The 144,179-nt window shown below is 41.4% G+C and overlaps 1 long non-coding RNA gene across 2 annotated transcripts; it reads right to left on the bottom strand.

Annotated features, from left to right (window-relative positions):
• Positions 1 to 5,529: 5,529 nt before the first annotated feature.
• LOC133382202 (uncharacterized) lies at positions 5,530 to 101,820 on the bottom strand. Of its 2 annotated transcripts, XR_009761843.1 has the most exons (4): positions 101,648 to 101,820; positions 94,712 to 94,838; positions 10,472 to 10,639; positions 5,530 to 6,329 (listed from the first exon to the last, which is right to left on the bottom strand). It is a non-coding gene; the product is annotated as an uncharacterized LOC133382202 (long non-coding RNA). The 2 variants fall into 2 exon arrangements; XR_009761842.1 differs by lacking the exon at positions 94,712 to 94,838.
• Positions 101,821 to 144,179: the final 42,359 nt, after the last annotated feature.

Below are 144,179 nucleotides of genomic sequence, written 5' to 3' on the forward strand. Positions count from 1 at the left end.
ACTTGAATGCCTATGTTATGCAGTATACTGTTGTAAAAATACTTACAATTGGTGCTGCAAGCATAAGGATTCTGCATTATCTAGAACATACTTGAGGTCTTTCATGAAGTTACTGTACCACACCTTGTAGATTTGAGTCAATGTATACAGAGAGACTTTCTCTAGCCTGAGACCATGGGATATTACAGGTGGCTGACTTTATAGATTTTTCAGCAAGTATAAAATCTTCTAGGAGTAGGATTAGGATTAATACAACAACCCAAAGGCCATAGAGCATCTCCCTTCATAACTAATTACTCTCAGAGGTTCTAAAATCCATCAGCCTTTTCCTATCCAAAATGCCTTTGAGGCCACACACTTTAATGTGTGTGTGTGTCTGTCTGTGCAGATGGAAGACTTTTACTATCTGGCAAAGTGAACCTCTTTCAGTCTCCCATTGACCTTTTATTAAGACTTTAGCTGTGCTCACTAGCAAAATTGATTCTAATTGCATCACAGCAGGTGACATTATTTAACCTGAAGCAGAAGCAATTGTTTTTATTCAAAATTATGCATGCTTTCCTACTGATTTTTTTAAAGATATAATTGAATCCCTGGAAAAGCAAATAATGATAGTTTCTTTTTCTATGGAACTATGAATAGCTGTGCTACCTAAAACATTTTAGCTAATAGTAGACAAAAAGCTTTGTTTTAAATGAAAGACAGCAATATTGAATTTATATTCTACATTTACCACATGCTATGAATGCAACATATTTTTTGGCAAAACACGCATTAAATATGAATAATCATATTTTATATTGTCAAACATCTGGTAAAGAAGTAATAATGGGAAGCACAGGAAACTTCATCATCATTTCTTCTATATAATCATTGCATTTCTTTCCACCAGCATCTTATCTCATTAGAATCCCTAGCATGTGCTCATTTCCTTCTTGTGCACCAAAGCAAAATAAGAAACAGCACAGAAGTCCATTAGCATTTACAGAAACATTTGTCAACAAGAACTTCGATGATATAATTTTTCCATGCTGCCTGCTGGGATGCTATCCAATCTGGTTGGTAACCAAGTTGGCAAGAATCATACAAATCACTGAAAAACACTGTAAACAAAAATGTCTGAATTTTATTTGCTTTTGATGTGAGTTTAACTAAGTCCTTGGGATGTGACCTTCTATTCCCTGAAATGACAGTTTTTCCCATGTTGCATTCCCCTTTTAGCCTTCCCCCATTCATTTTAGACATATTAATAGCTACACCGCGTTGAGATAATGTAAGCGGTGGTGTAATTCATTCATAAATTGAAGAGATGATAAGATTTATAGGCAAAGAGGCAAGAGGGCAGGGTTTTAGCTTGTATAGCAGTGGACAAGATTGCACACCATAAAGACATATTTTGATTTAGCTTTGACTTTTCTATCCATTCTTTCTTATATTTGCAGGGCTTGCCAGGAAATTCCAAGAGATCAGCAGTCAAATTAGGCTATCTTAATATATTCATTCCAGGGGCTATTCAGACAACATACAAAAAGCAGGAGTCAAAGAGTATATCCTACTATTTTAATATCTAATATCTGCTTTTTGAGTTTGTGTTACTGCTTGCACCGTATTTGGTTCTATTGAGGAAGTGACTGAAGGTAACTTTGGACACTCAACAAGGAGGGAGACCAGAAGTGTGTCATGTCTACTCTTCCTATAGAACATTCAAAACTAAGTATTTCTATCTCATGGGTGGTGATCCTGTGGCATGTGGGCCAGACTTGACCCAGGAAGCTGTTTTGGACCACCAAAACCTCTGCCTAAGACCTTCTAACAATGGTCTTGTGCCAGAGGAAAAGTGGCACATTTCAAAGAAATGGCACCCAGTTTTGAAAGGCTTTTCCTCCCTATCGCAGCCTAAAAAGAGTCTCTCCCCCTAGCTCAGTGCAGCCATGGAGAGGAAGCAACCCTTTCTCTGCTGTGTATGTTCTGTCTGCCTGATTGCCAGAATGTCTGTCTGTGTGTGTGTGTGCCTGCCTGCGCACATGCATCTGTCTCCCTGTATGTGTGTATGTTTGCTGGCCCTCTGAGGATAGCCAGCTCTCAATGTGGCCCTTGGGCCAACAAAGGGTAGCCTGGTGGTCCAGATGTGGCCATGGATACATCTTCAGACTATGTAAACTATCACGAAAAAGGACAGGGACAGTTGCACACAGAATTTTCAGTAAAAATGATCTAAGGTTTTTTTAGTGAACCCACTTTCTCCTGCTTATTACGTACAGAACAATCCTAACCATGTCTATGCAGAAGTAAGTCCTATTGAATTCAGTAGGGCTTACTCTCAAGTGTGTTAGGATTGCATGCTTATATATATTATATAATGCCCTTGGTTCAAGGATCTCAAGATGGATTTGTTGGGACTATTCCATTTTATACCCAAGACTTTGCTATGAATACCTACTTTATGGCTGACTGGAAATGGGAATCCAGATCGTTCTATCCAGGTGCTGGCTTTCAATCACCCATCTTTTCTTCATTTTTTAAAAAAATAGATCCAGAAAAGTCTTCTTTATACTTGATAGGCTGTCGTGTGGCCAGAGCTTGATGATACCCAAGAAGAATGTTACCCTGTTTCACATCTGCTAGCCTTAGAAAACAGTAGTCAGGTCTGACCCATGTTTTCCTTTTTTAAAATTGGTTTGCTGAATCAGTTTGATCTGTTTTCTTGTCAATAAGAACCAGTGGGTGAATGAAGCATGTTCAGGATTCACGTTATTATCATGCGAACAAGAGTATTGAGCAGTGACTATGGTATAGCTGCCTTCACAGGGAACTCCATCTTGGATATGAATCAAGATGGTGATGCTGTGAATAAGGTCAAAAGAGTTAGAAATGACCTCTACCTTTTCATGTTTGCATTTAATCTATAAACAGCAGGAGGAAAGTCATCCACTGGAAGGACTGTCTATTTCAAAAGGAATGAATGTTTTATTGCACCTGGGGAAAAAGGCCTTAGTAAGTACGGACTCAAGAGCTGTTTCTATCTAAAAGCCACTCTACCACCATTCTTTAACACAAATCTGACATTACAACAAGAACACATGTAAGGTTTATGTTGGGTTATTCACTATAACAGCCTGACCTACTATAAATGAAACACAATAACTTTAGAATCCCATGTTATAAGGAATGTTGCAGCACCATTCCAGTCACTGGTCACATAATTTATAGCATTCGTGTCCCATTATAGTACGGTATTTGTTGAGACCAAATTTACCTTCAGTGTAAGGTCACCAAATATATTAGAGACCTCCAGGGGAAAGTATAACAAAATGTGACAGACAGTAGACAGGGAACTGTAAATAGAAAAACTGGTGGTGGTGGGTTTTATTTTTTTGAAGGGGGCAGATTGCTTCAGCAACATTTCACATATAAGTCTTACAAAAAAAAAACCATACAAAATGAATAAAGGAGAAAAGTGTATCCAGGAGACAATGCTACCATATCATTTCCTTTGATTTAACAGTTATTTGTGGATAAGGAAAAAATCACTCTGATTTTTTGAGTTATTTATACACTGCAGTGCAAAATATGGCTCAGGAAGAAAGGTGGATAGACTCATAGAATAGTAGAGTTGGAAGGGGACTATAAGACCATCAAGTCCAACCCCTTGCTCAGTGCAGGAATCCAAGTTACAACATACCTGACAGGTGGTTGTCCAGCTGCCTCTTGAAGACCTCCAGTGTTGGAGAGCCTACCACCTCTCTAGGTAATTGGTTCCATTTGAAATGCATATTTAGACATACACCAAGATCCTTTTATACTTTAGAGAGATTCATGAGAGTTGAAACATCCATGAGTCTTCAGACTTCTTAAAGACTAAGGTTGCTTCCAAATGATCTGTTTATTGATCATGCATTCTGATTTGTTTTGAGAGAGGTTATACGATGTTGCTTCAAGAAATTTCCCAGTGCTTTCCCCATCATTTTCCTTGCCATAAAAAGTATGACTTCTTTTTTTAAAAAAAAAGCATGTTTGTTGCACACGAATGAGCTCCAAATCCACTTTAACTGCACAAACTGAATTTGGCAGCACACTTTTGAATCCTACCCGAACATTCTGGAAGCGCTCTAAATATTCATTTTGGTATAAACTCTTGTGGACTAGCAACTATTCCACAAATGCATGAAATGCTATCCTCAATTAGCCTGCATATATATGAATGGAAATTAATAAAAAATGGGACCAATAGGCATGAAATGTAAAAAGTTGGAGTTTGTGATAATTCTGTTTCCTTTAAAATAAGTAGGACAACAATTCATGTCTAAATAATCCAAAAGACAACATCTTTGGGCACATGTAAACTTTTGAAGGACTTTTCTAGACATGGTTTGTAAAATGTTGTGCTCCCATGCCTTTTTTTCTTTTTCACAGTTCCCTGAGAACACTGGTGGCAATCTGAGTGTGTGATAGTGTTTCCATTTGTGTTCAAGCACCTCTGCTTACGCGTGAGTCTGTCTATGTGATTAATATGAATGGGTATATGGTAATCCAGGATGGTAAATATGGTAATCCAGGATGGTAAATATTGAGGTAATGTAATTCTCACCCTTTTAAAAAATAGTCTTGTGCTCCTATCCTGTGATTCCTCAGATTAACAAAAAAGCAGTCTGGAGTAGAAATAACAGTTCCTGTGGCAATACAATGTTCATGACATATATCATTGTGAGCTAACACAGGTGAGGGTTAAAATAACAGAGCCTGTGACAATAGGGCATTGTTGTAGTGTACAACAAACTAGTTAACATGACAGATTTTGTGTCTTCACCATCCATCTAAAGCACTCTTATACCACTTTAATAGTCATAGCCTTCCCCCAAAGGATCCTGGGAACTGTAGTTTATAACGGGTGCTATTAAGAGAACCTTGCAATAATTGAATGGGGCATGTCCTCTCTTTTGCCGCCCACCTCCCTTCAGATGGCAGGGGCAGCCAATGGAAGTGCTTTGCAGAAGACCTTAGCGTATGGCAGATTGTTCTCAAAGAGGTGTCTTTAAATATCCAGGTCCTAAGCCATGTAGTTCTTTAAAGGAAGCACCAGCACTTCAGATTAGCCTTGAGAATGGACTGCAAGCCAGTGGAGTTCCTAAGGTGCAAACTGGGACTCAGTGTTGGAAAGAGAGCAGATGTGTTTCCTGGGCTCCTACTGGGAGGAAGGGTAGGATATAAATTTAATAAATAAAATTAAACTAATACGCAGTCCCAATTAGTAACCCAGCAGCAGTGTTTTGAATTAACTGCAGTTTCTTGGTAAGTTTACAATAGGGATGGAGGAGAAACTTGCATTTAAAGACAGATCTATCAAATTCACACTTTCTGAAACAATGTGAGAACTGAACCACAGCCATCCTTCAAAATTCACACTTACCCAAATGTTGTAATGCATTTATCCAACCAAACACTGTTTACAAAAATGCATATATTAGGGGAAGGTGCGCATAACAATGTATACATTAGTGAAAATAGCATACAAAAATGCACTGCATTGGGAGAAATTGCTGACAAAAATGTGTATATTAGTCAAAATTGCATTTGAAAATGTGTTTATCAGGAGAAAATCACACTAAAACTTTGAAGAATTTTCATGAGGACTTTTAAAAGCAAAATTTGCAAATTGCTGCAGAACTGTGGAGAACTGAATTTAAGACTGGAAGAATGACAAATCTGAAAAAACTGAAATTGACAGATCCTTCCATCCCTAGTTTCCAAAGATAAATATCGAATGAGAGTAATTTTGGGATCTCAGGAGTATGTGGGTTCCAAAAACGTCAGTGCTTTACACTTTGGCAGTAGTTCATAGTCATGCCTTATACCAAGTTGCTTTATACTAAGTCAGATCATTGGTCCATGTAGCTCAGTATTATCATCACTGACTGGCAGAGACTCCACGGTTTCAGGCAGGAGTCTTTCTCAATTCTACCTGGTTGCATCAGGATTGAACTTGGGACCTTTTGCATGCAAAGCATATACTCTGCCACTGGGCTATGGCCCTTCCCCTAGGTCTAAATAGCTGGATCGTTATTTTAATGTTACTGTTGTCTGCATAGCTTGGACGTCATGATTTTTTAAAGAATAATTGTTTTGTTAGTACTGCTTTGACACTGAGTGGCAGTACTTTTTACGGGTTGACAGCCGACTCTATTGCCATATGACAGTCCTCCTACTCTGTGAGGTGCTTTCTTTCTGCCTCTGACAGTAAGAGCTTCCAAGTTGACAGAAGAGGCTTATGCTTCTTTAAAAGGAAGAAGAAAGTAAAGTTGGGGAGAGAGAAAGGAGAATAAGGAATCGTCCTGTCAAAATAAAAGCATTCATTTAGGCTGCTTTTTATTGTAAATCACACCTGACTGTAGATATGATGGCTTACATGGTAAAATATTTCATTTATGCATGTCATTTGTGGAAAATGCTGTCACTTCATAATCTATCAAGGTCTTCAGTGCGTATCTCTAAATAAAACATTAAACAATCAAAAGCATAAATAAGTTCATTCCTATTCAGTGAATGCTATTTTTAAAATTAAAGTATTTCTCAAAAAAGACACTTTATATACAACTAGAATATTTCAATCAAATTTATTTATTTATTTATTATTTGATTTATATCCCACCCTTCCTCCCAGCAGGAGCCCAGGGCGGCAAAATGTAAGATCAAGATGGAGTTGATAATACTTGGCACTGTTTTTTTTTGTTTAGCAACTGAAAATGAATTTCTAGAAATATTACGAGGGTGATCTTTTAAAAAAGGTATGGAATTAGTATATATCCATAGGACTGGGGTCTTCATTGTACTGAAACACATGCTTGTACAAAAAAAAGTTCTATTGTTAATAGCCTGTAAAGAAAACCTTTCCAAAAAAACCAGAAATAATATGATCAAAAAAATTATCCAATTCTTATAAATAAATAGATTGGTTCTTGGATAGCTTCATGGTTTATACAAGTTCTGCTACCAATATACACTTTCTGGAGGATATGTCCATCAGTATATATTGGCCATGGCAAACAGTATACCTCTGAGTATCAGCTATGCAGACAGACTAGGGCTGTTGCCTTTGTGTTCTGCCTGTGAGCTTCCCAGAGGCATCAGGATTTCTGCTACTGGAAATCAAATGCTGGTTGGACCTTTGATGAAATCCTGTAGAGCAATTTGTATGGTCTCATGTTACCTCAAGGCTTGATTACTGCAATGCACTCTATGTGGGGCTGCCCTTGGCCCTGATTCAGAAATTCCAGCTGGTACAAAATGTGGCAGCCAGAATGCTGATGGGAGCACATGGCCGATAAAATGTGACATCACTTTTAAAACATCTGCACTGGTTGCCCATCTGCTACTGAGCCAGGTCCAAGGTCCTTGTATTAATTTACAGAGCCCTGAACACCTTAGGTCCAGGGTACGTTAGGGATTGCCTGAACCCTTATATCCCAGCTCAGTTAGTGAGATCATTTTGCAGGAGCGGCTTTGGTCATCCTCTGAGTTGATGAGATCATTTTGCAGGAGCGGCTTTGGTCATCCTCTGAGTTGACGAGGGTCATTTAACATCATTTGCAGAAGCTAAGTAGTGGTGGTACTGTCCTCCAGGTTCAGGCCATGTTGAATGTTAAATGAAGCCCCTCTGAACATTCCATCTTCAAAGCTCTATAACTGCCACCTTGGTAACAGCATTTGTATGTTAGCAGCTGATGAAGGCGGAAGCTGAAACGTTTTGTTAATATAATAAAAACCTCTGCTTGGTTAATCACAATTATGTGCATATATATTTTTAGGTGATTAATGGAATCCTTATAGGGATCCAGAGCAAGCTTGAGTGAAGTACTGTTTGTTGCTTTCAAAACGGTGTTTTATATATATTCACTAATTGGCAAAAAACCTTGCGGTTTAAGAATGTACCTATAGCCCACAGCTATTTCTATCAAACTTTAAAAAGCAGGGAAATTGGGCAGCTATAGTGAATGCACCAGGGGAGCAGGAGACCTGAACTCCTCTCTGAGATATTGGACTGCCCTACAAATTGGTCAAAATGCAAACACCATTTGGGTTGGTCTTTCACAGTCCAATCCACTTCCTGTGTAGCTTGGAAGAATTTGGTAACGTCTATTGTTATAGGAGAAGGCATTAAAGAGGATCTTATTCTCAACGCAGCAGCAAAAAAAGAAGGAGGGGCATGGCTGTGACTATCATGAAGAGACCCTGCACTTTTTAATTTGCTACTGCACTACTGGTCATAAAGAGAAAAACCACTTGGCCACCTCATTAGCGTAATATGGTATTACACTAACTGCAAATATTTGATGCCCCTGCATCATCAATGGGTTTAAGGGGGTTGTCCTGAGCACATGGAACCACTGCTGTTGCTTCTATGGCTGTAACAGAGTGAGGTTAAAGATAAGTGAAATGCAAATAGAAAAAACAACAACACAAAAGCCAGTAACACTTTCCTAAATGCAATACCTTACCAACCACAAGATTCCTATGAATAAGGCAGAAAACTCCGCATCCCACAACCAGTCAGGATTCATAACCAAAAACCCAAACTAAAAAAATCCTAGCAGCCAGTCAGCCAAGGTCACAGAAATCCCCATGCAGCACAACCTGACCTGGGGACTGCAGTTAACGCAGAATGCTGCAGCACAATTGCTAACATGAGTGAGATCCTAACAGCACATTACACCTCTGCTCTGAAATCGGCATTGGTTGCTGATTTGCTACCAGGCCAAGTTCAAGGTGTGCTTTCCATGTTACGGGTGCCACATAGTACTTGTTCTGCCCTTGTAAGAAATCAGTCCTGTAAAGTGGCAGCACCTATGCTTTGGAACTCCTTGCATATTGACATTAGGCAGACGCCTCTTTTCAGCACCTGCTAAAATCAGTTTTCTTGAGGCAAGCCTCTCCAGGCATGTAGAAGCTATTGTGTTTTTAAATCTGTTTTTAAATCATTGTTGGTTTTATTATTTTGAATTTTGGACCTTGTATGCAAAGCATATGCCCTAACGATGAGCTACAACCCCCCCCCGTTTAAAAAAGTATCTTTTAAAAATTTTCTTTGCAATTCACTCTTGAACGCACATCATACCTACAACATTTATTTATAGTACATTCAACACCCATTTGAAGCACATGAATCCCACCACAGAATCATGGGAATTTTCATTTGTTAAGGGTGGTGAGAACTATAACTGTGAGGGGGAAACTACACTTCCCAGGATTCTTTAGGCGAAGTCATGGGCTTTAAATGTGAATTGGATGTGCTTTAAATGTGTTGATCTACTTAATCAACTTTGCCTGCATGTAAATCATTTTAATTACTTTTTCAAAAAGGATATGAGCTATAAAGTATACTGGGTGACCATGTGCTACTCACCATCTCTCAGCCTATCCTCCCCTCAAGATGAAAACAACAGAGTACCATGACCACCCCAAGGAAGAAGGGCACACTTAAAATGTAGAGAAAAAATCATCTACAACCATAGTGTGAAATCAAATACTCATTGGGACGCAGTATGAAGAAATATTTATATAAACATGACTATCAAATATGTTTATTAATTACACAATCTGTAATTGATATTTATAGTGCAATCCAATGTTTGTTTACTCAGAAGCAAGTCCCAATGTATTCAATGGGGCTTACTAAACTGTGAAGTGTGCAGAGAACTACAGCCTCAAGTGATAAGGAACTTGTTCTTTCAACAAGCCTTTTAAGCTGAGACCTTATCCCAGTCTGAGTATGTGTTGGAATTGCTTTTTAATATGTTTTAAGCCTTTTCTTTTTTTAAAAAAATGTTTTTTAAAGCTTTTAAAAATGTTTTCAAAGATGTTTTAATAGATTTTAAAGTCTGTTTTTTATGATGTTTTAAAGTGCTTTTAGTACTTTTGTTTCCTGTCCTGGGCTCCTACTGGAAGGGCAGGATATAAATCAAATAATAAATAAACTTCATTCACCCAACCCAAAATTCAGAATCATGCCTCTTTAGGCTATTTTCCAACTGTTTATTCTTGCTTTATGGTTACTGGATTTTAAGGGGATTTATTTCTTGTTGTGAATTGTCTTGGTTTCCAAACACCAAACCAATCACAGAGTTGTTAGAAAGACTCCATACACACACTGCAGATGTATAAATACATACAGCCCATATAATACTTTATTGTCAAACCACTTGGTCATTGCAAAAAATCAGTATTAATTTTAAACAAATCAGTATTAGTTTCCTACATAATAAAAAACTAATACCTAAGTAAGCCCTCCAGAGCTTGGCAAAGTTACTTTTTTGAACTATAACTCCCATCAGCCCCAGCCAGCATAGCCACAGGATTGGGGTGATGGGAGTTGTAGTTCAAAAAAGTAACTTTTCCAAGCTCTGCTAATTGCTTTAAAACAGGACTGGAGAACAACAGAAAAAAGTCCCCCCCCATTTTTTAATTCTGTCCCACTCACCTCCCATCTGCTGCTGCTGCTTTCTCCCTCCATTTTCAGCCATTTTCTCTCTCTCTCTCTCTCTCTGGGTTCCTCACACAGATTCAAGCTCAGCAGAAGGCCCGTGTGAGTCACATGTATGTTGCCCACCAATCACAGGAGCAGACTTCCCGGGCTTCTTCCAAGTAACTGGAAGGGGAGGGGAAGAAAGAGTGAAACAAAAGAAGTCTTTCTTCTGCACATGTGGTACGTTATAACCCACTATAAGGCATATTTTAATCACTTAATTAAAAATAAACCATGCCCTTTTTTAATTTAAACCTACTTCAGATGAAGTACTGTGTATGGGGCAAGCTCAGGGATTTGATTAGGGATACCTTACAGTCATCTCTGAGTTGTAATCAACGACAACGGATTATGTCAATTTCAAGGAAAAAAAAGTCCAAACGGCTTCTAGTTTTTTTTCCTCCCATTTTTCACTTTAACCTGTGGATTCTCCGTGGGGGGGTTGTGTATCACCAATAAAACTTCCAGAGTTGTAGAGCAAGCGATTCTGAATCCAACAGTATAAGACTTGTGTTTGTTTTGAATTGGGACTATACAAAGCACCAGAATGGAGTGTGGGGGGGGTATTTTCATTTAACATGGTAGAACGCGAAAAAGCCCTGCTGACTATAGTATACAGCCACTCTCGTGGCTGTATAATATGTATATGTGTGTGTGTGTGTGTGTATATATATATATATATATATATATGTATATGTATATATAAGTATATATATGTAAGAGTCACATCAATTGTTCTGCCCACTTTTATCTCTGGTTATACTCACAACTAGCATGTGACCCTTAGAAGGTCCCTAGTTTTGTGGTGTCGTGTAGGGTTCCATTCTGTCCCATGCTATTTAATCTCTATATGAAGCTCCTGGGAGAGGTCATTCAGGGGTTTGGAGCAATAGGGAGATGATGCCCAGCTCTTTTTCTCCATCTGAATCAGGTGTGGCTGTGCAGGTATTGAACCAATGTCTGGAGGCAGTAATGGACTGAATGCCAATAAACAGACTGAATCTCAGTGGATGGAGCTTCCTACCCTGTTCTGGATGGGTTGCTCTCCCCTTGAAAGAGCAAGTACATAGCTTGGTGATTTTCCTGGATCCAGCACTGTCACTGGAGGCCCAGGCATTGTCACTGGAGGCCCAGGTGTCCATAGTGGCTAGGGGTGCCTTTTTCTAATTATAGATGGTTCACCAGCTACTGCCATTCCTAGACTGGGATAGTGTGGCTGCAGTGACTCATCATGTTATAACCTCACATCTGGATCACTGTAAAATGCTTTACATGGATGTCCTTGGTTTGGAACCTGCAGGTGGTGCAGAATGCTGCAACCAGGGTATTTAATAGTACAGCGCACTAGAGCCATATTATACCAATTTTCTATTATTTGTACTGGCTGCCTGTATGCTTATGGGCCCACTCTAAGGTGTTAAAAGTTGCTTATAAATGCCTGACTTGGAGACCAATTACTTAAATGTGCACCTCTTCTAGCATCTGGCAACCCAGTCTTTGAGATCTGCAGGAAAGGCCCTTCTTGTAATCCCACTGATGGGTATTGCTTATTGAGCAGTGACTCTTACTTGCACCTGGCCTGTAGAACCCCCTGCCCCAGGAGGTCCATCAAGCATCTTCAGTATTCTCCTTTTAGCATTTATTCACCCAGGTTTTTGGGACCTCTTGAAACCAAGCACTGAAGTACTTGTACTGTGTATGCTCCTGTATTGTGAATATGAATTGTAAGTTTGGTTTTAATGCATTTTATAATTTTAGTGACATACTGAGATCATTGGATTTTATTTTATTGCTTAATAGCTTGTAAACCATTCTGTGATTTTCAAATAAAGAAATTATTATTATTATTATTATTATTATGAGCCCTTGAGCTGAAAAAGGTTCCTCATCCCTACTCTATAGCTTCTTTCAAACATATCAATATTTTCTTTGTGTTTCTCCTTTCCCTGACTTCCTAATGATTCTTTTCCTAGTCTGGATCTTTTATGACCATAATAGCAACTAAGCTATAGTAATACGGTCCATGATTACTTTCCAAAGGAATCATTCAATTGTCATGTCCTTGGTTTTTATCTGAATAATGGAATTCTGAAAAGTAGCTCATTTAAAAGTTCTGAATTAGTATAACAATATTTGTTGATGTTTTAAAATAGTCCATTCAAATCCATTTCTGAAGATTGTGCATACGGTAAGCAGCTCATAAGAATTCTTCCACTATACTATGAAAGAAATGATCCATCTTGCTTAGTAGATATCCTGTCACCTTCAGTGACTGAACTCATGTACGACAGAGAAGGTCATAGCCCTCCTCAACCTACATTGTATTTACATATGTGCTTTCCAAAATTGTAGTGATTTATTCATGTAACGTTAGGACTTAAAAACATAGGTTTATATGGATAAGTATAACTGAAGTACTATTATTATTATTTTGCCACTAGCTAGAAATACTGGAAGGAAGCCCAAGAAATGTACTTTGGTGTCAAAGAATCAAAGTCATGTTTAGCACTTTTCTTCTGAAAAATATTATGTAGGTTTAAAAGATCCAACACAAAGGGAATATATTCCAAGAACCACTTTTATCCTGGGATTACTTCTCCCTGGGTCTTCCCAGAGCTATCAGAGGCAAGATAGTCATTGGCTGGAAATTTCCAACCTTCCCGCTGTAGAAGTGCTATTCTTGAATTCTGTCATTTATTCACTTCCTCCTCTTTAAGTTACCTATGGTAGAAGATTTGAGGTCACCCAGAAGCCTGCTTGTAAAACTCTGGTGCTTTTGTGTAAGCCAAGGGTGGGAAACCTATGCCTTTCCAGATACGAGTCCAATCATCCTTGTCCATTGGCCACACTGCTTGGGGTTGATGGGAAATGAAGACCAATGACAGGTCTACAAGCCCCTCATCCATGATGTAAACAAGCAGCAGGGAGCCTCCATCCTCCAGACCTAATTAGGCCCAGCACAAGTCCCAATTTAGCCCACGAGGCCATTCCTCACACACCACACAAACCACTCAAATGTGATGTGATGCCAAATTTGAGGTAGATATGGATGTGGCTACAAAGGAACAATTGGGAGTTTCTGATTGTTCCTTGGCAAGTGGGGCTCCCTGACAGTGCCAAAAGGCTGACTGGCACTGACAGAGAGACCTATGGGGATTGGGTCTAAGGGGCCCTGTTTTGAAGCAGTTTGCACTGAAACCTCATGTTAAAATAGAGCAGAAAAGCTCAATTTTAGCAAGTAGTTTCAATGCAAACAACTTTGCATTAGTGGAGCACACTTCTTTTAAGGTATGCTCCTGCCACCAATCAGCCTTCAAAGTGGCTTGCTCTAGTAGCAGAAAAGTGGGTTGCACTGAAACTACTTGCCAACATGAAGCTTTTCCAATCTGTTTTAGCAAGTGGTTTCAATGCAAACTGCTTTCTGCTAATGGACCAAGCCTCTGTGAAGTTGTACTGATTAGCTTCAAAGGAGATCACTGTAACTGCTCATCAGCTAATTGGCGGTTACAGCAATCCCCTTTTAATTTTGATAGTTGTCAATTACCTAATGTCATTATGATGTCAGATGACTATCTGATAGGCAGTCCCATCCCTCTGTCAAAGTTGGCCTGCAGTAGGTGAATGATCCATTCCCCCTCCTTGATGTAAACAATATAAAGGGGTACAGCTTTGAAAATTTTTTTAAAAGAGCTATAAGCTGTAATAGAATTGGTCAGTAGATTTGTAAATCAAATTTCACTGATTTTTAACAGTGGTGTAGTTTTTAATCTACAGATCTGGTATCTGAAGGGCACACTTTTTTAAGCTGTTGTGGCTATAGTCAGTTACTCAGAAAGGAAATTAACAATGGTCTATCCTAACCATTAGTGGTAGATTTTATTTATTTGTAAGTCTAAGGTACTACCTTCCCTCCCCCGCCCTAACAATATTTCTGCTTGGAATGGCAAAGACTTCTGTACAGCCCAAAGCAATTTCCACCAGGAATTCCCTTTACACTGGGCTAGGTGCCTTTTGACAGCTTGCCACTGCCAAGAGTCCTTGCAGAACAATTGGGAGTCCTGGAGTGGCTCTCCTGAACAGTGCAGAGAGGTCGGTTTGGGTTTTTTTGCAGCATCCTAGTGTATTACCACTACTGTACCACAACCCTGCCTGCCAGGGGAGGGTTGAAGGTGTCCTGGGGGCAAGGGAGCTGTCAGAGAAAGCTTGTGGGGATGGAGAACAGCGAGGGGGGGGACTTGGATAGTTTCCAGGCAGGCTCAGGCAAGCTCACCCATCTCTAGTATTAGCTATGCCCTTAAATGCCCTAGGTCTTATCTTCTTATGAACATTCTAGGTGGCTTTAGATTTATCTCTGAGCTTCGGACCTTATCTCTAACACGGAGAGAATAATACTGGCCTACTTTGCAAGGGTTTTTGTAAGAACTCTTAAGATGTTTGTGAAACAATTTGGAAAGGCAATATATAAATACTAATTCTTCTTCTTAATATTCTTGGTTACATGTCACTTTAAAATGTTTCAAAAATCCATGTTGATAATTTCCCAGGTGCAGGTGTTGGTTTTGACTGTTACAAAGTAGAGAGAGAGAGAAGGGGTGGTATATTTATCTTTTTGCCACCCATGTCCTTTGTGGCTTCCTTGAAGCATGCAGATCCGTATTGTTTGTCATGGAGTAATCAACGCAAGGCCTCTGGAGAACCTCCTGTCTCTTCCACTAAGTGGATTGTAGCTCGACTCTTCATTGATTTATAAGACATCTCTCTCTGGGTCAGAGCAGCTAGTACAAACATTCTATACCTCCAAGCAGAAAACAATTTATTGGTGGTGGTTGTGGTGGTGGTGGTGGTCTCACAGGCCTTCATGCCTGCATCATTACACACAGAAAAAAATTAAATATGTAATTTATAGTCAGCCCCATAACAACCAGTGCAAAATTATAGACTGATGATGTTTGCAAAATATATATTCTGCAAGGTTTAAATAAATATTGACTGGGGGGAGGGAGAGAAACTTTTACTGCAGCTGCATAATCCAAAATTTTAAAGCCTATGCAAACAGAATGAAATTAAATAAGTTTGCATGTTTTTCAAGATTATTCTAATGCTTTTGGGAAGATCAACACAGAAGATTTTTATGAGAAGTATGGAAGTTTAATCACAGTCATTAAAAACAAGTCAATCTATTTTTCAATAATATCCTATGTTTTGAATTAACCATGCGGCACTGATTTTTGAAGATTTCTTGCTTTGAAATATCCAGCACATTTTGTTACATTGAGAAAATAGTTTAATTTTAATTGCATTTGGGAAAGAATTGGCCCTTTTGCATTATGCATTATTTCAATTATCATGGTAGAAGAAACACACAAAATACATTAATTATAGGTTGTGACCCCGCAAATCACAAAAAATGCTTTTCTGAAGCAAACTATTGCTACTAATTAGCTTCTTGTTTGCCAGTACTAGGCAAAATTCAAGTGATTTATTGTTAAAATTTTGTATGATATTGCTGACAGATTAAACATTTGGATTTCTAGAACCTTGTGTACTCCCTGAATTAAAGTACTCATAGAAGAAGTTACATTAAATCCCCACAGTACAAAGGATTGTTATCTAGAGCATCCAAGTGCACACCTACATTATAAGAGATTTCCTTTCAACAGCTGCTTCTCAAAACTCCTGACATTTCTTCTTAATTTTTCTGAGTTTAACAACAACTCGGCATCTGAAGGCATATAGAGCAGCTTGACTGCTGAAGCAAGACTTGATCTAGGAAGCTGCCTGAATGCGATACTGCCATGAAACCCTATGCATTATATAAGATCCTGGCTATGGCATGCTATGAGGCCAATTACAGCTGTTTGTAGTAACTCACACTCTATAACCCTTCACAGAAAGCCTGTCTAGAGCCTATGATCTGAGGGCACATGATGCAGCCACCTTGTTAAAGCTAAGCAGGTCTAGTTCTGGGCAATGCCTGGATGGAGAGACCATGCAGCAAGTCTTTCAACAAGCATAGAGACCTTATCCCAGTCTGCTTCTGTGTTGGAATCATTTTTGAATATTATTTTAACGCTTTTTTAAAAAAAAAACATGTTTTGTTTTATTATGTTTTAGTCTTTTGTTTTTAAGATGTTTTAGAGTGATTTTGTTTGCTGCCCTGAGCTCCTTCTGGGAGGAAGGACGGGATATACATTTAATAAAGAAATGTTGCCAGCTTGAATTCCATGATGGAAGAAAGACAGGATACAATTGTTGTAAATAAAATAATACATAATGGATAAACTGTTATAATCACTTCAAGGACAAAGTGAGGTGTACACATGAAAAGTAAATAGCTTCGAGTTTGTTCATGAGAGCATTTTAAGTGGAAAACTGATTCTGGCATATGCATGATATGGTTACATACTCCCTACTTTCGTATGGTGATTACTTCAAGGAGTGATATACAGGGCTAGCTTTCCTTTGGACATGGGGTGCTGGAGATTTATATATCTGTGTAATATGTACTTCGTAGAAAGAGCACATCGAAGACAATGAAGCATTCTTGGAAAACAATGAAGCTTCCAAGGGATTCATCCCGAGAGCAACTTGTGCTGCTCCTAAAAGGTGTTTCAGCAAATTTCAACCAAACTCCTATCTCTGCCCATTATATATTACATATCTATCCATATTGTTGTTGCACCAACACTTTAAAATTCCCTCCCCTTAAATATGAGACAGTCTCCATCTCTGTTATCTTTTTTTACTGAAGACCTTCCTCTTTCAACAAACCTATTAAATAGAGACCTTATCCTAGACTGCATCTGTGCTGGAATTGCTTTTTTAGATGTATTAAAGTTGTTTTTTAAATATGTTTTTAAGATGTTTTGTTTTAATATGCTTTAAAGTCTTTTGTTTTAAAGATGTTTTAAAGTGCTTTTAGTGTTTTTGTTCACTATCCTGGGCTCCTTCTGGGAGGAACAGCGGGATATAAATTTAATTAATTAATAAAACTCACAACCACTTTCCCTACACAAAAATCTAACTCCCCCCATGCATGAGAGCCTCCCATTCAGGGAAATATCCACAGTCATTAAGAAACATTCATCTTATTTTGACAAGACCTTGGCAACCTTGATAGTAATCAAACCTGCCAAACTCAGTGGGACCAAACAGGTTGCATGCACCCATTTATCCCGGTGAGGGAAATTCCAAACAGGCCAAAATCTCTGAAGTTGCTGGTGGTAATGAGGCCAACTGCTCAGGGTTATAGCCCCTTTACACTGGATGTGGAGCACTCTTGAGGCTAAACGTTCTCATGTGCCTGGAGTTGTGGAGCCCCAGGAGGGGGTGGTGTCAGGAAGGCCTTCCTGCTCACCTTAACAGTATGGCCCTAGTAATGAAGTGTGTTTGTCATGTCCTGTGCCCTGGACAGGGTTTGGCTTGCCCTAGTCAATTAACTTAGTCTAACTGACTTGTTTCTGTAAAACATAGTTAAAATTAACCACAATTTGTCTCAGTTTCAATACAGTGCTAAACTGTGGTTAGTAACCAAAATGAAACTGAAAGATGCCGTCTCTTTCTGGTCATGCAAAGGGAGGAAAGGGGAATGGGATTACATGACCCTGGGACTTGCTCATGTAATGCTAAACCATAGCTTAGTATTCTGTTCAAACACAGGAAATACCTAGCACAGAATTTTGGAGCAAGCATTTTACATAGGTTTTTGAAGCAAGTGATTATATAAATGTGGAACAAGCATCAACATGGACCAAAATTTTGAAGTAATCCGCTTCAAACACTTGCAATAATTGGGTATCATTGTCTTTTCACTATGGACAATTGTTTTAACCCTTCATTCATAGGGCCAATGAATTAGAGGAGGAAAATTAGCTCTTATCCAACATGGGCAATGAGTGAGTCTGGCATCCTTTCAGATAATTCTTTCCTACTTTCAAGCTGGGAGCCTTTTACTGTCAGCATTCTGAAACATATTGTTTCTTTTGCATTTTGCAGTTCATGTGAAAACCAAAATCAGTACAAAATTGTACCATATTGTAAAATATGATACAATTCTTTTATCTACAATAGCATATTTACATTACACCTGCTGGTGACTTAAAAACTGCTAGACACTATTCTGAAAGAAAGGAAGGAAGGAAAATGGTTATATTGATTAGGAAAAAAAATCCTAGTGTTAGCTAATGTATTCCTATACAATTTTGCCCATAGTTGACAAGTTGTATGTATCTAAAAGTATATATAATACAGAAGATAAAAATAAACAAATACAAGTGATAGACTCTATTCTTCAAACGGTATAGCACTTGCCTATGATAGTGGTGGACAAATCTGTCTATTTTTAGTTTCCATTTCTAATTTTTCCAAACTTAATATCAGATAACCCTAAAATGAATGAAATTTAAACTACAGAAAAGAGAAAATGGAGACATTTAAATGGTCAAAATGCTGTTAATCTAGACAAATGTTTGACAACAAGCAAGCTCCATTTATGTGTTAAAGAACATATACGCTGTCATGTAACATTTATTATTCTTTGAATTAAAGTATTGTGTAGACCTCATAAAATCAATAAATTACTATCTAGTATCTGTTGGTTTGGTAGCTCAAGGATTAAGGCACTCATATCTCTTTGTAAATCATGTGAATAAATAAGTTATAGATATCAATCTGTTTTTACCTAGAAACCAAGAATGGCAATCCAGATGTGTCTGATCTTATCTCATGCCACAGTTTCTGCTCAAGTATAGTTCATGCAGAAAAAAACATATGCATTATGTTGTTTCTGTGAGAGAAGCATTAAAGGAGTAATAGTATATGCTAATTGTGTGTGTGTGTGTGTGTGTGTGTGTGTGTGTGTGTGTGTAATATTGCCCCTTTTCATCTCACCTCTGCAGTAGTCTAGACACAGAAATGGAAGCCTGACCTTCTGCTAGATATTGCCGAGAGGGGGGGTATGGACCATGGGAAAGGAAGAAAGGGTTAAACTCTCCCTTTCTACTCCCTGAGTTCCCAGTGCAGGTCACGTTCCTCAGCAGCTGCTATTTGTATTGCAGAAAATGTGCATATTTAATGCATTCATACAATTAATGTCATGTGTAGTTTGATCCTAACACAGCATATGGGTGGGCTAAGTAATATATGGGAAGTCACCTGGATGAGGCAAGTATATAGTTCTATTTCAGCCTTGTGTCAGGCTTAGGTATGGGATGGAAATAGATTTAGTTGCATTGGTAGGCTGGGATCTCACCCCCCTGTGCACACATACAGCATCCCACATTGTTCAAGATGACCCTCTGATTCCTCGGAGATGCTTGAGGGGCATAGGAGGCTGCAGAATGAACCTGTGCCTAGGCTGAACCTCGGACCATGTATGTGCTCTACCATTGGATTTAATATACAAGAGTTGACAACAAATGATTTTAAAATCCACAGATCTGTTGCAGTTGAATCTTGAGTATATCTAAGAATAAACCCTGCTGAGAATTTTGTCCTTCCCCCACCCCACTATAATCCTGCTATCAATTCATAGCAGCTTTTGGTGTGTCTATTCAGTTCCATGACCTTGAGAAGATTGTTGTCATTAATTGTGAAACTGCGAACAGCAAAAAAGTTTTCCCAATCACATTAAAATGATCTCCAACAGTTCCTGGATGCATTTGGTATGGTCTTCCTAAGAGTCCTTCCCTCTTCCTTTAGTCTGATATTTTCTCTGCTTGTTTCTTTCCCCACAGACCAAAACAGAAAGCAATAATTGAAAAAGCAACAATTACAACAGAGTAAAGTTGACAGAAACAGTAAGTAAATACCTCAGTGTTCTTTCCAGATCATTGGTGTCATGAAAAACAGCATCAATGAGTTAACACAATGGTATTTCTGCAGAAGTGTCAGAAAACATTATTTATTTATTTTTCCTTTCCCATGTCTTGCCGATTGTGTATTGGAAGTTCGACTGCTGTTTTAAGCAAAAATCTGACTCCCTGTCTTGTGATTCAAAACATGTCTGCCAATTTCTTGGCTGTGTGAAGCAAGATCAGCACATAATCTCTTGTGCCATCTGTATTCACAAAATTCAGGCTAACTATACAGAAGTCCCTGTACTGTAGCAATTACTCAGGCCTCAGAACAGCAGCTTGGGAAAGTGAATAATTCAAGCAGTTCACTGTGGTAGACACTTACGTGTGGATGTGGGTGTGTATTTCCCCTTTCAGTTTAGCAAGAAATATATTTCTAAATCCACTACTACATGAAATTATTGTTTGCCAACTAACATGCAGTTAATTACACCTTAACATAACACCTTTTGTGCTAGAAGACTTTCTGCTTTGATGATGATGTACAGAGAAGGCTCTATACATTGACAATAAGACATACATATTTGGAGTCATAAATAAAGTAAAGTGTGTGTTTTTGGTTCTTTCTTCTCCATTTTCTGTTTGAAGAGCCAAGTTCAGACTTACTCATAACCAAAACTTCTTTCTCTTTTTTTTTTTAAAAAAAGTGTTTTGCTTTGCTTTTTTTGTTAGCAATGAATTTTTGAAGATAAAGCAATCTAATGGCCCTGTATAGCTATCAGAGGGGGATAAATTACAGAAATTGGTTTGTATTCTGGAAATATAATTAAGAACATACATTTAAAATATTGGGTAGAACCTTAGTGTAAGTTATTCATTTGCAGACACTGGTTGAACTAAACGTGTTTGATGACCCTTCCTGACTTCTAGTATCATGAGTGCAAAAGAAAGACATGTTTCAATCTACTTTGTCCACATCGTGCATAATTCAATAAATCTGCATCATGATCTTCTCACCCTCTTAGACACCTTTTTTTCCAAACTAAAAGGCCCCAAATACTTTAAAATTTCCATAAAGGGAAGGTACTCCAACCCCCTAATTATCTTGGTTGCTGTTTTCTGCACCTTTTCCAATTTTACAATATCCTTCTTTTGAGATGGTTACTCTTATCTGGTTACTCATTGCGAGTTCAGATTCCATTAAGGGAGCTCTCTTGAAACTTATTATGAGTATATGCTACAGATGGGGCTCGCTATCTGATTCCATTCCATTTTTCAATTCATCAAACGGGCTGCCAGTTCCTATTTGCTACAAATTATGTTCTGCTAGTTATCGCAATTCCTGGTTCTCCTTGTTTTTGTTACTTTTTCCGAATAATGATGAATTTTTCTCCGTTATTCCTTATGCTACTATATATTTATATAATGTATACAGCAGCAGCAGATTACAAAAATAATTATGTAAATGATTATATAATTCTCACTGCGGATTTTTAAAAAAATTCAGTGTTGCTAACAGCAGACAAAGAGCGGGAGCCTGTTCGATGATGAGACGAACTTGGCATTATCCCAGAATTCGATACCAAATACAATTTTGTGAATATTCTACACCATCCCTAGTATATATGTCTGGTTTGAACTTTTGTGGTTGGCATTCATCAGACGTTCATCCAAAGCAGATAGCTGCCATTTATACATGCTGAGACGTTGATTACTTTAGTCCCTCATTTTAGAATGAAACTGTCTTTGATTTTAGAAATTGACTTGCTGTTTTAAAATAGGAATGTATTTACAAAACAATACCTTGGCTCCTGGGCAATCAGTTGGTTCAGAACAGAGCTTGGAAAAGTTACTGTTTTGAACTACAACTCCCATCAGCCCAATCTAGTGACCATGCTGGCTGGTGCTGGTGGGAATTGTAGTTCAAAAAAGTAACTTTTCCAAGCTCTGGTTCAGAAGTACCAATATATTGTCTGTGTTTGGCAGGAACATGAGGTGATGATTCTGTACTGCCTCTGAGCTATGCTGAGCTATGCTACCAGGACATTACTGGGAAGAGTCTATGTATTCCATGACTGCTTGCTTTTGCTTGTGTGGAGGGCTAGTGGTGTGTGTGTGTGTGTGTGTGTGTGTGAGAGAGAGAGAGAGAGAGAGAGAGAGAGAGAGAGAGACTCCCAGACCATTCAGGGCTTAAGTGTTTGGTCCAGAAAACATACTGTCTTTCCTCATCTCAGTGCTACAATTCCAAATTAACATTACAAGAACATGAATGAGTAAAACATTGCAAACCAATTTCAATTATGTGATCCAGTTATGATTTGAACTGAGAGGAAATCATGCATCACATATATATTTTTAGTGGAGTGGAAAAGTTGGGACATACCATTCCTCTGCTTTTCTTATTATTAAATAGTGGCTTTTTCTCACCCAGTACTAACCAAATTTATGTTGCCAACTTTATTTGTGAAAATAAATGTTTGACATTTTTCAGAGGATATTTGGAATACTGTATGTCTGAAGAGAATCCCTTGGACAGAAATATAACACAAAAGTGTATAAACATATAAATAACATGCAGTGCCCCACTCAGTTGTTGCTGACTTAGCCCCCCCCCCCGCAAAAAAAGAAAGAGGCTAAGATAACTAAAGAAGATAGTAATTTATTAGGCTAGCTTCTGTCCCAGCCTAACAGTTTATAGGGATTCCATCTCTTGTCCTCCCTCTCCAGGCTTCTCATCAGATTGGGTGCTAGTTCTTAGTGTTTGTTATTGGAGTTGGACACTATGAACAAGGTGGGACTGTTGGTATACCAACCACCCTGCTGCTCAGTAATCTGCCTGCCTCAGTTGGCAGAGCTTGTCTCATTTTTGGTGTGAAGGACTTTGACATTGATTGCCCTAGGATACCTGAGCATACATTAGAGGCAACAGAGGGTTTCATGGCTGCCATGACAACCAATGTGTCATGGATCCAGTCCATGTTGTATGTCACACTCTAGACTTGGTGCTCTCAACTGAGTGAAAAAAACATGGTCTGGAACTGGGGGACTCATCATCAACACCTTGTCAAAGACAGACAACTACCAACTGTTTTTCTCTAGAGGGGTAGTGAACTTTCTAGAATCTGGAGTCTGATGGAATTTAATGGATTCCTAATCTGCTATTTTAGTTTGTATGCTTATTATTACCAATATCATCATTGTCGTCATTATATCTGTTAAGTACCCTGGAGACATAAACTGAAGGCCTGGGATACAAATGATGTAAATAAAGAAATAAATATAAATATAAATCTAACTTTATTCCTATTTTATAATGTCTAGTGATGTAGTAGCTATAAAAAAACCAGTTTTCCATGTAGGTTTGGCTCCACATTTCAGAGATGCCCATGCAATGGGCTAACCTATGTGATTGGTCATTCAAATTATGTACCAGTGACCTCAGTGGAGGTACAGCATTGGTGTAGGAAGTGGCTTGCGATCTGGTTGGTTGGTCCTCATGTGTTTCACTGCAAAGTGCATTTATAGAATTCAGTAAGAAGGTTCAGAAGATACACATACATTGCATAGCTTTCTGGATGCAAACCTGTGTATGAAACCTGTTATATATAAGTAATACTTGGTTTCCTTCAGGAATGCTCTATATTTCTTTGCATTTCTAAGAAGTGGACCCTTTCTCCTATGGGCCTGGTGTCTGCAGTTGTTCTGCACACATACAGATGAAGACTTTAAAAAGCTGATCTGGACTTCCTATGATTTCCATGGATTTGGACATACATTATACGGCTATAATCTCTAGAAGACTTGATCCATAAAATGCACACTATAATTAATCAATGGATATCTTAGACACTTGTTAGATCCTTTCAGTTTGCTGTTCTTTGATTCTAAAATAAAATTAATTTCAGCTGATGTGTTGTAGAGGTTTGCGTTTGGTGTTATTCTTCAGAACCACCCACTCCTTCTTAAAAAAAAGAGGGAGGTGTAAAATACACTTGTGAAAACCACCAGACAGAGTATTGTGTTTGAGTTGGTTTTAATTCATCCCTTAAATGAAGATTGCACTCGAAACTACTTGCCTTCTCACCAATGCTGTTGTAGGGGGCGTTGGGCAAGTTGCCCTCAGGAGGGACTACCTGCTCATCATGACTGTCACTGCTGCCCATTTGTTTCCTCTTTCTCTCTAGGCCTAGTATACCAAGACAGACAGATAGAAGAGATTGCTTCTTCTCCTCACTATGTCCACTGCTTGCTTGCTTGGAGCCAGGAGATGAACTTGTGGTGGCAACAAGGAGGAGGAGGAGCAGACAGACCAGGGAGCACTAGAAATGAGGTAGTCTGTGCACCCTGACATGTGCCTAATGATGTGGGTTTCTGATGCTAACCGTTCTTCTTGTAGTTGGATCCTATAAGTTACATAACTGGCACAGAGATACCTATCATCTTGCAGTAAACTGTTAGCATTAGAATTAGAGTGGACCAGGACTAGTGTAGGCATAAACTTTTTAAAATGAAGGGAGTGGGTAAACTTTAAATAGAAAGCAGAATTGTGTTTATATGGACCTGCTACATTTGTCATGCTTAAGGCACTGCTTAGTTGCAGGTATACAGGTAGGGTAAGACCATGGGTGGCTAACCTTGGTTTGGCCAAGGACTGTATTTACCCATGGCCAACTTTCTGAGGGCTGCTTGGTAAAGTGGACATGGCTGAGGCAGAGAACTGGGCATGCCCAAAGCAGAATATTAACACCTTTTATTTATTTATTTCATCCAGAGTCAGTCCATTTCCTTTTTAAATCCCCCCTCAAACTAATTCTATTTGTACTTTCTTTTAGTTATTGTTTTGCCAAAGGGCAAAAGATTACAGGGTTTGTAATTTCAAGGCAATACAAGACCCAGGGAAGAAAGGATTACAGCGCTTTTAGTGAGAGCCATTGATGTTAGCAAAAGTAGGCAAGCAATTAAGAGCAATTCTTATCTCACACCCTCTCCTTCTGAGTTTTCCGGGAGCTCCAATGTCAGCAGTGAGGAGAAAGCCCAGCTGTTCCACGCCTGGGTGTGGATTGCTGTCAAAGAAACCCCCATCTCGAGCAGGACTTGGGGACCTCTGTTTATACCACAAGAAAGCCCCCAGACCTGGGTGCAGCTTTGCACCTTGTGACTTTAATTCTACCTGTGAGATGCTTATCTTTCCTTGGACCTCATGCCTCTGTCTTCTGTTTATTCCTTCTGTTGGGTCAGTGCTTTGGAATTTTGCTGTCAGTTCAGCCTGGGAATACAGCTGGGAGACTACATTCCCATCCCTTGTCAGTGTATGTGAAAAACATCATTCCTGCCTGTTTTGTCTGATTAGGAGCCTGTCTTAACTCATTCTCAGACTTCTGTGCTGTATAAGAAAGTCTGCTTTGAGCAAGCCTGCGCAACAAGTCCAACTGGCCCAAGAGCAGAGGGTGTGTGTGACAGGAGCATGGGACAAGAGAATGGAGCACGCCACACTAAACCTCCTCAGCCCTCACATCGAGATGTCTTGCGGTCAGTTGGCAGTACAGTTATTTTAACTGATTATTTTCCTCCTCCTCCTCCTCCTCATTATTATTATTATTATGTCATCCTTCCACAGTCAGTCTGTTTCCCACCCCTGACACAGAAGATGCAGGCAAGATGAAATGGCATGCTGCCTGTTAGAACAACAGCAGAAAAACCAAAAACAATTTCTTGACTCCTACAAAGTTGGATCTCTGCTGACATAAAACCACCAATTTTCTAGTTTCATCTTTGCACATGCCTGAATAAGGCCATTGAAGTATAAAACATTTTAATATAAAACAGTAAAAACATTTTAATTGATTTATTTCACATTTTAATTGTTTCATGTTCCTTGTAAATCACCCTGGGAATATGATTGAAGGGTGGTACAATAATACACACACACACACCACACACACACACACAAATGTAAGTGCCTAGCCTGTCACACTGCACTTTGCTTCGGCACAAACAGGTGGCCCTGTGAACTGCAGCCATCCTGGGGTCAAGGCTGGGGTCAGGGGGAAGGACGAAAGCAAGGCCAGGAGGAAAAGGAAGCAAGGCTGAAGGGCCAAAAGGAAGCAAGGCCAGGGAGGCAGGCTGGCACTGTGAAGTGTAGCTGCACTGGCCTCAAGGCCAGGGGGTGGTGATAACGGCATCAGCCTACACAGCAGCAATGGTGGTAGCAGTGGCAGCCTAGGCGGAAGGCCAGTAGGCAGTCTAGACAGGGCAAGAGCTTAACCAGGGTGTTGGGGTGGTGGCAGTTGTTGGGCACAGCAGTGTGGGGCAGCAGCTGAGGAACAAGCATGGACAACCCACAGAGTGACAGGCTGAGGCAACTCCAGGAGGCCTCAGCATCACTACCACAAGGCCTGAGAGCAGGAAGGGTGGTGACCCATATGTGTGTATGAGAGAAGATTTGCCACCTGTGGGGGAGCAGGAGGAGAGCACCAAAGTGAGTGAGCAGCAGGAGGCAGCAGCCTGGGTGACCCTCACAGCAACAGGTCAGGGCATCTGTAACAGGCCTCATCATCACTACTGTAAGCAATTAAGCTTGCTAACCTGTCAGGGGTAGGAGAAGAGGAAGTTTGACAACCCATCTGTGGGGAGGAAAAGGCTTGGTGACCTGTAGGAAAGGGAGGGAAGAAATGCCTTGGTGACCTGGGGGAGAAGGAGGGGAAGGGAGACCTTGGCAACCTGGGGGAAGGAAAATGATACCTTGGTGACCTGGGGGAGGTACTTTAGCAACCTGTGGGAGGGGTTGGCACATGTAGCACACAGGGGCAGAGCCCCTAGTATAAATATATAAGTAACGGTAGTAATCAAAGTATCAGAAGAAGTAACACCTGTGTGCACAGTATGCTTTTCATCCTTTCAAGTAGAAGAGATTAATTAATCACGTAGGGTTTTTGTCTCTAAATATGGCTGACAGCTGGCAAAAAAGGTTTGAGAACTTCTAGTGTAATTGTAGCCTTCTAAAGCACAAGGAGAATAAGAATATGAATAGCTAGTACTGCTTCTATGAAAAAAGTGGAAAATCAAGGACAGTACCATATAAAGCAAAGTGGAAATCTTTGCAAATATTATAAAAGTTAAGGTCTAAACAATCCTTATTTTACCACTTTCCTTGCCCTAATCCTCTTTGAACCATTTGTTTCTTGCAGAACAATGAGAGCCCACAGGTTATAATTTTCCTACTTTAGAAGAAGAAATCTAAAGATACATATGGTATTCAGAGCAACTTTTTAAAAATGCATTTGAATTGAAAATGTTAATGTCAGGTTTTAACAGCATGCAAATGAAGAGGACAGACTTTATAAAACCCTCAAAAATATCATGATTTTAATAGAAATAGAAAGAGATTTCTGAATGTGTCAGTATAATAATTCCTTTTATGTAGCTCTAAGATCATATATAGACCTACAGCAACTAACCCATTACCCTGCTTTGCAAACCTCTTTATATAGCTGTGCTTGGCTCCGTTATCTAAAATTAAGAATTCCCTTCAGTTCCAAAGCTAAATGATGTCATGACATCATTATCATTACACTTTTACATCATCAAATTAAAGAGGTTATCAAAATAAATTAACCTTTCTTATTCCCTAATAACACCCTCATCTGCTTAGTCCAACATGGGTTTATCTTTGACTTTTAACTTCTTATATCTCATTTATGTCAAGAAACCATTTTCCCCTAAATACTCCTTGCTAACATGTACAAGATAGTATTTTGCTGATGTCCTACAGCTTCTTCTGGACATTCACTTAATGTATAGTCCACTCCTTTTAGTTACACATGAATGTGTTAAAATGACAGTTATTCCTCCACCATAGATTTATTGAGGCTGCAATCTAAACACACTTAGCTGGTAGTGAGTCCCAACTGAACTTAGTGGAATTTACTTCTGAGTAGACCAGGAGCGGTAGGTGAGGAGGGGTGGCAGTACACACCTGACTTACTAGGAGGGGAGGCAGGAAGATTAGCACTGTATGGATGCACTGGCAGAAGTGGTGATCTGGCTCTGCTGGTGCATCTGCACAATGCCAATCACCCTACCACCTTGCCTCTCCTGTCCCTCCCATTAAGCTGCAGCAATGCCAGTGCCAGGAGGCCAGGTGGACACTGCTGCTCTACCCCACCAGCTGCTCCTGAAGTAGACATAAATGGGGCTTACCTCCACATAGACATGCATAGGATTGAGCTGTTAGTCCACTATCTGGAATTATCAATGTGGGTGAAGAGAGTATAATTTTGATTAATCTTTCTAGATTATGATTATACTATCCATTCTCTTCACCATACCTACATGGATAGGGTCCCTCTGAAGTGCTGTCACCAGTCAGGTTTCAAGATTTAGAACTTCAGTATCAATGAGTTGACTTAAAACACAAAGATAAAAAAGTGAAATGTGTAATTCATTCATATAAATTGTAAAAGAAATATAAAACGTGCTGTGAATACTAATTTACATACCTGAAGGAAAATCACCTCATTTGCGGACCCAGATGTGAGGTATATCTAGGGGTGAAATAACAAGACCACAACACTTGACTGTTTATAGCAACTGGAGGGTTTGGTTTGGCATAGGGCAGGAACTTCCATCGCACAGCCTACCTGCTGTGAGCTGTGTGAGCCCTGCCCCCTAGCTCCACTGGAATGACTGTGCAGGATGGAGTGGGCCCTCTTAAGTAGCCCACCACAAGGGGGCCAGTTCTCCCTCTGGTCCACTCTCAGATCAAGGTCTCATGAGAGCCAAGCAGACAACTGATTGGCTCTCGTGATAGCATCCCACCCCAACTCCTTAGTGCTGGCATGGCAACAGACTTCACCATCCTCTCCTCCCCTGATGCCCACCAAGCTGTAACTCAGGTTCCTGGTATGCCATGAATTAGGTATATCTAGGTTTAGATAAATCAGTTATTTTCCTAGCCTAGTAAAAGGTCCTATGTAGCAACAGGTCAGGTCATCTAACTAAAGAGTTTAATGTTCAGTTTTCTTTCAGTTATAGACAGTTCTGGGATTTTGATGATTCTGACCAATAAACAGAGACCTTAAGATTCTGCTCAAGGAAGAGTGATCCCACCTCCACACGTGATTGCTTTGGTGTCAGAAAGAGATGGAGGTTATGTAATTCCCTGATTACAGGGATGCCAACTGAGCTCAGAAAAAGTACATCAAAGGACACTCTTTCCCCAAAATGCAATCCCCTGGCATTCAATTTGAAGGAAGATGTATGATCACTCCCTTTCTGTGCTTCCACATCATGTGTAAAGTTCTCATTAGTGAAGGAATATGGAAAAATCAATTCTTTCTACTTTCACTAACGATTGAGGAACGAGCTAGCTGAAAGTAGGAATCTTACAGAAGATTATGCTAATTTGTGATAAATTATATAATATTTTGGAAAATGTTACTATCAAAGATATAATCTCAAATAATTATCATTCCCTGATTTTATAACCACAATTACAAATTGATTGAATCAGAACCCATGTTTTATGCATAAGCATGCATGAACAGGCTAGGTACATTTTCCCTTCCGCTATTCTTTAGCCACTGTACTTAAGGGAACAAAAAGGATGTGTAAAGTTGTTAAAAAGTATCTCCTTCATACATGCCATTGAACCTCCACCATCCTGGAATCCTTGAGGGATGTACAGAATAAAGCTACTGGTACTTCCCCCACAATGCAGTAGGTCTCCCTACACATGCCTAGAGTGGGTTGTAGGATCCATTCTAGATTCCACAGTCCACCTCCCATTCAGAGTTCTGACAGAGGAAAATGGATCCATTTCTGAGTCTGCACAGTGGATGAGGAAAATGGGTGAGTACACATTCTGTACACACAGAGAGAAAGAGTTTATTTTGGTCTCATTGCTGCTGTTCTTTGTGTGGAAAGGTTCAGAAGATTCCAAGTAGTGCTGTCATGATCAGATGAAATTTTTTAATTTGAATCCCCACACAGCCATGAAGCTCACTGGGTGACCTTGGGCCATTCACTGCCTCTCAGCCTCAGAGGAAGGCAATAGTAAACCCCCTCTGAATACTGCTTACCATGAAAACCCTATTCATAGGATTGCCATAAGTCAGAATCGATTTGAAGGCAGTCTATTTCCATTTCATTCAACATGGGAGGGAAACATGTTTCAAGAATCGTATGAATTGTGGCATCATTAAAGGTCTTTCTGTCTGTTTTGCAACTGTAGAGCACAGTAATTCACAATGGGTAGCATAAAGTTAATAGCATTCATAGTCAAAGGTAAACACTCCTGGCTTTGTTAGGAACCAACACAGCCACAATTGATCTTTCAGTAGTGAGCAGTCTTGTACTGTCCTTAGACTGGCACAGCCATCTTCTTTTTCATATATTGCCCCTGAAAAGAATGCTACATGATCACAAAGTATTACCGTATATTCCAACGTATAAGACGACTGGACATATAAGACGACCCCCAACTTTTGAGAAGATTTTCCTGGGTTAAAAAGTCATCTTATACACCGGAATAACAGCCCCCCAACCACAGCCACAACTCTTCAACCCGCTTGCCCCCATAGCAACCCACCCCCAGCTGCAAGAAAGACCCTGATCCCCGTTTAAAAAGCCAGCGTCCCTCTCCCCTTTCTTCCCTGCGTGGCCAGCGCCCCCTCGCCCCATAGCCCGCACCGACCTTTGCCCACCAAGAAGTGGATGTCACTGAGCACCTCGTTCTTGAAGATTAAGGCGAAGAGCTCCTGCACCATCGGCTTTGTCACCTGCCAGTTGTAGGCCGGCTCCCGCGGCGCCAGCAGGCCGGAGGCGGCAGCGGCGGCGGAGGGCGCCGAGGAGGAGGCCGCAGGGGCAGCTGTCGGCAGCAGGTTTCCGCCTCTGCCGCCTCCCGCTGCTGCTGCTGCTGCCGCCGCCCGGTGGTTGTGTGTCAGCGGTGGCGCCGGCGCGGCCTGTGGCGGCGAGAGCAGCGAAAGCGGCCCACCATTGGCCGCCCGAGGAGGAGCAGCCGCCGCCACTGCGGCCCCGTCGCTCGCCTGAGCAGCCGCGGGCGGAGGAGCAGCAGCAGCGGCGGAAGGCGGCGCAGGCGAGGCCGCCATGGAGGAGAAGGACGCAGGGAGGCTGCTGCTGCTGCTCCCCACCCCGGCTGCCATTTTGCGGCAGAGGAGGCCGCGCAGGAGATGGTGGGGACGGAGGAGCAATGGGGATTCCCCTCAGGGTAGGGGACGCCGGGCCAGGCTGCAAGCAGGAGAAATACTATATTCCGGCGTATAAGACGACACCCGGCGTATAAGACGACCCCCAACTTTTGTGAAGATTTTCCTGGGTTAAAAAGTCGTCTTATACGCCAGAATATACGGTAGTTCCATGAATATTTTGGTCCGATTGTGAAAGTGCCTTCCTAGCCTCTTAAAGTGTCCTTTAAAGAAGTTAAGAAGAAATTGATAAAAAATACTGCTTCATACCTGTAAGTTTATTAAATATCCCCCATATCTGAAAGTCAGTTTACTTTCTCCCCATTCCCCTACCCCACACATGTCACCAAATTTTGTCTTCACCTTTGTTGGAAACAAAGATTTGATGAAGATATAGTGGAATTTCATGTAGCCCTGTGCAATCAGGGTTCTAAAACACATGGACAGCCTATCCACACAGAGTGTGTTTCTCTTATCCACACCACCAGCAATCAGGGTTCTAAAACACATGGATAACCTATCCACACAGTGTGTTTCTCTTATTAACACCTTCACCAACATGTGGATGGTATGGGGACAGGGTAGCAGGGGCAGGGCCACCCAGCACAGCCCCACTTTCTTTCTTCCATATAATTACAATCATGCAGAAGAGAATGCCTGAAGTAGGCTACAGTTTTACCAGCATCAAAGCAACCATGGAACCATACAAGTAGATATATGACTAAAGAACATTGCTCTGAGTTACCCTGATACATCTGATGTTTGCACTTTATATGTGCACCCATACATGTAGTAGTCAGAGATTCTGATGTTTTAAGCATGTGTCTCAATCTTCTTTAAATGTCAATACTAAATACTATTGAATGTGAAATTTGACCCTCCTATATGGAGAAAAATTTCATCAGATATTGCCAGTATTAGGACAGTATTAACTATTGCCATCATGGTCATGTGTCCCAGCTGCTTTAAAAACAACAACTACATTTCACACTGACTAAGCTGCAAACACTAAATGTCAAGGATTCACTAGGGGCACTACAATTTCTGAGGCATGAAGCTAATACATGTTTGTCTCATTACTGTCAGCAGATCAAGTTCTTCATAGACTGTAAGGGCTCATAACTCAGAGGAGACCAACTTACAAATGACCTATGGGAGATCACAGACACCACATCTTCCTAAATTTGTAATATGAGTCTGTCATTAATAATACAGTGGAAATTATGTTCATGGTGTTTTGCAAAGCCTGTTTTCATAAAGAAGCAGGCAAACGTGCAGGTTATCGTGATGCCTATGCTGTGTTGATAGCAATATGTGACGACAACATACACTTTTTCCAGTACTTGCCGTGATATTTTGCTTGTGGGAATATACTTGATATCTCTTGTCATATCACTGCTATTGACTTCTTACAAACATACTGACAGAGGTCAAAATTAGACAAGATGCCACAGAATGCATGATGAGCTTTGGGGGTCCCCCCCCCACTGAAATGCAGTTGTGGAGGCTGCAATATGTTCAGAGAAGAGTGGGGGAGGGAGATGCTTAAGCCTTTCTCCTTGGACTCTTTTTTCTGATCACACTCATCTCCCACAGCTGCTTTTCCACCAGTGGCAGCAAAGATACAGGATCCCCCACTCCAATTTTGTTTACTGTAAACATACTGTTTGCAGTACCGATGGCCTGAATTCAAGCTTGCAAAATGAAACTTTAGCCCAGAGAGTGAGACTAAATTATGGATTTGAAATAGAAACAACTGGTGGATTACCCTCTGTGTTCTCAACAGGAAGGTTCACTTGAACCACCTCATGCATTGAAATGCACACACTGGCTACACATTGTAGCCACAGTCAGGAAATGAAGAGGCATGACAAGGTGAAGTGTGGGTAAACCAAGAGCCAATTAAGGAAATGATTATGCAACATGATCTGTGAAGTGATTGTCAACCAATCGGGCAAGGACACTCTGTCATGTGAAAGGGGGTGATCCAAGCCCATTCCCCTTCCCCCAGCCCCAACCCCACAGGGTGGTTAGGGAGGTCTTCCTGATCCATCCCCTCACAACTCTGAGTGGGTGTTACAAGTTAGCCCCAAAGTGAGCCTTACCCTGTGAGCAGGCCTCACCAACCTGGAAGGCAAGTCGCAGGTCCCACCTTTCACCTTAAAGGGTGCCTAAGGGTGCTCACCAAGCCCCACCCTGTGAAATCCCCACATATATCCACAGAACATGACCAAATTAACTTATTTAATAGTTTTGGCTATGGAGCGGTATATAAATGCAATAATAATAATAATAATAATAATAATTTACACTATTAAACTACTTGGTGAGGGACAACCAGTCAGCCAAATCCAAATTAAACAAATTAACAGTAAAAACAAGCCAATCAGCTGAATTAGAAGGACAGTACAGGGTAGACAAAAAAACCTTGTCAGCAACCTAAGGCCAGCGAGCTAAAAATTCCTTCCTGGCTCCACATGGCAACCAGTAAAAACCTGTACCTGAGAGAGGGTGAGTGGGTACTGCACAACACTGGAAAGAGGCCAAGGAGGGCCAGAGCAGGGCTTAAATAGCCTCACCCTGCCCTGCCCAATCACAGCGCTATGTATGTGGCCATGGAAGGGTTTTGAAGGCACACCCAAACGTCTTCTGATGCAAGGTGGGAATTGTGGGGTGTGGTATTCACACTAACTCTGAAGTACACATGTACTTGGGGCATGGGGCACCTACATGTATATATTGGGCATCCCTCTTCACATGATCGCTAATATGTGCAGCAGGGGAATGTGGCTAATAGGAGAAATAGCGGGGCTTTGAAGGCTTTGTTGGTCCAGTGCCCTTGTTTGAGAGCCCCTGACTTTGATGTATCTTTTGTGGTTCACATTGATGCATCTGAATTTGGAATTGGATGTGCTTTGATGCAGGCAGATGCAGAGGGAGATTTTCACCTTGTTGTTTTTCTCAGTAAAAACTATTACTTAGGGAACATAATGTAGCCATTATGGAGAAGGAATGCTTTGTTATTTTTTGTTCTCTGCATCATTTTTGCCCATATTTATGGGGAGCAGTATTTTCATCTGCAAACAGATCATTCTCCACTTTGTTGGCTCTCTAAAATGAAGAATTCAAATTAAAACCTCCTGAGATGGAGTTTGGCCTTGCAAGATTTTGATTTTTCTGTCTATCACATAAAAGGCAGGGATAACATTGTTGTGGATAGCTTGTCCTGAGCATATGCTGCAGATGCTTGATTTTTGTGGCTGTACTGACCCATTTCTGCTTTTTGGACTTCAGTTGGATTATCATTTTTAATATTTTTTCTTTAGTATTTGTTTTCTTTTTTTAATGTATGTTTTAGGTGTGTTTGTCTTTTAAGATTTTATAATAAACTTTTTGTAGTGTTCCTTTCCTGGTAAAAGTTAAGCTCTTTTGTAGTTTTAGGCATATTGTGGTAGCTAACATGCTTGGAATGCATATATTATTGTGATAACTGTTGTATGTTTTTGTATTTGGGTATATTGCTCGTTTAGCCTAAAGATGAAAATGGGAGTCTCAACCAACTCCCAGTTTTCATCTTCCTGAAAGTCGTACATGTAAAGAACAGCCGAATTAACCAAACTAAAATGGCTTAGCCTAAAAGATTGTGTGGAACATCTAGCATGGTTTGCTGGGATTCGTCAGGCTGGGAAAAATTAGGGCGTCTCACTAGTCTCAGCTGAAGCTTGTTATTGCTGAGGAGAGGCAGCTGTGTTATCTGAAGTGTTATCTTACTCAACATAAGAGGCCTGAGTGGTCGTAAATTAGTAGACCTGCCCTTGTGGTGAACGTCTGGATTATTTCATCACAGAAAGTATCATGATTGGCTAACTGGCCTTCTCGCCGTTGCTGGGCAAATTCCCATAAAAGTAGGGTTACCCTGTAGCCAGTTGCCCTCATTCCTATCCTGACTTACCTGTGTTACATCTGCTGGTATAAGGAGCCAAGGGGTGAGACTCCTATGTTTGTAAGTATGTAGCTTAGGTTAGTTAGTTTTCTTATTTTATGTCTGTGTTTGACTCTTCTCACTAATTTTTGTATGGATGCTCAGGCCTGACTCTTTGTTGGAGTATTTGGCTTAAAGGGATTATTATGCTGCTCTTCCTTATATGGACTTATTTTTATTAATAAACTACCTCATATTTACTTGGTGTGTGTTCTTTGGAAACAATGTGGCTCTAAGTCCTGTACCTTGATCACAAAGCTACCAGCTAGTGAATTGGATTTGTTATGAGCCTCCAGAGCATTAAATGTACACTTTGGCTCTTGCTCTTTGGAATCTCTGCCAGTCTATTGGCGCTTTGGGTTTCCCCTTGTTTGAAAGTGTAATTGGCTAAGAGGTAGTGGCAGTCTACCAGCTACCTTGCAGGAATCCCAGTTAAAGCATATCAATCAATTTATTGCAGTCATAGACCAGTACATTTATAAAAGGAGACAGAATACATTCGTAAGCAAACAAAATAATTGCGAAACTACTGACTTGATAAAACAATAAAAGCATATTACAATAAAATAGCAGGTCCATCTGAAGGGAAAGTTCCCCCACATATTAACTGGGCAGCGAAAATATATTTAGCAACAGACAAAATAATATCTCTACTGGAAGCTGACAAAAGGTAAAAAAGTAAACGATCAAGCGACTTACGTGGGAATTTTTTTATAATAGGGGTTATAAATTTAAAACGTACGTTGTTATATAATGGGCACTCAAAAATGACATGAGAGAGAGTTTCAATGGCGCCCGCTCTGCAGGGGCATAATCGGTTTGCGTACGGTATGCCCTGAAATCTCCCTTCTAGTAAAGCAGAGGTTAGACAGTTAAATCTAGCCTTGGTAAAGGCTAGACGATATTTAGGGACTGTGAGGAATTCCAAGTAGGAGGAGCAAATCAGCGGCACATAACTCAGGCCAAAGTGAATAGGGGAGCATGTCGACGTAGCTGCGGAAAAGGTACGTTGGAAGTCTATATCCCTGATTCGGGTCCGGATGGAGAGTTTGACTGTCTCAGGGTCATGAGACATTAGGTGTTCAAGTGAAAGACGAATACTCGCAAGGTAAGTAATAAATATTTTGGCCCATTGCGAGATAAAAGAATCTTCCCACAGAAGTGGTGGATAGCCAGAGGAATACTCGAATGACAATTTAAACCATTAGTTTAAGGCTATAGTCTACGCTTGAGATTCGAGCGAAGCTAGGCCAGATTCTAATCTGAGGGCCGCCGACGGGGCACACCTAGGGACACCAAAGATTTGTCTAAGAAAAAGGGAAAGTACTGCCTCTACGGAGGGGTTATAGGCACCAGTTAAAGCATAGCTGACAGGTGGCTGTCTAGCTGCCTCTTGAATGAGAGCCCACCACCTCCCTAGGTAATTGGTTCCATTGTCGTACCGCTCTAACAATTAGGAAGCTTTTTCTGATGTTCAGTTGAAATCTGTCTTCCTGCAACTTGAGCCCATTATTCCATATCCTGCACTCTGGGATGTTCGAGAACAGATCCTGGCCTTCCTCTGTGTAGCAACCTTTCAAGTACTTGAAGAGTGCTATCATATCTCCCCTCAGTCTTCTAAAGACTAAACATGCCTAGTTCTTTCAGTTTCTACTCATAGGACTTTGTTTCCAGTCCCCTGATCATCGTCGTTGCCCTCCTCTGAACTCATTCCAGTTTGTCTGCATCCTTCTTAAAGTGTGGTGTGGTGTCCAGCAGCATTCAAGATGAGGCCTAACCAGTGCTAAATAGAAGGGAACCAATACTTCACACAATTTGGAAACTATACTTCTGTTAATGAAGCCTAAAATAGCATTTGCCTTTTTTGCAGCCACATCACACTGTTGGCTCATGTTCAGCTTGTGATCAACAACAATCCTGAGATCCTTCTCACATGTAGTATTGCTGAGCCAAGTATCCCCATCTTATAATTGTGCATTTGGTTTGTTTTTCCTAGGTGTAGAACTTTGCACTTATCCTTGTTAAATTTCATTCTGTTGTCTTCAGCCGAATACTCCAGCCAATCAAGATCCCGTGAAATTTTTTTCCTGTCCTCCAAGGTATTAGCTATTCCTGCCAATTTTGTATCATGTGCAAATTTGATAAGCATTTCCTCCACCTCCTCATCCAAGTCATTAATAAAAATCTTGAAGAGCACTCGGCCCAGGACCGAGCCCTGCGGTACCCCAGTTTCAGAAGGAACAATTGATAAGCACTCTTTGAATATGATTCTGTAGCCAACTGTGGATCCACCTGACAGTTGTTCCATCCAGCTCACATTTCTCTAGCTTGTTAATCAGAATATCATGGGGCACTTTGTCAAAAGCTTTGCTGAAGTCGAGATATATTATGTCCACAGCATTCCCACAGTCTACAAGGGAAGTGTTGCACGTATTTTCTTGTGAACTACTCTGACAGCCATTTGACTGTAGGACGGTATATAATATGCTAAATAAATGAATAAAGAGTGTGAGCTACAGTACATATATTCAATTGCCTATTTCAATTTAATGTTCATTTCTGCTTTGCCATGCCAAACTACACTATCCTCATACTTATCTCCAAATGCTAAACATTGCGAGGGGATAGCATGACAAAGATTTTTTCCCCTCTTTCCTGCTATATTCCATTCCCTACAACTCCACTGTTTATACTTGGAAAGCTGTAGATTGCTCTCAACCTACCCACCCACTATCCTGATTTTGTATCTCCTACAAACAAACTTGATGCACCTTTGTAAGATTGTGACCCCACCCCACCAGAAATTCTCTTTCCTTGATTCTGGTCATATTCAAAGGCAGTCTTGCTTCTTACAAAGATGTTTCATTCCTACATTACCTCTAACCAGAAACTAGCTAGTTGTGTGTCATCTCATCAAACTACCATATGGTAAAATTAAATTTAGATTGTTTCAACAAGAGGCAGAATTGACTTTTGTTGTTCAAGCCATTTCTTTTGCTGCTAATATCACTGGAACTGTTTAGGAGTAACAAGCTTTAATTGATTAGTTTTCTGCATGAGTTTTTCTATTGTTGTCTTTTTTGTGTTGTCGTTGTTTTAAAAAATAACTTTGCCTAAGTGCTTGGGGTGCTGTGCTCTCCATGACTCTTAAGTGGTGAAGGTTTGGGCAGATATATAAATGGATTTGGACTGTTTCAAAGACAGAATGCCTTCACATTCTCCTTGCTTTAATTAAGCTCAACCTAAGGCTGAAGTCAGACAATTCTCCCACCAGGTATTTTGTTCCAAGCACTCTCACTCTATTTCTTAAGCTTTTTAATGAAGTAACTCACAATGCCAAGTTGTACATAGACTGCTCTCTTTCTGTGTCCTATAGCTATGGGAAGTCTCCTTATTGGGCAGGGATCTTTCTTTATTTAAAATATTTCTAAATCTTCCTCCATCCAAACAGATTCCAGGGCAATGTACAATATGAATAAATGAACATTATTCATACAAAGTACAAAAAAAATGAAAAGAACAACCAATGAACCTGCAAAAACCTACAAAGCTGTAATGCCGAGTCTTCAATTATAGTAGCTTTTTATTTACTGATTGATTAAAAAAATTACACCATCTAATGAAATATGGATCTTGCATAAGTGATCTACATTAAAAAGAATATCAGTGCAACAATGTCATTCAGTAAAATTTCCTAAAAAACGCATAAAAAGATAAACAACCATATATTACAAATAAAACTGAGCAATATACAAAAGAGAATTAAAAACTAAAAGAGTCAGTCCAGGGAAGGTTGGCTTAAAATATAGATTTTAAGAGACCCTTAAAGGTCATGACTGTCTTTGCCTCACAAATTGCCCAAGGGAGGGCTTTGCAGAGGGTGGGTGTTATCACCAAGAAGGTCCACTTCTGCATTGTCACCAATTTGACTTGGTCTGTAGTTGGGAAGTGGTCTGTGAGGTATCTTGGTCCCAAGTTATGTAGGGTTTTAAACGTCAACAACTAAACCTTGAACTTGCCTTAATAGCTTATAGGTAGCCTGTGCAAATTTTTCAAAGTGCAGGTGTGCTATGTGTAAAGCTGGGGTTCCACTCACCACCTCAGCAGCTGTGTTTTGCACCAGCCACAGCTTCCAAACCACACACAAGTATAGCCCCACATACTTACCAGCATATGGACCACCGTGGCAAGGCTATTCCGTGTGCAAGAAGAGTTATAGCTGCTGCACCAACTGAAGTTAGTAATAGGTGCTCCAAGCCACTGAGATTACCTGGGTTTCCAGTGACAGCAATAGATCTAGGAGCATTCCCAAACGATGCAACTACTGTGTTAAAGGGAGGGGGGAAATATTTATTTATTTATTTATTTATTTATTTATTTATTTATTTATTTATTTATTTATTTATTTATTTATTTATTTATTTATTAATTACAGTTATATCCTGCCCTTCCAGTAGGAGCCCAGGACGGAAAACAAAAACACTCCAAAACATCATAAAAACAGACTGCTGCAGAAATGTGGATAATTGATTGGAAAAACAAGACACTCAGAGATCTTTACATTAGGGATGGGCAAGAATTTCAGTTCAGTTCACACTTCAAGCCAAATTTATAAAATCCACAATTTCTGGGACAATATGAGAAACAAAACAGCCATCCTTCAAAATTCGCACTTATTCGAAGTTTTCCATGCAGTTTGCCAACCAAACAATGTTTACAAAAATGCATGTGTTAGAGGAATGTGTGCATAACAATGAATATGAGTGAAAATAACATGCAAAAAATGCATTATATGACAAGAAATAACTTGCAGAAATGTGTACATTTATCAAAACTGCCTACAAAATTGTGTTTATTAGGAGAAATTTGCAATGAAATATTGTGGGATATTCATGAAAATGTCTCTGAAAAAAATCTTCAAATTGCTGCAGAAATGTGGATAATTGAATTTAAGATTGGAAAAATGAGAAACTGAGAGAACCAAAATTGACAGATCTTTCCATTTCTCCCTTCCATCCCTTTCTCTTCCAGAGCTGCAACTATAAGACAGTCCTGGGATGGAAGGTTTGTGATTCACAGATAGGTGGGTTAAAACAACTCCCTGTTCCTTACTGTATTATATAGCTGATCTTTCAGCATGGCATATGGAACGGCAGCATTTTCAAAGTGGGTGTGATATATGTTTCTGAACTTATATCCATTTATATACCCCATCAGTCCCTCCCTTGGACAAACACATTGATTTCAGTTTAACTTTCTCACTTTTGAAATGTTTAGCTCAGTTTGTCGCATCTCCACATCAGTTTGTGGGTTTTTATTTATTTATTTATTGCATTTGTATACCGTCCCATAGCTGAAGCTCTCTGGGTAGTTTACAACAATTAAAAACATTAAAAACAAATATACAAATTTAAAAACACATAAAAAGCAATTAAAAAACACATGCTAAAATGCCTGGGAGAAGAGGAAAGTCTTGGCCTAGCACCACAAAGATAAGTGTTGGTGCCAGGCGCACCTCATCACAAAAATCATTCCATAATTTGAGAGCCACCACTGAGAAGGCCCTCTCCCTTGTTGCCAGACTCCCAGCTTCCCTCGCAGTAGGCACCTGGAAGAGGTCCTTGGATGTTGAGCGTAGTGTACAGGTGGGTTCATGTTGGGAGAGGTGTTCCATCAGGTACTGTGGTCCAAAGCCATGTAAGGCTTTATAGGTTAAAACCAGAGCTTGGAAAATATACCTTTTTGAACTATAACTCCCATCAGCCCAATCCAGTGGCCATGCTGGCTGGGGCTGATGGGAGTTGTAGTTCTAAAAAGTAACTTTTCTGAGCTCTGGTTAAAACCAGCACCTTGAATCGGGCTCGGAAACATACAGGAAGCCAGTGCAGTTTTATACTGTTTAAATTTTTTAATTGTGTTTTAAATTGTTTTTATAAGATCTGTTTTAAATTGTATTTGTTTTAATGTTTTTAGTTACTGTAAACCGCCCAGAGAGCTTCGGCTATGGGGCGGTATATAATTATAATAAATAAATAAATGCAAGCGGGCCAGAATCAGTTTTATATGTTCAAACTGTCTGGTCCCTGTTACCAATCTGGATGCTGCATTTTGCACAAGCTGCAGTTTCCAAACCGTCTTCAAGGGCAGTCCCACGTAGAGCACATTGCAGTAATCTAACTTGGAGGTTACCAGAGCATGGACAACTGAAGCCAGGTTATCCCTGTCCAGATAGGGGCACAGCTGGGCCACTAAGCAAAGTTGGTAGAAGGCACTCATTGCCACTGAGGCTACCTGAGCCTCAAGTGACAGAGATGGTTGTAGGAGAACCCCCAAGCTACGAACCTGCTCCTTCAGGGGGAGTGCAACCCCATCCTGGACAGGTTGGACATCCACCATCTGGTCAGAAGAACCACCCACTAACAGCATCTCAGTCTTGTCTGGATTGAGCCTCATTTTATTAGCCCTCATCCAGTCCATTGTCACAACCAGACACCAGTTCAGCACATTGACAGCCTCACCTGAAGAAGATGAAAACAAAAAATAGAGCTGCATGTTATCAGCATACTGACAGCAAAGCACTCCAAAGCTCCAGATGACTGCACCCAATGGTTTCATGTAGATGTTGAACAGCATGGGGGACAGAACTGACCCCTGCGGAACCCCATACGGGAGAGTCCAGGGTGCCGAGCAATGTTCCCCAAGCACCTCCTTCTGGAGTCGACCTGCCAAGTAGGAGTGGAACCACCGCCTTGCAGTCCCTCCCACTCCCAACTCAGCCAGTCTTCCCAGAAGGATACCATGGTCAATGGTATCGAAAGCCGCTGAGAGATCAAGGAGAATCAACAGAGTCACACTCCTCCTGTCTCTTTCCCGACAGAGGTCATCATACAGGGAGACCAAGGCTGTTTCTGTGTCAAAACCAGGCCTGAAACCCGACTGAAATGGATCCAGATAATCTGTCTCATCCAAGAGTGTCTGAAGCTGGCCTGCCACCATTCATTCAAGGACCTTGCCCAGGAATGGAACATTTGCTACTGGCCTATAGTTATTAAGATTTTCTGGGTCCAGGGAAGGTCTCTTCAGGAGTGGTTTCACTACCACCTCTTTCAGGCAGCCAGGGACCACCCCTCTCACAGAGGGCATTAATCACTTCCCTGGCCCAGCCGGCTGTTCCATCCCTGCTAACTTTTATTAGCCACGAAGGGCAAGGATCCAGCACAGAAGTGGTGGCACAAACCTGTCCAAGCACCTTGTCAACACCCTCAAACTGTACCAACTGAAACTCATCCAAGAAATCAGGACAAGGCTTTGCTCTGGATACCCCGCTTGATTCACCTGCTATAACAGTGGAGTCTAAGTCCTGGTGGATGCTAAAGATTTTATCCTGGAAGTGCCTAGCAAATTCATTACAGCAGGCCTCAGATGGTTCCACCATGTCCTTGAGGCCAGTGTGTAATAGCCCCCGGACAATTCTGAAGAGCTCCGCTGGGCGGCAGATTGATGATTTGATAGTGGCAGCAAAATATGGTTTTTTTGCTGCCCTCACTGCCCCTAAATACAGCTTACCATAGGCACTTACCAGTGTGTAATTTCATCCACCAGGAGTTCATCTCCATCTGCACTCAAGCCGTCTCCTATATTTTAAGGTCTTGCAAACATTTGTCAGCATTTGAATGTGCATTTTAAATGTTACTTTCATGAATGTATGCATTTTATGCACACCATTCCCAATATACACATTTTAGTTGGATAACTGCATTGCAAAATTGTAAATTTTGATGGATAATTGCATTTCAGTTTGTATATTATTAGGTAGGTTCACATTAAAATGGGAACTGAACTGAATTCTGCCTCCCCCAGCCCCTCAATTTGTCATGTTTATCTCTCAGCCAAAAATAACAATCATGGTAAAAATGGCAGAGCAATTTTATGAAGAAATGCTGTACTTTACTGCTGTGAACATGTCACTCCAGGCAAAAAACATTTAGATATGCTGGCTAGAATGTCTTTGTGATTTTGCCCTGCCTTAAATAGCATTGTTTTAATTATTTTCATGCTAAAAAAAACCCTCTCTGTATTTATATCATGGCAGTGTTTACTCTTTGAAAGTATTTCCTTATATTTATTTGAGAGCTATGAGCACTTGCAAAAAGCCATCTGGCAGGCAAGTTCTCTTTCTGTTGACAAAAACAAAACCTCTTTGCACTCTGCAAGCTCCTGAATGTTCCCTGCTGGGATCCTGTGCTAACACTTTTTGTTGGCAGGCACTACACTCACCTCATGCCTACCTACTGTGGCTGAATGAGATCTGCCCTCAAATACCCTTCTTTTTCCCCCCCGACGACAGGGTTGACTGCTAATCCTTAAGGGGATTCCATTTGTTTTAAATGCTCTTGGAAAAAAACCATCCCTGTGCACAACTACTCTAACAGTTCTAATCCTCCTGCCCATTTATGCTATCCCTTCCCCCTGTTCTTCTGTTGAGCATCTGATCATCACCACTACTGTGTTACCTTGTTTAGAACTGATTCAGTGGTGCAGAGTGCACATGCTTAGAGGAAAACATTTCTTGTGCATCTCCATCCATTACTCCAGCACAGGATTCTTAATGGATAGATGGCAGCAATTTATTTATAGTTGCCTTAGGTACAGACCAGACTGTGGGGAGAGCTTGTTGGTGAGAAACGGTGATCTTGCTGCATTAAAGCAACTGTGCCAATTGAACCCAGACATAATGATGCTAACACTTCCCTGTTGAGCAAAAGGTTGAGTTGAGCAGAAACATAGGACATATGTGTTTTCCACAATTACAGGGAAGACAGACAATTAATTCATCCAGTGGAGGTATTGCTCTAAAGTTCTCTTCTAATATGACATTATTAGGAGGGACAAAATAGAAGTTTAATCGAAGACCTTTATTTAGGACCACTTGTATTACGATTTTTTTTACTGGGGATGATATTAATCAGTAGTAATATGCTGAAAAGTAAATATGATAAGAATGGTTTAAATGTTTACTAGCCAAAATATACACATTTTTAAACTCCTACTGACTTTGACAGAACATGTCCAGTTATAACAGGCTGGAGCTTGGAGACTTTTTATTTTTTAAAAAAAGGTTTTCTCTTCCCACCTGCCCCCACAATGATTCTGTGCTCTCCTCTCATAGCAAACCTGAATGGGACGTTTTTCTGATATTTAAAAGCAATCTGTGAACAACAAGAAAGGAAGGTTCCTCCTGTAAGTCTAGCATAAACTGAGATTCACTTTTGGGCAGTGAAGTGAGTCTCTTCTGTTTAATGTAGAAGCACATAAACATGCTTTGAAGTTTGAAGTCAAATCACACAGTGAAGAAAACAATCTCTCGGGGCAGATGGCATGTTGCTATCATTTGCAGCAAAATCCACACTTTTGTTTTGTTTGTGTGAGAGTAGCCTCCTTCCTTTGTTATTCCTCTAGCATTTCAAATGAGGAAGAACAAGATTTTGTTCATGTCAGCTGCAGGCTCAGCTTATTTCTCATTTCCCCCTGAGTGGAAGCTGCTTTTTCGCTTCTCACTTCCCCCCCCCTTCTGCTTCTACATCTGAAGTGTTCTCTTCAATTTAGGCATCAAGCTTCTGTGGCTTGGTCACACACAACTATTGCTGGGCCTACTTTCCAAAAGGGGGTGTTGAAAGTCCAAACCGATCCAAGGGCCTCTCAGAGCTTGGCTTAGAGGTCTTGTCTGTTCCTTCATATGTGGCTTCCCCATGGGCAAGGCATCCAGAAAGGAACCTCCGCATCTCTTTCCTAGCCTCTGGATCCCCAGAATTTGCAGATCATACTGTTCTCAGAAGCCAGTCACCTCCTCTCATTAGTTGTACCTGCCCTGCACGTCACTAATTCAAGGGACAAAGAAAGGTGTCATAATGGGGTAAAGAGGGGGGCACTCGTAGGGAGGAACTGCTCTAGAGATTAATTCATTAATAGGAAAAAGAAAAACCTTGCATTTTATAGCCATCATATATTTTTTATCAAACTTTAAAAAGCAGGAAAATTGGGCAGCTATAGTGAATGCACCAGGGGAGCAGGAGACCTGACTTCCTCTCTATTGTGCTACAAATGTGTAAAAATGCAAACACAATTTGGGCTTGTCTTTCACAGTCCATTGTGGATTGGAAGAATTTGACACAGATGAATAATGAGAGAAATATAATTTTAGAGGTTAGATTATCAGTAATAACCAAGGAAAGAAGCAGAGTAACAAGAAACACTAACAAACATACAAAAATGTAATTCTCTATCTTTGGAGATACAGTCCTGATTGCAGGTGTTGCCACCACTCATTTGCTCAGAGGCACATGTTATCAAATTCTGGTGTATGCACTATAGGGTTTTTTGTCTCTTAGTGAATTGCTTTTTAATCTTGGGAGGTAAGAAATGAGATCCTGTGCAAGTTTGCTGAGAATGGATTCATCATTTGCATGTTTATTGAGTTCAATGGGATTCACTTCACTGCAATCATACTTAGGATAGGTGAGACTGAACATGGGGGGAGGGGGTAGAGGGAGGGAGAGGGGGAGGAAGGGCAGAGGGGAGGAGAAGAGGAGGGCAGGTTTAATTATTTGCATGCTTCTTGAGTTCAGTGGGATTTGCTGGAGTGGGCAGGGGGGGAGGAAGAAGGAAGAGTAGGAGGAGAAGAAGAAACAAGGGGAGGGGGTGGGGGAGGAAAGATGGGGAAGGAGGGGATAGAGGTGGAGGGGAAAGGAGGAGGGGAGGGGAGAGGAAAGGAAAGGCAGGTCTGATTATTTGCATGCTTGTTGAGTTCAATGGGATTTACTCCTGTGCAATCATACTTAGGATAGGTGAAACTGACCATGGGGGAGGAAGGGAAGAGGAAGGGAGGGGGAGGAGGGATGATGAGAAGGGAGTGGGAGGAGGGGGAAGGGAATTAGAAGGGAAGGGATAAGGGGGTGGGAGAAGGGAAGGGAGGGGGAGGGGATGGGACAGGAAAGAAGGGATAGGAGGAAGGAGGAGGTAGGATTGATCATTTGCATGCTTATTGACTTCATTGAAATTTACTCCTGTGCAGTCATGCTCAGAATAGGTGAAACTGATCTGGGGGAGGGGCAAGGAGAGGGAGGGGAAGGTGGGGGAAAGGAGATGAAGGGTAGGGGTGGGGAGGAAGGAGGGGGAGAGGAGGAGATTGGGTAGGTGGGCACTGGGCAGAGGGAAAGCCTCTTTTCTTTCCAAAAGGAAAGCATTGTTGACAGCATCATTTTGGGGGGTTTCCCCAATCTATTTATTCTACTGCAGACATGTGTAGTCTCCCACCCAAATTTAAACTAAAACTGTCTCTGGCCACATCCACACCATTTATTCCACTTTAAACAGTCATGGCTTCCCCCAAAGAATCTTGGGAAGTCTAGTTTGTGAAGGATGCTGAGAGTTGTTAGGAGATGCCCTATTCCACTCACAGAGCTACAGTCATCAGAATTCTCTGGCCACTGGAGCTCTGTCAGGAATAAATGCCTGGCATGGATGTGAGCCCCTGATTAGCCAAGCCGAACGGCTATTAATCTGGCCTGTAGAACACTGACAGTTGGTTCTTACTGAGTGTGCCTGCTCTATCATAGAGTCCAATGTTAAATTTCTTAAATTAATTAAAAATAAGCCATGCAATTTTTTTTTAACTTTTAAACTGCAGAAGATGAAGGTCGAGAGTATGGGGCAAGGTCAGTATTAGGCTGAGCTTGGAAAAGTTACTTTTTTGAACTACAACTCCCATCAGCCCAATCCAGTGGCCATGCTGGCTGGGGCTGATGGAAGTTGTAGTTCAAAAAAGTAACTTTTCCAAGCTCTGGTATTAGGATAACAGGTACTCTGTGAACGTGGCTGATTTTTCATTAATTTCAACAGATTATAAAACCACTGACAGAAAAAAGTCCAACAGTGGTCTGGATTTTTTTCCTCTTGTTTTAGACTTTGAACTTTCCATTCTCTCTGAGTGTTTTGTGTATCACCATGAAAACTTAGAGGGTTGTTTAGCAAGCGTTTCTGAATTCAGGATTATAAATTTTGTAAGGTTTTGTTTTCAAATGAGTTTATGGGAAACAGCAGAATGGCATGGGGGATATTTTCAATTTAACATGGTGGAATGTGAAAAATCCATGCAGGCTATAGTATATAGTCACTCTTGTGTACACTCCTATTCCATTCTGCTCCTGACGAAGACCAAGCAGATTCAGCTGACCAGATTACTAACCATTGTCCCAGCCTTAGATACAGATTACCAAAGAAACAAAATTTAAATGAGAAAACTGTGTTGCACTGAGAGGAATATTCATTGGAGAGGGAGCAGAGTAAAGAATTTAAGAGTTATAAAATTGAAACAAATTTTATCTCTTGCTTGAAAAAGTTGTAGTTGTCCCAAAGATAAAAGCTGTTAAATGTGCAGTAACAGAAATATTAAGACAAATTAAACACCAGGCTTATCACTTCACTATAGTATCAATATTTTATACCAAACATCTGTTCCCTATATCTCATCTTTGAAATGCTTCCACTCTTTATCAGTGCAAGCACAGCTTTTCAAAGCAAATTAAATAGTTTGTACCTAATCACTTTTTGATCACAACATGCAGAATGACATATACGGATTAGGGTGAGCCCCATTCTTCCCAGTTCAAGGAAAAAAAATCTATGGGAGGAAACACTTGATTGGCAAATTTGTTAAGCACAAAGCTCAAACAGATGTAAAATGAGAGACATGTCAGGAATAAAAGACGAGATAAGCACGCAAATGAAAGAAGGAATATTACAATGTAGCACAACAAAGAAAAAAACACATTAATATGCTGAAAGAAGCCAAATTGCTAAGACTGGATTCTGTATTGATTAATTGATATTCAGCAGTTGCAGTTGGACTTGTGATACAAACCCAAATACTGGGACCAGTTCCCAGGTGTCTGTCAGATTTCAACCTGGAAGAATGCTGTGTTCCTCTTTAAACTTTCCGAGGCTGAAAACTTGGGGGAAGTTGTGTTTTCCACTGGTGGGCACACTCAGAGCAACGTTTCATGAGCTATTTCAAAATGCTTTCTGCAAAATCTCAATTTGTTGAAATGAACTATCCGTGCTCTCTATTCATAAATTTCCTATATTTAAATGCTGTGATTTGACGTTGGGTAATCATATTAGTATGATCATAGACTACATTGTTTAGGTAAAACAACTCTCTCACCTGCCCTGCTGTCCCAAACCAGATTATAAGATTGAGAAGGACTTCTGCAAAGCCTGAAACAGTTGAAGATAGCCCAGTGAAGTTGCATGTGGTCTATGCTATAGGCACCTAACTATTCAGGATTGGATGAAAGAGCATAGACGGTAGAAGTTTCAGTGATCACATCAATTTTTTGAGCAGTTAGTGCAGTATACATAGAAGAGATCTAGTTGTTAAGCAACACAGAAGGACAACATTTAGATCTTGATATAATATGAGATTCATTATTCTGTATAGTAATATTCTGGACCATCATTAGCAGGCTCTCCAGTTTTTTTCTTTACAAAAACCAGGTGAGAATAGATTAAATGAGATGTTCTACTCAGATAGTAAACTAAAGCAAAATATTTCATATTCGTGGTGAGTTTTTGGATGTTTAGCCTGTCCAGTGTATTTAACAGTTGTCACCACACCTGGAATAAAGATTTGAGACAAGAAGTGTGGTTAAATAATCACAACCTTGATCTGCAGGGCTTAAATAGTAACTTAACCTTAGCTACCTGTGCGCAAATCTGAACTAAAGAGATAGGAGGTTCAAACCCCCACACCAGTAGTTCACCTGATATATGGTAATCTCCTTTCCTCGCCACACTACCTTCCACAAGAGGGACCTAGCTTATGCTTGGCTATCCTCATCTCACAGGTCACACTACAAATCCTGTGTGGGGGAAAAAATCACATCCTTCAGCAGAAAGGTCAACCCTGTTGTCCCTAATTAGGTGAAGGGCATCATGCCAAATGTGGGAACAGGAAATATAAGCCCCGCTGTTATCCAAAATCATGTTTAACCCACCATCTGACTTGGTTGATTCTGTTAGGATGCATGCATTCTCCCAATTCAGACCTTCTAAACCCTATCCTTCAACAATTAAGACCAGAACAAGATTTGGCAGCAAAGACTTAAGTCTGACAAGATCCTGCCTAATGGCATGGCTCAGGGGCAAACCAGTCTTTTGAACCACGGCTCATTCTCAACCGAAATAAGATGAGACCATGCATGGCCAAGCATGATTGGCCAAACAGGTCAGTAGCTCTCCCCACAATACTCCTGAGAGAAATCTCACATCCTCCATCCCTACAAGAGATGGAGCAGTTGCATCCCCATTTTAGAATGGAGGAGTGATAATGCCAAGGGTATTTAGTTGCATAAGAAAAAAAATCACTTTGCTCTTTTATGCTCTTTTACTTCTTTTATTTAGAAATCTATTTTCATAAGAGTCTCTTGTAGCCTTATGGATTGAAATAAGATATCTAGTGCAACAGCTGTTAACTCTTTTATGTTTTAATTTAATGTTTCATGTAACTATCAGTATAATTAGATCTGTCACCAGTATTTCAACTGATAAGCCAATTTTAGATCAGTGCTGTGATAAGGCAGCGAAAGGGGGAAAATATGTCTTTACTATTATGACCCTATTATCAGTTTATTCGGTGGGAAGGCTGCTAGTGATAGTTAAAATAATTGTCATTTGCTGTACAAGTGCTAGCACCTCAGATAATGTGGAAGTGCAGGAAACCTGCTTGGGGTGACAGGTAACATTTAATTCACTCAATAGGTAGCTGTTAAGCTTAGAACCCCTTTGGAGATACCAGACTAGATTTGTATTTGATTCTTTAGAGAACCTAAGCTAACATTTGCTCCAGTCATGGGTCTCTGGATAAGCAAGGAAACTGCAGATAAAAATGAGATTCAAAACTGCACAGAAGGGATGGATTTGCTAAAAACTTAATAAGTTTTTAAAGGTATAGCTCAAGGGTTCCCAAACTGTGGTTTGTGGAACACCAGTGGAGTGAGAGCTTCATTCAGGTGGTCCTTAGCATGTCAGTGGATTTGTAGTTGAAGACAAGAAAGTGCACATCTATTGTTGTTATATAATTGTTATTATTATTCTAATTACCTGCCCTTTACCCAAAGGTCCCATGGTGGGTTATAGCAATGTTAAAATACAGCATTAAAACAATTGAAAGCAATCTAAAATCACAAAATAGGCTGGGTCCTAAAAATACAGTCTCATGTGTCAAAGGCCAGGGTAAAGAGGTTGCATATTCAGCATTTGCCGAAAACTGTAGAGTGAAGTTGCCAGATACACCTCAGTGCAGAGGGAATTTTACAACTTAGGGGTCACCACAGAGAATGCCCTCTCCCAGGCCAAGCTTCTGAGGGTGGCCCAACTACCAAAGAGGCCTCCTCTGCCGATCGCAACACCTGAGAGGGTCTGTAGGAAGGAGGTGGTCTTTCAGATATTTGGGACCTAGGTTTCTCAAAACTACAATTAACTCTTCATATTAATTTTAATTGAATTTTTATTGTTTCTTTTATTTCTTATATGGTGTTTTAATACAGTCTTAATACAAGCATAAAGAACACCAAATAGAAGAAACTGGCTACCCTATTGAGAAATGTGTATTTTGAGGGAAAATATTATTTAAAATATGTATTAAAATGCAATTTTTCCTGCAGATTTTTTTACAATGTGGATTTTATGTTATTATTTAGTTCATTTATGAATTGCTTCCCATATGCCATCCTGAAGCAATTTTCAATATAAAACAGTTATATATAAACTATAAATAAAATACATATATAAAAACAGTGTAAAAATGTGTCAGTGTTTAAAACAACAGCATATACATAAAATCAAGTAAAATCCAAATTAATGTGAAAATGGGACAGAATGGACTTCTAAGGGAACACACGTGAAAGTGAAACAGAGTGGAATTAGGCTGTTCTGTCTATCTCTACTTAACCATTACCATAGAACAAACTGGCCATTGGATTCATAGCATTGTGATTTTGTGCGCTGATACAAAATTACTGACCCTATTAACTTTACCAAGCACTAACCTTTCTGAGGTCAAATGAATACTATGATACTATATGATATTATACTATGCATACTGGCTTTCTACACAAGAAGTAAAATGTGTATTGAAGGAAGAGTAGCACTCTCAGTAGATTTACAAAGACAGGCTGTTAGAAATCATTCCTCCAGTTGCAGTTGAGGGGTGAAATAAGACACGGACACATCAACTTGTGTTAAACAAGGGCCACTTTATTAAATTACAGCAGACAAACCCAATTTTAAAGTGACCTGCAGAGGGAAAATCTAGGTGCGGGACTATCTATAAGCAAGTAGCTTGCCATACAGCTCTTGGGCGACCAGCCCCTGCCGGGGCAAGGGCAAGCCCATCTGCTTACCCCTTACCCTGGCCACACCTTGTAGGTGAGTAGGGTGGCCTTCCCACGTCATCCCCACCCGGGGTTGAATAACCCTTGGGTAGATGAGATAAGTTGGCCCCAGAGGCAGCCCATATCCTGTCCTCGAGCCGCAAAGCCTTGCCAGACAGGCCTCCAGAACCACCAATCACCTCCAAAGGTGCCTAAGGGGGCCACCTAGCTGTCTTTAACTATTTCCCTTCCTGCACCTTCCCGCCACAAAAAGGGGACAAATCTCTATTTAGTCCCCTTTTACCCCACTGCTGAGAAGCACCTCTCGCAGACACCTCTGCAGGTCCCCAATAAATAAGGCGTTACCTGTGTCAGACAGGTAAACGCCGTCTGCCCTGTAAAGTGCACCCTGCCAGTGCCAAATGCGTGGGTGGGATAGCTAACCCACCATGTGGAGGAAGGGCCAACCGAATCCGTCAGTTGACTGTCTTCCGTGCCCAATCTATAGCCCCTGGATCCCATACCCCACGCCACTCCCTCCACGGGAGCATGTCTGACCATCAGACGTACACCAGGCCGCCGTTGCCTGATAAGCTGCATGTCAGCACATGCTTGAACGATGAGGGCCATACCCTGCATCAAGCCAAGGTCATTCCCACCGAGGTGGATGACCAGTACCTGCGGAGTAAGCCACTGTATCACCGCCCATCTGCTCAGGCCCAACTGTGAGCCGGCGCTCGAGTTCGCTGCCCTTCGAGCTGCCCAGAACACCATGCTGTGGCCGCAAATAAGGATGCGTGTCTGCTCCGTCCATCAGATGTGGAAGCGTGTCTGATCGTATCAGACGTATCGAAGGCCACTGCTGCCTTGACAGATGCATGTCCATACATGCCTGCACGATGAGGGCCTTGCCCTGAATCACGCCAAGGTCATTACCACCGAGGTAAATGACCACCACGTGCAGAGTTGTCCGCACAGCACCTTGCTGGAACAAAAGTGGGTAGGTGCCCATCTCAACGCATTCCTCTCCGGCCAAGCTACTGTACTGCAGCCCATCTGCTCAGGCCCAACTGTGAGCCGGCGCTCGAGTTCGCTGCCCTTCGAGCTGCCCAGAACACCATGCTGTGGCCGCAAATAAGGATGCGTGTCTGCTCCGTCCATCAGATGTGGAAGCGTGTCTGATCGTATCAGACGTATCGAAGGCCACTGCTGCCTTGACAGATGCATGTCCATACATGCCTGCACGATGAGGGCCTTGCCCTGAATCACGCCAAGGTCATTACCACCGAGGTAAATGACCACCACGTGCAGAGTTGTCCGCACAGCACCTTGCTGGAACAAAAGTGGGTAGGTGCCCATCTCAACGCATTCCTCTCCGGCCAAGCTACTGTACTGCAGCCCATCTACTGAGGCCCAGCTGTGAGCCCATGCTTGATTTTGCGGCCCTCTGGGCTGCCCTGAAAACCATGCTGTGGCCACATATTAGGATGCGTGTCTGCTCTGTCCCAATCCAGCAACCTGTCGAAATAATTTTAACATGCAGAATGCCCAGACCCTCCAAAAAAGGGGAAATATAGCCCTTATAAGCCAGAGGACCGGCATGCAACTGCCTGCACCTTTGCCTGGGAAAAAAACCAAGACCTGCTGCTGTAGAAGCAGCTACAATTCCAAAAGAGTGGATTCCAAACTCTGAGGGGTCGTGCCCTAGCCCCTGTAAGGCCCATTTTGCGAGAGCTCAAACTGGTATTTTGTGAGGGTATCCTCACTTGCAAGGGCAAATAAATGCATATAACCCTTATAAGCACCTGCGGACCAGAGTCCAATGGCCTGCATTTTTGCCTGGGAAAACCCTAGACCTGCTGCTATAGAAGCAGCTCCAATTCCAAGGAGTGGATTCCAAAACTAAGGCCCGCCTTGTGAGAGCTGAAACTGGTATTTTGTGATGGGATCCTCGCTTGCAAGGGCGAATAAATGCATATAACCCTTATAAGCACCAGAGGACCAGCATCTAATGGCCCGCACCTTCGCCTGGGAAAAAACCCAAGACCTGCTGCCGTAAAAGCAGCTCCAATTCCAAAAGAGTGGATTTGAAATCTAAGGGGTCATGCCCTAGCCCCTGTAAAAGCCCGCTTTGCGAGCGCCCAAAACTGGTATTTCATGAGGGGATCCACCTTTGCATGGGTGAATAAATATCCTTCTCCAGACCCCATGGTCAAATGTACGGTCCACCCCATACATATCTGGTCCGTCTTAAACTTGTTCAGTTAGATACAGGCACAACCCCCCTCCAAGAAGACATCTCATAGCTGGAGGGTACGCGAGACAGGTCTCGCTTGGATCCAGCCACCACCTCACCTATCCCAAAAGCTCTAAAAAACAGCATAAGGGCTACTGCCTAGCATGGTCTGGCTTCATAACTGGAGGAGCTTACTGTATTCCCACTGGCCCACCAGACCTAAATAATGTCCAGTGAGAAAGGGCGATGTGGATAGGGGAAAAACCACAAGCCTAGTTAAGAAGGAAAGTCCTGCCGGCTTACCTTGAAGTGCTAAGACTGACAGGCCCCTTCTCCTGCCTTTCATTAGGAATTTCAGCAGGTGACCCCCTACCTGCTCTCTGGTAGCTGGCTAGCATGCTAGGGGCCATGGAATCCATGGCCCTAATCCTAGTGTTCTTAAATATAAGGGGTTACGAAATCCAGCCTGTGGCCAATGAGCCCATCTGCCCATGTTGACATCAAGAGAAATAATGAAAGGTGACACCCATAGTTAACCCTTCCTTAATCCAGGCCTGCAGCTGCAGGAAAGAGGGCCACACAGCCAGGTTGGCGCATAAGGCATCCATGACCCTGAACCTGTAGTAAGGCTGTGCAAGCCCTGCCATGGCATCATGACTCCCGTAAAAGACCCCTAACACCTGGAGGGCCAAAGGAAACCTTTCATGACCTCTGAAAACTCCTGGATCCTGATCAGCAACAGTTAAAGCCTGTCCATTTGCAGCCTGCAGCCCCGTGCCCCAGAGTCAATCTTGATACCCAGGAAGGTGAACACTGGGGCAGAATATCAGGTATGAACCAGTTACTGCCTGACCCCGTAAATAAGACTGTTGGTGAATCAGGCATAATTTGCCTGTTAGGGACATAGCTGACTGGGGCATCCAAAAAAGGGGGGGCAGGAAGTCTGCCCAACTGCACCTCTTTACAATCCGTCCCTGGCAATTACTGTCATAACTAAAACAGATTGAAGGTGGTAGGCCATGAAGGCCAGCCGGGAGTTGGAGGCCATGAAGGCCAGCTGGGAATTTAAGTATGGGATAGGGAAACCAAAAGGAAAACACCGTAACACAGACAAAACTCCCCTTAAACTGGGTAGCCTGCAAACAAAGTTCGTAGAACCTTGAGTCTAACTGGGGACGGACACCTGTCCCGAAGCAGCTTATGCTAGGGGCTTCTTCTTACCCCTTTGAAGGCCTCTCACCTCCTATCCTTCTGCAAAATAGAAGGAAATCATTCATGAGTAAGCACACTTTAGCAACTATTAGGTCATTGCAGCTAACCCAGTTCCCCTAAAGCGAAAAGACTAAGGAAATACTGCTGTAACCGATATTAGTCCCCGCTGCAGCAGCTGTTGCCTAGCAGGTTTCTAAACGCCAATCAGAATATAAGGCCCATGTAAAAGTTGCATGCATGTATGACCTCAGGAAATTATTATCAGAAATCCTAACAAAGAGAGGTTTTGGTATTGTTGTAAAATCATCAGAAAAGGGTGAAGAGTCTGCCTGGAGCTTAAATGCAGCATGTGTCAAAAGACAGTCTAAGAGTCTGTCAAAGCAGCCGCTGGTTCAGTAAAATCTAAGATCCTGGAAATGAGGAGAAGAGCCTGATAAGTAGCCTGTCTTTCCTCTTTATTCCTATCCACCCATCCAGCCACACTATCATCTGCTAGACCTTCAATTCCCTGCAGAAGTTTGCATGTTCTTCTTTAAATATAACAAATGTCATGTGCTTTGTTTTTGATATAGGAATGTGTAACTGATACTTGGAAAATGATCACTGTCATCTAAGTCATGGTGATTTAGAAATGTTCTAGCAAACCCTGTCATCTCTGCACACCATTAGTATCCAAATATGAAGGCAGAAAGGCCGCAAAGGCTCACCTGGCCCTACAAAAGCCACATGTAATATAATAATAATGGAATTAATTACCTCAACCTAATATATTCTGGGCTTAGCAAGAAGTCAGAAGCCTAACCAAAGAGCTCCACCCACCGCAAAGCACCCACCATGTAATAAAATTAATAGGATAAAGTACCTTAAACCTAAGATAGGCCTGGGTCTAACAAAAGGCCATAAGCTTAACCAAAGAGCCCTGCACAATGGCCAGTAGAGGCTGCCAGGGTCTCACCCACATCCCTCAGTCTTGCGCCCCCTACCTAGGCTGAACTCACACCCAGCCTTGGCAACCAAAGGGGGGAAATAGGTCCTGTGTGGACAGGCTTGAAAGGCCTGCACAGCCTCTACTCCCATAATTTGCTCTGAGCCTGCAGTGACTGGCCCAAGGTCACCCAGTGAGCTTCATGGCTGTTGGGAAGATTCGAACCCTGGTCTCCTGGGTCATAGCCCAACACATTAATAACCACTACACCAAAAACTTATCCTAGGTGTATGGGGGGGGGGATTGAAAGGCCCGTGCCACCTTATCTCCCACAATCTGCCCTGGGCTTATAATTCCTTTAATTCCCCTTCCTTTGTGTTCTTCTATTTTTATTTTATTTTATTGTATGTATGTAGGCTCTTGCTTAACCGACTGCCTAGGGAGCCCTGACGCAGTGCTGCTGAAGGACGCCTAGCTGCCACATCCAGCTGGCTAGGCCCCTTTAACGAGGCCCTTTATTCATTTGCGTGTGTCGTTCATTTAACAAGTAGCAGCACAGACGTGGTGCTGCTCAAAGAAAAGCCTCGTGCCACCCTACTGTAACTGCCTGGGGAGGGTGCTGGATGCCCTTTACAAGCCCCACTGGCGAGGCCCCTTTTGAGGCCCGCCCCAGCAGCAGCCATGCTGCAGCGTCACCTGCCGATCAAATTAAAAGGTCCTAATCAGCCCCACAACACGCAGCCTTGCAAAGGCCCGAGCCAGCAGCACTCCCGCCCCAGGGATCAATCAAGTAGGCCTAATAGGCCCAACAAACATAGCCTCCATGACTGTGAAGCGTCACAAAAAGGCGCTGTCCATGTGGCTTCGAAAAATGGCCACTGCTCTCCAACACGATGCTTTGTTCTGTCGTCCTCCTTCGAGCCGTTGCAATTCCAAAGAGGAAGGTAGGAGGGGCAGCTGGGCTTAAATAAGCCCTCCAGCCTCGCCCCTCCCTTCAGCCAAGTCGCGCTTGCGTCATAGGTGCGACGTGCAACTTTGCCCCATTTAAAGATGGAGGCGGCAGCTTCGCCCCCATCTGCAACTATGCCCCACCCATCAGCTGTGCGACGAGCGGGGCGTCATTAAGAAATAAAATTTGAGAGATTCTTGTTGAGCTTTTAAGTAGCTTTCCTCTTTACATCTTTTTATTATATGAATAGATTAATAGTAGCAGTAGAACTATATGCCTAATTCTGAAAATATCTCAGTTCTGAGAAGTATTTGGGAATGATTTAGTGAAAAATATAAATCTTAATTTGAAAGTTGACTCAAATGTGTAATGAACTTCATCTTAAATCAGAAATTCATCTTGTTCAAATATTTTGGCTGGTTACAGGAATTTTTATTTTGAAGCAATTGTAGGTCTAGTGCTTGATCTATCTGAAATTTTTATATGTCCCTCCTGGTAAAAATTCAATAAACAAAATTTGGTACCCGCTGTTACTCTTTTAACTAAGTACAACATTAAAAGGTGGAAGTTTTGTTTCTTTTTGGTCTCTATATTTTCCTAGTGCTGGGCAAAACTTTAGATAGAGTGAAAGTTTGGTCCAAATTTAGGAGGAAACTCTCACATTTTTAATGGGGTAAATTTCAAGGATGAAAAAACAATGGATACACACTCCTGCTGCCATCTACTGGCCACCAGTGTTGGGTCCCCAGAATGTCCACATGAACATTATATTATTTAGCATTATTTCCAAGATGCATTAGGGTAGGGGGCAAATGGTGACCACCCTCCACTGGTGACTCCCATAATAACATCCCACCATTTCCCCCACAATATCCCTTGAAGCTATTCAACATCAAAGTACATGCTACATTATATAACATTCTGGGGGGTTAAAACTGATGATGGGCAGCAGTAAGAGCTGAAAGGAGCACTAGTAAGTTGGTTTTCTTGCCCTTGAAGTTCACTTCACAGTGCAAAAAGCTGAACTACCTCTCTTACTTTTGGTATGAGTAGTGATGTATGAACATGCCTTCATCTGTTCCAACATTCATTCACACTATCATCTGATATTTCCCATTACACTGCAGTTGGTTTGTTTCCACAAGTCTTTCTTCCATTTTATTAATGTCTGCTGATGTGGAAATATTCATAATGTTTTCCATATATTGTAGCGCACCATAGATATGCATATCGCAGCCATCAACAAATAGTTACAAATTTGTTACCTTCCCTGTGTGTTCTCTTTCAAAGATAATGAATTTCCAGAGAGGTGGCCCAGTTAGTCTTTTGCAGCAAAAACAACCAAGAGTCTCTTAGCACCTTAAAGACAAAGTTAATGAAGTGGCTAATCAGGGGCATCACTAGGGCGGTGCGGCAGGTGCGGGCCGCACCGGGTGACACCCTGAGACGGGGTTGACACCATGAGCCGCCGCCCCCAGGCACCGCCGGGAAGTGGGGCAGGCAGGCGGAGATCTGCCCTGCCCGCGCTAACATGTGGAAGGTGGCGGCAGCCGCAGCCATGGCACACAGGGGAGGAGAGGAAGCCTGCGCAGCCATGGAAGGCGTGGGGAAGAGCAGGAAGCTAACAGGCGGAGGGCTGCCCTGCTCCCGCCCCACGCTAACACGCCCTTTGTCCTACAGTGACCGGGAGGGAAAAGGTACATTGACTGAAATCCTCTCATTTTGCATGGCTATGAAAGATCATGCAGAGAGGGCAGCCTGCACCGATTCTCCTACACAAATGGGAGAAGCAGCTCTCATGGCATGTGAACTATTTTTAGAGCCCTGTGCCCCTCAGTCACCAAGAACGGGGGCTGGGATGCTTTTTTAAGCTCCCATGTGTGTCTCTCCACTCTCTGCCTCCGGCTCCCGCTGTATCCGCTTAATACAGGCTGGTCACATTTTTGGCTGCTGATGCTGGCGCTGCCTTCTCCTCTTCACACATCCACACACCAGGGCTGCTTGTAGCTCCCAGTCCCCATCCATTCACACACACAAACAAGCAACCATAAAAGGGAGTGTTGTGTGATTTGATGGGGGGGGAGGAACCAGGGCCCATTGCTACAGAGAACCATCTCCTCTTACACACACACCCCTCCTCATTGCTATGCCTGATTTGATTCCTACACATTCTGCCCAGCTTATCCAGGCTGTTCCTGGGGGTGGGGTGAGCAGAGCAGAGCCCAGAAGGGAAAGAATGAAAAATGTGATGCAGAGAGAGAGGATGAAGGAATGAATGAATGAAGAGGGAAAGGGGAAAACATGAATGAGAAACATGAAGAGGGATGAGGTGGGGAAGGAGGCAGAAGGAAAGCCAGCATTGTCTGAATGGGTGGATGGATGTGTTTAGAAAAGCAAGAAACTCCTCTCTCTCTCTCTCTCTCTCTCTCTCTCTCTCTGTTTGTGTGTGTACAATCAGAGGGGATTTATTTTCCCTTTCCTTTTTAAATTTATTTTTAAAATTTATTTTAGAAAAGCAGGAACAAATTCCATAAGGACATTTCCGTTACTCAAAGAGCTTACAAATACTTGAACGGATGATGAGAGGAGAGAAAGAGCAAATATTACAAGAAATGCCTTTTTTTTAAAAAAAAAATCCACATCTTGTCAATTACAAAATGGATTAAATCTCCAGCTGTAAATTCTCTCTCAGGAACTTGTGGTTTTGTTTTGCTTTCAGGATCAACTTCACTACATGTTTTCTTAAAGAGAAAAACTGCTCTATAGTGATCATCTCAAACTAGTAAATCAGTTTTGACATCATATTCACAGCACGCCACATTTTCCTGCACGTTCCATCAAACGCCGTACATTTGGGTTCCCCAATATTTGGCTACTACTAGCCAAACCAGATGGTATTTTTCTATCCTTTTCCCCTAGAATTATTCCACTTCCTCCCCCTCCATGCACAGTAGTAACATCTGTGGTAACAGCTGGTTCTGATTGCTGCCCAGTCAGTATAACCACTGTACAAGATCTACTCAGCCACTGTAATAACCTTTTTGTTTTGAGTGCCCTGTTGTCTGGGTCTTGGTTCAGGTGTGTATCCAACTTTGATGTGCTTATGGAAGGAGTGTGCAAGTAGTGCCCCCCCCCAAGTGTGGCGGCTTGGACAAACATTGTGTTATGGAAAACCAAAGTCTGTGTGAAAGTACATATTTGGGAATTATTATTATTATTATTATTATTATTATTATTATTATTATTATTATTATTATTATTTAATTTATTAGTCACCCATCTGGCTGGTTGTCCAGCCACTCTGGGCGACGTACAAGATAAAACAATACATTAAAACATTAAAATTTAAAACCATAACATTAAGAAACCTAACCCACCCCAAAAGCCTGCCTGAAGAGCCAGGTCTTCAAGGCCCGGTGGAAGCTTATCATAAAAGGGGCATGGCGGAGATCATTGGGGAGAGAGTTCCACAGGGTGGGGGCCACTATTGAAAAAGCCCTCTCTCTAGTCGTCACCAGTCTAGCTGTTTTAACCGGTGGGATCGAGAGAAGGTCTTCTGAGGCTGATCTTGTTGAGCGGCATCCCTGATGATGCTGGAGGCGCTCCTTCAGATAGACTGGGCTAAAACCATATAGGGTTTTAAAGGTCAAAACCAACACCTTGAATTGGGCCTGGCAAACAACTGGTAGCCAGTGCAACTCCTTCAGCACTGGAGTGATGTGATCTTGCCGGCGGCTGCCTTTAATCAGACGAGCCGCCGCATTCTGTACCAGTTGCAGCTTCCGGACCGTTTTCAAGGGTAACCCCACGTAGAGCGCATTACAGTAGTCTAGGCGAGAGGTGACCAGGGCATGTACTACCGGTGGGAGCAGATGGTTGGGAAGGTAGGGGCATAGCCTCCGTATCAGATGGAGTTGATACAGCGCCGCCCGGCTCACAGCCGAGACTTGAGCCTCCATGGTCAGCTGGGAGTCAAGAATGACCCCCAGGCTGCGGACCTGGTCTTTCAGGGGCAAATGTACCCCATTGAGCACCAGGTCCACATCCCCCAGCCTTCCCTTGTCTCCCACAAACAGTACCTTGGTTTTGTCAGGGTTCAGCTTCAGCTTATTCCTTCCCATCCAGCCACTCACCGACTCCAGGCACTTGGACAGGGTTTCTACAGCCAACCTCGGTGAAGATTTAAATGAGAGATAGAGCTGCGTGTCATCCACATACTGATGACATTGCAGCCCAAATCTCCTGATGATTGCCCCCAGCGGCTTTATATAGATGTTAAATAGCATCGGGGAGAGGATGGAACCCTGTGGCACCCCACAAGTGAGAGGCCAAGGATCCGAAACCTCATCCTCCAATGCCACTCTTTGGTACCTACCAGAGAGGAAGGAATGGAACCACTGCAATACAGTGCCCCCCATGCCTAACCTCTTCAGGCGGTCCAGGAGGATAACGTGGTCAACGGTATCGAAAGCCGCTGAGAGATCAAGGAGGACAAGGAAGGTGCATTCGCCCCTATCCCACGCCCTCCTCATATCATCTACCAAGGCGACCAAGGCTGTTTCAGTCCCATGTCCAGGCCTGAAGCCCGATTGAAATGGATCCAGATAATCCGCTTCCTCCAAGTGTGCTTGCAACTGTTTTGCCACCACCCGCTCAATCGCTTTGCCTAAGAATAGCAAATTTGAGACTGGGAGAAAGTTGTTCAGATCTTGGGGATCCGTCAGTGTAATCCTAAACACATTTAATAAATAATACTGAACTTGCACGTCACAAAATATTTTACGGTCATGTCCATAAGCACCAGGAGGGTAGTCTTAGTCCCTCTGCTTTTTTGGGAGCAGGGTCCCTATGTCTCTAAGCATCCTATAGTCAGCATGAAAAGGGAGTGTGTTAGTCACTGAGAAGAGTCTTCTAATAGGCTTCCTTGCCTTTCCTGCTGATTGGAGCCAATCAGAGTGAAAGGAGGTGAGTCAGCCACTGAGAAGACTCTTCTCAGTTGCTAACGCTCTCCACTTACATGCTGATTGGCTCCTAGAGATGTTTGTTGTGAGAGAATGCATTAACAAAGATCTCATTCTTAATCTAGGAGTAAAAAAGGGTGTATGTGGCTGCAACTATCATGAAGCACTTCTGAATTTTCTACTAAACAACTGATAAATAGCTATGTAACTTTGTGTCTGGAGACTTGTTATTAAGACTCACTTTCCATAATTGTAAGGAGGCATGTCCACACACATGCATCCCAGGAACCTAAATGAGGGGTGAGAGCAGCATAGGGACATAAGCAGATGTCTTATACCAGGGGTTTCCAAACTTTTCTTCTACATAGACCACTTGAAAATTGCTGAGGGTCTGAAAGTATCTGAAAATTTACTATGGGCGTATGCAAGATAATTAACTCCCATTAGTGATAAGAGCAAGAATTTGAGCTGTCCGTATGATATTGTAATTTAAAGGTGTAATTTTAATTTTGCTAGTTGTTTGTCACTACTATTGCCATTACATTCAGTGATATATGGGAATTATGATTTACGAGTAACATTAGTACAAAAAACATTACTAAGGATTCTGTATGGTCTGATGCGGGAGGAGGTCCATGGGGGTGACACCATGAGTTACCGCACCGGGTGACACTAACCCTAGTGACGCCACTGTGGCTAATGACCATCTATGACTGCAATCCTAACCATGAATTCAACTGGGCTTATTCCCAGGGGTTAGGATTGCAGCCTCATTATTTTGATTTTACGGTTTACTATAAACTTAGTTCTGTCTTGTTTACCTCACTCAGGCACCAGGGAAAGATAGTTTATCATCCTGTTACTTTACTCTTTGTGTTTGGGATTGTATGAATTCCTGTAGGCATATTAAACATATTACAGAGACTTAATTGCCAGTGTATTATCACTTATATAAGTCCTTTTGGAATGCAATATGTTATTTCATAAATGTGTTCAGTAAATGGTCATGTGTGTGCATCTGCTGAAACATAACACATAATATATGATTAAATGTTTGTAATACACATGGTTTTGTGTTTGACAGCTTGGCATCCTCAGATTTTAACTGAGGAGAACAGGTAACACAAGAGATCACTTCTTGTCATGTGAAAAGAACAATAATGAATGTTACATTCATTGGTTTTTAAAATTCACAGTGGGAAATTAGTTAAGGCAGCAATCACAATCCCACTTATCTGGGAGTAAGTTCTATTGAATTCAGTGGGACTTACTTCTGAGTAGATGTGTTTAGAATTGCAGCCTTAGTGCCTTTAGGCTGCCTCTAGCAACATATATACACACAAAGTCAACAAACAACACTTCAGAAAAAATAGCAATTAGTCCCCCTGTTGGAACAGCAGCAATTGCACATTTCAATAAATTCTTCTCACATCTCTGGATATAAGGCTGTGGAAGGGGGAATTTCCACTCAGCCTTGTAACATATTAACACAGTGAATCAGGCCCTCATTAGAATGAAACACTTCTATTAATTTCAATAGAATATGAGTTCTATTCACTCATTCTCCAGCTGTGCTGCTGGTCCTGTCCCAACATCAAACGTGGCACTGACACAGACAACTGTGCAATGACACAGCTATCAGCATAAAAATACAGCAATCCTGCTTGCACAGAGTCTTCAATGATGTGTACATCCTCTTAATGGGTGAACATCCTGGGGTGGTTCCAATGAGCATGCCTGACACTAGGGGCAGAATGAGCAATGTGACCCTTGCTCCCAGGAATCATATGATGTCCACATGATTCACACACAAAAGGGACTTTTTTCTTTCAAATAGAACTGCAAGATAAGCTGGTATTTTACTGACATTTTTGTTATTATCACAGGCTATATTGTCAGATTTGCAGTCGTGCTCTGGGTTCAGGAGGAAATGTATACTGACTATACAACGAGAAAGTTTTTGTTTCAAACAGGTAGTGTAGTTCACAGAATTGGAAACTTGTCACTGAATTGTCTATCTAACATCTTTATCTATGTTTTATTTATTTATTTATTTATATAGCAAGACAGTTAATATTTAGAGCATTAACAGAAAATATTTAGTTCAATTATTCTTCATAACTACCATTCTGAACTGTGTATTATATCTGTACCCATCTTTTTAAACCTGTCTAACTTATCAAGATCCTTCTTTTTTGTGGTGCTCAAAACTAGACATGTGTTGTTGTTTTTTAATGTATTTCTGGATAATTTGCTGATCTGGCCACATTAAGGCCCTACTAGTCTGTAATCCTCTTTTTAAAAAAAACCCTATTTTTTTCTTGACAAAGGTTAACTCAGTCTGGGTGTTTATTCACTGTCTGGGCATTACTCACATTACCTTCTGTGATAACCTTGTGTAATCTGTAATTTAAAAGGCTTTATACAAGCAGAAGTGCCTTTTAAAACGTTTCTGATTGGAATGATTTCAAACGGCTTGTCAGGATTTCACATGATCAATTAGAAAGCTAATGTTATGGTTACCTTTCTGCACCTTCCATTGATCACCTTAAGCAAGTTCCCAGCTAATTGATAAAGGCACTTCTCTGCAGATACTCAGTGAGTGTTTTTTTGTCTCCAGTTTTTGAATTTATTAGTATATATAAACGTTACTCATTACTAGGTGGCTTAAACTGGCATAATAAAGACAATGATATAATTTATAGAAGTGCTAAGCCACTGAAAGCTATAAAGTGCAGGAACAACAGTTAAGTCAGGGACGGCTGTGCTGTAGTCCAACAACATCTGGAGAGCCACAGTTTAGCGATTCCTGACAAATGATATTCCTACAATAATTTAAATGACAAGGTCATATCATTATGGACTTTGTGTAATATATCAAATATTCAACTGCACTGCTGAACTACATATTGGGACTGGGATCACAAAAACGATGGAACCAGACAGTGGGTTGAATCCAGACAATATCAATTCAATGTTCATTCTTCAATGCGAATTCATTATTCCTCCTCCTAGATAGGCAATTTTTTTCAGTGCTTGGAACAAGATATGAACAAATTTTCCTCATATCATTCTTTTCTTTTTCTATTTGTTTGCTCCAACCAGAATTCTGGTTAACTAGTAGAATATATAATTGGTAGAATATATAACTAGTAGAATTATATAAACTGTAATTTAACTAGTAGAATGTATAATTTGTCAGGTTTTTTTACGTTTCTTCAGCTTATTCAGTTTCTAAATGTGAGAAAATAACTAAATATTTCTATCTCCTCTATATAACATATGAGCACACAGACATTCATTAAATGCTGCAAAAATCTTGATGTGATCATACATTTGATGTCAAGAATCTTCTTCTGCAATATTTTGCTAATGTTCACGTGCACTTCTGCACATCAGTAAAACACCACACAAAACACATCTTCATAGAACCATCTGTACAATAACATAAGGATTGCTTTTTTATAGTTGTTGCTTTTTCAGTTTTGTTAATGTGCTATGTGCATCATTAATGTAAAAGGGAATCACAAATGAAAGAACTAAAAGGCTGCCATTTAGATAACAAAGCATATTTGTTTTCTACTGTTCCAGAGGCTGGGACCCAAACCAAGAAAGTGCTAAGAAATTGATTTTGACTGAACTTTTCTTGGTTTGGTGAACAAATCAGGAAGTACTTCCCAAAGTGCTAAGAAATTGATTTTGACTGAACTTTGGGAAGTACTTCCTGACTTATTCATCAGTGGAACAGACTAGTTTGTAGTCAGCTAAGACCTACTCAGAATAGACTCACTAAAATTAATGAACCTAAGCTAGTCATCAGGGCCGGTTCCAAAGGGTGGCCAGGTGGGGCACTGGCCCGAGGATCCCTGGGGCTAGAGAGGCCCTTGAGGGGCCCCTCTGCTCCCCTTCCGTGATTCGCAGCAGGATTGCTCCCACGGATCACATGGCGAGAGCTTAGAGGCTCCACCATTCCCTTACTTAACCTACCTTGTTCTGCGGTTGTGCACACAGCAGTGCCCTTAACAAAGATGGCAGCTGAGGTTTCCCTAAGGGGCTGATGCCTCTGCCACCATCTTGACTGATGGCACGCATGCGTGCTGCACATACGCATCACTGCCATGAGCCAAGATGGCAGCAGAGTCTTCAGCTCCTTAGGGAAACCTCAGCTGCCATCTTTGTTAAGGGCACTGCTGCAGAACAAGGTAGGTTAAGCAAGGGAATGGCAGAGCTCCAAAGCTCTCACCATGTGATCTGCAGCAGCAATCCTGCCGCGAATCACAGAAGAGGAGTGCTGGGGCCTGGGGCAAGCTTGTGCCCCAGGGCCCCAGCATGTCTGGCGCTGGTCCTGCTAGTCATGTTTATTAACTTCAGTGGGTCTACTCTAAGTAGGACTAGCATTGAATTCTACCCACTGCCTTGAAAGGTGGTGGACTCTCCTTCCTTGGAGGTTTTAAGAGGAGGCTGAATTACCATACCTCATGCATGCTGTAATAGTGGATTTCCTGCATTAGCAGAAGGTTAGATTAGAGTACCTTTTGCGTCCCTTCTAACTCTGATTTTATTATTCTAAAGACTGTGGCAAGCTGTGCATCCATAGCACTCTACCTACATTTTAAAAATTAAGGGGGAAAGCAGAACAATGGAGAATTATTCATGTATCATATCCTCTTTGGAAACAAGATCCTGTAATTATCAGTCACATGCTCAAGAAACAAATTCAGATATGAGAATTTCAGAAGCATTTTTACTTGATATCTATGCAGGAGTATGTATAATTTTTATATAATTCCTTCTATTCTCAAAGATCAGGTGAGTGTGGATCCTTACGTAGCCAAAAACGGCATCATCCACATACAAGAGCCTTGAGGAAATCCCAAAGTGTGTAGAAGTACACAAAACCTTTAGAGAGAGAGAAATAAATAAAGGGAAAACCCTTTAAAACATAGATCAATGAGAACTGACTATACGCAATGATAATGGAATGCTGCCTGACTGGGTAAGAGAAGGGAAATGAAAAAAAAACCCTGACTGGGAGGTGGAATGGAATTCTTCAGGAGGGCATGGGTGGCTGAATGGAATACTGAACAGGAGCACTCCATACTGCAACATCTTGTTTCGTGACGCACTTATTCTTTGTAAATAACAAAATAATTAAAAAACCACTCAAACATTAGATGCAAAAATATAAATAAATCAGCAAGGCAAAAAGATAGAAAACCAACAAAGTACATATCAGCAGGAGATAAGCAAAAAATACTTTAAAAATCTCATTGATTCAGCAATAATTAGTAAAATAGCAATGATCCAAACAACTTCAATTGACTCTGAAAGACTACTTAAATAGCCAAGTTTTTCTCTGATGCCAGAAGATATACAGCATGTGGACCAGGGAAGGATATTCTATAAAACTGATGGCAGCACTGAGAAGTTGATAACTTCTGCACAGTAATGCAGTAGCAAATTCAGAAGTGCAGGGTCCCTCCATGATAGTCACAGCCATGCCACACCTTTTTCTTTTTGCTGCGGCTGAGAATGAGATCCTTGTTAATGCCCTCTCCCACAACAATAGACACCCTTAGGACCCAATAATCAGCAGGAACAGACAAGGAAACATGTTAGAAGACACTTCTCAGTGGCTAACACACACTCCTTTCATACTGATTGGCTCACAGGAAGCTGAAGACATAGGGACTCTGCTGGGACCCTGCTTCCCCCCAAAAATAAAGGGTCTAAGAACAACCCCCCCGAGACCCCAGATGACTACATCACTGCTTCTGAACTTTAGTGGGAGAGATTACCCAGAGCAGGGTTTCAGATGCTAAAGTGTTAACTTGAGAAAGAGAAATGTGATAGAGAAGGCAGGCTTTCAGGTGCCCATGTCCCAAGTCCTTTCTGCACATACAAGATTTTTAACCAAATTTCTAAGTAGAATGCAGCTACATGTCATAAAGCCACCATGGAAAGCCTTATATATTTGCCTTTCTCAAAATCCAATTCTGCAGTTTATTTATTTACTACATTTGTATACCGCCCCATAGCCTAAGCTCTCTGTTCTAGATGTTGTTCTAGTTCTAGATGTTGGCCTCTGTAGATTATTGCCACACCTCTGCTTATAGCTCTGGTTGACACAGCAAGAAGAAATTTATGATTCTTTCAGACCCAATGTAAAAAATGGTAGACGGGCCTCATATTACCTCAGCATTAAATATAAGAATAAAATTATTTTCAAATTCTCTTTGAAATGGAGAGGTCCTAGAAGAAATACCATTCTGTGTACCTGTATCTTTGTAATGTCCTATTGGTTTAACAAATAGACAGATAATATATGTATACATCACTTTTGTCCAGATAGGTGTAGAGAATGAGCTGGTCAAACATACTCTTAAAACATAACCTCAGGGCTTTTATGTCTTTTGCATCACATGGTGGAAGAGTACGAAGATGGACCAAAATAGTTCATCACCTGGAGCCACTGTCTATTAATGCTTGCCACTGGATTAGTAGTGAGAAATCCAATCCCAGCAATAAGAAACCAGCTGTCAGGCAGTGTTATTCTCCTTGGAGGTGGCGAGCATACATCCTATTGCAAAGAAAAACAACCTCTAACATTAACCGTGCCCTGCACAAGGATAAATTCATGTCTTGTACATATAATAACTTCAGATCTCAGAGGCCAGAGTTCACAAATTGAAATTGATGTCCAGCAGAGAGAGAGAATCAATACAACTATATAATCCTGTTTGGAGTATTCAAATGGTGAATATCAAGGACTCATCCACTGTCTATTTGGTTTGTGCATGTGTGTTTTTTAAAGTAGCAACTGTTTATTTAAAGGGTTTGCAAGGATGATTATTGATTTTTAAAACTGCAGAAGTCTGTTCAGAGAATGTTTGCCATGCCTATTTGTATCAGTGAAGCAACAAAATGTCTTGCGTCATTGAAATGAGTTGTTGTCATAGTTTGGTAGGATGCTGTCCATGTATTTGGCAAAGCAGTAAATGAAAAGATGTAGATGATGTAGCTTTCAAAGGACTGACAGAAATCTAGATTTCTTTTTAAATTAAAAAAATCACTGCCGGTATGCTTCTTTTCTTGGAGATTGCTTTCTCAAATATGCTTTCTCAAACATGTGTTTGATATATAGTTGCTTTGCTCATATGGAGACTATAGACTACAAACTCAAACATTCAGCTGTGGCAACAGAGAGCTTTGGCTATGGAGCAGTATATAAATGTAATGAATGAATTAATTAATGAATAAATGTTGCAGGATTTACCAAGTAGCAGTAAGCAGAATGACTGCAAGTTGACTTTTGCAGTAGGTGAAAATGAGGAGTGTCATAGGATGGAATGCCTAACTCCTTAATCCTAAATATCATGAGCTTCTGCACGTGCTGGATCTGCCATTAACTTTAATGGATCAGCTTGAAACATGACACTGAATGTACTCCTTAGTTGAAGTGAATGGGACATCCTCTGCATACTCAGGCTTCAGGAAAATCCTGGTGCACATTAGGGTAGAAAATGGTTTAATTAGGGTATTAGCAAATAAATACATTACTCATTCAAATGTTCTGCTTGCTTCTCTGGCACATTAAGGTACTTGTGTTGTAATGACACAGCCTTACTTTCCCATTGGTCAAATACAGTAATTAGGATGGCAGACTATTCTTCAAAAAAAATTATTTTAAAAAAACCAAAATAAATAAAAGTTTCATTTATTTAGACCTTCAGCATCACTACTGTGAAAATCTAATGCCAAGGGCTGTAAAATATTTAAAGTAAAAGTATTTTGCCACCACACCAAAAGAAGACTCGTAACACCAAGATGGAATAAAGTTATATTTATTAAAATATAACAACTTTTTAAACTTTAACCAATTCCACCAATTAACCAGATTGAAACTCCTTTGGGCAGGTGAAGATAAAACCTTACTGGTAGGGAGATTTCCCTCCAGTCCCCTGGGTATGTCAGTCATCCACTGACTGTGGCTCCCCAGCCAAGGATGGGGAAGAACTTGTCCCTCCTTACTAGTAGAGCCAAGTATGTGGATCCAACCTTGCGCACCCTGGCCCCGCTGTCTGGTGTTCATCATGATACGCAACTTAGGCCCACGAGGACACCCCCCAGATCCCACCAGGCAATCAGCACTGGCTGTTCCCTAGAGGGTGCCCTTTACCCAAGAATGCCTCAGTATTCTGCTGTTTACCCCCACCTTCCTCACCTGCCCAAATTCCATGTCAGCCCAAGCAAGCTAACCATACCCTTCCAAAAGCCAATTGAATCAACACACGCAGTATGGAGTAGGCAAAATGAAAGAGAATCTGAAATCAGAATCCCCCCCCAAATTCCTACTCAGCCCCAACTAGCGACTAGCAAAGCCCATACTGACAAGGGAGGGAGGCCAGGTTACCCCCACAAATGCCATATGCATGCTTGAATCTGCAAGGGTGCCTCGAGCACTGCCCCAAGCTGTTAAAGCTCCAACAGACCTGTTGCAAATGAACCCACTGTGACTCCTGGTCAGAGGCTGAGATCTGAGCATGCACAATGAGATGTCTGCTATCCACTCTGTTACCTAAAGCTGGCCTAGTAGGGGTCATGGAAAGCAGCCAAAGACCTGGGTGTTCCACATCCCAGTGCAATGTCAGGTCCAGAGCCACACGCTGTCTAAAATTTTCATCATACCTTGACCAGGCTGTACCAGAAAAATCTCTAAATGCCCGATGAATAATGTCCTGATATTTTATCATGGACAGGGCACATGATGGGTAAGCTTGTGTCATCACCCTCATGTAGAAAGTATATGCATTGAGCCAATTAGGCCATATGCGATCAACTTTCTTCTTTTTAACTACCTCCTTGTCCTTATCCTCATCCCCTTCTTTAGGTTTAACCTCTGATTCTTGAAAAAGGATTGTAAAGATAGTGCATGGTAAAAGGTGGTCACCCAAGGGTAAAGAAGTGTCACCTTGAGGATAAACTCCCAATGGCAGAGGCAAAGGAGTGGGGCCTGACTCAAAGAAGCCAAGTTTGGCTGCCAAGGAGCCACAGCCACCATTGGCCATGGGAGCCGTGGCTGCTGAGGTACCAGCACCCCACCCATGTAGACCATCTGCTGTGGAAGCCCCAAGGGTGCCTGAACAGATATCAAAGAAGGATGTTGTGAGGAGAGAGGCTCACTTATAAATGCAGCTGGAGGAGCCACTACCTCCAGGGCCATGCCACTGTTAGCATCGGAAGAAATGAGCTGGGCTCCAGGCACTGGCAGCACAGCCTGCCTGTGCGGTCCTACCAAGGAAACTGTGCCAACTGGAATGGTCATTGTGGGGGTTGACACTGCAGTTGGGGGCACCCCAGCAGATGGAGCTTGCTGCTCCGGAAAAACAGGATCTTTGCTGGCCGAACCCTTTTCAAACACATCAATCCTGGCAACTAAATCAGGAAGTAGATGAGCCTTAGAGACCTTAGAAGCCAAGCGGGAACATTTCTAACCCTGTGGTTTAGCACTGGGGCCTGCTTCCAGAGCAGCTGGCCTCCTGCACTCTTTCTCAAGTGCCTCAATCCTTGCCACCAAAGCACGAATCACTCCGATGTCATCCTCCTCATCTGATAACAGCGGCTGAGATGCAGGGCGCTTCCCAACCTGTTTCACAACATGGACCCCCCCACTTCTGCTTAGCCTTCCTAGGCAGCATTGTCGAACCAAGTCTTGCATAAGCAGAATTAGAATGTTGAAAAACCAAATAAAATGGACACTGTTAATAATAATCACTGAACAGTAATTATTATTATTATTATTATTATCGGGGGCAAGACATAAGCAAATCCCCCCCACCAAATCCATTCTCCCTTCCCCCAACCCAATACTTAGCCACATGGAGGCGGAGGTGGAGACTGAGAGGGATCGAAGCAGGAGATGGCCCGAGTAGGCTGTTGCCACCACTTCCACTGGCCGCGGAGACTCCGAGGAAGCACGTGCAGCCACAACAGGGCAATGCAAACGCGCGGGCAACAAAGAAATAAGCCTTATGCCCGGCGTGCAACAGGAGAAGGCCCAAATGCGAGAAAAAGGCTCCAAGTAGACTACCCCCCGCAAGCACCTCAGAGCCCCTGGAGAAGCACGTGTGGCCCGATCAGGCAGGAGCCAACACATGGTCGGCAAAGCGGTAAGCTGCTGCCAGACCAGAACACCTAAAAGACCCACAGCATACCCCAGGCCTGCGCTCCACAGGCTGAAGCCACAAAGCTGCTGGGAACCAAGATGCCCACCAACCAAACAATGTGCCAACCAGAACGAGCCAGCAAGACAAAAAGGGGCGGCAAGGGAAAAAACATCTCTGGCGCTGCAAGGGAAGCCTCTGCAACGCAAAAGAGAGGCAAGTTTTGGGGGAGGAGCTGGCTTTTAAGCCCACTCATCCCTCCACCACATAGACCTGTTGGCCCACCTGACATTTCGCCCCCCTTCGGGAACCAATCCCAAGCCTTCTTTGGGATGCTGGGGTGGTGGTGGCAAACACGCCCCTGTGCAAGGCGGGAGCGCCATTCTATCACATTGAGGTTATTGTAATAATTGTAAGAGATCTAATTTTGGTAGTGGTAGTATGGGTTGTTTTGTTTTTACTTTTAGAACTATAATCTAGCCAATATATTTAAAAATGAAGGGCTGCTGAAGTCATGTTAGTTGTAGTGATTTAAATGATGCAATAGTCTTGTGAGATGCAATTTGCTGTGGTGCGTGGGGGTGTGCGTGTCTGTCTGGATATGGCATTTACCTTTTTGCATTGAAACCAATTCTATATCCATACCAAAAATGGTTGTTGCTAAGGTATCCATAGGTGTAAGAACATTGGTGTGAATAAGTCAAAAACTTTTGTTGGACCAACAACAACTGCCAAGTGCATGCAATCACTTCAGAACTTTGGAAGGCATCACCTCATATCTTTACTAGTATATTTACTTTCAGAAATGATTTGCATGCCTCACAAGAAAGGAGCTGACCTTGTATTATCATGTCAGTACACTTGTTGCTGCAACTGTATTTTATTTGGGAGAACATTATATATAACTTGTTTGCAAAGATAAGAACATAAGATGAGCCCTGCTGGATGAAGTCAAAGACTCATCTAGTCCAGCATCCTGTTCTCACAATGGCCAGCCAGATGCCTGTGGAAAACCTGTAAGCAGGTTTTTCAGGTTATCAAGTTTATCACATTTTTCCCTGTAGTTGTCAAATCACTAGAACAGTGGTTCCCAACCTGGGGGCCAGGACCTCCAGGGGGGGCGCAAAGTAATCCAGAGGGGGTCATGAACAGTAAAGAAATGAATTATTTATTAATTTTTTTAAAAAAAGTCTTCACTCCCTCTACACTGTCTGCTTTCCGCTGCCGCTGCAGATGACACCTCCCCCTTGCTCCAAACGAGAGGGGAGGCCTTTTGCTGAAGCGCCAGAGTGTCTTTCAGGTGCACTAAGGGCAGGCATCTGCCTATAAAATACATGGCAGACGCCAAAGGAGGCTGAGGGTGGAGCTACCAGGAAGAAGAGGGGATTACTATCACTGATTCCCGTCTCCTTGCACTGCTGCTACTGGCAACGCCCTTACTTAGAAGGAGAGGAGAGGGCTTTTTGTGAAGCAAAAAGAAGCAAGCCTGCAAAGAAGGGCTGCTTTCCCCCTTCTTTTCTGGCAGCCAGCCTGCCTCCCTGGGCGGAGGGGGTCACAAAAAAAATTCAGCTTATAAAGGGGGTCCCGTGCTCATAAAGGTTGGGAACCACTGCACTAGAACAATTCAGAATGCATACTTTCCATGCAGAGCTTGGAATATTACTTTTAAAAAGTAATAAAATACAGTTACAGTTACATGGCCCAAAAAAGTAGTAATTACCGTTACAAATACAATTGCTCTGAAAGTAACTGATTACTTTTTCTCAAAGGTAATCATTACAATTACATTTCAGTTACTTTTAAAAAATGCCTACAAGGTGCTGGTGTTGGCTGCTGCACATCTAAGTAGCCTAAAACAATATTAAAAATAAACACACACATACACAGGTAGTAGAATAATTCTTTTTATCCATAAGATAGCAATGGTGGTCTCTCCGCTGGTAAGGGAGGTGGGGAGGGAGGCAGAGGCCACAATTCAGATCTTTGCACATCAAACCAAGTGCAACCGCCCCCTCAGCCAGCAAGCATAATCTCTCTCACTTAACCACCTCCCGGACCCTGCCCTGCCACCAACTAAGGGACACTCACCCAAGCAAGTATTTTCCCCTGAGATGCAAAAAAGTTAAAATACTGCAAATGCAGCACAGTAGCCAGAGAGGGTGGTGGAGGCCACTTTGTGTGCCAAGTGCCAAACACAGTGCGCGCACACACGCACACACACACACGTTGTCAACTTTCACCTCCACAGTTTTTTATCTCCATTCTGCTGCTGCCTCCTTCTCCTCCTTTATCCATGTTCTTGCCCTCTGACTCTTTTCTCCTCCACTCCATTCTTCACTGCCACCATCCATTTTTTAAGCAATTGTTTTCTCCACTTCACCCCGTCTCATTCTCCACCTCCTCCCTCATTGCCTCCTACCCACCCACAGAACATGAGGGAAGAGCGATGCTGCACAGAAGCCCAGTTTGAGCCACATGATTTTCACCCACAAATCAGAGGAGCAGAAGACTTCCTCTGCTTCCCCCCCCAAGTAATGTCCCAAAGTAATGCTGGAAACATTACAATTACTCCACAAATGTAATAAAATTACTCCTAGTTCTATTACAATCAAAATGTAAAGGAATTACCCACTTGTTCCTCAAAAAAGTAATAAATTACAAGTAATTTGTTACTTGTAACAAATTACTTCCAAGCTCTGTTTCCATGTATATATTTATGTGAAATATGAATGCATAGTGCACTTAGTATTCAAGCTCTGTGTCTAACATGATTTCACTGTCACCTGAAACATATTAGGCTGAATACAGAGTAGCTTAGGTCCTACTGAAATCAATGTGAAAAGTTAGTCATGACTAAGTGAAGTCCCATTCTCACAGTGGCCAACCAGTTGCCCATGGGAAATACTCAAGCAGGAACTGAGTGCATTGCTATCTAACTTCAGCTTAGTGCACACCCACCCAACTGCTCTAATCTTTCTAGTTTGTAGGAAATAAATGTTATATATGTGCAATACTATAGGGAGCAGAACTGAAACTAGAAAGGGGAGGGAGGGTAGTAATTGGCCATTGCTGGTTACTATGGATGAAGAAACCTCATGCACATACTGGTAGGCATTGCAAGGATGAGGAAGGAGATTGCGGAGTCAGCACCATGCAGATATACTGCTGCTGACAGGCCAGCAGTCCCAAACATGGACCACTGGCAGAACTGGCTTGTATTGTGCTGGGTAGTCATCACCTCCTGAATCTGACACTGCTTGTTCATGTCTGCCGGGAAGAGTATTTTCCTACGCTTCTGTTGCTCAGTAGCAGTGACCAGTTAATACTCTCTGCCAATCCTTAGCAGTTGCTGTGCCAAACTTCTGGTGCATTTTTAATTCTACTTGATCATCTTCTTGCATCTATCTTTGTTCCTAAGCTGCATCCTCATTCTGCTCCATAGTCCTTCCTGCTGTTGCCAGCATTTGCCCTCAGCAGGGTTCTTTGGTTGAGTTTAACTTCATTTGCCTTTGATGCTGCTTCTCATCTACTTCAGAAAGACCATGGTGCCTGATGTCAGCAAGCCCAAATCTAGTACTCTAGCAAAAAAAACCCCCAGCAACACAGAATGTTTCCATGCACCAGCAATAGTGCAATGTAAAGAAACATGGGGAGGTAGAGGACCAGCACCAGAATCTGACAGCTCTATCTATCTATCTATCTATCTATCGATCGATCGATCGATCAATTGATTGATTGCACTTGTATGCCCCATAGCCAAAGCTCTCTGGGTGGTTTACAGCAATCAAAAACATTAAAACAAATACACAATTTAAAAACATATTTTAAAAACAATTTAAAACACAATTTTAAAATTCAAAACAATATAAAAACAATTTAAAAATCTCTAAGCAACTGCTGAATTCCAAAGTATTTTGGAGTGAACTCTTACAGTCTCTGGACTGCTGCTATTGAGGACCTGCAGCCACTGCATTTGCCCTGCCTCTCTGATGGCAGTCTGAATGCTGAGGATGGGTTTGCTCTAGGGCTCCTGTTCTTAGCACATGGGTACCTTTGGAAGCGGCACCTCCTCTTCCTCCATTGCACAGAACGTTGCCAGCTGTGCTGCTCCTTTCCACTGTCACTGATCACTTGCCGACCTGCCTGCCTGAGTGGGGACATTAGAAGTTGCTGCCATTGTACAGAGTGAGAAGGTAGGTAGTGTGATATGGCAGCAAGAAGGAGTAGCATTAGCCACCATGTATCCTCTCTCTATATAGAGAACAAAAAGCAATAACTATGTAGAGAAAGTATATGTAGAATAGCATTATTAGAAGCTTAAGTGCTCAGAGCAGGGAGGGAGAAGAAATCTGATTCAGTTCACATTTAAAGCTGAATCTATCAAATTTGCCCTTTCTGAAACAATATGAGGGCCAAAACACAGCCATTCTTCAGAATTTGCACATCCACATTTTGCAATGTTTACAAAAATGCATATGTTTGGGGAAAGTATGCATACAAATAAATATATTGGTGAAAATAACATACAAAATGCAATATTAGGAGAAATTGCTTGCATAAATGTAGTATGTTGGTCAAAATGGCATAGAAAAATGTTTTTATTAGGAAAAAATTGCACTAACTGCTTAAGATTTTCATGAGAATTTTTTTTAAAAAAAAATGCAAATAGATGCAGAAATGGGGAGATTGAAAATATGAGAAACTGAGAGAACCAAAATTGACAGATCCTGCCATCCCTAGCTGAGAGGTATATTAAAGTCATTACATTCTGCTCACATGATACAGTCATGATGAGTTAACTTTCTTTATGGATAAATAAACCCAGTACCCATATTCAAGATGTCAGCAAGACTCACAAATAATGGGCTGAAAATGCTCTTGTAATGCAAGTGTAATCTGTTTGAAATATGTAGGCTGAACATTACTCCCCAAAACATTTAATCCATTCACAATTAATTAAGATACATTCATTGATTGTCTTGCTCATGCACCTATGCAGTTGGTCTACATGAGACAAGGCTAGCTGTGGCTGCTGTTGGCACATACTGAAAACTTTATTATAAAACCTTTACTTGACCTCAGAAACTGCCATTCCTTCCTGACGTTTTCATGGCTGTTTTGCATTGTAATTTACTGAAGAATGGCTAGGCTTTGTCATTTTATCATGGATATCTGGGAAATTCATGGCTACTCCAAAGGCAGGACATGCTTCTATCTCATGTAAATGAGATGACCTTTACAAAAGCAAATGCAGATGGTTGGGAAATGCATGAGGGGATTTGTGTATGAGACCTTTTGGAAACAAAAAGATTAAACAAGCCAATCAACCAGTTTAAAGTTTGGCCAAACTTACCAATCATATCGTGAGCGTTCTATCCTTTCCAAGGCATCTTTGTGAGCTTTGCTGCACTCATAAATCAGTATGGTTCTGAGCTATGCTTTTGTTATGTAAGCCTTTATTTGGTAGGCAGATTCTTTATTGTGTGCATGTGCGTGCATATTTAAAACTTGTTTGTGGATTCTTTGCTGATATGACTGATCCTCCTGGCCAAGCTAAGCACTTGAGCCTCTGTCCACTTATTGGCAGGCAAATTAGAACAGCTGTGGGGAAACTGTAAATGCTGGGGGGATTGGTTCCTTCCTATGGATCCAAGTCTCCTGGCATAGGCTACATACACACTTAACCCCCTTGTAGCAGATAAATGTAGTTTTCTCAATTCAGAATTGTTCATGCTCATCTCATTTCAGTCTAGATTGATTTTAGATCCTCCAGTCCACAAAGGTGTGGTGTGGTTACTTGATACACATTTTAAAGCCCTCCCCTTGATTTGATTATCCAAGCCTTTTTCCTTCCTGCACGTGCACCAAGGTAAAGAGGAAGGAAGAGGTTATTATGATCTTGGTATATACCTACCCACAATGCCATTGGGCAGGTGTAGATACACACACCCCATTGCTGGGACCACCTACATCTGTTTTTATTTCTTTTCAAATCGACACACTGTGGGGTAATGCAGAATCAATCTGAAATGAGCTTTTGTTTTTGGAATGAAACCAGTTTCTCAGGAAGCCCTTTTCAGGGGCAAAAAACATGCGACAGCTCTAGATTGTGGGTGGACTACATAGAAACAAGTACTCAGTCTTCATAGATTCTAGAATAAAATGGGGTGTGTATGCAGCCATAATGTACACAGACTGAAAGGGACTATTGTGCCTTTTCCCCATCCCACACTACACTTTCTAAGCAGCAGTGCAAAAATGTGCATGTGCTTAAAAAGGGGGGTGCAAAATTAGTGCCAGGCTTCAGTAGGCGCTGCTCCTGGTTGTACGTTCAGGGGCATTAGAGACAGTCAAGATCCGGAGAAGGGAGATCGGGATCCAAGGGGTTAGCAGAATAATCCAAACCCCTAATCAAGTGGTTTATGGGAATTAGGATGCAATGGAAGTTTCCCTTTACCCAGCCTTGCCAACCTCTGCTGGAGGTGGGGAACTCTGCACCTATGGAAAGCTCTGATGTACCTGCCAATAGTGTGGCTGTTGACAGGCTATTGACGGTAGTGTTCCCTCTAGTGCAGTGGTTCTTAACCTTTTCCACTGCCAGCACCCCTTGGATTTCCAAAATACGCTCTCGCAGCCCCTGAAAAAATACTGTTCATTTTTTAAATTATTTCAACGTGTGTTTTAGCCTAACTTAGCTAAGATAAATGACAGTTTTCCAAAATCTTTGGTTGGGCCTCACATCCCTAGAAAAAATGTCTTGCACCGCCAGGGGGGGTGCACCCCAGGTTAAGAACCACTGCTCTAGTGGTAGCCAGTGTAAGACCCCAAAATGGGGTAGAATGATAGTGGGGAGAGGCAGAGCTGAGCTGACAAGGGATCTACTGGATCCTAAGCCAGTCTAGCAGCTGCACAGAAGTCTGATATGGACCTATCTGCTGAGCCAAAATGGAGTTGGTGCAGCAAAAATTAAGAAAAATATGGCGGGCACAAGCAGCAGGGCTTCAAATGCAGTGCTGGCTCCACTGCTCTGTTCAAGCTTGCTGCTTCCCAGGTGAGTGTAAAGATTGTTCTGCAATGTAGGTGTGTAGTCAGGGCCATGCAGAAGGGAGAGGCAAATGGAAATCAGGGGACCAGAGACAAGGAGCAGAACAGGGGGTCAAGGTTGATGGGAGGTTAAGGTCCGAGACAGAAATATTATGTTAGAAGGACTACAAGCAGATACAAATTTAAACTTGGGCAGAGGTTATGATCCAAGCCAGCAGTCAGGAAGTGGGCTTAACTTTAAGTTTATTTGTATGGCGCTTTCCACAGTAAACTGTGAAGGATTTTGTCTGCATTCATAAGGTGGTTCATATGTGCTGCTGAAAGATACAGAATGCTGCTTAGAAGGTTGCGGGGTTGCAATAACAGGTGCCTTTGGAACTGGCGTAATGGGGCAAAGACAAACAACACCAATGATTTCAGGTCTGCACTGGCAATTTTAATAACTGGAAGATTTTATTATTGCTTCTCTAGCATAAAGCAGAAAAGGTGACCTGGCTTAGGGGGGGAAAGGCCAGTAAGCAACAATCAGTGTTGCTGACAGATTCTGTGAAACAGCATTTTTCACTTTGCAATGACTTCTTGATGTTCTTCTGGGGCTGTTGCTAGCCCATTTATTACAAAGCCCATTCTAAACTGATGACTGCTTGGCTGTGCTCCCTCTGAGCCTTTATCAGCAATTCGTATGCTTAATATAAGCAGGAGCTGCTCCAGTCATGTCATTAAAATCCAGCATTTAAAAACAGCTGTAAATTTGAAATAGGAAGGGAGGAGGAATCTGTTTTAAACTGATTTATTCACATAATTTGGTGGTTGTGACCTAATTGAGCTTTGCTTGCATCAGCCCACCTCTTGCATCAAGCACTCACTAATGTAAGAGCAGCTTGTGTGGTATTGTCTTTGGAAAAAGCTAATTAAGTACAAATCTATACACACAGAAATATGTATATTATACCTATAAAAGAGTCATGTCCCATGTGTATATTGCACGCATAAACAAGGGGGAAGATGGGAATTATAAAAAAAAATCCATGCAGATAAGCTTGAAAAGTTTTTCAGAAAATGCCACCCCCTCATTTGGAGTAACATATATATCTTGCAAGAAAAGGCCATAAAAGATTGAATATTTCCCAGTCTACAATTATTGTTAAGAACTCCGGATACAGGATAGGTGCAGTGATTAATGATGTGGCCAATATTTCTTCCTGTACACTTCCTTTCTCCTGCTTCTTGACCTGGGGAACAGGGCCAGCGCCAGACGTCAGGCTTTTGGGCACCAACTTTCCTGGGCTCCAGTGCGCATGTGCGCACGCACACACACACGTGCCTACCTGTCTCTCACAGGGAGGGAGCTTCTTCCACCCACCTGTTCGCTGGCTCCGTCTCTCCTGTCTTTTGCACAGGCTATGCGTGTGAGATATGTATATAATATGTTGCTTTTTCAGAAATATTCTAAAGATAAATAATATGTGATTTTTATTGTTAAGAATAAGGGGAATAGATAGATAGTGTTTTCAATAGATATGCTATAGAGGCTGAAGTTTAACTTAGATGAAGAAAAGGGACTTTTCTTAGAATAGGACATCTGTCTGAAGTTCAAATAAAAAGCAGCCAGAACAGACAGATTGCAGTCAAAGTTCCACTTTAAAATAGTAAGGGGATTTACGCTTAAATGATTAAAAGGTGTTTTTATGCTCAGATAATGAAGTAAGATGGCTATCTGGACAATCTGTGGTCAAAGTCTGTTTTAATATAGAAAGGGGTTTTTTTGCTTGGCAGAGTCATAGGGAAATTTTACTTTGCTTGACGTAATGGGAGTGTTCTGAGAATGTTCTGCTTAATTAATGTGCAAGGGAGGGGAGTAAAATACCATATATGGAAAATAATAAATCTTGGTGTGGGATAGCTTAAATCTGAGTAATGGGAGATGTAAACAGGGGCGGGACTTCATATGACAGGGAAAGGCGGCTCTGATAGGCCGTAACCTCTGGAGTACTCTGTCAAATGAGGAAACAGGGGAGGGACCACAGCATCGGGCTAGAGGATAAAAGATTTGTACCAATGTCATTTGGGTGTGCCTACCTATTGTGGTGGACACCCGCTCTTGCAAGAACGAAAATAAAGCTTTATAACTGCTTCACAATTGTCTCTGTCGTGGGTCATCCATAGAAGACCTTTTTGGGGTCTCTCATAAGGGGTTTCTCCCTTCAGGAAAACCATGTTTCTTACATGTGTGTGCATCACTGCTATCAACCAAGATGGCACCCCTTAGGGAAACCTCGGCCACCATCTTGGTTAATGGCAGTCTTGCACACGCAGCCCATGCAACTGCAAAAGACAGGAGAGATGGGTAGGTGGAGCCAGCGAATGGGTGGGCGGAAGAAGCTCCCTCCCTGAAAATCCATGGCAGCTACTCTGCCGCGAATCGCATAAAAGGGGCTCTACTCCTCCCCCACCCTATTGAGAGGCCCCTCAGAGGCCTCTGTGGCTCCAGGGGCCCTCGGCCAGGGCCCAATCTGGCCACCCTTTGGGACCGGCCCTGCTGGGGACTAGTAGTATTCTTCATCAAGGAAAATACTCATAATGTTAGCTGAGAATCAAAACCATTAAAACTTGTCACATTTTTTTCTATTGTAGGAATTTTGCTTCCTGAAAAAGATCTTTATGTTTGGATTTATTTTTTTTAGGAGATAGTATCCCTTGCTTTGTTTTGTTTTAAATTGAAACTGTATTTGATTATTCTTTATTCATTCTAAAGAAGGTCATGAATCAGGGTTGTTTCTTTTCTTTCCCAGTTGTTGGGTATACACTGAAAAATCAATAAAAATGTATTGGGAGATGGTCAGAATGTAGGTATAGCTCTTTTTTTCCTGGTTCCAGAGGTAAGCAAACATCATGTGTTTACAAATGTCTTCTTTATCAGTGAACTTGTATAGTTTCAGTGAAGGTAGCCAATGTGGTGCTGTCCATATGGTGTTGGACTACAACTCCTATCATTCTTGACTATTCTTGACTATTGGCCTTCCTTGCTAGGGCAAATTGAAGGGCACCATGTTGTCTACCTCTGAGAGAGTTATGATATAGTAATTTAAGAATTTTACATTAGAATTGTTGCATAGCTGTTGTAATGCAAGTGGAAGAGTAAAACACACAGATCTTCATTAAATTCACTGTGCAGACATAGTCTCAGGTCATAACTCATTCTTGGCTCCAGTTTCTCATTTGAAAAAAAAATTGAATAATATTGACCTAGCACTAGGATTTTGAAACTAATTTAAAAATTATGAATAAAGATGGATTAGTTTTTAAATCAAGAGTCACTTTATGCTTTCTCCTCACAAAATTATATACTGCATACTCAGGGAAATATACATCCATCACATGTGATCATCTACATATGGTTTTCACATTTTTTTTCTTCTACACAGAAGTGCATTCTGTATAGGAAATATGTAACAAAACTGACCTTAATCCTATAGATTTCTCATTTATTTCAATAGATTTGAAATTTGATACCAGAAACACCTCTCCCAGAATAAGGTATGTAGGAAGTTTAGGTTGTATAACAAATTTCAGATATGTTTTAAGTACAGTCATAAGTCATAAGCAAAGCTATTATTGGTATGTGGCTGAAACTTAAGTCCATTTTAAGCCTGGTCGCATGAATTGTCAGCTTCTGCCAAAGTCTGAATTTGGACTACATTATTCATGTTGGCTCAACTGTATAAATGGATCAATTGATGAGAAAACCAACAGTTGATTCAGTTTATTTTCTATAAAGTACAGATTTGGCTACAGTCAGTGCATCAAGTCTTCATTTTACATGGCTATTTAACATGCTAGTTCATAGTGGTCATTAAACAGCTTCTATTTTCCACTTAATTACAGACCTGTCCCAGCTCTTTCTGAAAATGAAGTGATTTTAAAATGGCAGAATAGTAATTTTATTTTATTTTATTTTGTGTGGTGCGTGAATTAAAGCTCAGTCATTCTCCCATTTAGATAATTTACTAGCAACAGGAAATGAACTGATTGCAATTATTCTCTCTCTGTCTTCAGCAGAAGGGTCTATAGTTCTCTGCCTTGGTAATAGCTGTAAATGATACTTTAGTCAACTAGTACTATCTTTCCCATTTCAGCTTTACTGAAGCTTCTGAAAAGCATAAAAGGGTTTTCTGGGATTAATCCATAATTAGATATTCTGATATCCTTTAAAATTTGTCAAAAGACCCCTGTGGCCACACTTTTTCCATTTAAAGTGATACTGAATTAATAATGTTTTGCCATCTCGTCAGACCTTTAAACTCCTGTGACTGATATCACATCAGTTAGCCCACTTAAGCAAAATGTCACACGGCAAGACTTCCATTTTGAATAGGTCATTCCCACTGAAGGCTCATTAGTGCTCACTGTCCATTTTGCTTTCTAGTGCTTGTTGCAGCCACAGAGGCTTCTGTTTAGAAGTGGGCGGGCAAAGAAAAAAAATATTCCCCTTTCCCATTCCAAATCGTAGACTTATTACAGCAGCACAATATGTTATAACTCATTTTGAAGAAGTCGCATTTGTCACATAATGTTTAGATAGAAGACCATAAAATCATGTTGTGATTTTAAGTTAATCTACAAAGCCTCTGGCAAGGGTCTTGGGTCCATCTGGAGTTCTGCAGCCTTTCACAATACGAATGCCAAGCCATCAGTGCAAAACAACAACAACAGAGAAAGGGGGTGGCACTGTGTATGGTGTGGGAGGAAAACTGTTTCTTCATAAAATCTCCCAAATATTTTCAGACATTAGGGGAGGAGCCATAGCTTAGTGTTAAACAATAGTTATTACATATACACAAGAGTGTATATACACAAGAGTGTTGTTACAATAGCTACATGTAACAATCCCAAGCATCTCCAGTTAAATGGGACAGGGAGCAGGTAATGTGAAATCCCTTTCTCTGCTTTGGAGGACCCCTGCCAGTTAGAGTAGATGCTACTAGGCTACACTGAAATAAATAGTCTAACTTCGTATAAGGTAGGGATGGGAAGATCTGTCAGTGTTGGTTCTCTCTGTTTCTAATTTTTCCAGTCTTAAATTTGGTTGTCCATATTTCTGCAGCAATTTGCAGATTTTTTTCAAAGACATCTTCATGAAAATTCTGCCACACGTCAGTGCAAATTTCTCCCAATATTTATTTATTTATTTATTGAATGTATTAGTCGCGCATCTGGCGGGCTGTCCAGCCACTCTGGGCGAAGTACAAAATAGGGATACAATACCTAGACATTAAAAATCTAAAAACAATGAAGATAAAATCTAGCCCACCCCAAGAGCCTGCCTGAAGAGCCAGGGCTTCAAGGCCTGGTGGAAACTCATCATGGAAGGGGCATGGTGGAGATCATTTGGGAGGGAGTTCCACGGGGGGGCACAACTGAAAAACCCCTCTCTCTACTCCTCACCAGTTTGGCTGTTTTAACTGATGGGATGGAGAGAAGGTCTTTTGAGGCTGATCTTGTTGGGCGGCATAGCTGATGATGCTGGAGGCGCTCCTTTAGATAGACTGGGCCGAAACCATATAGCGATTTAAAGGTCAAAACCAACACCTTGAATTGGGGCCAGTAAGCAACTGGTAACCAGTGCAACTCTTGTAGCACTGGAGTGATATGATCTCGCCGGCGGCTGCCTTTAATCAGGCGCGCCACTGCATTCTGTACCAGTTGCAGCTTCCGGACCGTTTTCAAGGGTAGCCCCACGTAGAGCACATTACAGTAGTCTAGGCGAGAAGAGATCAGGGCATGTACCACCGATGGGAGCAGATGATTGGGAAGGTAGGGGCATAGCCTCCGTATCAGATGGAGTTGATACAGTGCTGCTCGGCTCACAGCTGAAACCTGAGCTTCCACGGACAGTTGGGAGTCAAGAATGACCCCAAGGCTACGGACCTGGTCTTTCAGGGGCAATTGTACCCCATTGAGCACCAGGTCCAAATCCCCTAACCTTCCCTTGTCTCCCACGAACAGTACCTCGGTTTTGTCAGGGTTCACCTTCAGCTTATTCCTTCCCATCCAGCCACTCACCAATTCCAGGCACTTGGATAGGGTTTCTACAGCCAACCTCGGTGAAGATTTATATGAGAAATAGAGCTGCATGTCATCTGCATATTGGTGACACTGCAGCCCAAATCTCCTGATGATAGTCCCCAGCGGCTTTATATAGATGTTAAATAGCATCGGGGAGAGGATGGAACCCTGTGGCACTCCACAAGTGAGACGCCAAGGGTCTGAAACCTCATCCCCCAATGCTACTCTTTGGTGCCTATCAGAGAGGAAGGAATGGAACCACTGCAATACAGTGCCCCCTATGCCTAACCCCTCCAGGTGATCCAGAAGGATACCGTGGTCAACGGTATCAAAAGCCGCTGAGAGGTCCAGGAGGACGAGGAAGGTGCATTCACCCCTATCCAACACTCTCCTCATATCATCCACCAAGGTGACCAAGGGTGTTTCAGTCCTATGTCCAGGCCTGAAACCCGACTGAAATGGATCAAGATAATCCACTTCCTCCAATTGTGCTTGCAACTGCTTCGCCACTACCCGCTCAACTGTCTTGCCCAAGAATGGTAAGTTTGAAATTGGGCGAAAGTTGTTCAAATCTTGGGGATCCAAGGAGGGCTTCTTTAGAATTGGTTTTATTACTGCCTCCTTGAGGGCTGATGGCATTATGCCCTCTTCCAAGGATGCATTTACCACCGCCTTGATCCCCTCGCCCAGTCTGTCCTTGCAGCTCATAATGAGCCACGACAGGCAAGGGTCGATTAAGCAGGTGGTTGGTCTTAAGGTTGAAAGCACCCTGTCTACTTCATCAGAAGGAAGAAGCTGGAACCGATCCCACACCACCGGAGACATTTTGTAGGCAGTTTTGACTAATGTACACATTCCTGCAAGTTATTTCTTGACATATTATGCATTCTTGCATGTTATTTTCAGTCATTTATTTTTTATGCACACTTTCTCCTAACATATGCATTTTTGTAAACATTGGTTGGCAAACTGCATCCCAAAATTCGAATAAGTGCGAATTTTGAAGGATCACTATATTTCGTCCTCATATTGTTTTAGAAATTGTAGATTTGATAAATTTGGCTTGAAATGTGAATTGAATCAAAATTCTCACCCATTCCTAGTACAAGGCTGCTTTCAATGTGTAACAGTCAGAAGCAAACAACAATGAGCATTGGGAATATAGTTCTTAGTCATTAAGCCAGGGCTCTGTACAGCTTTTATTATTAAATAGGACAAGATTGATTGAATGTCCATTCTTTCAGTATGAGGTATCAAAACATTTTCCATGTTTGCTAACCTCAGTTGTTCTTTGCAGCTGTGTGTGATTGCGTGTGTGTCCTTTCTCAATATATGAAGGAGGGAGAGGCAGGACATATATTTGCTTCCATAAGGCAACCATACTTCCAGGGAGGTAAACTAAAATGCAGCCAGTATCTTCTCCAAATGAGCAAGCAATATTAATTTTGACGGAAACAGCCTTATTCCTGAGTTGGCTGGAATTGGTATGTGTAAGTTTGTAGAGTGCAAAGGAGAGACCTTGCTTGTGTGCATCTCTAACAGCTGCCATATATTTGGTTGCCATATATTTGTTACCTTTGTATCCCAGCCTTCCTCTAATGAGCTTAGTGCTGCAACATCTCTGAGATTTCTTTCTAAGCCTGCCTATTTGATGGGCAAAATGGGATTCGAACCATGTAACGAGGCAAGAAGGATTCAGCTTTCCCACTTTTCTCTCCATAGAACACAGAGCAGTAAGTAAGTGAAGGCAGCAAGGGGGAGGATTATCTGTGGCCCTCCAGATCTTCCTGGACTACTGCTCCCAACATTCCTAAGCATTAGCCATGCTGGCTGGGGTGATAGGAACTGGAACCCAACAACATCTGGCAGACTGCAGGTTCCCCATTCCAAATAAGTAAAGTCAACTGTGGGAAAACATTTGGATACCTTTGTGATTTTGGCTTTGCTAATTGTGTCTACTTCATATAGTGGAATGAGTAAAATAAAAAGCAGGGTACCGCAGTGCTGGGTCTTGGGCCCAGTGCTCTTCAAGATTTTTGTTAAGGACTTGGATGAGGAGGTGCAGGGAATGCTTATCAAATTTACATATGATACAAAATTGGCAAGGATAGGTAATATCAGAGGACAGAAACAAAATTCAAAATGATCTTGATAAGTTAGAGCATTTGGCTGAAAACAACAGTATGAAATTTAACAGGGATATGTGCAAAGAAAAAAGAAACCAAATGCACAGTTATAAGATAGGAGATTCTTAGCTTAGCAATACTACATGCCATTGATCACAAACTGAATGTGAGCCAATAGTGCAATGTGGCTGCAAAAAAGGCAAATGCTGTGTTAGGCTGCATTACAGAAGTATAGCTTCCGAATTGTGTGAAGTAATAGTTCCCCTCTATTCAGCACTGGTTAGGCCTTATCTTAACGACTGTGTCCAGTTCTTGACACCACACTTTAAGAAGGATGCAGTCAAACTGGGACAGGTTCAGAGGAGGGCAACAAAGATGATCAGGAGACCGGGAACAAAGCCCTATGAGGAGAGACTGAGAGAACTGGGCATGTTTAGCCTTCAGGAGAGAAGACCGAGGGGAGATATGATAGCACTCTTCAAATACTTGAAAGTACAGAGGAGGGCCAAGATCTCTTCTCGATCATCCCAGAGTGCAGAGCATGGAATAATAGGTTCAAGTTACAGGAAACCATATTTCAGCTGAACATCAGGAAAAACTCCCTACCTGTTAGAGTGGTACAACAATGGAACCAATTACCTAGGGAAGCAGTGGGCTGTCCAACACTGGGGGCATTACTACTATTCTATGACTCTGTGAATATATTTTAACATAATAAAAGGAAAATATATATCATTTCACATATTCTGTCTGTCAGGATTTGAAGAGAACTTCATTTTTAAGGTCCCATCACACAATACACTATAATTACAGGAAGATGTCTCTGCAGGCATGTATAGAGGAAAACATATGATCATAGAAACTCTTTTTTCTAATTGGGCATTCAAAAGCTATTCATTTCCAGGATCATTAACCTAGTAATTATTCTAATGCCTTTTTCACTCCTACAATGTGTTAATGTATGGGTACTGGTAAAGAACACCATGAAAAGCTCAAAATATATAGTGTGACTATTATGCTGTATAGTTGGAGCAATGGATAATGGATTTTGCCAGTATATCAGTAATAAATTAAAGGGGCACAGGAGTGTCTATTAGGCAAAGAAGGAGTGGGGGGGGAGGTTCTGCCATTACCAATGCCAGAATTCTACTGTTTATAAAAATGACACCTATTTACCTAATAACCTGAGCCTTTGCATATATGATCTACCAGAAAAAGTCTAGAGAGAATTGGAGGAGTCTTCTGTACAAAGAATGTTTCATAATCAGTTGAAAAAGGTCAAAGACAACCAGAGTGATGTAGTGGGGGGAATGCTGGACTTGGAATAGTGAGATGAGGATTCAAATCCCTGCTATGTTTTGGAGGTGGCTTCTGGATATGGATGAGTTTTGTCTGTGTTTGTCTACTGGACATAGTGGGATTTGAAGTGTGTGTGTTAAACTTTCAGAGGTGAAATGTCATGAAGTTAGTAGCTAAAATAAATATTATTAAGATCTAGATCAAACTTTGTACAAGAAAGGACCTACACCCTCTTTGAAATCACCTTCTGAGATGCTACTTTGAATGTCGCACCTTCAGAAGTTTTTTTTCCCCTTAACTTGTTATGATTGATCTATTTATTGGTGCTACCTCAGGGATTTTATAGTTAGTAATTTGATTATAATTTTATTGCTATTAGGTGATCTTAGTTCCTTCTTTCTTGCCTTGAAAGTTTTTAAATTGAGAGGCAGAATACAAATATTATAAATGAATGAATGAATGAGAGGAGCCTTACTATGAGCAGGAAAGTCCTTCGTGAAAATCTGAGCTCAGCCATGAAATCCCTGGATATCTCAGCAATGATCCGTCAGCCTCAGCCTCTCATCTATAGTATGGGGCTAATGGTACTGAACTCCCTGACAAGGCTGTTGTAAGAATATGGGATAGAATGTATGTAGCATATTTTGAATGGGTATAATGCATTATTAAAATATGTAAGAATAATTTCTTATAGCCTAATTCCAAGTTCTAAGTGGCCATAAAACTTCATTTCAATTTCAGCTATAATTGTGAAAAGCGCTAATACACATGCCACATTTCTTGGCCTTTCATTCTTGTTTTTCTTTATATTTAAAAAAATGCCTTTGCCCTTTCATAAAAGGATTGAGGTAGATAATAAGCCTGACCTAGTTCTTCTCTTAAAACTGCAACTGTCAGTAACTTGTTAGAGAGTTTGATCTTCTACAAGTTAATCAAGGCTCAGGAGGCTGTCCAATTGGAAATGGATGTCCTCATAAAAAAAGAGAAAAAAACCCTTCAACTTATATATTGGAAACAGAAGTTAAAACAAAAAACATGGAATAAGGTCAACAACAACAAAACTTCCAGAGATCCCAGAAAGAAAGAACAGTTCTTTCCTAGGTGTACAAATGGCACCTTTATATCTGAAATAGCAACTCATCCTGTCAGGATGACAGAGTCAGTCTTTGATTTCATCAAGGTAAGGAACTCCTGGACTGGCCCAGCCAGAACTTTATTATTATTTTATTTCCTTTGTTTTTTATTTCCCCTCACTCTCACTGTATCCTAGCCAAGAATCAGGAAAAGGACATAGGACATTGGATTTGTTGGCAAATTAGAAGATTCCCTTTCCTGTAGCCTTAGGATCGTCATGTGTCCTACTTTACCCCCAGACTGTCCACTGTTTGAAAGCTTTCTGGGTCCAAGTCCAGTACAAAGCATAGTCATGTCATGAGCCAAGGGTAAGCCTCCAGGATGAAAGGGTGGTAGAACAAGCATCCACAAAGGGTATGCATCAGAAATGGATGAATCCTGTGGTACAGCATGCTTTGGAGGGTTCTTTGGCTTGTTAGATGTGAAATGGGATCTCTACAATGTTTAAAGAGTCTGAAGTTCATTGTGATACCTGACAGATCCCTTTTGTTCTCCCCACTCCAAAATCACCTTCAAAGGTGCTTAGCGCAAAAGCCCTTGGCCCTGTTTGCCTTCCAATTGGCAGGTTTCTTACCAGGGGGCACTCCTCTGCAGTTTTCCAATTCTCCACAAAACACTGAAGGAGTTATTCTTTTTTCCCCTATATCAAGATTGTAACGGTGCTGTAGCAGAAAAAATACTTGCAGCTTATCTGCTTGAAATTTGGCACTTAGAAAGGTCAACCTTGCCTGCAATCTAGTCTATTTCTGCCAAAAGTAAAAAAAAAAAAAATACATTTAAAGGTATAAAAGAATAAACATTTAAAGTTGTCCAGTACAAAAGCCCCTGGATCGATTTGTCTGTAATTTGGCAGGTTTTATCTACTCTGGAGGTATGCCTGTACATTTCATCCACTTCTTTGAAAAGGGGAGTCATAGCCATTTTTTTAAAAAAATACCTCAATAGTGAATAAAGGAGGGAAAAATTAAGCAGACTTGGATGGACTCCAAGCCAAATCAGGCAGCCTGTGAACTACCATGGACCAAAACAGGCTGTTTCCCAATGTGCAAAATCAGGGTGCAAAGTGCAAAAACTGAACTGAAGCTTGTGCTTAGTACACACCCCTAGTAGAAATAACTTTAATTAAAGCGGCCAGAGGAAAAAACACAAGTGCAACTGGCATATTTAGAATGTCGAGGTCACAGTCTTCCCCATATGGTGAGATGCATTTTAATTACAGTAATTATTTCTAAATGTGCCTCCACATGCATAAATTAGCATATGCAGATTTTATGCAAATTTATACTCACTTATGTGACTGCCCCATATAGGCTAGAGGCTAAGAGCAATGCTCCTCTAGATACTAAGATACCTTTTCTCCAACTCGAGGCATTCTCCTGTTGTTGCTGCCAACCAGAGTGATAGAAGATGCCCCCCATGCAGTGGAGAGTTGATTGTTAAACTAGGGCCACAAGTGTTATATCAAAACTGGTAAGTCTTGTCAAAATGCAGGGCCAGCACCAGACTGCAATGGGCTCTCAAAGGCAGCACTGTTGCTGCCACTGGGGGCTTAAATAGGCTGGCCACTCCTGCCGCCATCTGAAGTGATGGGAAGTATGTGTGCACAGCATGCTGATGCAGCAATGTGGGAAGTGGCACGGCTAGCTGTCGCCAGCAGTGGAGGGTTGCCTGGGAGTGTGGTTCCCATTCCGTGATCCATGCCAGCATCGGGTTGTGAGGTGGACGCTCCGTGACCCGATGCTAGTGCAGATTGTGGAGCGGGAGCTTCACTTGCCCATCCCAGCTGCAGGGGTCCTCAGCCGGTGCCCAACCTGGCCACCTACCGGCACTGGGCCTGTCAAAATGGCTTTTGCCTTGAAGGATTCTGGGAGTCTATCCTGTGTGAGTCCAAAGGGTAAAATATATGCTGTAGCTGGCTTGTGAGAAAGAAAACTTTTTCCCAACAGCTTCTTCAGCTAATTGGTGGTGTGAGCTCATCTTTTTCATCTGTGCTCTGATAAGACAGCCTTTCCAAGTGCATGGCTGTTCTCGCTAAGTGTTTTCACATGCCCAAGCTGTGAAGTTCTCATCATGAGTCAAGGCCTAGAAACTTCTGTTCAGGTTGCCACTCTGATTAGCTAGAGCCCGTCCCAGGTCCAGAAGGTTCCGTCAGTTCTACCTTTTAATTTATCCTGTGTTTAGGTCCATAATTTTCTTCCCATTTGCAATTTCTGATTAGGTTTAGGATCTGCTTGCTGTTGCTGTGTGGCTCCTATAAAAGTATTTTGAATACTTTGTTTATTGCCCACTACCCCCTGCCTGTGTTCCTGTCCTGACTTGTGTGTCCCTGAGGGCGTCAAGCATTCTTGCTATCCTAGAACTCTGTTGGTATGTAGTAAGTTATAGTGAGAGTTTATCATTTTATTCCTTTGGATATTTCTCAGCTATCTTTTTCAAACTTGATGTTTAGGGCCTCACCTGTTTGGGTGAACTGGGTTAAAGGATTTTTATACTGATCTTTTTCTGTATTTTTGAATTTTTATGCACTTAATGTATTCATCTGCATTTTCAAAATATTAATAAAGCTACCTCATATATACGCTGTGTATGTTTTGCAGGGGAACTCGGATCTAAATCTACCTCCTAGGCCCGTTCTGGCTACAAGGCTGCTGAAGAAGTGTTTTTGGCTTAAGGCTCCAGGAGCAGAGAGTGTGGCTTTTTAGCTCTTATTCCTTTGGAATCCTAGGCAAGTCCTCTAAAGAGCCTTGTGGTGTTTTTCCCCTGGGTGGGGTGGTGGCAACAGACAACCTGGCTGGTCTGTGGCTGTTTGGATTAGCTCTGGTGAATTGGCACCTGAAGGGTATGAAACAAGGATGCTTAACCCTTGACAAAAATAGCTGAGATAAGGCTGAAACAAAAGATATTTCCTGATAATATTTGCCTGAAAGCCGGTAGACAGGCAGGCATGGGGCAAAGGGACTGAATCTCTTCAGATTTCAGAGGTGTGAGGTGAAAGTAGGAGTGGGAGAGGTTTTGTAGAATGATCTTCCTTGTGTCCTTTATTTTATTCAGAAGCCACTGTCAGAATGATGCTTCATCATAATAATTTTCAAATATCAGGAGGGATGGCAGCTAGGATGGTATGAATGACTAGCTAGGAGCTCAACCTTTTAATCCTGGAAATCACCATGAATGCTATGATGTCATGTAGTATTGCTCTATAGTGGTAATGGGTTAAAAATGGTACCCTGCATGTGGTGAGTTTCAACCTTCACCTATTTAATTTCATGTGGGTGACCTTGGGCCATTCACTGACTCTCAGCCTAAATTACTTCACAGGCTTGTTGTGAAGATAAAAATAGCGGGGAAGAATTATGTACACCACTTTATGCTCCTTAGAGCTCATGGTGGGATGTAATAAACAAACAAACTGTAACATTTTGGGGTAGAACTTCCTTGGATATTTGCAAGGCTGCAGTCTGGACATATGTGCACAGGCCCCCAGACATGCTGCATCTTCTGTAATAATAGAGAATTGTACAGAAGGTTCTGATTCTTAATATGCAGATAGGCAAACATCATCAGTCTGCACAGGAGAAAATGCTGCTTTTACATGTCAGAAGCGTTTTCTGTACAACTGCAGGCTGGTCTTTTGCTTACCACCAAGTCTTCTGGCTGTTCTTCATTCAAGGACACATGGAAAGAAGGGGGGCATGCAAGGTCGCAAAGGGACAATCAGTCTTTAGTTCCTTGGTTATTTTTCTTGTCAAAAGTCTGTGTTATTTATCTCATTATACTTCTTGTTATAATTTCTCTTCCCCCCCCCCGCATGGACAGAGTGTTTCCAAATGTGCCAGTTCCAGTTCAGCAAGACACAAAAGATCCTCCCCTAGGTGATGTCCTTCCCCCTGAGGGGAGGTACTATTGTGGATGCAGACAGTGCCTTCTGAATGCATGGAAGAGGGGGAATTTACAGGAAGCACAATGCTCTTTTTTCCTTGCCACTCTCTGCTGCAAATAGATGAATGTCTGAGAAGCTGTTATTTACTAAGTATTCATGAGAAAAGAGGACTCATGGCTAGCTTCAAATTATCCAGAAGGGACTGCATCAGAATTCTTATTACATTCAGCCAGCAGTTGGCACCTCTTGCAGCACACTCAGTGACCAAACACTTGCGTCAACAAAGGTAATAATTAATTGGCAAGATTCATTGCACTACACACATTGTAGATACTGGGAGAAATACTATATGCAATTGCTTGTTTCACTTCTTTCTATTATGTTGGATTCTCTGGTTAGAATGCATCAACTGTTTTTTTCACTGCCTCTGGATTAACAGTAAATATCAAGAATTGAATGTCAGGCATTGAGCTTTCTACCTGTTTTAAAATCTGATCAGCTGCTTTTATTCTTATATAAAACTATTCAACAGGTCTACAAAAAGTCACTATTCTTCCTATACTTGTTGCTGGTTGTGTTAATAAGTGTTTTAATTCTGACTTCGCTAAAATAAACTTGAAAGTAGATTTCAACTTGATTCTATGTATGTTATCCATTAAACCTAGTACAGTCTTAACAAATGCAATGTGATATTCAGAGTGTTACAAAATGTTCCCTTCCCTTCCCAGTAGCTTCAGAGATATGCACACATTGCTTGGGTACACAATGAAAAAGCATTAATATTTCTTACTTATATAGCTTAGGTCACTATTAGGAATGCAGTGGTTATCCATTATTTCTGTTTCCCCAAGTGACAATTCCAAATTCAAAGTTGCGGATAAGCGTCCTGAATAAAACATATCTCAGTTATTGCGGATCTGCAGAAAAAGAAAAGTGGTAACGTGTGCAATCAAGCCAATTGCATGGAACAGAGAAGCAGCACAACAATGGAGAACATTATGAGTACTACTTAGACCAGATGGATGACACAAAAGACTATCCAGTCTTTGATTTGAATGGGAAATAATGATGAGCACTAGTTAGACTGGATACTTGCTCAACAGCTGCCTTTAAATGGAAAACAATGCACAATAATCTTAGGATCTGAACTAACATGCAAGCAAACATACTAAATAATTAAGAAAAACATTTTCCTTGTGAGCATGGATCCTAAACATGCAGAATGCTTTTTCTCATGGTAGAAATTTCTATAGGAATAATAGGTTTTGTACATTGCTAGTAATCGCTATTACATTTATTACCATGCAGTGATGATTATATATATGCTCTTAATGTAGGTTTATCCTAGAGTGCATTGTCGTGAATGGAATGTAGAAGTTCCATTTTTACCATTTATCCATTCCATTTGTAGGATCCACAATCTGGTCACAGAACCAATATTCTGTGTTAGCATGTTCTAAATTGGCAAATCAATTGGTTCCTAATCACAGATTTTATATAATTGGATCAACTTGGCTGACCAGTGGTTATTGGTGTGTCCATTAATAATTTTACAGAAACGTTAAAAAGAAACAAATATTGACGGATGCGTTTAGGAAAATGGTTACCTCAGAAATATAACAGGTATTTGGCTCTTTTTACCTGACGTTTGTGCAGTGTGGTAAAGTGTCAACTTATTGTTTGAATATATTTCATTGGAAATTAAGTGACATGAAAGACCTCAGTGGCATCTGGGTATTTTGAACGTTAATGGATTAGTCCTCTAGACACTATGTTTTTTGTAGCGCATGACAGATTATATAGATCTATACAAAATCCAGAGGAATTTATTTATACAGTATTACATGTAAAGCAGTCTTTAATTATAGCTATATAGAATAATATACTATCTCTAATTAGTGCTGTAGAATGGATGCAAAATGAAGTACATTTGGCAATCAGCAGTCATTATACAATAGCATGATCACATCTGTTCATATTAACAGATAAGCAGGGAACAAAAAACAGTGTTTGATTCATCCTCTAAAACAGTCTGAGCAAAATATTGTATCTAACTCTCTAAATATCTTGTGCTGACTTTGATCTGATTAAGGACCCAATAAAGTAACCACAGATGCAAGTTTTCTAGTGCATCTGAAATTAAAATCCACTATATTTCAACAGTCTAAATGGCTGAAACATACAGCAGCTGAAATGATTATAGGCATAGTGTAAACGTATTATAGAAAGCTTTTAAAATCTCTGAGGCTGCAGGTGTAGGATTTTAGCAAAACTCATTGAGGCATGCAGTATTCTGCCTAAATACACCAGTACAAAATTAATTAGGCAGTTGATCACATAATAAATGAATGATTGATAAGCTAATGGGAATAAACAGCTATAAATCAATAACAAAGTAGATTATTTTACTAGATGCAGCTGATTCAGTTCTTGTATGTACAATATTGTGTGCATTACGGAAGATACTTTTAAAAGGAAAATAATTTTGAAAATGAGAACTCAAGTTACAGTATTTATCTCTGCTGGAAACTATAATGTGTAAGCAATGTCAAATTTGCAGATAGACTTATCTGGAAGTAATTCTCTAAGATAGCTGCTTGAAAAGCACATCAAAGCCCACTGAAATAATGAGACTGGCTCCAGCTGTTGGATTCCAACAGCTTTTGATTTGTGCTCTAGTAGAAGCTCCAGGTTTTGATCCTCTGTTGATAATTTCCATGGTATTGAAGTTGATTTGTGCATTATTTAAAAACAGACAGCCGACAGCAAACAAGGGTGAATTTGCACATTGTATCTTAAAGGGCATTTTGTTTCTGGTTTGAAGATTATAGCTTCCCATTCCCTTGCTCAGTCACAGCTAATGTAGCTGAAAAAGTACATATTTGCCTCCATCGGTCCCCCCCCCCCGAGACTTTAAAAGCAAAAACAAAATAGACAAGAACACTAGATGCTAGTGGCCAGATTTGGGGGATCACAAATTTTGGGTTCCTATTGATATCTTCTAGATAAGGAAAAAATTATTAGTTCATCTAATCTCCAAAACGCACCATAACATTCTTCTTCCTGAAAGCCTTAGAAGGTTCTTGCCTGTATACAGCAGCCTTTAATTTAGTTGGTAGCAGCTATTTAACTATGTTTTTTTTAATGAAATATTCATTGCAGGGTTACTAACATTGAACCATAAAAATTCATAAGCTATATTGTTAGGATGGTAAACTTTTATATCTGGTTAGAGTAAAAGAAAATGCAGTAGATTTGGGTTTGTGTGTGTGATTTCATTTATCAGATGAATATCCATTTTACATATAATCTCTTCCTTCGGATGCTTGATCACATCAGACTTTTTCCAGCAAGAATGAAAATGAGGATTATTAGTCTAGATTCTCTTAGAACAACCATTCACAGAAGCAGTGGCTCCTTTCTTGTCAGGAGTGCTAAAAAAAGCGAAAAGCAAACAAAGCTCCAGATATTCAGTTGCGAGTGAAGGGGCGAAATAAGACAAGGACACATCAGCTTGGGTTGAACAAGGGCCACTTTATTAAACTATACAAAAACACCTTTTAAAGTGACCTGCAGAGGGAAACCTAGGTGCGGAACTATCTATAAGCAAGCATCTTGCCATACAGCTCACAGGCGACCAGCCCCTGCTTGGGACAAGGGCAAGCCCCATCTGCTTACCCCTTCTGCCAGCCACACCCAGTAGGTGAGTAGGGGGGCCTTCTCAGGTCACCACCCCCCGGGGCCGCACAACCCTCGGGTGAATGAGTTAAGTTGGCCCCAAAAGCAGCCCATATCCTGCCCTCAAGCCGCAAAGCTCTGACAGACAGGCCTCTGGAACTGCCAATCACCTCCAAAGGTGCCTAAGGGGGCCACCGACCTGTCCTTACCTATTTCCCTTTCCGCACCTTCCCGCCACAAAAATGGGACAAATCTCTATTTAGTCCCCTTTTACCCACTGCCGAGAAGCACCTCTCGCAGACACCTCTGCAGGTCTGCCAAAAAGACATTACCTGCGTCAGACAGGTGAATGCCATCGGCCCTGTACAGTTCACCCATCCAATCCTGAATGCAGGGTGTGAAATAGCCAACCCCCCCTGCCCCAGAACAGCCAACCGAATTTGCCGGTTGACCTTCTTTCGCGCTTGGTCCATCCCTATCGGGCTCCAGACACCACGCCAAACCCTTCGCGGGAGTATGTCTGACCAAAGCAGATGTACCCAAGGCCGACATTGCCTTATTAACTGCATGCCATGCCTGCCTGCCAAACTGAGGGCCATGCCCTTTCGTTGCAACTGAGGGCCATGCCCTTAAGTAACTGAGGCCATCGTTGCCTCCTGAACTGCATGTCCACACATGCCTGCCAAACTGAGGGCCATGCCCTTCCGTTGCCTCCTGAACTGCATGTCTGCACATGCCTGCCAAACTGAGGGCCATGCCCTTCCGTTGCCTCCTGAACTGCATGTCTACACATGCCTGCCAAACTGAGGGCCATGCCCTTCCATTGCCTCCTGAACTGCATGTCCGCACATGCCTGCCAAACTGAGGGTCATGCCCTTCCGTTGCCTCGCCAACTGCATGTCCGCACATGCCTGGCAAACTGAGGACCATGCCCTTAGGTAACTGAGGCCATCGTTGCGTCCTGAACTGCATGTCTGCACATGCCCGCCACCTGAGGGCCTTGCCTCAAATACTGAGTTGGGAATGACCACCATATGTGGAGATGTCCGCACTGAACCAAGCTGGGACAAAGTGGGTAGGAGCCCGTCCCAAAGTATTCCTCACCAGCCAAGCCACCACACTGCAGCCCATTGACTGAGGCCTAACTGTAAGCCCAGGATAGGGTGCGCAGCTGCTCCATCCCTGTCCAGCAACGTTGCCGGTCCATCAATGCTATACAGGTACAACTCCCTTCCATGGAGACATCTGATTACTGGAGGGCCCGTCGAGACAAATCTCCCTTGGATCCGGCCACCACCTCACCTATCCTAAAAGCTCCAAAAACCAGCATAAGGGCTGCCGCCTGGAATAGTCTGGCTTCATAGCTTGAGGAGCATACTGTTTTTCACTGGCCCACCATACTCAATAAAATGTCCCATGAGAAAGGGCAACGGGGATCGAGGGTGGCAGGGTGTTCTCTAGCCCACCCAGCTAACATACGGCGGACTCTGAAGTCCCTGGAATAAGTGGGAAAATCATCAGCCTTTACCTCGAAGTGCTTGGACTGAGAGGCCCAGTCTCCAGCCATTCACTAGGCAATCCCAGCAGGTGACTCACTGAATAGGCCACTCTGGTGCATAGCCCTTGCCGGCCCAGAAGTCCTGGGAAAAACCCCTCCTGCATTCTGATAGCTGTTGAGCATGCTGGGGCGACAGACCGGCTTATGGCCATCTTTGACTCTGCTCCCCAATCTCCCAATGTGCAGTTGCACAGCACAGCTGAACCGCTCCACCTGAGTCTACCTTACCATGCTCCAAAAGAAAACATTAAAATCTGGGCACTAGAGAACAAAGGAACAGACAAGGGCCATAACCCTACCTAAAATGGACGGGAGAGTTCCCAAGCCTCACTGCCTATAAGTCCAAGCCTGCAGCCGGCACAAAATCCCCGATGCATCCACGGACTTCCAGTTCTACCTCCCAGCCCTACCTAGAGATGCTATGGACCTTCAGCCTGCAGTTCAGAGGCTCTAGCCCTGAGCTATGTCACGTAATTCTACAGCAAGTTAGTTCTTCTCCAGGAGTGTGGGAAAACTAGACCAAATGATTTGGGCAAGAATATAAAATGTAACCTGCAGTTTGGCTCTAATTTCTTGATCAATATTTGATCACAACAAGCATTAAATTATTATACAGCCACAAACCTGAACCTGTAGTAAGGCTGTGGAAGCCCTGCTACGACCTCATAAACCACCGGAAAAGACCTCTAATACCTGGAGGGCAGACAAGAAACACTTTCTTGGCCTAACTGGCATGAAACCCTTACTGACTGACCACATGAGTATGATTGGTGGTGAATTAGGTGGTATGCCCAGGAAGGTTAACACCGGGCAGGATGGTCCATTGACACAGCCATTAAGATGAACCAGTTACATAGCCATTCCATAATCTGTGACATCAGGTGTTAACATGCATCCAAATTTTTTTTATTTTTTTTACCCTCTCATCCCAACAGCCCCTTCAAGGAAGGAGCTGAAGCGCTCCATGCGAGAATAGAGCAGCCTATATGTAATGCTCTACCTCATAGAATTGGCTGAAAAGGCAAAAACCCAGCAGCTATAAATCCCCTTGTATCCCCACAGTAGATGAAAAAACAGATTAGATGTCATACTTTCCCATAGGCAGTGCATTAACTAACTGGTAGGAAGCCATTACTGATTGCCATTGCGTCTATGCCCAAGACAAATTTAAGAGCGCAGGCCCTTAAGGCAAGCCCTGAGACTACAATATGGGATCCAGAAACTGAAAGAAAACCCCATAACAAAACAAACCTCCCCAGGAACTGGGCAGTCTGCAAGCAAGGTCCCAGTAACAGGGAGGAACGCTTTCCTTGAGCAGCTACTGCTGGGTGCTTCTCCTCACTGCTGTGAGTGCCACTGGCCTCATATTTCCCTGTTTCACATAAAGAAAGGAAATAATTTATGAGTAAGCACACTTTCCCAGCCACCATTTTAGTGCAGCTAACCCAGTTCCCCAAAGCACAGATACTGGAGATATGGCGCTGCCACCCATATTTGGCCGACTGCAGCGGCCTCCCCCTTGTAGGCTTCCAAACACCTATCATAATAGATGTCTAAAATGCAAAATTAACATCCTATATCCCTTTCTAGTAAATGATATCATAAATCCAAGAGCAGCAGATGCTGAGGATGTGTTGCTGTCACCAATATGTGGCTGCACTATAGCAGGTTTTCCAACACATATCAAAATAGATGAGCCAATGCAACAGTTGCACGCTATATGTAATTCCAGGTAATGATATCAGAAGTCCTACCTAAAATGTAATTTCAGGTAATGATGTTTCGTTGTTGGTGCCACAATCCTCAGTAAAGGGGGGAAGAGTCTGCCTGGACCTTAAAAGGCAGCCCTATGGCAATAAGACTCTAAGATCCTGTAATATGAGGGATCTCTATTAGGCAAATTGGGCTTTCCTCTTTATTCCTATTCCTCAATCAATATGATTACCATCTGCTAAACTTTCCATTCCTAACTAAATTCAGGTAAATGCCTCTTCTGTCTCAGAGTGAACAAATAGCCTGAAATTAACACTTGGAATGCAAAAGGACCGCTCACTTAAGATAGAGCGATTTAGACATTTTCTAGCAAACTGTTATCTCCGCCCTTATTATCATATAACTATGAAAGGCCCAAAGGCTAAAAAGGCTCACTAGGCCCCACCAATATACTAGTATGTAGTATAATAATCATATAATTAAGTACTTCAAACCTCATACATGCCCGGGCCTAGCAAGAAGTTGTACCTATGTCTGGGCCTAGCAAGAAGTCATAAGCTTCACAAAAGGGCTCTGCCATCACATCATGCATCCACCCTATAATAATATAATAAAGAACCAACCTGTGTATATCATCAGGGGGGCTAAGCTGGATAACCTGCGGGGGTGGGCAATCCTCCCCCTATGTCTGGGCCTAGCAAGAAGTCATAAGCCTCACAAAAGGGCTTGGGCATCACATCATGCATCCACCCTGTAATAATATAATAAAGAACCAACCTGTGTATTGTCGGTGCGTGCGTATAGAGATCATACAAGGAAGAAATCCAAGTGTCGCATAGAACAGTAAATGAGCCAGGCCAGGCAAGTTTCTTGTAAGAGTCTTTACTAGGCAAAGACATTAGACACAGTTCTCTCCACAAACGACTTTTCCCCCACACAGAGCTTCTGCAAGAGTCCCTTCTTATCTGCTTGCCAGCCAGCTGCTGACCTTGGCAAACCTGGCGCTCTGTTCTTCCAGCTTAACCCTTCTGCTTCAGGTTTCACTCTCTCTGCTAAAAACCCTGTCTGTGAGTCTCACAGCATGCTTCACTGACCAACATGTATATCATCGGGGGGGGGGGGCTAAGCTGAACCTGTTGGGGGGAGAGTGCTCAGAGGAAACTTAAACTAGAAGGATTAGACACAATTTCTTTTGTTCGTCCCTTTTATTCTGATTTATTTTTAATTTCCCTTTATGTGCATGAGTCTGTCTTTAACCAGTGTATTAGCATGACTATATTTAATTTTGTTTGTATATCCAGTATAGTCTCATTTATTTTTAAACTTCCTGTGTCTTTCTTTTAACCAGCAGCAGCACTAACGTCGCGCTGCTCAATAAAAAGCCTCAATCAACCCCTCCACAACTGCTAGGTGGGGGGGGTATCGGAAGTGCCGCTGCTAGGCCCCACTACGAGGCCCACTGGTCAGACCCCTTTACGAGGCCTGCCCCAGTCGCAGCCACGCCGCAACGTTACCACCCACAGCTGTTGGGGCTCCCAAAACCCCCTCTGGGGGTAACCAATTAGGCCTAATAGGCCCAACCAACGCCGACTGTCCCGCAGCTTTCTCTGCTATGTCCCTCGTCATCCTCTCATCGCTTGCTGAAAGAGGAGGTAGGAGGGGCGGCCTGGCCTTAAATAGGCCCATGGCCCCTCCCCTCCCTGCCGCACGTCACGCACACATAACGCTGCGACACACGACGTTGCCCTTAATGAAGATGGCCGCGGCAGCATCGCTCCCTTCTTGCAACTATGCCCCGCTTATCCATGCTGCGCAGGTAAGTGGGGCTTCATTTATGGATTATGAAAGTGATTGTCTAAGTGTTGCAGGAAAAGATAGAATCCTACAGGTAAGACAAATCGGATCACTTTGACATAATTTAGGCAGTTTTCTTATGTTTTTTCATTTTTTCTTATATATTTAGGCTGCAGTCCTAATCTTACTTACCTGGGAATAAGCCCCATTGAATTCAATAGGACATACTTCTGAGTAGACATAGTTAATATTGTGCCATTAGATCCTAAGTTTCTGCTGATGGGAGTGTCCCATAAGTGGAGTTCCTCCCACCAGTGGAAGGAGGTGGCATTCTGCTAGCACGTTGGGGAGACAGTCTGGACCAGCATGAGAAGTGGCACAGGAAAAAGAGGAGACTGGCAAAAACAAACCAACAAAGAAGCCTGCCTCGTCCCTGTAGTCTAACAGGTGCCACCTCCTGGATTTCAGTTCCCTCCACAAATGGAATAAACACTTCCATTCATGGAGGTCTCATTAGGATCCCAGCCATAATTATTAAAGGATCTTCCTCTATTGGTACCTTTCTCTTAAATATCAGATGAAATTATATTTTTAAAAAGTGGAACTTTATTACCACACTTGCTCGGAATATGTGTCTAGTCTGAGTAGATGTTTGAGGGCTCCTGCAGGTGATCTGTTTATTCAGCATTCATCCTGATTTGCTTGCATAAAACTTATGAAGTGGTTAGACTATGTGCAGTCTTTATGGAGTAGTCATTCTGATTTGTTTATGGTGTAGTTATATGTCAACGAGCATTCATCCTGATTTGTTGTAGGGTGTATATATCTTCACCCCACATTTTTCAATGTATTTCTCAGGCATGTTCCAAATTGGAAAAAGTAGTATTTTTGTTTTTTTTAGTAGATTTATTCTCCTAGGGAAACAGAGCACTTTAACCCACTTTAAATGTGCAAACCTAAAGTTTGGCATGTTTGAATCCCTCCCACAAAATATTTACAGTCTGGAGGCACTCTGAAACACAATTTTCTGCGTTCAGGAAACAAGCCCTTCCAGAACATGTATGTCTGTGGGGAAGTTATCTCTAGCACTACAGGAACTTTTTCCCTTCTGCAGCTCTGGCTCCATCTGTGCTATACATTTAAAGTAGTACTACTTTAAACTACTTTAAACTGTCATGGCTTCCCCCAAAGAGTCCTGGGAACTGTAGTTTGTTAAAGGTGCTGAGATAGAGGCAGTCTGTGATTATTATAATTTTGTCTTAGATGAATTGCCAGAGGCATCAGCATTAAAAGTTTTTTTTTAATGGAAAACCCCCCACTACAAACAGGTATGTCTGCAGCAATTTTTGCTTGGACCCTCCAAAATACCTTCTGTTCCCCACCCCCTTTATTCCCCATCTCAGAATTTGAGCCATGAGCTACCACCTGAGAACTTTCAGGCTATTGCTGTCCCAGCTGCTTCAGTCCTTGCAACTCCCCAATGAGAGGTTTTCACACTGGTTAAAAACAGGAGAGAGTGCTTAGGAGCTATTGTGACAGCCACACACACATGATTCCATATTCCAGAAATCCATCAGAGCTCCAACAAAGTTAGATCCCATTCAGTACTGAGTAGAAGCATCAGGACCCATTAGTCTTCAGGGCAGACCATTCTAAGCAGCCTCCTACCCCTATAAAAGTCAGAGTTGCTAAAAGTCCAACTTGTGTGTGCGTGGGTTTCTTCAGAGGGCTTTGGAAATTCTATATTAGTTTTGTATACAAAGGGTTGTCTGGTTGCAGCAATAGCACCTCCATCCTTTCTTTACCTTTTCAGTAATTGGCTTTCTACCACTACAAGCAGCAGCAGAGGTACTGTCATTTCCCCCTCCTACAATGTCTCCTTAGAAAGGCATTGCATCGTGACATTGTGTTGCTTCAGTGGCATGGGGAAGCCACCAGGGTAGTAAGCTCCTACTCTTGAATCTAACATAGACTTTTGGAATGGGGCTTTGCCCATGACCTAGCCCCAGGATTCACGTTAAAACAAAACCTTCTCTGAGCACTTTTAGCTCAGCTCTACATAAGGCCTTCACACAAAGTACACACAATCCTTATTACTTTCCAATTTATTGCTCCCAAGAACAGGCGGTGAATACACTACTCTCCCTCTCTTTTTTTCTGGTTATCAAAAGCATTGTTTCAGTATTCAGTTGTGTTTGAATATTTATCTATTCACAGCCATGCTACAGGTATGTGTCACATTTAGCACTGATAGAGACAGTTTTTACTATCTTACAGACCTACCCGTGTTTGAAAGCCTTGATTCATTCCTTTCCCATTTTTTTTCTGCTGAATGTAAAGGGATAGCTGTCTTTTTGTCTAGGCACACTTCACTGTTCTTTTGAAGGCTCTACACACGGCAGGGTAGTAAGCTAGGGAGGGCACTTATCTTCAGTGGTAGGCTATTTTCCACGAGAACATATATTTTCAGTCTCCTAGGAACTAGACGTGTATTTGTTTATATTGAAGATCCAGGTTACTTTTCATCTATGCTGTTTTGTTGCTCCAGTCCCCTCATCCTGACTTCTAAGCTCCTCTGCCTCTGACATCAATCGCACAGAGCCCGCATAAGGATCAAAGAGCAAAGCTGAAAGCAGAATTTAGACTTGCTAACAGTGTAATGGAACAATTGTACAGTGGCCAGGTGCACTGTATGTCATACTTGAAGAAAACAATAATAAATAAAATATTGGATGAAATGGAGGCATCTTGGCAATTGTTGAGCATCTGAGGTGTTTTTCTTCGTTTGCTTCTGCATTTTCCTGCAATTTTATTCATTTTTTTCTTCCACAAGAAATAGACCAATATTCTGCAATTTGCCCAACATTTTGGGCCAACTTTGCTTTCACGTTGATAGTTTGACGATCAACCCACCATAAACGTGTTTTCCCCACTATTTCTTTTTAAAAGCATGCAAAGTGCTCAATAAAATAGAGCACTAAGGAGAAGTGCATGCACATTGTGCACTAAAATAGAACTCCCGAGTAGAGGTGTACAACCCCTATTACTACTGTAACAGGATGGAACAAAAAACACCTTTCTTGCCTCAGCTGTTATCTCCTGTGTTTTCTTTTCTTTATTGCTATATTCACAGCACAATCCAATGCCCCACAGGAGATCAGCTATGCCTGTGGAACTCTGTTCAAATAGGAACTTCCCATGGCTATTGATGATAGCATAGGAAATGCTCTGTCCACTCATGGGGATTCTCATATATTATACTCTTAGCTCATAGAACAAGCAGACAAGATCATTTGTATGCTTGCAGGATCCCTGCAAGTGCACACCAGAGTAACTAGATCATGACCCAAGTGTTTTAGAAATTTAAAATGTCTGTGTTATGTGTATGGACGTTTTATTTTATTTGGGTTAACTGCAAAAGAGTAAATTTTATCTTCTCACCTGAAATGCATGTCATCACTATTTTCTGTCAGATGTTTGGCATGTATATTTGCCACCACACCAAATCCAATCTATTTATGGCAACAGAATGACAGTCCTCTAACTTAGAGTGTTGAACTACGACCTGGGAGAGCAGGGTTCGAATCCCCACTCAGCCATGAAACTCACTGGGTGACCTTGCACCTCTCAGCCTCAGAGGAAGGCAATGGTAAACCACCACTGAATAACGCTTACCATGAAAACCCTGTTCATCGACTTGAAGGCAGTCCATTTCATTTTTCAACCTCTCTTTGGCCAATTGTTCTACAGGAGGGATGGGAAATCTACAGCATTCCAGGTATTGTTAGGCCATCAACCATGGTGGCTTGAGCTTATGGAAGTCAGGGAGCCACAGGTTCCACATCCCTATTCTACAGAGTCATTCCTTTTGCTGAGCAATGTTTGTATATGATAACTACATTATTTATTCCTTTTTAAAAAAAACCTTTCTAACATGTGACCATCAATTCTAGAATGAGTCTAGTAGCGAATCAGTAAATTGTTATTAGAGGGATTTTATGATTTTCTGTTCCTGAATTAAAACTTCATATTCACAAAAAAACAACAATAGAGTCTTGGAGCAATTTAAAGAATAACAAATTTGTTATGGCATAAGCTTTCGTGAACTACTGTCCAGTTCATCAGATGCATCAATTGCTATCGTGAATCACCTGTATGTTGGCCCCCAATTTTGGATGGTTCTTAAAGGATAACATTTCATGCATCTGATGAAGTGGACTCTTTATACCATAATAAATTAGTTGGTCTTTAAGGTGCTACAAGTCTCCATATTCAGTGGTGCGCTACTTTTTTTAAAATGCAAAAGCTTAACACAGCTACCCTTCTGGAAATTCATATTCATTAATGGACAACTTTCATCTTTGCTATATTATCACTGGGGCAAAATTAGATAGGGTTGCTGGCAATATATTGAGAGGCCCAAATCAAACTGCTGCTTGGGAAAGGGGCTATCCCCCAAACCCCCCATAGTGTTTTACCAATCTAAATCTTCCCACCAAAGCTGCTGTTTTCCTCACAACAAAAATGATTTGGATCTGCTTTGTGAATACATTGCATACCCATTTTTGAGGGTACCAATTTGCAGGAAAGTGCCTCTGTATGTGAATATAAAGGTTTTGCACATCTCAATACAGGACACTTCTTAAAGAATATTGCAAAAATGTTTTATTTGCCACGCTAGGGAGTGAGTAGAAGCAGTGTGTGATTTATTCTTTGACCTGTCATTATAGTTGAGCATTTAAAGGCTTCTTCTAATACACTCTTTGGAATCTCACTGGACTCTAGAGATACATGAAAATATTGCAAGTGTTGTGGTGCATAAAGCACTCACCTGTTGGCATAGAATGTGCCAGTTCCGACAGTGAAGTCTCTTATGGGGAAGTAGGAAAAAGTTTAGGCCTTTTCTCACCAAAAAAGTTCAGATGCTTCAGCATATACGTACTGTATTATGTGGAAACTGCCCCCATCAGTTTGCAGAGTTAATCTGCACATGCAAATAACCATTGCTGGACTAGCTATATGGCTTTCTATGTGTTATTACTAACAGGAAATCCTCTCCTGTTTAATCCAATAGGAAAAGCTGTCAATTTAAGGGTGTTACATTTACTTTTTGGTTCTGTGGACTAAGTAGTATGAGTATGCATGGATGTATTTCTTTGGGAGAGAATAGTACTGAATGTGGCTGAGCCTTTCAGAATAAAAACAGATTAAATTACAGGCATAATGAGTCTGATGTAGGGAGAAAGACAGCAGGAACCAAAACTAATATCAGCTTGCATTATTTAGCCATTCTAGTGCCATACAAAAGATGCTTACTATCATCTTTGGTTTGGGCAACAATGATTGAAATGAATTAAAGAATTCTCAGATTGTCTGCAAATGTACCTTTAGACATCACTGTGTATGCAAAAACAAACTTATATTCTGAATCCCTTGGGCAGCTGAATTTCATTTCACCATTTGCTATATAAGGAAATGTATCATAACTTGGCCATAATCAGAGTAAACACTATTATTTATTTATTGTTCCCACTACAAAAAAATGGTACAACTTTCTTCTTTTTATCCTTGCTTTTCCCACCCATTTTTGCCCTGAGAATCCTATTAGTAGAGAGCTGAGCAACTGTTTCATCAGAAATAATTATGCCTTACTTTTTAATGTAAGTACTGAAGAGCTGTATAAAGATTAGAAATACGTTTGAACCCAGCATTACTTGATGTTATTTTCCTTGATGTACCGAGGTTCTTGGGGGTGGGGAGTGAAACAACATGTCCTTTTGAAAGCTCAGAGCAAAGTCACTTTAAAAGAGCTGCAGCAAGTAGTTCACTTGATGTAGAGAGGAAAAAAAGAATTGGGATCTATCAGAAATATTCAACCTGGTGTATATGTCCCAGCTCATAGTGATGTAAACCCCACATAATCCCCAGTGTTTCAAGGAGACAAGATTTCTTTTAAAAAATAAAAGAATACTAGGAAAAGTAGTGGTGCTGGTTGCCCTCATTTTAAAAATGAAATAAAACTGTAATTTCCAAGAAAGTAGCAAAAATGGCTAATTCTCACTTTCTCTACAAAAGGGATTGGTGGTGAAAGGACACCTTTAATTAATAAGCGCTATCACCATTGCTTTGGTAACAAGCTGTTGCAAATGAATCTCTAATTGCATCAGATTCAGAATAGAGTATTTTATAAAAGTTCACGTGACTCCTAAGTGTTATTCTTTGCAGTATCTATTCCTCCCTCTTGTATCTGATTAAAGAAGGTGAATCACACTAAACTGATATGTGTAAAACTGTTTCTGGAATCTGTGCAGTTTAGAATGTTCAAACAAAATTTTGAGGTGGTATGTAAAGAATGTATTTCTATATCATTATAATCATAAACCCATAACATTATAGGGAGCATTTACTAACACAGAATGCAACTGTTTGCTCAAGTAAATACTTAAGCAAGCACTAAAGTGGGGAAGGTTCTTTTAAAGGGAATATTAAAAAACTGAGATTTAGCCAAATCTCTTGCCTTAAAGCAAAACTATTTTTATTTAAACAAAAAAATTCTCTTTTAGCAAGGCAATCATGTGCGCCACTAGGCTTCAAAGTGCTTTGTTTATCCCCATGATGTATGTACCCTATCTGCACAACTAAATCTTCCAGTGGGAAAAATGCACAAAAGGAGCATTTTAGAAGTGTTTGTTTGCATCCTTAGAATTTACTTTAAAATATAAAAAGCATGGCTGCACATAGTCAAATTAGTCATGCACGAAGGCCTGTGTGCAGATCACTAGAGCTGGAGGCTTTGAAGTTCAAATTCCAGTTTAAAGTTATAAATGGGATTTGCATGCTTAGACCCCCATTTTGTTGTTTTAAATTGGGCATATTTGTACTTATTAGGGCTGCAATCTGAATAAATGCATTTCAATCTATTAATTAGAATCATAGAGCTGGAAGGGGCCTTGTAAGATATCTAGTCTAATCTACTTCAGGCAGGAAATCCAGGGCTTATTTATTTATTATATTTATATACCGCCCCATAGCCGAAGCTCTCTGGGCAGTTTACAGCAATTAAAAACATACAAATTTTAAAACACAAAAAACAATTTAAAAACACAATTTCATTTTTTTAAAAAAACAAGTATGACAGGGCCCTTGGGCACCAGCCTGCCCCAGGCCCACAATGCCCACCCGTGCCTACCTCTTCTGCTGTGTTAAATGCTGGCTGCGTTGTGGGAGCATACCTGCTATCAACCAAGATGGTAGACAAGGCTTCCCCAAGGGGCTGATGCCTCCGCTGCCATCTTGGTTGATGGCACGCATACACATATACGTGTGCTTGTGTGCTTGCCATCAAACAAGATGGCAGCAGAGACATCAGCCCATTAGGGAAGCGTCAGCCACCATCTTGGTTGATGGCAAGCATGTGTGCAGCATGGCCAGCATTCATCCCAATGGTAGAGGTAGAAGTTGCAGGCCTGCACGGTTCGGGGTGTGCCTGAGAGTTCCCTCTCTGCTGATACTGACGTGGATCATGGAACAGGAGTGCTACCCACCCAGCTTAAGGAGGGCCCCTAACCAGGGCCCAAACTGGCCACTCTCTGGGGCCAGCCCTGCTTAGAGCATCCCTGACAGATGGCTCTGTAGCGTCTGGTTGAAGACTTCCAGTGTGAGAGAGTACACACGCAGAGAAAGAGTAATTGGTTCCATTGTCAAACTGTTTTTACCATTAAAAGGTTTCTTGCAATCTTGTAATGTTCAACCAAAATCTATCCTCCTGTAACTTAACCCCCTTTTTAAATCTATTCCTGCCCTCTGAGCCAACAGGGAACAATTTTTTGCCCTAAATTGTTAGACTTTTAGTTGATTTATCAGTTAATCTACTGGAAGCATTTCTTCTCTGTTTTCCCCAACCCCGTCCACAACATCTGCAGCCCACTCTCCATTCTCCCAATCCAGCCAAAGGTTCTTCATGGGGCCCATGACAATTGTCCTGGTACAGGTATGCTTCTGCAGCTGAAATCATACAGTAATGTAACTGGGACTGGTGGTACAGGTGCTACACAGTCCAGGTGTAGTGACTCTGACTCAGTAATGATATTTTCTAGGTCGGTGAGAGTAAAAAACTGAATATCGTTCCTCAGAGAAAAGGTGAGATAGAAATGTAATAAAATGAATAAATAAATTTAAACATACCCCAGGGAAAGGTTTTATTTACAAGCTATTCTCATGTAAACTACTTTAATAATGAGAATTCTTTGACTTATCAGTAAAATAAAAATAAGAACCAGAACATGGATTGGATCCAATTGTGCCCTTCTACTGAAAGAAGGGTTGTTTCAGACTTGGCAGAAGAATGCTCTGTGAGAAGTTACCCCAAACCAAGAGGAGTTCTGCATTTGCACAAGCTCTTGCATAAAAGCTGGTTCCCAAAACCTTTTTATATCCCACTAGAATATATACACTACAGACTCCATTTTCTTTCCTTTCTATTTTATAAACTGCAAGGGTGGGGAACCTTTTTAGCTCTGTGCACCAGATCCTTATCAGTTGGGTGAGGCTGCCAATTTATCAATTACATGACATCATTATGATATCACATGATTGACTGGTGGGTGGGGGCACCCACCTGTCTGATTCCCTTAAGTCTCTATGATTGGCGGTTTAAAGGGTGAAGGACGAGGCTGGCAAAAGCATTTTCTGATCTCCCTGCATTTCCCTTGTAATTCTCCCTTTAAATTGGGGACTTAAAAGGGGAGAGGAAGACTTGGACTTCCCTGCTAGTGATGTCAGCAGGTGGGTCAGTGGGTGTGGTTTGGGGAAAATGGCCTTGGGGGCCAAATGGGACACCGTGAAGAGCCATGATTGACTTGGAGACCGTAGACTCTCCACCCCTGATATACTGTAATACAGAAATATGGAATATTTTTCAGCCTAATGACTGCATTCCCTCATGGGCAACCACGCCAGTGATGGGAAAGTCCAGAGGCAAAAAGTGGATGGGGGGAGATGCAAAAGTGGTCTGGGCAACATATATGACTCTTACCCTTGTAAAGTAGTCTATATTCCAACCATATTCATCCATGTAAAGAATGCTATATCCCACCTCCATGCCCTCCTTCAGTGCTTTCTAGGAGCAGGGCTGGCAAGAGTCCAACCAGATAGAGCAGCCTGGAGAGGTGCATTTAGCCCCTGGCCTAAGGTTCCCCACTCCTATTGTAAAGCAAAAACAAAACAAAACCCCACCCTGATACATTGTGAGAAATGTTGCGCTAGCTTTTGTGCAAGACTTCATTGAACATTGTGTTTTTAAATTGTTTTTTTTAATTGTGTTTTTAAATTGTTTTTGTGTTTTAAAATTTGTATATTTGTTTTTGATGTTTTTAATTGCTGTAAACTGCCCAGAGAGCTTTGGCTATGGGGCGGTATATAAATGTAATAAATAAATAAATTGAACAGCACACAAATACATTTTTATTTCCTTCCGCTTATGATTCTTTGAAGCCAAACCAATGTCTTTAAATGGGCTGCTAATTATACAAAGTAATATAACACTGTAATTTTCCAACAGTAACTCTCTTGATAATGTGATGGTGATGGAAAAGATTTAAATATGAAATATATTTTACTGAAACACCTTGATTCCCTTAATGAAATGGTTTAAACTCTCTTAATTCTTTTGTAAGTTATCACATAGCTCATCAAGAGCTTATCGCACTGCAATCACTGGCAAAATCTGGACCAGCTTTAAGAAGAAGAAATATACCAAAGCTTCAGATTTATAACTAGCCGATAGGCTTTTTGAAATCTGCAGTGAATACTGTTACTGTGTAGGGCCACTGACAATAAAGGACACAAATGCCAGTACAGTAGGGCCCCACTTATATGGCGGGTTAGGGACCAGGCCCCCGCCGTAAAGTGGAAATCGCCGTAAAGCGGAACCCATAGACTATAATGGGGCTGTCATGCGAAAATGACACGGAAACGTCGCAATGCTTTAAAATGGAAAACGAAAGCCGCCGCATTAGCGGAACACCGGGAAGCAAAGCGCCAGTAAGTGGGGCCCTACTGTACTAGCTCCATAGTAACTCAGCAACAATGGTTGAATATTGCAAAGTGAAGCACAATACCAGTTTGAAAAAAGAGACAATGAGACTACAAACACAGAGGCAGAAAATGTGTCCTCAAGTGCAGGAACATCCTCTGCATGACTAAGCAAGTTGACCAAGACACTTCTAACATTCCTTCTATAGCTGGTGATTAATGTAGATGGTTGTAGTTTCACCCTGCTGTATTATGGATTATAATAATTAAAAATACATGTATAAAGCAAAATATCTCTCAAAGAATTAAATCTGTGTGTGTGTGTGTATTTGTGTGTGTGTGTATTTGTGTGTGTGTGTGTTTCATAAATAAATGGAATGTATCCTGAAATGGCATGAATAAAACTATCACAGCAGCACTTATAAATCAAAATAACAGTTGCATTAAAAAAATTAGGAGAACATTGTCTGGAAATGATATACGGTACAGGAATGTCTTCCTCTCTCAATTTCTGAGAATAAGATTGCCATTAGTTATAGCAGACTTACAGAACATTAAATATCCAAGAAATGCAAGACTCCTTTCTGCCACTGAAGAACCTTAACAAGAACCTGGGAGCTCTGGCATGGGGAAACTGATTTACAATTTGATCGGGGAGATATACAAGTGCAGTGTTTAGATCTGCATGAGGTGCAGTAACTGTAATTTGGTTCTCTGTGAACTCTGAGGCAGAGATGTCACTCTTGCTTAGCTCACATCAGGCAGCTGTTGGAAGCCGAATGAAAATGCAGATGGAAGAAAAATCAATATGTAACAAATAGGGCAGGAGAAAAATTGCACTGCTAACGAGAGAAAGGGTAAAAATATAGTCTGAGATAGAGTCTGATCCTGGACTCTTCACTCATGCCAGTGTCTCCATTGAAAGCAGCAGCTTGTTAGACTGAGAGTTGGTTAACGTGTGACATCGGACAGTTGAGCCTCACATATTATAACATCGGTGGGAGCCCACAAAAACACCATAGAATCATAGAGTTGGAAGGATCCTATAAAGTCATAAAGTCCAACCCCCTGCTCAATGCAGGAATCCAATTAAAGCATACCCAACAGGTGGCTGTTCAGCTGCCTCTTGAATGCCTCCAGTTTTGGAGAGCCCACCACTTCCCTAAGTGATGGTTCCATTGTTGTACTGCTCTAAGAGGACGTTTTTCCTGACGTTCAGTTGAAATCTGGTTTCATGCAACTTGAGCCCATTATTCCATGTCCTGCACTCTGGGATGATGAGGAAGAGATCCTGGGTCTCTTCTATGTGACAACCTTTCAAGTACTTGAGTAACGCTATCATATCTCCCTTCAGTGTTCTCTTCACAGGGATAGCCCAGTTCTTTCAGTCTCTCCTCAGAGGACTTTGTTTCCAGTCTCCTCATCATCTTCGTTGCCCTCCTCTGGACCCATTCCAGTTTATCTGAATCCTCCGTGTGGTGTCCAGAACTGGATGCAGTACTCAAGATGAGGCCTAACCAGTGCCAAATAGAGGGAGACCTTCTGCCTGCAGGAAGAGGAACATTGCGCTGCCAGGGAGGGAGAGCCCCTCGTCATCTGCTGCTGCTGTGCTGCTTCCCCTGGCGGTCACCACCACCACCCTTCCTGCTGGACTGCTGCTATTAACAGCTGCCACGCCCTGCAGGACCAGGTCCCAGGTACTCAGCCAGCTGTGGCTAACCTTTTCCACCTGTTCCTCCTTGGAGGGATATATAGGCTGGCTGGCTGAGAGGTCTGGGAGACCTTCTGCCTGCAGGAAGAGGAACATTGCGCTGCCAGGGAGGGAGAGCCCCTTGTCATCTGCTGCTGCTGTGCTGCTTCCCCTGGCGGTCACCACCACCACCACCACCACCCTTCCTGCTGGACTGCTGCTATTAACAGCTGCCATGCCCTGCAGGACCAGGTCCCAGCCTATTTCATCATTGCCGCTGCACTGCGCGAGGAGAGTCTTCGGTGTGGGACATTGTCGCTGGATGTATGCTGTGTGGTGTGAATGAGATTGGTGTATGTATGTGAGTCTTTGCTGGTTTTAACTACACTTTAATTGTATTTTATTGTATTTTAATGCTATTTAATTATTTGTTCTGTTGAGTTTGCTATTTATTTCTATGTTTTTGTATTTTATGTTGCTGTTTTAATCTTATGTACACCGCCCAGAGAGCCTTTTGGCTTTGGGGGGTATAGAAATTAAATTAAATAAATAAATAAACCAATCCTTAATTGGGAGTTGAGTTTTGAAAGGTTGCTGAGAGGGGAGTACTACTGTGCTGGCCCCAGAGGCAGCTCGGGCAGGTGGGGCAGACCCAGAAATTCCATTTAAAAAAAAAAAGCAAATATCTAGCCCATGTAGAACATTCTGAAGCAAAATGTTCAGGCACCATTTGAAGCAACTGCTGCATGAGATACAACCCTGATCCAACCTTTGTGATTTTAGTCAATTGTGGGTATGAAAACATGGTTTATTAGGTTTGCCAGGTATCTGGTTTTCACCTGGAGACTCCAGATTTTTTGGATCCTCTCCGGGTCTCTGGGTGAGTGAGCTTAATCTCCAGATTTTCAGCTTTCATTTTTTTTTAAAAAAATTAAGTTTCTAGTTGCTCTGATTCTCAAGATATATACAAAAACTTCAGCTCCCCACTGCAACTTCCATGAAATGAACTCTTAGCTGGCAGCTCTAACTCCTCCCTTTCAGGTTTGTAGCCAATAAGTGAACTGAGTGTTGTGATTGACAAGGGATTTCTGGGCCTCCAGGCAGTACCTAGACTCCATTGTAAAGGTAGAAACTATTGTTTTTTTACTGTTTATCTGAAAATCTCATAAATTGAGTAAGTGTATAGCTTTCAGCACTTCCAAAAGTCTTTTTTTCTCTTGTGTGCAGGAGTCAAACAAGTTTTAATTTTCCTGGGCTGTTGAAGATGGCAGTGTTTTGAAAACCTTCACAATATGAAGCTTTAATCCAATACTTGCTTTTCAGGGAGTAAAGTTGCAATGCTAATCCCACATACCCGAAGTAAACCCCATTGAATTCAATAGGACTTACTTTTGAGTAGACATCGTTAGGATTGTGCTGAAAATTAATGGGAATTTTGAGTGAACATATCAAAGGACTGTGTTTGTGTTGTAAATCTTTCTTCCTCCAATCCTACTTTGTAAAGCAATTAGGCAGGGCTTACATACATATCATTGTTTTTATTATGCAGGAAAATAATACTGATTTTATTTTTATTTTTTTCAATGTTCTGCAACGGCCAACTCAATTTGACAATAAACTGTTACATGGGGTGTATATATTTTTACGTATCCAGTGTGTGTGTATATATGGAGTCTTCCCAACAACCCTATGAGGTAGGATTGCTGATTGGAAACCAAGGCAGCTCACAACAACAAATAAATCCATGTATAATCCAATAACCATGAAAAGTATAAATAGTTGCAAAACAGATTAAAGTTGCATGATTCTGAATTTTGGGTTCGGTGAATGAAGACCCTTATCACTTGAGGCTGTAGTTCTGTGCACGCTTGCCTGTTTGAGTAAGCCCAATTGAATACATTATTTATTTATTTATTGTATACCCCACCTCTCTTTTCATGATAGAAACTCAAGGCAGCTTACATATGGTTCCTAGGTGGTCTCCCATCCAGGCACTGACCAGTCCTGACCCTGCTTAGCTTCAGCAGGGTGCCTACACCTTATGTGCCTTCAGATATATTGGGACTTGCTTCTGAGTAGACAGTCATAGGATTGCACTACAGATATCTTTACAGGTTATGTAAATAATAAACACCTTTGACAGTCATGCTTATATAAATATTTCTTCATACTGTGTCCCAATAAGTATCTGATTTCACACTATGGTTGTACAATATTCCTTCCTCTACATTTTCAATGTGCCCTTCTTCCTTGGGGTTGTCATGGTTCCCTTCGGTTGTTTTCATCCTGAGGGGCAGATTAGGCTGAGAGATGGTGAGTAGCCCATGGTCACCCAGTAAACTTTATAGCTCATTTCCATTTTAAAAATTAATTAAAATTATTTACATGCAGGCAAAGTTTATTAAATAGATCCACACAATACATTTAAAGCACATCCAACTCGCATTTAAAGTGCATGACTTCCCCAAAAGAATTCTAGAAAGTGTAGTTTCTCCCTCAGTCATAGTTCCCACCACCCTTAAAACAACTACAGTTCCCATGATTCTGTGGTGGGATTCATGTTCTTCAAATGTGTGTTTAATGTACTTTAAATGAATGGTGTGGATCTGTCCTCGGTATGCTTTGCATTCATTAGTGAATTGAAAAGAACAATTTTAAAAGATGCTGTTTTAAATGGGAAGGGCTGTAGCTCAGTGGCAGGGCATATGCTTTGCATGCAAAGGTCCAAAATTCAATTTCTGGAAAAGACTATTGCCTGGAATTCTGGAAAGCCAATGCTAGTCCATGTCATCAGCACTGAGCTGAAAAAAATTGAAATGAACTGCCTTCAAGTCGATTCTGACTTATGGCGACCCTAATGAATAGGGTTTTCATGGTAAGTAGTATTCAGAGGTGGTTTTACCATTGCCTTCTCCTGAGGCTGAGAGACAGTGACTGGGCCAAGGTCACCCAGTGAGCTATATGGCTGTGTGGGGATTTGAACCTTGGACACCCAGGTCATAGTTCAGCACTCTAACCACTACACCATACAGGCTCTTTAGGTCCATATTAGGGATTGCAAATCATCACAAAAGTGGAAAGAACCCCAAGAGTCACAGTGCCTCTAAAATTTATTTATGTATTTTATTTACAACATTATATACCTCTTTATTGTAAAAAAAAAACCTCAAAGCGGTTTACAGAAGGTTAAAACAATAAAATTATTGGCATTAACAACTTAAAAAGCTATTTAAAAACATTCAAAATAATAAAACCAACCATGAGTTAAAAACAGATAAAAACCACAATAGCTTCTAGATGCCTGGGTAGGCTTGCCTAAACAAGAATGTTTTTGCAGGTGCTGAAAAGATTACAATGAAGGTGTCTGCCTAATGTAAATAGGCAGGGAGTTCCAAAGCATAGGTCCTGCCGCACTAAAGGACTGGTTTCTTAAGAGAGCAGAACAAGTATTATGTGGCACCTGTAGCATGGAAAACACACCTTGAACTTGGCCTGGTAGCAAATCGGCAACCAGTGCAGATTTCAGAGCAGAGGTATTATGTGCTGATAGGGTCTCACTCATGTCACCAGTAATGAACAGCATTCTGCACTAAGTGCAGCCGCTGGGTCAGGTTTGCTGCATGGGGATTTCTGTGACCTTGGCTGACTGGCTGCCAGGATTATTTTAGTTTTGGTTTTTGGTTAGGAATCCTGATTAGTTGTGGGATGCTGAGTTTTCTGCCTTATAGTAATTTTGTTGTTGTTGATATGGTATTGCATTTAGGAAATCATCACTGTCTTTTGTTTTTCCTTTTCTGTATACATTTCATTTACCTTTAACCTCACTCCTTTATATCCATAGAAGCAACAACAGCAGTTTCATGTGCTCAGCTCAATCCCCTTAAACCTACTGATGATGCACCTTGTTGGTTGCATGATGGTTTGTTTCTTGCCCAATACTGGTAAAAGAGAATTCACATCCTGGGAAGTGGGGCTGTAATTGATGCTGTTCCCAAGCTCCGGTTTGTGAAGGTAGATCAAACCATTTGTGTTTTCTCTCTGTCAATTATTATTCACTGGAATTGAATTGGCTGTCAAAGTGAGTTTATAGCAGCCCACAAGGTAGACGGAAAAAGGTAGAGAATCTTCTTACTCTTATTCATTTTTCAGACCTCTTTCAGAAGTGAAAAGGGTCGAATCTGAAAAGAAATTTGGAGCAGCCATGTTGAAAGGTATGGGCAGGGCATTCCAGGCAGGGGGTTGCCAACCTTGCTTGGATATGAATACCTTTGCAGAGGATCCCTAGTCAAGTTTACTAATAGCACAATCCAAACCATTTCTACTCAGAAGTAAGTCCTATTGAGTTCCATGGGGCTTAGTAAGTGTGTTTAGAATTGCAGCCTTCAGGGGCAACAATCTTTACTCCTGAGTGCTCCTATCTAACATCTTCACAACACTAGGCTCCTTTCTTCCTACAGTGGCCTTCTGGTGACTGGCCTGGCCTGAAGGCAGTTGAATCCTTGCCAGAATCAAGTAGGCTAGATTAAATGTTTCCTACCCAAGGTGGTTTATGACAGATGCTCTTGGAGGTCACTGATTCATAGGGTTGCCATAAGTCGTAGTCAACTTGGAGGCATACAACAACAGTCATAGCAGTCATTGATAGCCTTGTCCTCCATGAATTTACCCAATCCCCTTTTAAAGCCATCCAAGCTGATGGCCATCACTGTATCGTATGGGAGCAAATTCCATAGTTTAACTATGCACTATATGAAGAAGTGTGTTTTTTTGTCCTGAATCTTCCAGCATTCACCTACATTTGATGGCCAAAAGTTCTAGTGTTATGAAAGAAGGAGAAAAACTTTTCTGTATCCACTTTCTCAGTGTCATGCATAATTTTATACGCTTCAGTCATGTCACCTCCTACTCTCCTTTTCTCTCAACCAAAAAGTCCCAGATGCTGCAACATTTCCTCATAGGGAAGTCACTCCATCCACTTGATCATTTTGGTTGCCTTTTTCTGAACCTGATCTATGATACTGTATCTTTAAGATAAATAGAATCTTAAGGGTAAGCCTGTTCAGTTAAAGAAGCTTAATTCAGTTGATGGATGTTGTACACAAATCGGCATCTGTTTGTTAATAAAATACCTGTTCTAAATCACTACCTTGAAACTTCAGGTTGAAGTCAACACATGGTTTGTTGTTGTTATGTGCCTTCACGTCGATCACAACATGGCGACCCTATGAATCAGTGACCTGCAATAGCATTTGTCATGAACCACCCTGTTCAGATCTTGTAAGGTCAGGTCTGTGGCTTCCTTTATGGAATCAATCCATCTCTTGTTTGGCCTTCCTCTTTTTCTACTCCCTTCTGTTTTTCCCAGCATTATGGTCTTTTCTAATGAATCATGTCTTCTCATTATGTGTCCAAAGTATGATAACCTCAGTTTCATCATTCTAGTTTCTAGTGATAGTTCTGGTTAATTTGTTCTAACACCCAATTATTTGTCTTTTTTGCAGTCCATGGTATGCACAAAGCTTTCCTGCAACACCACATTTCAAATGAGTTGATTTTTCTCTTATCTGCTTTTTGCACTGTCCAACTTTCACATCCATACACCAGGAGTGAAATGCATTGTGTGAAGGTACTACTGAAAAATTGAGGTTCCACATACCTTATCTCTCTCACATGAGGCAGCTGAGGAATGGAAGAGGGTGAAGTTTGAGTACAACAGAAAAGGAAGGATACTGAAAGGAAAGAAGTGGCTGTGGAAAACAGTGCTAGATGTTTGAGTGAAGCAGGGATTAAGTGACACTGAGAGGAAAATGGCAATGTTAGACAACGGCAGAGGAGTATAGTGAGAAGGGAATCGGAAGAGTCTCAGTTGTGTTAACCTCTGTGTTATACCTATCTCTATTTCTCTTTGTTCAAACTTTAAAAAAAAACTCACAATGTTTTTCACAATGTTTTCCTAGTCCATTCAGCCATCTCTTGTTTTAAACCACCACTTCCCTCCCTTTTCACTCCCATGCCATGGCCACTGCTTTTGCTTCCCAATTCCACCCTGACTTCATGCAAATCAATGATCGTGATGAGGCACTACATCTCCCTCCTTTGGGGAATGTGTGATGACAGTCCAACATTGTTATATGTAGGATACAAATAAATAACCACAATAAATGCTTTGAGGATACACTGCTTTCTTTTAAACAATTAATCTTGAATCTATTTGAATTTATCCAAGCATGGGCTTATGAGCCTTGGTTACTAGAAAACTGAAACCTCTTCTGACCACCACCACCATCTGAAATACCACGCCTGGTCTTGCACTGAATGTAGCACTGCTAACCTAACAACAATTGATAAAAGACCTACAGTAATATAACTTTACAGTTCATGTAACTTGAGTTCTTCGCATGGTTTGAGGTTGTCATTGTGGGGCAGCAGGGCTGTTATGCCTTTAACTGTCGGCGTGTGCGTATAGAGATCATACAAAGAAGAAATTCTAGGGACGCATAGATCAGTAAATGAGCCAGGCCAGGCAAGTTTCTTGTAAGAGTCTTTACTGACAAAATACTAAACACAGTTCTCTCTCTCCAAAACTACTTTTTCCCCCACACCAGAGCTTCTGCAAGTTCCTGCTTATCTACTTGCCCACCAGCTGCTGACCTTGGCAAACCTGGCGCTCTGTTCTGCTCTGGTTAACCTCTTTATTGCAGGTTTCCTTCTCCCACTAAAAATCCCTGTCTGTGAGTCTCATAGCTTGCTTCACTGAACTACAGCCCCCACCTGAGACTCACAGATTACAAAACTACATGTTCATTGTTACATTTATACAATCTTAACTTTTCATTTCAATACACTTCAGTACATGTTTCCTTACAGTATCTATTTACATTTATATTTCAGTTTTTGTTCTTTATTCATACAGGTTTTACAGAGTTTTTGTTCACTTTTATTTGATAACACTCATTTATATTTCATTCTTCAATACAGTATTTCCACATGAGATCCATTGTTTCTTTGTCTATTGGCCCTTCTTTTTCCCATTCTACAGGATATTCATCTGTCTCATCATTCTTTTGTGTAACGTTCAATGTGAATCTATGAGGTGGTTTTCCTTTCGTTTTTCTTTCTGACTGTCTAACAGTATCTATTTCCATTTCTTCCTCACTTTCAATTTTACTTGGTCCTGCACCTGTGTCTGCACTTGTTCCTGCACTAGTACCTGGCACCTCTTTATCTTGCATTGCCACGTCTTCACTCCTCAGTCTTTTCACAGTACGTTTGCCACTTTGAATTAAGTCAGTCAATGCGGTTCTTAATGGTATTTGATGCCCAAAAGGAACATCTGCTGCTTCCTGCTTGCTTGCACCATCAAGTATTACTGTTTGACTGTCTCTCCAAGGTTTATCTATTACCTTTATGCTTCTACTTAATACTACTTGTTGTTTCTCAGGCAACCAAATTCTATAATATGAATTCTGAAATCCCAAAATACGACCTGCCTGAGCTCTTGAAGCTAATTTACCATGTCTTTTCTGCTTTGACACATGCACCCAGCATTTTGCTCCAAAACGCTCTATGTGTTTTACCCTGGGTTTTCTTCCAGTCAGTTTCTCATATGGAGACATGCCTATTATTCTGTGCACAAGGCGGTTCTGAATGTAAGCAGTGTATAGAATACATTCACCCCAATAGGTGTTATTCATATCTGCATCAGCCAGCATGGCTCTCATTGAATCCTGCAGTGACCGGTTCCTCCTCTCTGCAGTTCTGTTGGAGGATGGGCTGAAGGGAGCAGTGAGACTTTGTATTATTCCCTTCTTTTCCAAATATGTTTTAAATGAATTACTGGTAAATTCCCCACCTTGATCTGATTTGATATTTTTGATAACAACCCCATATTGTGTCTTTGTCCTCTGTATAAATGCCTTTAATTTATCTTCTGCTTCACTTTTCTTTTTTCAATAAGAATACATGTGTAAATCTGGAAAAATCATCTACAATCACTAAATAGAATCTTGCCCCACCTTTTGAGCACTGGAAAGGTCCAGCCAAATCCACATGTATGAGCTGATAGGGTTTAGTGGTAGTACTTTCACAGCTCTTATTTACAGGAGTCACAGTCATTTTTGTTTTATAGCATACCTCACATTCATCCACATGCTCACAATGCGTTAGTTCCAAATCTTGACTATGCTTTGGGGTATTTTTCACTTTCTCAAAATGTGCGTGCCCTAATTTTCTGTGCCATTCATGTATGCAGTTTTCGTGTTTGTTTTTATTTACTCCTATCCAGGCACACGTGGGTTTATCAAGCTTGCTCTCTACCATAAACATTTGGTTCTGTAATTTCCCTTGCATACAGATTTCACCATCTTTTCTCACAAAACTTATATCCCCTTCAAATGTAATTTTACAACCTATTTGAGCTAGTTTTCGTACCGATAGAATGTTATATTTTAAACCAGAAACTAATAACACATCTGTCAATATAGTTCCCAAATTACTTAACTTGAGCGTGCCTCTTGCAATTGCGTCCTGAGTCAATCCGTCAGCCAGATAAATCTTCTCCTGCACTGGCTTTGATGTGTAAAATAAACTAGAGTCTGTGATCAGGCAATTAGACGCTCCGCTGTCTAACAGCCATTTAGAGTTAATCAGTTTATTGTCCTCCTTAGTAATAAAGTTCACGCTTGTTCTCTGACGTCCAAAGTCCCTGTTATTTCTCTTCTTACTTAAACAATGTCTCTGTATATGTCCTCGGGACCCACAAAAATAACATATTTTATTCTCTTGCCTGTTTCTTTGATATTGATGTTGTTGTACAGCCTCAGTCTCTTTTAATTCAGTCTTCTTACTCTCTTGTCTCCTATTCCATTCTTGTTGAAGTTTTTGTTCTACAAAGTCCAAATTTAAAGTTCCGTCTGGTAAAGTTTCTAAGCTCGAGACCATTACATCCCATTTTCGATCAAATGAAGATAACAGTATATAGACCATCTGAATGTCACTATGATGCACTCCTCTTTCTTGAAGTTCAGCAAATAATCTACGAAATTCAGCCAGATGCTCTGTCATAGTCACTTCATCTGTAAAACGCATCTGATAAAGTTTCCTTGCTAAACACAGCCGGCTCCCTGCGGTTTGCTGCACATGAGCGGCCCTTAGCTTCTCCCACATTTGATTAGCTGTCGGCTCATTACTCACCAGCAACAGTTGAGAATCAGACAGCCCCAGAGTAATAAAAGCCTTCGCTTTCTCATCTTTCTTCGTCCACGCTGCTGAAGGAGCTGCCGGAGGGGAGGTTTCTACGACATCATTCAAATCTTCTTTAATCAGAACTGCTCTCATTCTCCATTTCCAGCTGGAGTAGTTTACAGCATTCAGTCTCTCCATTGGCATCCCGGATGACAGGTTTACAGCCATGTTGTCCACTCTTACTTGCCTCTTTCTTGCACTTTCTTTTCTCTGCAGCAACGTCACTCGAACCCCTTACCTTGTATGATAAGCTGGGCCCATAACCCCTGTCGGCGTGTGCGTATAGAGATCATACAAAGAAGAAATTCTAGGGACGCATAGATCAGTAAATGAGCCAGGCCAGGCAAGTTTCTTGTAAGAGTCTTTACTGACAAAATACTAAACACAGTTCTGTCTCTCCAAAACTACTTTTTCCCCCACACCAGAGCTTCTGCAAGTTCCTGCTTATCTACTTGCCCACCAGCTGCTGACCTTGGCAAACCTGGCGCTCTGTTCTGCTCTGCTTAACCCGTTTATTGCAGGTTTCCTTCTCTCACTAAAAATCCCTGTCTGTGAGTCTCATAGCTTGGTTCACTGAACTACATTAACAGCTGTGTGGCAGACCAAACTTCAACAGGTTAAGACTGTTCTGGCATGGAAACACAATTATAGGAAAAGCATGACATGTTGAGATTTTGTCATCAGACATCTTATTGCTTGTGTGTGGTCCCTAATTTATTCCCCTCCACAGCCCCTCAGAAAAGAGGGGCATATGGACTTCCGGGAAGGGTGACTTAGCCTGTGCCTGCTTTTGAGACGGGCTCCTGCCTCAAAAGAAGCTTATTCAGATATATCAGTCAGTTTTTTCTTTTTTTTTTGACTGATTAAACTTCTCCCGGGTAGGGAGAAACGAAGAGATTAACCTCAAAGCCTATTTTTGTTGGGACGACCAGATCTCATTAATTTATGGGACGAGGTCCAGCCGACGAAGGTGGGACGGATTTTCAACAGCAAGCTCTATCTGTTAAAGCGAACGTTCATCTTATCTTCTAAGAGAGAACGCACTAACAGGCAAGCACCCTTCTTTCTATATTTTTCTTTTACTTGACTTAAATTGTTGCTGTTTAAAAGAGATTTGCCAGATTGATCGGTTTTTGACATCTCACTGGGGAGCCGTAACTTCTCTCTGCTACGCACTAATTAATAGCTTATCTCTGTTTTTGTTGCAAAAAGCTGTCCTGGATTTGCATTCTAAAGATATACACAGAAGAGGGATTTCTATTCCAGATTTTTATTTTGAAAAATATTATACTGTTTTGAGACTACTCTCTTTTTGGTCTATTTTATTTTGACGAATCTGTTTCTTGACGATTGCCATTAATTGTTTCGATCCTGGGAACTGCATTTTGTTTACTTAACTATTGGAGAGATAAGGCTGTCTGCTCTGTTTATACTGTGATGTCACCAAGTTTGGAGTATTAACCCAATTGTTGCTGAAATAAGAAGTGGTTTTCCTATATTTTTCTTTTAAAATGGCAATTAAGAAAGTGGCTGAGAATCTGGAAATAACTATGTTTCAGAAAATAATGGATGAGATTGAGATAACGAAAATTGAATTGAGTAAAATGAAGCAGGAGATTAAAGATATAAGGGTCCCTGTGAGAGAGGTGACCCCGGAAGGGGTCCCTGTGAGAGAGGAGACCCCGGAGATTGGAACAGGGGTCCCTGTGAGAGAGGAGACCCTGGAGACTGGAATAGGGGTCCCTGTGAGAGAGGAGATCCCGGAGATTGGAACAAACGTGGAACAGGAACAAGATTTGGAGTCTATGGACTTTAGAAATAAAATCTATTGTTTGGAACTCAATGTTATCTCTGAAGAAATTAATGAAGATTCTAGAGATAAAGTTATCAATGGCATGGATTATCTTCTGGACTGGAATGATGTGATGGAGCCCAATATAGAGAAAATCTATGGAATTAACTGCAGCCATGTGACAATGGAAAAACTTTTAAGAGATGACCCAGTGTATTTTGAAAAAAAGAACAGAGATATGATTTTACAGCAGTATTTCAGCAACCTATTCAGAATGGATGGCAAGAAAATATTTGGGATAGAGGTAATTCCCATCAGACTCTTATTATATGACTATGGCTTTGACAGCAAGATTATTATGGAATACTGATAATGGAAGATTGGATATTGAAATTACTGGACTTAACAAGACTACTGAAGATGGAAGATGGAAAATGGAACTAATAGAGATAATAGAACAATGGCTACTGAAATTACTGAACCTAACAGATTCTGATGTGATGGATTAATTGAAATGTTTATTTTGACTATGGTTATGACAATAAGATTATCATAATTAGTAATGAGATGGATTAATCGATATGCTTATCTGGAAAAAAAAATTGATAGATATATTTCTTAAAGAATTGAAACCTCTCTTTGACTTTTTGTGGAAAGAATAAAGTAATGTTTATGAGATTTGATGATTAAGTAAGATAACTACTGGAGGAAAGTGATTTTATAATATGACTTAAGAGACAGGATTGTTATATATTATAGACTTATAACTGATTTGATCTTTGACAAATGGGAAGTCAATATTTTACTCTTTATTTTTTATTTTTGTTTTTTTTTTCTTTTTTTCTTTTTGTTTAACTATTTTTGATTTTGTTTTTTGTCTTTGAATGTTTTATGATTTTGTTTTGTATGTTTTATGAAAATCTGAATAAAAATTATTGAAAAAAAAAAGAAAAGAAAAGAGGGGCATATGACACAAAGTATATGCAAATTTTGATGCAAATTTCACTTTTGTGAATGGAGAAGAGGGCCCAGTCAACATACAGTGTACTGGGCCCAGAAATCCTGTTGGCACCCTCAGCTATCTGCAAATTCTACATTGCACATCACAGCCATGTTACTCATGTTTCTATGTAGCAGGTAAAACTGCTGTGAGATGACTTCGAAAAATGGGAAGAAACATTATCTAAAGGGGGACATCTTTTAGTTTCACCTAAAATGAAGACAAATCTACTTAAGAATTGCTTAACTAGAATTTGCCTATAGATATCAATTCCTTAGTCTGTGGGATGAAAAAAGTTATGTGTACATCTTTGGTACAGTTGCGGAATCATATTACATGAGCAATATGCTGCTTATGTCCATCCTATCCAGGTACCAAAAGGATAGGAAGTGCATATAGAAAGGATTCTCACAGATATCCTTTGTACCTTTCAAGTTTCTAAAGGCTGAACATGCACATTGGTATTACTGATTTTAAAATGGCAGCATGATTGAGCATACAATAAATGAATACAATACAATACCACATTAGGGATTTATGAAATCTTATATGTTTATTCTGAAGATGTGTTCACTGTATTGAAATGTAAAGATATTTATAAGCAAATGCAAATATACCATTTTTATTTAAGAGAGGAGTTTCCAAAGAGCAATTGTTAGGAGATATGTGTGCATTAGCTGGAACGAAGTAGGCCACAGCTTTATTAAGAAAACCATAAAGGTGGAAAACATTCAGAATTGTAAAAAACTAGGCCAGTAATGAAGGAGAGCCACAGTTGTTCCCATGCCTCAGGGGCTTGGCATGTCTGTCCCACTGGTTGACCCCTGGAACCAGCTCAGAATGCAGGTGTCCCTGACCAAGGAAGTCTGCCTTTTTGCTCAAGCAGTATATGTGTTGTCACTTGCTCAAAGTGTGTGTGCGTGTGTGCGTGCGCACATGCCTGCCTGAACAATACCATCCTACTAATACCCCCAAACACACCTGAGACCCTAAAACAATGACAGCTTGGTTACCTGCCCTGATTTCATCAATGTGTTCTCTGATCACTTATCGGTTGTGGCATACCTCTGACTAGCTTTTCCTCTACCATCTGTCCCCTTGCCAATTTGTAACTCAAGGTATTAGCTAAATCCACAATTCAAACTTTCTTCTTCTTCTTCTTTAGATTTATTTGTCACTTGTTACCCGAATGTCTCCAAGCGACTTCCAATGTTCAAAACAACAGATATTGCCCGAGAAAAGGTGGAAAAAGTGCCTCACATCAGCCAATTTAACAAAACACACAAAACCCCTTTCCCACCCCCAAAGCGACAACCATCTCTCATCGAAGCAATACAAATAATCATAAAGTTGCAAGGGTTGAAAATGAAAATTTTCTAACATTTTAGTGTGAATTTCTCCTAATAAACACATTTTCATATGCAGTTTTGACTAATGTACCCTTTTTCGCCAGCAATTTATCCCAATAAAATGCATTTTTGTATGGCTATGTTCACATATATATGCATTTTTATGCATTCTTTCCTTATACATGCATTTTTGTAAACAGTGTTTGGTTGGCAAACTATATCGCAAAATTGGAATAAATTCAAATTTTGAAGAATTGCTATGTTTTGGTTCTCATATTGTTTTAGAAAGTGCAAATTTGATAGATTTGTCTTTAAATGTGAACTGAATCAAATGTCTCTTCCATCCTTAGTGTGTACAGCGATGCATATGTGGCATCCTTTTCCATACAAAGCAAATCTTTAACTAGCTTGTTATTTTTTAGGTTTTTATAATATTGCTGACCTTCGTTTTCTATCTGAAGTTCTATCTGGTCTGCTATTGCACAGGAAAGCTGTGGTGTTGTTGATGGGCTCCTACTGGGAGGGTGGGATATAAATCTAATAATATTAACAATAACAATAATAATAATTTTTGTTTCCCATTGGCCACTACGCTATTGTGCAAGTTACACAACATCTTCCACATAGATTTGTCACTGGCCCACAATAACATTTGGAAATATGTTGTATTCCAGATGCTTCTTTGCAGTTGCAAATGGAAGATTTTCACTCCTAAGGATGAAAGTCATGGCCATTCATTGCACGCTTATGCATATTATCAATGCTTGTGCTTGACTTGCCTCTGTGGAATTTCAGCCTGTGTGCTGTGAGAAGAGTGAAAAGTCTCAAAAGGAAAGGGCAATTGTGCCTGTTTAGAAAGCCTGCATTTTTTCCTTTCTCCTCTTTATACTTATAAATAATAGTTTGAGCCGCCTACGAAGGAACCATATAATAATAAAACAATGAGGTGATTATAGCTGCCTCTGCAAAAGTGTTACATTCTGACATTATAATTTCAAAAGTCAAAAATAGTTTCTGATACACTGAAATTTAGGCATGTTGGTATCACCCTCAAATACACTATGTTGAATGTGTAGCAGTATGAAGGTCAGTGAGGTGGACTTTCTATTTCTGCCTGTCTGAAATACACAAAAGATTTTCAGGATGATCTAAATACAAATATATAACAATACATTCCCTTAACACCATGATTATATGAACTATCATGGGAAGAAAACATCCCTCTTAAACAATAACCATCCAGTTAGTTATTAGCCGTTCAGCACAGCACTGACTTGTCTTAAATCATTTAAATAACTTTGATTGCAGCATGAAGCAGGAGGATGGACTTGACGGCCTTATAGGACCCTTCCAACTCTACTATTCTATGATTCTATTTTTGAAAGCTGCTTTTAAAAGTGCTTAAACTTTGAATTAATAAAAAAAGTTTTGTCTACATCTTAGAGAGTAATATATGCAACCAGTTTACATTTCTAATGAAATTCAAGCAGTGCACATATTTTATAATGTCATGTGTCAATCATTCTTCAGTATCAGTGACACAAAGGGTCATGGTAACACATGGAAGAAACAGTAGCAACTCTGCCATGATATTTTAAAAAGTGAATGATACACGTAGCTTGGTTTATATCAAACTATATCAAAACTAGCAAATGGTTCTTCTAAAACTACAAGGTAGACTGTAGATACAGTGTAAAACCTAACCTTTGTGCACCTGAAGTCTACCTAGTAGTTATTTCAAGAATCATTTGCTGTTCTTGATATAGGGTGATTTGGGTCATGGTCTCACATTCCCAAGTAGGATCACACCATTAACAAGGTGCCTCAAGGCAGACAGATCAGGGACCTTCTATGCTTCCAAGTCACCTTGTGGTCTTGGTTTTTCCAAAATGTTAAAATGCACAGTTCCCCCCCAACCCCATTTTTTTCTGAGAAATAAAACCAAGCTGAGTGGGGAAATGGCCAGATCTTGAGAGATGAAGGGTGGAGATGTGTGTGTGTGGGGGGGGGTGTCTTTCCTTTCGATGACCAGGTCTAGCTTTTCATTCACAATGAATTATTTTCCAAGGCCACCCCAATCACAGTGATTTAAGGGAGGGATGCTGAAGTCAGTAAACAAAGCTGTCCATCACATGGGTTGTCCTTCTCCTTCGAGCTTTGATTTTGAAAGCAGAGCCTAAGTGGCAGTATTATGTTATTAGGGTGGCCTCCTTCTTTCCCAAACGTTCTTTTTATTAACAAAGAATTTAAAACCATAACTCTTGCTCTCATTTCTTCTTGGAGGGTACTTCAAGGAACGGAGGGTATGTGACTTTTTCTCTGTGGCAGTTGCTGCCCCTCCATTACAATTCCCAAGGTCTTGGGAATTATTGAACAAGGGGAGAATTACTGTTAATGAAGTTCAAATCTGCATGTTCACATCCTCAACATTTTGATCAGTGAACTTGGGTGCTTTTTCTTCCCATAGCCTATGGCAATATGTATGCTAGAGATCAATTACTACTCTTCTTAACTACCATATTGTTTCCCTGTGTTATAGCGATGTTTTAACACATATGATTGTGCTTCCTCAATATATGTAGTTGAACATAGGCAATGTTCTTACCTTCTCCCTTAGGCCATAGGTCATTGCATATCTCCTCACGACCTATTCTGTTGCAATGATTAAGGTGGTTGGGATCGGGTGAATTTGAGGGAATTTTCAAAAGGAGAAAAATAGTGGTGAGGAAAAGCCACTGAACTTTGGAGCAAACAGGATCACTCCACAAAGATGAAGAATATGCAGACCACTGAAAAAATGCTAAATCCGAATTCAGCTGTATTCTTGCCCATCCCTACTGTAGAGGCATTTACTATGCTTGCAGGAAGCTCTATGGGCATAAATCTACAGCCACTGGAAAGACTGCAGGTCGTAGTTGGTGTTAGGCCCCAAAATGGGACATTCCAGGGAGGAGAACAAGTCAGGCAGAGTGGCCTTAGAGCCACTGGATACAAGTCCCTATTTTCATTGAGGAGGCCCCAGAAAAAAATTCCTCTTCTACACCTCTCTGGAGCTAGTGTAAGTAATCCCCTCCCTATAAAAAACAACAACAATGGAGATCTTCATGGGAGATATAACTAGGGTTGCCATATTCCAGTTCCACAAATCTGGGCAGGCTAATTTGCATATTATGCAAATATTTGCATATTATGCAAATTATTTGCATATTAATATTTTGATTGTCCAGTTTTGTTTTTGTGCCTAGGAATTACCACCAAAAACTGGGGAAAGATGGGAGAAATCTTTTTTTTAAAATACATTTTCAGCCTTAATTGCCTAGACTCTAGTTTCCAACACTATGGAATATTTATTGATTGATTAACAGGATTTATATCCTGCCCTTCTGCAGTTAAAAACAGAGCTCAGGACAGCTTACAAATATAATAAAAACAATAAAAATACACAATCACTATAAAAACACAATAAAAACACAAAATAGCAACAAACATAAAGTAAGTCAGGGCACCAGTACGGTTAACCATTACATATACGATATATTTCAGAGATGTGGTGGGTGGAGAAAAACAAGAAGCCAAAATGTTAGAAAAAGGAGTCTTTCACACCACATGCTCAGTTCTAAATACTGTAGCAGCAAGTTTTACAAGTTCCTCCAATATTCCACTGGTGCAGGCACTCAGACATTCAAAGTATCTGTATGTTTCTTAGGTTTTATAAAAGCAGAGCTTTCCTTAACTCAAAATTTATTTTCCCTTTGATCAACCACATCTACACAGGTTCCACCTACCTACTGAAAATGAAACTGGGCCTGGACGTGTACAACAACCCCACACATACCTTGCTAATTAGATTACCAATGCCAGGATGTCTGTCTTATCGACTACTCTCCTGCTTCCCCCCCCCCCACGGAGCATCATGAAAAACCCAGTCCTGGATGTGAAAGTTGGACAGTGAAAAAAGGCGAATAAGAGAAAAATCAATTCGTTTGAAATGTGGTGTTGGAGGAGAGCTTTGCTCATACCATAGACTGCGAAAAAGACAAATAATTGGGTGTTAGAACAAATTAAACCAGAACTATCACTAGAAGCTAAAATGATGAAACTGAGGTTATCATACTTTGGACACATAATGAGAAGACAGGATTCACTAGAAAAGACAATAATGTTGGGAAAAACAGAAGGGAGTAGAAAAAGAGGAAGACCAAACAAGAGATGGATTGATTCCATAAAGGAAGCCAGAGACCTGAACGTTCAAGATCTGAACAGGGTGGTTCGTGACAGATGCTCTTGGAGGTCGCTGATTCATAGGGTCGCCATAAGTCATAGTCGACTTGGAGGCACATAACAACAACCTCTTCAAAGTACTGATAAGCCTCTTGTTTTAATTAAAATAATAATTATAAATTCTTGCTCTTATCACTAATGGGAGTTAATTATCTTGCATATGCCCATAGTAAATTTTCAGATACTTTCAGACCCTCAGCAATTTATGTAGAAGAAAAGTTTGGGAACCCCTGGTATAAGACATCTGCTTATGTCCCTATGCTGCTCTCACCCCTCATTTAGGTACCTGTGATACATGCGTGTGGACATACCTCCTTACAATTATGGAAAGTGATTCTTAATAAGTCTCCAGACACAAAGTTACATAGGTATTTATCAGTTGTTTAGTAGAAAATTCAGAAGTGCAGAGTCCCTTCATGATAGTTGCAGCCACATACACCCTTTTTTGCTCCTGGATTAAGAATGAGATCTTTGTTAATGCATTCTCTCACAACAACAAACATATCTAGGAGCCAATCAGCATGTAAGTGGAGAGCGTTAGCAACTGAGAAGAGTCTTCTCAGTGGCTGACTCACCTCCTATCACTCTGACTGGCTCCAATCAGCAGGAAAGGCAAGGAAGCATATTAGAAGTCTCTTCTCAGTGACTAACACACTCCCTTTTCATGCTGATTGTAGGATTCTTGGAGACATAGGGACCCTGCTCCCAGAAAAGCAGAGAGACTAAGACCCCCTGGGCGACTACACTCCTGGTGCTTATGGACATGACCGTAAAATATTTTGTGACATGCAAGTTCGATATGACATTATTTATTAGGTGTGCTTAGGATCACACTGATGGCATTCCCAAATATGTACTTTCACACAGACTTTGGTTTTCTATAACACAATGTTTGTCCAAGCCTCCACACTTGGGGGGGGCACTACTTGCACACTCCTTCCATAAGCACATCAAAGTTGGATACACACCTGAACCAAGACCCAGACAACAGGGCACTCAAAACAAAAAGGTTATTACAGTGGCTGAGTAGATCTTGTACAGTGGTTATACTGACTGGGCAGCCACTGTCCTTCATATTTTACAAAATACTTTTTCCTATATAGAAAATACTTTTTCCTATACAAAGATTAAATTTCTGTGTATAAATACATATAATAGTTTATTGTTAAACCAGTTGGTCATTGCAGAAAAATCAGTATTAGTTTAAAAAAAATCAGTATTAGTTTCCTACAGAATAAAAACTATAATACCTGCCTACTTGCTTTAAAAAAGGACTGGAGAGGGCCATAAAAAGTTAGAACACAAACACAATTCTTTTTTACATTCACTCCAAAGTCCCATTAATTTACAGCACATTCATAACCATGTCTACTCAAAAGTAAGTCCTATTGAATTCAATGGGATTTACTCTGGGCATATGGGATTAGTATTGCTTTTACCTCCACAAAAGCAAGTATTGGGAAGGTTTTGAAAACACTGCCCAGGATCTGACTCCTGCACACAAGAGGAAAAAAATCAAACTGAAATGTATATACTTACCCAATTTATGAGATTTTCAGATAAACGGGGGGGGGGGACAACCATTTTGTTTTCTAGACACTGCCTCAGGTGAATGAAACTGAAACTGAATCCTGGCTTCAATGATTGGCTGCAATCCTGAACGGGTGGGGTTAAAGCTACGAAGTGCTATAGTACTGTATACAGTACTGTTTAAAGAAAGATTTAACAGTCGGGGGTGGCTGACGTTTTTATGTATATCTCGAGAACCGGACCACCTAGAAACTTAATTTTTTAAAAAAATTAAAGCTGAGAATCCGGGCCACCTAAGGGGCTAGCCGGGCGCTGGGTGGCATGCAAAGAATCCGGGCAAAACCCGGCTAACCGGGCAATATGGCAACCCTAGATATAACAAAAGAAATCTATCCCCTCCCACCCTGGCCAGCACAACCTTGCAGGGCCTTGGAAATGACAGTCCATCTCCAATTGCAACCCCTATTAAAATTGCACCCTTATTTAACGTTTCTCATAGTATGCTGTGCTTTAGAATTCTAACATTTTATCTTCCCATCAATCCTGTAAAAACAACTTAGATTGAAAGATTCACTAATAGGCAAAAAACCTTGTGGTTTAAGAACGTACCTATAGCCCACAAATATTTCTACCAAACTTTAAAAAGCAGGGAAATTGGGCAGCTATAGTGAATGTACCAGGGGAGCAGGAGACCTGACCTCCTCTCTGAGATATTGTACTGCCCTACAAATTTCTCAAAATACAAACACAATTTGGGTTGGTTTTTCACAGTCCAATCCACTTCCTATGTACCTTGGAAGAATTTGGTAACATACCTCTGAGCATATGGTGAGTGGTGGCAATACCTGCCATCTCCAAAGATAGAGAATTACATTTTTGTATGTTTGTTGGTGTTTTTCTTACTTTGCTTCATTCCTGTGTTATTATTGTTTCTACAGATAATCTAATCTAGAAAAATTTATTTCTCTCATTATTCATCCTAGAAACCTGTGTCAAATTTAGTTTTATTAATTTCAAAGCCTTTTTATTGGTCAGTGTCATATGATGGTGAAGACAGCCTTTTGAGTTTCAGATATGAGGTTATGTTCTATTTATATTTTGGGTGCATTAACAGTTGAATCTGAAACATCAGTTTGATGTAAAATCAGACTGATTCCAATATGTTGCTACTTCAGGAATGACTCTAGCTGTTGGAAAAAACAAACTTGGCCTGCCCAAGATGCAAGTTTTCAGCCTGCTATGCTTAAACTACTCCACTTAAGGAAAGGTGGGCATGGTCAATTTAAAATATTGAGCATACCTAGAACTTTGCTAAAATATATTTCAACTCCCACTGTTTTATCTTGTGCTAACTGAGACACTCCTAATGTCCACTGGAGACTGTTCTGCAGAATAGTCAGTGCCATTATTCCACAATTATTTTTGAAGTTTTTCTAGTGTACTTCATGTGTTGTACTTCACATATTCACATAAATAGAAGCAAAAGAAAATGATTTCCTATAGGAAATTTCACTAAAATTGCAAAGTAAATCAGACATATTTAAAGTGACTACCTGAACTATGTCAACTGTCTTAATAATGTTGCTTCCTCCCTGCTAAAACAAGATCAGCACAGCACATGTCTTCTTTCTATTATTTGGGCTGATTGCAGGTGTTGCCACCACTCACCATATGCTCAGAGGTGCATTACCAAATTCTTCCAAGCTACACAGGAAGTGGATTGGACTGTGAAAGACCAACCCAAATTGTGTTTGCATTTTGACAAATTTGTAGGGCAGTCCAATATCTCAGGTCTCCTGCTCCCCTGGTGCATTCACTATAGCTGCCCAATTTCCTTCCTTTTTAAAGTTTGATAGAAATATCTGTGGGCTATGGGTATGTTCTTAAACTGCAAGGGTTTTTTTGCCTATTAGTGGATTTCTCTGCTTTTTAATCTGGGAGGTAAGAAATGGGATCCTGTGCAAGGTTGCTGAGAATGGATTGATCATTTGCATGCTTATTGAGTTCAGTGGGATTTACTCCCCTGCAATCATGCTTAGGATAGGTTAAACTGACCATGTGGGAGGAGCAGGTGAGAGGGAAGGAGTAAGGGAGAACAGAGGGCAGTAGAAGGAGGGGGAAGAGGAATTGGAGGGGGAGGGTAAAGGAAGGAGCAGGGGAGGGCAGCTTTGATAATTTCCATGCTTATTGAGTTCAATAGTATTTACTCCTGTGCAATCATGCTTAAGACAGGTAAAACTGACCATGGGGAGGAGGCGGAAGGAGGGGGAAGGAGGGAATTGGAGTGGGAGGGGAGGGGAGGGAAGGGGCAAGAAGGAGGGGATAGGAGGGAGGAGAAAAGAGGGTGGGTTTAATCATTTGCATACTTTTTCAGTTCAATAGGATTTATTTCTGTGCAATCATGTTTGAAAATGGAAATGGACTGCCTTCAAGTGGATCTCAACTTATGGCGACCCTATGAATAGGATTTTCATGGTCAACAGTATTCAGAGGTGGTTTTACCATTGCCTTCCTCTGAGGCTGAGAGGCAGTGATTGGCCCAAGGTCACCCAGTGAGCTTCATGGCTGTGTGTGGATTCAAACCCTGCTCTCCCAGGTCATAGTCCAACACTGACCTGGGGGAGGGGCAGGGATGGTAGGAGGAGGGGGAGGGTAGGAGATTGGGTGGGTGGGCACTGGGCAGAGGGGAAGGCCCTTTCCTTTCTGAAAGAAAACACTGTGAACAGTATCATTGCTTTTCAGTGTTTTCCCCACCTTTTTATTCCACAGCAGGCACATGTAGCCTCCCACCCAAATTTAAACCAAAGCTGTCCCTGGCCACATCCACACCAGACCTTTATTTCACTTTGTACAGTCATGGCTTCTCTCAAAGAATCCTGGGAAGTGTAGTTAGTGAAGGATGCTGAGAGTTGATAGGAGACGCCCTGTTCCCCTCACAGAGCTTCAATCAGAGCAGCTGACTGTCAAACCACTCTGGCCACTGGAGCTCTCTCAAGGGAATAGGAGTCTTCTCTCAGCACCCTTCACAAACTACACTACCCAGGATTCTCTGAGGGAAGTCGTGACTGTCTCATGTGAAATCAAAGTCTGGTATTGGTTTGGCCTCCTGATTAGGTAAGCCAAGCAGCTGTGAGTCTGGCTTTTAGAACACTGACAGTTGGTTCTTATTGAGCATGCCCAACATTATCATTCAGTTCAATGCAACATTTATTAAATTAATTAAAAATCATCCAGACTTTTTTTTAACTTTTAAACTGCAGAAGATGAAGGTCAGAGTATGGGGCAAGGTCAGTAACAGGATTACAGGTACTCTGTCAACTTGGTGATTTTTAATTAATTTCAACAGATTATGAGAACTCTGAGAGGGAAAAGTCCACAAGGGGTCTGGATTTTTTCTCTCTCTCTTTAGAGTTTGAACTCTCGATTCTTTCTGACTGTTTTGTTTATTGCCATGAAAATTGAGAGGGTTGTTAAGCAAGCGTTTCTGAGTTCAGGACTATACATTTTGTAAGGTTTTGTTTTGAAAAGAGCTTATGACAAGCATCAGAATGGCATGGGGGTATTTTCAATTTAACATTGTGGAATGTGAAAAATCTATGCTGGCTATGGTATACAGCCACTCTCAAGTAATAATGGCATGCACACAGCCCCATAGTGAACTTCTTTGGATAGCTAATTGGATAGTTTTTCTATGCTTGCAGGAATATCATAGTGTTGTATTTGTTTGTATTTGTTTTGACTGGCATATGTTTTTAAGCTAATGATAGTACTGTTGCTAATGTAAGTTTTTTGTGCTTTTATAGTGCGTAAGCCACCTTGAGTGGCCTATGTCCAAAAAGATGGCATATAAATAATTTAATAAATAAAGTTTGCTAAGTAGAGATCTGAACGTGAACCACGACTTATGTCTTCCTAATTTATCCATTGTATCATGTGCAAACGTTAGTGTAGTGGCATTTTCTATATCTTATATACTGCTGTCTGGGTCCCCCCAAATTAATTAATCTTAATATATTTCCTGTTTTATGTAGAAAGCCACCCCAGTAGATTTCACACTTTCAGTGGCCCTCAGATATCATCCTGATGAGCTTTCCATTCTGTACTTGGTTGCTGTTCCTAGCTATCCGAAAAGATGCTGTAACCATAGATACAGTGAACAATTGAAACATGAATCTCAAGCGCAAATACAATTTCACCTGTAAATATTTTGGTGGGAAGAATGATGATGGTCTGAACAGTGGGGAAAAATATGTGGTCTGCAAACACTGATTAAGAACATTAAGATTGCTCCCAGCATTATTCTACAGACTCTGCCAGTAAGAATAGTGTTAAACTTCAACACCAGATATAATAGGAGGTAGCATGGTGAACAGTAGTTGGGACAACTACTAAAGCTAATGGTTGCTTGTTTGCTTAAATCCATTTGCATTCACACACTTCAGATCAAGTCTCAACAGCTGTGGTGGCTTCTGTGTTCTCCCATCCCTCCCTTCTCCCTCCCTTGCCTTTGGTAATTTGTTGTTTGAAAATTTAAAAAATGATTCAGGAAAAAGGGAAATAACTAAAGCATATTGTAATGGGTTGAGTTGGATGACCTCAAGTTCTCTTCTAGACCTGTGATTCTTGAGAGACACCACACTGATCAAACCAGTAGAAGTGTGGATGACTCTAAAAGGGAATTAGATAAATTCATGTAAGATAAGGCTACTAGTCATGATTGCTATGTTACCTCCAGTATCAGAGGTAGCTGCACTGAAAAAAGGGGTGGAACCAAATTCAAATAATGTCCAGGTTTTATGCTGACTGAAATAGAGTGTTGCCACAGAGAAAATTCTATCTCCATGTTGGTCTTGCTTCAAAGCCCCCATTTTGTCTGATAATGATAGCTGGCAAGATTTAACAAGTTAGGACAAATACCTTTGCAGTTCCCCCAGCCACTCTCTACTGCAGAGGGGAACCTATGGCTCTCCAGATGTTAAGAAGTTAATAAGAAGAGCCTGGTCGATCAGACCAATGGCCTATCTATTCCAGCATCCTGTTCTCAGTGGCCAACCATTTGTCAGAGGGAAGCCCATAAGCAGGACCTGAGTACAAAGAGCACTGTCCCCTCCTGCGGCTTTCAGCAACTGGTATTTGTTATTATAATGTTAGTTGTTATTTAATTTAATTTTTGTAAATTATATTGCTTTTATTGTATTTTTATATTGTATTTTTATACCTGTGTTCATTTTTCTCTGTAAGCCTCCTTGAGGGCCTTTGGCCGAAAGGTGGGGTATAAATAACATTTAATAATAACAACAACAACAACAATAATAATTTGGAAGCATACTGGCCTCTTACTAGGGAGGCAGAGCATAGCCATCACAGCCAGTATCCATTGCTAGCCTTATCCTCCATGTTGCTGGACTGCAGCTCCTAACACTAATCATTGACCATTCTGGCTGATGCTGATGAAGTCCAACAACATTTGGAAGACTACAAGTTCTCCGCCCCCTGCTCTGCTGAAATGGAAAAGGAAGCCCCTAGCTCTCTATATGTAACCTGGAAACTCTTGAACTCACTAAAGCCTAATCTTCCTCTGCTTTCATATTCAATCAAGGTCACACTATTATCATTTATCAGTTGACTTTGAGAGCCCTTAGTTCTTGTGTGATCTTCCAGTTCACCCATGCTTTGTTAAGAAAGATAGACAATCATATTCTATATTGTTAACTTGGAAGTCTTCCTCCCAGTTGTTACTTCAGGACTCTGTTCTGTGTTTCCAAGACTATAACTGGCCTTAGAACCCTGAATTCAGTGATACCCCATGAAATCCCACAGGTTTTGAATGTTGTTAAATACCTGTTTTTTGTGTGTGTTTTTTTAAAAATCACTTGGAGGTTCTGGTACAATCAAGTGGTATTTAAACAAACCAGTATGATTTCAGGAGAGCTAAACTCTGCCTGGTTTATTCCTGAAGCTCCTGGACTTAGGTGCCTGTCTCTGAGTGTGCGCACGCACACGCACACACACAGACCAATCCAGAGATCCTAACTCGGGAAAGCCTTCTCTTTCTGTGTTCAATTTGGATCCTCCCTGATATTAGACCCACATTCCCCAGGGTGTTAATATGCTTTTGGACTGATCATAAGGAAAGAAATGTACATCTCTCTCTCTCTCTCTCTCTCTCTCTCTCTCTCTCTCTCTTCACCCTTCCTCCACTCCCCTTGAATACTGAAGCATCACCTCTCCATCTCCTCATTCTTTATCTACCCTTCCTTTTTCTCAGGAGAAGTCTTCAGTAGTTTCCCCATAAACTACATTTTTGTTTTACCTTCATAATAACAAAAAAAGCATTTATCTTGTCTCTCTGCATGGTACTTTACAAGGGCGGCAAGGGGGGGTCAGAATTAAGTGGATATTCACCCATTGCAATTTGTCACTTTCCCTGTGGTTTGGTGCCTCCCCTTCCTGTTCTTCTTCCTCTTCCACAGTCTGGTCCTGTTGTGCAGGAGAATTGAATGGCGCAGGCAACTAACCTACTTCAAATGCCAAACCCTGCCCACGGCCAGACAGAGTCATGATGACTTTATCTAAAGCATACACATAAGATATGTAGAGAGGCCTTCCTGACCCCATCCAGGGCCTTACAACTCTGGCAAGCAAGGCAGGTTAGCCTGAAAGATGCTCTATATCCAGGCTAAGGGCCATACAACTCCTAGCAACTGGCCTCTGTATATGTCCATCACCTTTAGAAGTGCCTAATACCCCTTTAACTCCTGCACCCTTGTGCTGAAACAAAAGTTTTCCAAGTAAAGATTGCCCCTGCACCTGGAAAGAAGACTCATTAGACTGAACTTTGGAATGTTATATTTATAAAATATAACTTGGAGAACCTGTAAACCCAATTAACCAACTAATTCTGATAGGGAACCTTCTCTTCAGACCACTGGCATGTGATACAGCCACAGGCTGTGGCTCCTGAACAAAGGATGGGGAAGAAATCCCTCCCTCCTTGCTAGGTGGGCCTTGGGTATGATCCCAGCATGTGCATCTGGGCCCCACTGTACCTGTATTCACCCCAAATATGCATATCAAGTCACAAGGGCACCCCCACCAGATCCCAACAGTCATAAAGCACGGGCAGATCCCTTTTGAAGACGAGGGGAGGGGAGGGGGGGCAAACCCACCCAGCTGAGACCTGGAATGATACTGTACTGTACCTTCTGCTTTGTATTGCATTTAGCTTATTGTTAGTGCCTCTGAACTAAATATTTTCAGGACTGGTTTACATACAGTTCAAGTTTTGTTGACATGAGTTAACCTTCTCTGGGTATAATATGGAGAAATATAATATCACCAGGCAGTTAATGGATGTTGTAAATATTAAGCAACTTGGTGTGCATGTGTGGATCTCCACTCTTTGACTATTAGCACTTATAAATGTCACCTTCCCATTGTAATCTCTTCTACACACATGCTTTCTCTCACACACAACTGCCAGGCTCTTTTTTTCAGTTACAACTTCACAGGCTCCTATTCTCCTATTTCACGGGCTTTACTATCAACCTGTGATATATAGGGTTGCCAGGTCTCTGGTTTTCACCCTGAGATTCCTTTTTGGGGGGTACTCTCCAGGTGAGTCACTCCAATCTCCAGACTCTTCTCTTTCATTTAAAAAAACCCAAGTTCCTAGGCGGTCTGGTTCAAGAGATATACACCAAAATGTCAGCCCTCCCTTTCTGTTAAATGAGCTAGTAGCCGGCTGCTCAAATCCTCGCCCTTTCAGGTTTTCAGCCAATAAGTGAAGTCAGTTTGTGACTGATGAGGGATTTGTTAACCTCCAGACAATAGCTAGAACCCATTCCAAATTCTGAAAACAGCTTGCTTTTCCTGCTTCTCCGCACATCAGGGATTCAATAAATGTATAGCTTTCAGCAGCATCAATAGTATTTTCTCTGTGCAGGAGATCTAGAACAGAAGATCACAGCAGGAACTTGGTAGGCATGCACAGGAAACAATTTCAGCTATGAATATAATAAAAGTGTACATGCAGGGTTTTTTAATTACTTGCAAGGCAAAATATTATATATTTTATCTTTCAGGTAATTTTTGAACAGAATTTTTAAAAAGTTTACATGCATCTTATGATACCATTACAATGTGTTATATTTTATTACTATAAGGAGTCAAACAAGTTTAAATTTCGCTGGGCTGTTGAAGAGGGCAATTTATTTGTCTAATTCATTCATAGCCTGTTTTGAAAACCTTCCCAATATGAAGCTTTAATCCTATTCTCACTTTTCTGGGAGTAAAACTGTGATGCTAATCCCATGTACCTGGGAGTAAATCCCATTGAGTTCAATAGCACTTATTTATTTAATTTAATTTATATACCGACCTAAGCCAAAAAGGCTCTCTGGGTGGTGTACATAGAGGATAAACAAGAAAATATATGAATAGAACAAATATAAGAAAATCAAAAAGCGAAACAAACAAAGAACAGAAACCAAACAACATCAGAACATACCAGCAATGAAACACTGTTTTAAAATACACTACAAAACAATTTTTTTAAAAAGAATATTTAAAATTTTTAAAATGCCTGGGAGTATAAAAAGGTTTTCACCTGGCGCCAAAAAGATAGCAGCGTCGGTGCCAGGCATACCTCATCGGGGAGACTATTCCACAATTCGGGGGCCACCACCGTAAAGGCCCTGGATCTAGTCACTGCCCTCCGAGCTTCTCGATGTGATGGCACTCGGAGGAGGGCCTTAGATGTCGAGCGCAGTGTACGGGTAGTTTCGTATTGGGAGAGGCGTTCCACCAGGTATTGCGGTCCCATGCCATGTAGGGCTTTATAGGTCAAAACCAGCACTTTGAATTTAGCCCGGAAACAAATAGGAAGCCAGTGCAGACGGGCCAGAACAGGTGTTATATGAGCGGACCATCTGGTCCGCGTCAATAGTCTGGCCGCTGCATTCTGGACTAACTGTAGTTTCCGAACTATCTTCAAGGGCAGCCCAACGTAGAGCACATTGCAGTAGTCCAATCTAGAAGTTACCAGAGCGTGAACAACTGAGGCGAGGTCATCACTGTCCAGATAGGGACGTAGCTGGGCTACCAACGAAGATGGTAGAAAGCGTTCCGTGCCACCGAGGCCACCTGGGCCTCGAGAGACAAGGAAGGATCGAAAAGAACTCCCAAGCTACGAACCTGTTCCTTCAAGGGGAGTGTAACCCCATCAAGAACAGGATGAACATCCTCCATCTGGGCAGTGAAGGCACTCACCAGCAGTGTCTCGGTCTTGTCTGGATTGAGCTTCAGTTTATTAGCCCCCATCTAGTCCATTATCGCGGTCAGGCAACGGTTTAGTACGTTAACAGCCTCACCTGAAGAGGATGAAAAGGAGAAATAGAGCTGCGTGTCATCAGCATACTGATGACAACGCACCCCAAAACTCCTGATGACCGTACCCAGCGGCTGCATGTAGATGTTGAAAAGCATGGGGGACAGTACCGATCCCTGCGGGACTCCACAACGGAGAGTCCAGGGTGTCGAGCAGTGTTCCCCAAGCACTACCTTCTGGTGATGACCCATCAAGTAGGAGCGGAGCCACTGCCAAGCAGTACCCCCGACTCCCAACTCCGTGAGTCTCCCCAGAAGGATACCATGGTCGATGGTATCAAAAGCAGCTGAGAGATCAAGGAGAATCAATAGAGTCACACTCCCCCTGTCCCTCTCCCGACAGAGGTCATCATACAGGGCGACCAAGGCTGTTTCGGTGCCAAAACTGGGCCTAAAACCGGATTGAAATGGATCAAGATAATCAGTGTCATCCAAGAGCCCCTGGAGCTGGCCGGCAACCACCCGTTCCAGGACCTTGCCCAGGAACGGAACATTCGCCACAGGTCTATAGTTGTTCAGGTTATCTGGGTCCAAGGAGGGTTTCTTCAGGAGTGGTCTCACCACCGCCTCTTTTAGGCAGTCAGAGACCACTCCCTCTCTTAAAGAGGCATTTATTACCTCCTTGGCCCAATCGGCGGTTCCGGACCTGCTAGCTTTCACCAGCCAAGAGGGGCAAGGGTCCAGAACAGACGTGGTCGCCCGCACCAGTCCAAGGATCTTGTCAACATCCTCGAGCTGCACCGACTGGAACTCATCCAATAAATGGGGACAAGACCGTGCTCTGGATGCTTCATTAGGACCAACTGCTATAATATTGGAGTCTAAGTCCCGACGAATGCAAGCGATCTTATCTTGAAAATGCCTGGCAAATTCATCACAGCGGGCTACTGATGAATCTATAATGTCCCGAGGGCCAGAATGTAAAAGCCCTCGTACAATTTTAAAAAGCTCCGCTGGTCTTTTGAGTAGACATGGTTAAGACTGTGATGCAAATCAATGGCAATTTTGAGTGAACACAGCAGATTGTGTGTTGTAAATCTTTCTCTCCCCTCCAACTTTATTTTAAAGCAATTAGGCAAAGCTTACATAGGTGTTACTATTTTTATTTGGTAGGAAACTAATACTGATTTTTAAAAAAATGTTCGGCAGTGACCAACTGGATTTGACAATAAACTATTATAAGGAGTTACGTATTTTTACATTTCTAGTGT

This window comes from Rhineura floridana, chromosome 3, assembly GCF_030035675.1.
Source record: "Rhineura floridana isolate rRhiFlo1 chromosome 3, rRhiFlo1.hap2, whole genome shotgun sequence".
Classification (NCBI taxonomy): domain Eukaryota; kingdom Metazoa; phylum Chordata; class Lepidosauria; order Squamata; family Rhineuridae; genus Rhineura; species Rhineura floridana.